This window comes from Equus przewalskii, chromosome 11 (genome assembly GCF_037783145.1).
Source record: "Equus przewalskii isolate Varuska chromosome 11, EquPr2, whole genome shotgun sequence".
NCBI lineage: Eukaryota > Metazoa > Chordata > Mammalia > Perissodactyla > Equidae > Equus > Equus przewalskii.
The window spans coordinates 21947628-22091445 of record NC_091841.1 but is presented as its reverse complement, the minus strand read 5'-3'; the positions used below and the strand labels follow the sequence as shown (position 1 = coordinate 22091445).

Genomic DNA, 143818 nt, shown 5'->3' with positions numbered 1-143818 from the left:
TCCAAGGTGATGCTGCTGGTCTGTGGACCACGCATGAGGAGTGAGGGACCAGTCTCTTAATTTGAAGACGAAGATGAAGAAACTAAGGCCAAGACAAGGGAATCCAATCACAGGGCTGGTAAGTGATAGATCTGGGTCTGGAAACCAAGGCTGTGACTCCAAGTCCTGGGGCCTTTTCCACTGTGGGGGCTATATTTCGTGCCTTGAGTGCCACCATGTGGGGTCCCCATCCCCGCCCCGGGAGCCTCACCTTTCTTCTTCCTTTGGCTAAACCTAATGGGGTGCGGGCCCTTCTCCACCACTCCCCTCCTCCCCACCCCACGTCCAGAGAAGCAGCTGTAGCTTCTGGCTGACTGCCCACCAGCCAGCTCCCTCCCAGGGCCCTTCCCATCCTGCGTGCCTGTGTGAGGTGGGGTGCACCAAGATCTTCCCCTGGAGTTCGGAACAGGTCTACATCCTGCAACTTCACCCTCTTTTTCCAGACCCAAACTCTCCCCCCAGGGCCTAGGGAGAGAGCAGAGGCCTCACCTCCACCAGCCCTCCGTGGCTTCATCAAAAGCCCATCTCTGGGCCACTATGGGGTGCGGGCTCCAGGGTGCTCAGAAGCACTCTGCTGGCCTGTGGGTACCAGTAAGAGGTGGGAAACTCCATGAAGTTCGGGGCAGCAGCCAGGATACCCCCACAGCTGACATGAAGCCAGCCAATAACGATCTGCAGGGCCTGGTGGGTGGGGATAGGGGTGAGATAATGCCCTGGTGGTCCCGGAAGGGGGGGTCTGTCTCCCAAGAACTTAAAGGGCTGAGCTGAGCAAATCTTTGTCTAGACATCGCTGCCCAATGGGATCTTAGACTCCCGATCCACCCCCTCGCTTGGCAGTGAAGGAAGCAAAAGCCTGGAGAGAATGAGCATCTTGCCAAACTCATCCAGCCAGTAGGGGCAGACCCAGGCCTCCCCATTTGCAGCTGGGCATCAAGGGTTTGTAGAACCCTAGAAATCTCGGGTTAGGGCCATCTCGGGCATGGAGCCTAGTCTTCCTTCTTGAGATGTTCTTATTAATTAGTAATGTTGGGTACCTCCAAGATGCCAGGCTCTGAGGGTGCCAAGCCCTCTCTGTGCATTGAATTGTCTCGCCATCAGAAGACTGGGAGGCAGACACCCTCATCACCATGATTCAGACAGGACGTGAGCCTCAGCAGCCTAAGTCGCTTGCCCGAGGTCTCCAACCTGCACCTGAGCTCGTCCGTGCCCAAGCACAGCGCCTGTGCTCCTTACCCTCTCTGTTCGGCATCTTCAAGCATCCTGATTGTTTCAACTTCTTCTTCCAGAACACTGGGTTGACTCAGCCTCGGCTGAGTTTGTGGTCACTTGTCCCAAGGCGTGACCAGCTTCCTCCTAGGCTTCTCTGATCTGAGAGAGGCACTGTGACCTTGCCTTCCATACGCTGTGTCTCTGAGTGTTACCCAAGAGGAGTAGCTTCTCCCAGGCTCTCTCCCCTCTTGTATCATTCAGTGCTCACCTGCAAGGTAAGGGAGCCATGTTTTGGAAGCTCAGAGCCCCCAGCACGTGAACAGAGGACCTGGGATTCAGACGTCCGGCTCAGCTGCTATGCCGACATCAGAGCCAGACAGGCGCCCTCTGCCCACGCTCGTTGACCTTCCCACTGACCACGACCCTCTCAGGTGCACGGGCAGAGCCACGTATAGCAAAGGAAAGATGAGGGGAACCAGAGGGAAGCTCACCCCTTGCCCCAGAGTGGCCCTAGGAGGATGTCACCCACTCACTCCGGGTTCAAGCCGGCGCCTCCAGGACGTGGTGGCAGCCGCAGCCTTTCCTGTAATTTTCCCGAGCTGGAGACTACGCAGGGAAAGCCAGCAGGTCTGTCTCACCTCCTCTAACTGTCCTGCTGGCTTATACCCTTGGCCCCGTAAATCCTGCTGACTACGTGGATGCTGAGATTGGCATCTGTTTCCTGTCTACCTTGGAAAGGAGGGGGTCTGTGGAGACCAGGGGGCCTATGTAGTCTCAAGGCGGCTGGCTGTCCCTGGAAGAATTGCTCCTTCTTGCTGCGGAGGGCATTCTCCAGGTTCTTGGGCTGTAAGAGTGGCGTCTCTGGGCTCTGCCATGGTGCCCCTGGCATTTCAGGCGGAACGACCATCACTGGTTGCTGATCCTGGGTTGTCATCACTGATGACTGGCTTCTGAGGACAGCTGGGCTGTAGGCTGGGCTGCCTCAAGCTTACTGGAGGGAGATGGAGTTGGGGTCCTGGCTCCTGCCATCTCAGACACCCTCTGCGTGGAATACCCGGACATGTGTGATCCAAGGATGACGTGGAGCATTCACAGGCAGGCCCCACGTCCCGGGGCTCTGTCTTCCCATTTGAAAAGTAAAGCTTCATCACCAGCAGAGGTAGTTGGTAAAACGCGGGTTTGTGCATGTGTGTTTAATTTGTAGCAATTAAAGCAAAGGACAGGATGTCCACAGAGAGCAACACGTATCGATCTTAAACACGGGCTGAGTGGGAAAGAAGAGCAAGAAACGGAAGGAGACCTCACAGAGCCATTTGTGTAAATTAAATATTTGCACACTAAACAATTCATGAATAAAACCATGCACATTAAAACCGTCTAAAGTCTCGGCCTGGGGCTAGGAAGATGACGGAGGGGAATGCAGGCAAAAGGGAATGAATGGAGCAGGTGGGGGAGGGGTTTGGACTGGGTGACGACTGCCCAAGGCTGATGCTTACCAATAATTTCACCCACGGGGAAACTGAGGACCCAAGAGGTTAAGTAGCTTGCCTGCTTAAATAAAGAGTGCAGTTGGGACCTGAATCCAGGACAGCTGGCTACAAAACCTGGTTTGTCCTGCTTTAATACGCCCCCTTCCAGCCCCTCCTCTTATCTTCCTGCTCTGCCGGGCTAGTTAACAATGCCACCAGCTCCACAGCTCACACCTGTCTGTCCAGCTTGCTAGCACCTCCCTAGTGCCTGCAAGGACGTACCCCTGGTTAATTACTAGACATCCCTTGAGGCCTGTGGGCCCGGGAGCATCACCTCCTAGTTCGCTCAGGTCAGACAGATGCAAATAGGTGGGTGTACATTTGAAGCCACACCTTCCGACCCCATAGCCAGTGTTGAGTCCACTGCCTTGGCTTGCCTCCCTAAGCAAAAATGGGAGAGATTAAAAAAAAAAACACAACAAAACCTCAAAACACCTCAAATTATAAGTGAATCCAGGAGAAGAGAGCTGGGAGGCTCCTAGGATCCAAGCACTTTGACCCCAGGTCCTTTGAGCTTTCCCTTGACCATGGGGCCCTCCATCTAGCAGCTGTCCAGGCCTCCTCACCTCTCCCAACATCGCTTCTTCTCGGCCCCAACCTGCAGTCTCTCACTGCCCCCAACACGCCTCGTTTGGTCCCACTGCTGAGCCTTCGCACAAGCTGCATCTTCAACCCACGCCCTTTCCCCTTTCTCCATCTGGTGTCTTGCTTGATCATAAGAATCAGCTGGGTGCCTGATAAAAATACGGACTCTCAGGCCTCCCGCTGCTCTTCTGAGTCAGATTCTCCGGGGAGAGGCCTGGGAATTTCTGCCTTGAAGATCCCCCCAAGTGACCCTTCTGATGAGGCCAGTTTGCAGAACACTGGCTCATCCGACCCTTTGGTCCTTAGCTCCTGCTGTGTTTCTGAGGTACCGATGAGGTCTCCTGACGGTCAGCCCTCTGCACTGACGTCTCAACTCCCACATCGGAGCAAGTCAGTTCACCCCTGTAAGCCTCTGTTTCTTCATCTTAAAAATAGAGGATGGGCTGGCTCCGTTGGCCAAGTGGTCAAAGTTCTGTGTACACTGCTCTTGAGGCCCGGGGTCGCAGGTTCGGATCCTGGGCATGGACCTGCTCCACTCGTCAGCCATGCTGTGGAGGCATCTCACATACAAAGTAGAGGAAGCTTGGCACAGATAGCTCAGGGTGAATCTTCCTCACAAAAAAAAAAAAGGGGAGAAATATCTATCCCAGGGGATCTTGTGAGATTAAATGGGATGCTACCTGCAAAGTGCCAGCATGGCTCCTGGCTGCAAACACGTGAGCTTCTTATTTGCTGCCATATGCAAACCAGTTGCAGGAATGATGGACAGGGCCCTCCTGAGCCTTGAAACTCTACTCACCCCTTGGGTCCTGTAGACTTGTCTCAAATGGCCTCCCTTCCCAGATGCCCACCTGCCATCTGTGGAAATGGCTGCCTTCCCTATAAAAGCCTGTGAGTTTCTATGGGTGTCTGCTAATCGCTTGCCAGCCTCATGTCTCCCACCATGTGAGTGCCACATGTCCATCATGAGGAAATGGACAAAGGTGGAGTGTTTGGGAGACCTAAAGGGATGCTGACAAAGGTCCACAAAGAATAAGGAGTTGTTGGGGGGTTCCTCCCTTTGTCATCCTAGGAAGAAACAGAGAGAGAAGCCCTAGCGTCTGATCTCCAAGATCTTTTTAGGGAAACAATAATGGGTCTGGCGTCTTGACTCTGCTGCTAACATTCTGTGTGATGTCGGGCCAGTTACTCCCTTCCCTGGTCTCAGTTTCCCCATCTGTAAGATAAGAGTGATGGGCTAGAATGATTGGTACTGTCAGGAGCTATGGCTGTGTGATGCTGTGACTATTCTGGTCATCAGAGTGGAGAAGCTGGAGAGTTACTCGTTTTATAGATTTGAGACTGCTCTTTTTTCCTAATATAAACATCTAAGGCTATACATTTCCCTCTAAGCACTGCTTTAGCTGCATCCCACAGATTTTTTTTTTTTTTGCTATGCTTCATTTTTAATTTCATTTAGTATATTCATTATACAGTTGGAGAAATTGTAGCTGGGGGAGAAGGCCCCCCATCCAGGAAAACGTCACACATCAGGCTAATTGCAGAGCAAAGAAAATTCTGTCTTTTCCCTCCTACTCTAGAGTTTTTTAAAAAGGGAGTGCTGATGTTTAGTTGAGGCTCTGACAACATTTGATTAGATTTTCATTTTTTAAAAATGTAGATTGTAACTATTTTTAAAAAACTGTGATGAAATTAGGTACACTCAAGAATACATTTTATCCCAGATTTTGACAGTTGGAATCCACTAATGTGTTTACTTGGGCTGCTAGTTTATCCCATTTCTGTGCTGACTTTGACTTCACATTTCTCCTGCCAACTCCGTTTCATTGAATGGTGCCCTGAGATTGTCAGGCAAGCTGGTAAAGACCATTGTCATTTGCAATTACTTGTCTGTTTGCATCAGGCCTTTCTTGACACTGTGTAATCAAATCAAATTCAGAAATAATGTGGATACAGATGTTACCCATACTCCTTGGTTTCAAATTTTGTGCTCATTGAAATTTCTCATTGCTCTCATTGACTCCCTTTGTAATAGATAAATGCTATAAAATTGAACTTGTATAATACACTTATAACCATAAAATACCACCTTTATCTGTTTTATCTACATAAACATTTTCCTTTTAAAAAGTTCTGCTACTAAAACCTTAAAAACTCTTGTCTACTTTTTCCTGCCTCGCCAGGTGCTGACATTGCTTCTTGGTCACTATGCACCTACAGATGCCTATGGCGGCATGCGTGCAGCCTGAGGGCTAGTTCCAATTCTATCTTTTAGTCACCTTCTAATCCCCAGACAGGTCATTTCCATTGGCCTCAGTTTCCTCTGCTGCATAAAGAGGAGCTAGACTAGCTGATGTCTGAAGTCCCTGCTGGCTTGGACATTCCTGGATTCTTTGGGTTAAGGCTCAAGGATTAAGACATAAGGTGACGGTAGAGCTGTGCGGGCAGCTGAGGCAGGAGAGAAGTGAATGGAGCAGGAGTGGGGAGGCTGGTTTTCACAGAGGCAAAGGGAAGAGATCTGCAGGCCCCTTGGGCAGCCAGTGTACTGACATCCGGGTGACCGTGGTAGGGTCTGTGCTGCACATTCTCCATGTGTCCCCCCAGGATCACTCTCCCACTGTCTCCATCCTGCTCTATGCCCAGGAACTGGAGGTGGGTGATGCAGATGAACTGCAAATGCAGGCTCCCTATTGGCCGGCTTCCTATTGGCTTCAGCCAATGAGAGACGCTGGAAGGGGTTCTCCAGGGAGCAGGAGAGGGAGGCTGGGGTATTTATTCCCTTCCTGCCAGGTCACTGAGGATTGGCTACACCTCCTCCCAAGGCTACAGCTCCTGGCGGGCGACCCATCTGGGTTCTGGTAACTGCTCTGTCCCCTTGATCCTTCTGGCCTAGGGGTGGTGACAGCTCCGTGGCATTGGTGGCCTGGGGTACTGCCCCATCTTTGTCACCTTTTCTAAACACTGCCTTCATCTTTGTAAGTCCTCTTCTTAAACCCTCCTCCCATTCCCCATGTTGAGCGGGCCATCTGTTCCAGTTGGGACCCACCAATACAGTCTGTTCCAGCAGCTTCGCCGTCGGAATTTCCTCCCCCCAGCCTCATTCATTGCTCTCCAATCTTTTTTCACTGCTTCCCCTATTTCCATTTCTGTGAATTCCGTGCACACCTTTAAAGAGCCAAGCACCCCTCTGGCCCACGCTACCGTGAAAACAGAGAAGAGTAAACTTTCACTCCACGTCCGGTTTAAGGTGCCCGGTGCTCATTTAGCTGGAGATGCCCAGGGAGCAGAGAAGCCAGCAGGATGGCTGGAGTGTTCTGAAGGAACTGTGTCGAGGAAGGCAAGGCTGGGAGGAGAGAGTTTCAAGGAGCATGAAGGCATGAATTTGGAAATTCCATAATTCTGTCTTCACCCCGCAGCCCCTTCCTTCCCACGGTACCTCTCCTCCATCACTTCTTACGTCCGCTCTCTCCACTCCGTCCTTCATCTTCCTGTGCTCCTGTTCAGTGGGCTGGCTCTGGCCTTGCTGGCCAGTGATGCTCCAGGGCACAGAGGCCCCTGCCCGGTGTCCCTCACCCTCAGCGGGGCCACACGCAGCCCTGACCCATCTCTGCCACCCACCTGCTGTGCCACCTTGGGCATGTCACTTAACCTCTCTGAGGGTGAGACCTGCTGGCCAGAGCCGGGGTGGGGGGTACTGATGGTGGGGAGGGGTCTTTCCCTGCTGTTTGGTGGGATGAAACAGGTAAGACGCTCCCAATGACCTGAGTCTGGAATGCCAGGCACAGGGGTTTGCACCCAAGCTGATGAGCCAGCAGAGGAATTGCCGGATCCCATGTAGGTGGGAAATTCTCTGGACTTTGTATACCGTGGTCCCAGAGAGATCTTTCCAGAACAGAAATCGATGGCTCCCTAGGGCCTCCGGCTCACTATGGAAGCCCAGGCCTGATCCTAGCACAGAGTTTCCCAAACTTGGCCCAAGGGGCTGGATGATTCTTTGTTGGGAAGGACTCTCCTGTGCACTGTGGGGTGTTTAGCAGCGTCTCTGGCCTCTACCCACCAGATGCCAGCAGCACCCTCCCCCATGTTGTGACAACAAAAATGCCTCCAGACGTTGCCACTGAGGACCACTGCTCTGGACCGATTCACTGAGAGCTGCTGGAGGTAGGGCCTCGGGGGAGGTTGGTAGATTTTTGTTTTTGAGGAAGATTAGCCCTGAGCTAACTACTGCCAATCCTCCTCTTTTTGCTGAGGAAGACTGGCCCTGAGCTCACATCCGTGCCCATCTTCCTCTACTTTATACGTGGGACGCCTACCACAGCATGGTGTGCCAAGTGGTGCCGTGTCTGCACCCGGGATCCGAACTGGCGAACCCTGGGCCGCCAAGAAGCGGAACGTGGGAACTTAACTACTGCGCCACTGGGCCAGCCCCGGTCGGCAGATTTTAAATATCCCCCAGGTGACTCTGGTCCAAGTCAGACTCTGAGCCGCTGCCAGGTGCCACTTCCTGCCAGTCTCTGCCCTGAGCTTCAGGCCCATCACACCAACCCAGAGCGGACCCCCAACGTGACCTTTAACCTCCCGAGGTCCAGCTCTTCACCTCTGCCCCCTCACCCCCTACCCTGCTCCTGGTCGGGGAGAGAAAAGTCAGTATCGAAGTAGCCAGGGGACCCCCATCACCTTCCCCTTTGGGGACTGATGCTCGGAGTGGGAGCCATGCGCGGCTGCCTCTGTTGGTCTGTTCCATATGATTGAACTTTTGGGGTAATTTATGGGCTTTTCAAGGACGAGTCCCTCCATGACGCTGACCGTCCATGATTGCCTCAGTCTGCTCAGGCTGCCCTCAAAAGTACCGTGGACTGGGGTTTAAACAGCAAATGTTTCCTTCTCCCAGCTCCAGAGGCTGGAAGGCCGAGAGCACGGTCCGGCGTGGTCAGGTCCAGGGAGGGCCCTCTCCTGGCTGCAGATGGCGGCCTTCTCGTTGCATCTCCCCAGGGCCCAGAGCAAAGAGAGAAGCAGGCTCTCCCCGGCCTCTTCCGAGGGCACTAATCCCGGCATGAGGACCCCACTCTTGTGACAGAATTACCTCCCAAGACCCCATCTCCCAACACCATCACGTAGGGAATTCGGGCTTCAACATATGAATTTTGAGGGGACACCAACATTCAGTCCATAGCAATGATTTTTATCTCACCCATTGACTTTTTGTTTTGTGGCGAGGAAGATTGGTCCTGAGCTAATATCTGTTGCCAATCATCTTCCTCTACTTTGTACGTGGGATGCCACCACAGTATGGCTTGATAAACAGTGTGCAGGTCCACACCTGGGATCCCAACTTGTGAACCCTGGGCCGCTGAAGTGGGGCATGTGAACTTAACCACTATGCCACCAGGCCAGCCCCTTACCCATTGGCTGTTGATGTGAAGTTCTTGGTAAAGGGGGCTTCCTGTATTTGGAGGTATAATTGCTTCCTGCTTCTCTCCTTCTATGCCTTCGTCCATGCTGTTCCCTCTGCCTGGAACACTGTTCCGCCCTTTGAGGCTCAGTGCAGGCATCCAACTTCCAGCACATCCCTGGCCGCCCTGTCCAGGCTAGTTCTGGCACCTCCTGTGACCCCACGACATCTGCCCGGTTGGTCCCAATTTTACTGTGTTGTCCCGTGTTTCCTTCACTCAGCAGAGCCCCCTGAGGAAGGCCTTTCTCAGCTCTGTGTCGAGGAGGGGGAGGGGTGGGGCTTGGCAGTCGGTCACGTGATGGCTTGAGTCCTGTTTCTGCCACACACAACCTCGCTCGGCCTCCACATCTTTCCCTGTAAAATAGAGACCACCACAGCCCTTTCCTCCTCAGATCTGGGAGGACGAAGACATGATGGTGACAAACCACTCTGTCACTTCCGACGTAAAGGAACCAACAAATGGAGGCGGGATTGCAGACTGGTAATGAGTTCAGGCTCTGCCTCGGAAAAAATGAAACTCCCGGTTCGACCCCTCTCTTGCTGTGTGACATTATGCAAATTACTTCACCTCTCTGTGCCTGAGTTTCTTCAACAATAACTTGTTTTTGTGGCTTCTTACAAAAGTGCTTAGAATGGTGGCTGGTAGAGAGTAAGCACTCAATCAGTGCTAGCTCCTGGAGAGGAATAAAATTCATTAATACGATGACGTCTGTGGACTATCTCCCTCCACGCCTGTCAAAGATAATTCTATACTTGCTACTCCTATCTACCCCTCTGTCTGCAACTTCTTTTGCATTAGTGTGTCCATGATAGTCTTTTTTTTTCTTTTTTCGTGAGGAAGATTGGCCCTGAGCTAACATCTGTGCCAATCTTCCTCTATTTTGTATGTGGGATGCCGCCATTGCATGGCTTGATGAGTGGTGTGTAGGTCTATGCCTGAGATCTGAACCCACGAACCCTAGGCTGTCAAAGTGGAGCGTGCACAAACTTAACCACCTACGCCACCAGGCTGGCCTTATTTATTGATTTTTAAAAAAATATGAACAGGTGCCACGTCTACCTTTACAGAAGCAAACCAGCAATCTGGAACAAAGTTCTGTTTTACAAATGAGGAAACTGAGGCCCAGAGAGAGGAAGGGGCTGAGTCAAGATGGAGAGTGAGCTACCGCAGAGCCGGAATTGGCCTCCAGGGGTCTGTCTGTCAGGCCCTGTCATCTCTGGGAAGACTGTCTTTGTCCTAAACACGTGCGTGGCTCTCGGCTCTCGCTGCTGCTTCCTCGGAGCCCGGTGATTCTGCCTTACTCTCTGTTCTGAAGCCGCCTGAGACCCATGGAAGAAGCAGGTCACAGGTGGAGAAAAGAGGTGGGCTGGGCAGGCCCGCGACTGAAGCCAGAGGGGACCGTGCAAAGTGGCAGCAAGGCAGGTGACAAAGCAGATTGGGGAATTCAAAGACCCTCGAACCCCAGGGATGCTCCGAGCGAGGACAAATGGTCCTGAGAGCATCTGCCCACAAGGGAGTTTATAAGACAATGCAGAGGGGGCTGCTACCCCAGACCATCAGAAACCTGTGAGACCACATGGGAAACAGCTCGGGTGGGAGGATGGGGTTCCTGTTCTTGGCCGGGAGGACAGGGGCCATGCTACAGCCACATTTGGGCGTCGTCAGGAGGCAGCACTTCGGTTTGGAGCCAGATTGTCTGGCTCCACATCCCAGCTCTGCCACTTACTAGCTGTGTGCCCTTGGGCAACTTGCTTAACTTCTCTGAGCCTGCGTGAAACGGGGACGGTAACAGAACCTACGCCACAGGGAGGGTTGAATGACATCAGCCTTGGCTCAGAGTCAGTGGCCCAGGGAAGATTCAACGAGCCAGCTCTGCAAATAGCTGGGGGAAGAGCATCCAGGCAGAGGAAGGGCAAGGGGATGGCTCAGAGGCAGCAGTGTGCCCAGGGTGTCTGTGGAGCCTCGAGGAGGGCGTGGTGGCAGGAGCAGAGCGAGCAAGGGGCAGAAATGTTGTAGGTGAGATTGCAGAGGTGGGGCGGCGAGTCAGTTTTGTTTTATTTCCATGATTTTGGTGCTTCGCTTCTTTTTATGGAAAGATATTGGCTTCCTGTTTGTTGCTGTTCCAAAGCACCCCTCTAAAATAATATCACGCAAGAAAAAATCAATTTAAGGAAACATAAAGGGGCTATAGCACAGGCCACAAACCAACCCAAATCACGAGGGCTGTCCCGGGACGACTGAGGTCTGGGAATAAGGGAGGCGGGTCCCCCCCCGCCCCCCCCACGCCCCATTGACTCAGCACGGGTGGGTGTGGAATCCCGAGGCTGAAGTTTCACTGCTGGCCCCAGCCGTCGCAGCCAGAATCCTGAATTGTTCCTGATCCAGATCTTTCCAGTGGGGAGACCCCAGGATCCCTGCATCCACTCGCCCCCCTCATTGTACAGATGGGGACACTGAGGCCCGGAAGGCAGAGACAGCCATTGACGGTTAGGAGGGAAGAACTGGTCACAGCGTCCGTCTGACTCACGCACCTGCTGCCCCCCATCCAGACTCCAGGGCATCAGATGCACAGGTTTCCCCAGTGACCTCTTAGGGGTGGAGGCCGGGGAAGGCCACGCCTCCCCCCACCCCCTGGCCCTGAGGACCCCTCCTCTGGCTCCCCTCACAGCCCACATGGACAGGCTCCCTGAGCATCCATCATTGACTGGAGAAAGCAGACAAAGGAGGGAGGAGGGGGTGAGAGTGCCAGCCCAGGGGCCTCCTCCGGAGCCGGCAGGGTGGGTGGGTAGGACCTGGTCCAACTGAGGCAGCTCTGGCCACCCAGTCAGGTGCTGCGGGGTTACGGGGGACATTACGGCGGGGCGTCTGGAGGCTCCTCTTGTGCCTGAGGGAATGGAGACAGGGCAGCCCCGCCTTGGCCACCAGTACGGGGCAGACAGTTCTAGCAACAGCATGCTTTGACCCTTTAGAAGGTAACTGCCCCCTGGGGAGTCGGTTCATCTCTGCGCCAGGGAGAAGGGCCCTTGGGGTGAATTCTGACGGTGCTGCTTTTGCTCCCCATGTGCCGCCTCGAGTCACGTCCTCGTGGGATGGTGGAGGCCTCACCCACGGCCCTCTGAGCTCCAACGGTGTGTTGGGAACAAGGGACAAATCATCATTCTGCAAAAGAGAAGCCACAGTCCCTGCCAATCCCATACGTGGAGTGAGTGGCCATTTACAAAGTGCTTCCCTGCTGGCTCACTTGTTGAAGTCTCGAGGTCCCCAGGAAGTTGGGGAAACTGAGGCTGGAGAGACAGAGGGCTTCCGTGAGGGCTGCGCCTGACTTTCTCCACCTCCCTGTTCTTGAGAGGGGAGCTGGGGAGCGGCCCACGTGGGAGTCAGCAGGCTGGGACCTGCTACCAGTGTGCTGGTGACCACGGGAAAGTCACTCACTGGGATGGCTTCCCCAATGCGGCTGGGCCAGGCACTAGCCAAGGTCCCTCCCAGCCGGAATACCTCCTGGGAGCAAGTGTGATGCCCACAGCGTCCCCAGTGACTGCTGCGTCCTCATCCCTGATCTGTGATGGGCCTCAGAACCCGTCCCTGGCACTGTCCTCTCAGAGGCAGGAGGGCACAGGGGTCTTTGCAGTGGCCCAGCTCTGCCACTTACTGCTGTGTGACCATGGAAAGTCGCTTAACCCTTCTGAGCCACATTCCTCCTCTTTAAAATGGGAAAGCAGACCCTGCCTCCCACAGTGGCTGCGAGGTTCCAGGAGGTCTGAGCCGGTAGGGTAGGAGGAAGGATGGCCCCTGAAAAGCTCGGAAGTCCCCAGGGGAATCTTAGAGTGCGGTGGCCTGTGGCTCTGAGTGCCCACGGTGTTTTCTCTTTGGTGGCCCCGCATTTTTTGCCTTGAACTGGCATTGTCTCCCCTGCGCTCTGTCTCCCCTGCTGGACTGTGGGCTGCCTTCTTTGTGGTCCCACTTAGCAAATGCTCGGCAACGTGACGAATGAGTGGGAGATGTGCCCCTCAGGTACCGTACCTGCTGCCTGCCGACTCCCCTCTCTGAGCCCTCTGTTGCCTTGTGTCCCCATCTCTTGAGGGCTTGTCACTCCAGGAAGGGAGTTCCTCTGCAGACAGGCGCTCATTCCCACCAGCTATGACGGCCGCGGCCCCCAGCAAGGCCAGCTCCAGCCTCTGGTTGTGGACCTAGGAGGGAGCAGTGGGGGGAGAGACGGGGCGAGGCCTTGCTGGGCACCTGCACCCACCACGTGGGCACAGGCAGGGGTCAGACCCAGCTGGCAGGGGGCCATGGGTGCTTCAGCTCCCAGGTGTGCATGGGGAGGGCTGTCGCAGTCATTGCTCTATGCCCAACGCCTGGCATCCATGGGTTCTTGGTGAGTACTTGAGGGTGGAGAATCTTGCGGGTCCCAGTAGAACTGCAGGTGGCCCTAGCGTCCTCTCATCCAACCCCACTTAGATGTGGATACCGAGGCTCAGAGAAGGGGCGTCTCTTACAGCTCTGGAGGAGAAGAGCTGGGTTGATGACTGCCACGCAGCTGAGACATCTCTCAGGGCCACGAGCATTTGGCGGGAAGTGTGTATGTGTGTGCATGTGTGTGTGCACGTGTGTGTGCATGGTGGCCGGCGATGAGGAATAGCCAGCCACCGAGGTCAGAACCATGGGAACCTGGCTCAGGGGCCGCAGCCGCCCACGTGGAATGGCTGGTTCACTTCCGCTTCAGAGGCGGCCGTCATGGGGCAAAAAGAGTGCTGGGCTTGGAGTTATAGACCAGGCTTTGAGTCCTCATCACACTCTGATTTGCTGTGTGGCTTTGGTCCACCAACTTAGCCTCTCTGGACCGCAGCGTTCATTCTCATAAAATGGGAGTAACCAAGTGGACTCGGCCAGCTCTGCAAGGCTGCTGTGAGGCCCACAGATAATGGGGCCCCAGGGGCTACGATATTTAAAGAGCCTTGAACAGGGCCATCAGCAGTTCTAGGCTGTGGGCCTGAATTTGCTGCTCGACCTCAGATTGTCCCCTCTCCCTTTCCAGGCCTCGGTTTCCCCAACTATAAAAGTGGGATTGGACTCAGTGACTCGAGGTCCCGTCCAGCCCATGATGCTGACCAGCGAGAATGCCGACATCCCCCTTTGCATCACACCTCCGGTGGGATGGAGGGGGACAGATCAGCTGAGGGTGCCACCTCCTGCCCCTGGGCTTCAGAAGACGGTTTCTGAGAGCTGGAAACATCCTCTTGGCCAAGCCGGAGGCAGCACCTTCCTGAGTCGGAGGAGCCTGGGGGCCTGGGCGCTCACTATGCCGGTGGGGTACGGTTTCCAGCTCAGGAACTCAACCAGACTCTCCAGAAAGAGGTCCTCGGCCGTGACGAAGAGGCAGCCAGCGCGCAGAGGAAGCTGATGACGTTTGTAGTCAGACACAATGCCTTCTACAAGCAACAAAAGTAACAGCCATTGTCCAAATCTAGGTCCTCTGTCCAGGCCTGCCAGGAGCTTGCTCTGTGACCTCAGGAAAGACTCTGCCCATCTCTGGGCCTTAGTGCATGGGCGAGAGGGACAAGGACACAGGTATGTCCTGGGAGCTGTGGGGACACAGAAGCCGGCCATGGTGGGTCGGAGAAGACTGCCAGGAGGATGAGGCGTGTAAGCTGAGTCTTGAAGAACCATGAGGAATCAGTCAAGGCCAGGAGAGAGTGCGCAGCAGGGAGACGGCGAGGTGCTGGGACAGGGGACGGCACAGCACAGGGGACGACAATGGCTGTGTCTGGCTGGCACTTAGAGATGAGAACAGATGGACGCCCGGCTGTGGGCCGGGGCTGCAGCCCTTACGGACTTGCTGATGTTGGAGGCAAGCCGAGGGCACCATGGAACGCAGGAGGGGTTGACGGCAGTGGAGTGACAGTCAGACTTGCCCAGGAGAACAATTACTCAGGCTGCCGTGTGGGGAGCAGGCTGCATGACACCTCCAGGCTGGACCCCACGGGGGCCAGGGCTTCGGTGGAGGAAGGGCAGAGTGTGGAGGGAAGGGTGCGGAGGCAGGGATGTGAGGGGCCGAGCTCCGGGATGTGGGGAGCTTGGGCGCCCTCTGCTGTCCGAAAGGCTGGAGCCTGCTCCCAGCAGATCCCAGAGAGCAGCTCCGGAACGTCCTCCAGGCACAGACGCCCTTCCCACAGTTACCCCAGGCCTGGGGTGGAGAGGAATGGTCTCAACGCTCTGACTTACCAGATGTGGTTTAGAAAACGAATCCATTGTTATCGCCGAGATCCCTGAGACAAGGAACGGCAGGCCAGATTTGAAACAGTCATAAGAGAGAAGTTGGGGTTCCTTGAAACCCACAAATTCCTTCCTCTCCTGCTATTCTCTAAGAAAACCAATGTCTGGGGGCCGGCGGTGCAGAGAACACCATTCCTCTGACAAAGGAGTTCACCCCGCCTGCCACGTGGCCCATCCCAGGCCCCGCTCCAGCCAGGCTGGTCTTCCCTGGAGCACACTTAGGATCAAGCTGTGCTCCTGCTTCCCTCATTTTACTACTCAAACCATCCCTCTCGGATCCCTGCACCGTCCCATCCTCTCCAACTCTTTTTCTGTTCCTGGATCCTGTAGTTTGGAGGATGTTAGCTCTTGGTTCTAAGGCCTCTGGTATATTTCTGCAATTCTTCCTTCAAATGTTCACTGAGCGACTACTGTGTGGCAGTTACCAGGATGAATGGGCACTGCCTGTGGGGACAGTCCCATCACTGTGCACTGAAAGCTGGGAGCTGGGGGCCGTCGGGACAGAGGACTGAAGTGACAGTGGGGTGTGGGGACACCTGCTTGAGAGGCTGCCCCGGAGCTGGGACTTGGTGTGTAAGCAGGACTCCACCAGGGGCTGCGGACGAGGAGGGCGCACAGGGGAGCATGCAGGAAACGGCATGTGCCCTGGTCTCCTCTCATCTCCCATCCGGGCTGATGGCCTCTAGAGGGCAGGAGCCACACCTTATACCCGTGTGCTCTCCTAGACCGACCCTGACAGAGACTCAGGGCACCAGCGATGCGTTGCTGGATCCCAAGGCAGCCTGGCTGCTCGGAAGCCTGAGGAAGATGGAGCCGCCCCAGCTCTGCCCGCCCTGCTCCCTGCTGGATGCGTGTGTCAAATTAGGGGAGTGTGAGGAGAGCATTCCTGGGATGCAGGCTCTCCTGTGGGGGGGGGGGGGCAGGGCGCCCTGGGAAGGACCCATTTCCAGTGTGACTGAGAGAACAGAAGCAGAGAGAGGAGACTGGAGAAGGGCCGGCCAATGTTCCGCTCCTCTTAGCCCACTGCACCTTACCCTACCGCCTATCCCAAATGAAGGGTCCCCCAGACCTGCCTCCTGACCCCCCACCTGGCCCATGTATTGGGACCTACTCAGAGGCAGCCCCCTAGAATGGATACCAAGAGTTCAGCACCACCAGGTGAAGGCTCTTAACTGCAGAGACCAGGTAACCCCCAAGGGGACAAGAGCAGCAGAGCGATGACCACATGGAAGGCCTGGGCAGGGACCAGGGAGCCACTGGTAGAGGACCGGCCCTGGAAAAGGTTGTTGGTACTTTTGACCAACCAGCCGAAGTGAGTCCGCTCCCCACCTTCTAAGGGATCCTGGCGGGTCTGCGAGGAAGGACCAGTCCTTGGGAAGGCAGGTGGGAGTCAAATAATTGTGCCACCACCTGTGGCCGTGCCAGTGCCTCCGGGTTTGCGGGATGGGGAAGGGGAGGGAACGTTGCCTGCTGAGCATGTCCTGGGGGCCGGCACGCAGCAGTGTTGGTGTAGGTGTGGACAGCCTCTCCCATTCCTCATGGCTTCTTCAGTTGTAGGATGAGTGTTAAGCAGGGCAGCTGGAGGCTTTCTCATCTCCCTCCATCCTCAAGGCTCCCCAGCATCCTCCCCATGCCCCCCTCTTACCCCCAGCACTCCGGGAAATGGATGCTCACGCCCGGCTCCTTGAGAAGGCTGCTCTTCTTCCTGGGCTTCTCCTGGAGCCAGTCTGGAGGCAGGAGGCCCGGCCGGGTCACCCTCTGGGGTAGACTGGTCTGGCTGGGCTGGGTTGGGCTGAGGGTCTGCCTTGGTGGGAGGCCCCTAGCTTCAGGTCTGGGAATAACTGCGGCTGCTCCAAGGGCTCCTGCTGCCAGGACTTGGGCTGAGGACCCCAGGTGCGGGCTAGGAGAGAAGATGAGTCAGAACCCATCTCAGGTATGGGGCTTGTGCCTGGGTGACTCGGCGCCTGTCACCTCTGCCCTCTGGGCCGGGGCCTTCCAGAATAGGGGCTGCCCTGCCCAGCAGCCTCTGAACTTGATTTGACCTGGAATAACCCGGCCCCCTGGGGATGGGGAGAAATTGCCACTGGCAGCCTCTGTGGGGCGCAGGGGGACACAGCTCCTTCCGGGACAGAAAAACAAGGACCAGACAAACTTTCCAACAACTTCAAGACAGACCACACCCAAGCTGGCTGATTGCAGTTTTGGCAAAAGCCAGAAGTGCCGTGCGGGTGGTGGCGCTGGGCAGGTGGTGGGAATTTATAAACAGTCCCCATCCACTGGCCCAGGATGAGCCAAAGGTGGGCAAGTGGGAATCAAATAATTGTCCTGCCACCTGTGGCCATAGCGGTACCTCCTGGGTTTGGGGTGATGGGGAAGAGAGAAGAAGGAAATTTCTGCTGAGGGCCTACTATGAGCCAACACTGAGCCAGGAAGTCAATGTTTAACAATAAATCAACCTTTATGACTATTTCCTCTGTTCCTGGCAGTGGGATAAGCATTTTATATGCATTATCTGATTTTAGCCTTATCTCAACCCCAGGAAGTAAATAGCTCTCTTTGCTCCCATTTTGCAGACGAGGCTCAGAGATAGGAAGCCACTTGCCCAAGGTCACACAACCAGTAAATGACTGGGCTGGGACTCAAAGCCTGGCAGCGTGGCTCCAGAGCTTGTGGGCTGAAATCCTTGTACTGTTGCCCCGATGAATGAAAATGAATGGTCTGGGTGTTTTAAAGGTCAGGGGCGAGGGAGATCTCGGCGGGGAGGAAAGGGGTCGGCCGTGAGGCTCTTGGTAGGTGACAATTCTCCACGGGGATGGGGCTAATGAATAAATCCCTTAGAGGCAGTGGGTTGTTTTCCCTCTTTCTAGTAAAAAGAAAGCGGGGGCCACATTCCCCTGGATTTTAATTCCTACCGTGTAAATTCAGGAGGCCATGTTTGAGCATTCACATTTTACAATTTTCCTGCCATGGAGGTGGTGACAGTGGGAGGGGGAAAGCCTTGGGAGGCTGTGACGGACAGGTAGCTCAGGTGACAAGTCCTGGACAGGGAGGAAAGGGAGGGACAGTGTCCGAGACCTGAAGGACCAGACGGGGCCACAGAGTTGCTGAGCGCCGGCTCGGCACTGGGCACTGTGCAGGAGGCATTTTTGCATGCTGACGTCTCTCAAGCCCCAGGAAGTTGGCTCCATTCCATAGAAGAGGAAACTGAGGTTCAGGGAGGCCAAGCGCCTTGGCCAAGGTCACACAGCAAGGAAGCGCCTGGAATGGCAACGGTATGTGGTCAGACGCCAGTACTGGGACCTCTGATCAATCTGCCCCTTGGCCTGCAGTGGCAGCACCTGATTTAGTGGGGAGGGTGGGGTGGGCGGGCGGCTGGGCTCCAGGAGCTGAGCCCAGAGACACACTGATGCTTAACTCTCACCTGTGAGCTGGCCCAGCAATGCTTGGGAATTCATCCTGCTCTCAGTTCCCAGTACTTCAGGGCCCTTCTGACACAGTCCTAGCTGGACTGAGGGATGTGATTGGTGGCAGAGGCCTGTACCAATTAGCCACCGGGAAGCACAAAAGAAGGACGACTTCTTAGCAGAGGGGTCTCAGACGGAATGGGTTGTCCAGGGAGACTGAATGTCTGGGCACTGGAGGTGTGCCCCCACCCAGGCATTCGTTTTCCAGAGTGGAGGTGACGGGAGTGCTTCAAACAGCCAATAAAGGCTTGGATTCACGAAGCCAGACTGATCTTTCTCAAAGTATGTTCCACGGAACGCTGGTCCCAAAAGATCAGCAGCAAAAGGGTTCCACGGTGAAATAAGTTTGGGAAATCCTGGATATCCTCTTCCTTTATCTTTAGCATATTGAAAGCCCTGAGAGTTCCTGCAGTGGAGCACTCTATTTTAATATTCAGGACACTTTCCAAACTTCACTGGCTGTGGGACCTTGGTTCTCATAGCCCAGTGATTCTCCACACTTAAGATTCTTGTGGGAAACGCTTTTAGGCAAAGTGGCCTTAAACTTACAAACTTTAAGTTCTGTATTTTTTTTCTGGCCTTCTTTGCCCTCCTTTTGGTTTTCTCATGCACATATCACGGTGTGGGGGGGATTGGACTGTGACCTCTGGGGTCACTTCCAGCTCTAAATAATTTTCTCATGGGACTGACAGCTGGTGCAGTGAACTTTAAACAACTGGCGGGGGAGTGGGGAGGAAGGAGATGCTGAGGTGGGACTCAGAAAAGCAGAGGGAGAATCTGTCGTGAAGTTCCCACTTCCTGAATGAAGGACGTGAGCTCTGAGGCCTTGGAAAGCTCAGCCCAGTGTCCCCGCCCACCACACCCCCAGAACCCCGTGCAGGGCCGCTGGGAGGCAGAAGTGGGCTGGTGGAGGGGAGGGGGCAGGGGACTCTTGGGGGCAGTGGGAGGAATACCCCTCCCCAGACCCCTCAGCCAGCTCAGGACCCACAGGGCCTGTAGCCTCGCATCCCCAGGGAAACCAGCCGGGGGCCTTGCACTCCCTGGGTCTCACACATATTCTCTTTGTTCCTTTGGCTCCTGGTGGGCGGGGTTGGGAGGGACAGAGCTGGCCAGGACCCTCCAGCCCCCAGCAGAGCGGACCAGATCTTGAGTGCTGGAATTGGACAAGCCTGGGCCGCACCCTGGCTCCACTCCCTGGAGCAGGCTGATTACACCTCAGCATCTTCCTCTCCTCACTTGTCACAGGGGGCGTGCCTATCCTGGGTCGGGGAAAGGCTGTGGGGATTCAATGAGACACTGTCTGCAACGTGCAGGGCCTGGCACAGCAAACGCTCAATAAACAGCCAGCAGTGCCACCAGCCTGTACCTTCTGCAACCCCACCACCAGGCTCCATTTGGTCCTTGTCTGGTTCTTGGTTAAGATCTAACACATCCTTCCTCTTCATCTGGAGAGATGATCCCATGAGAAGAGGGGCATGAGAGCTCTGGGCTTCTGGGCAAGGGGGGTGGGGGAAGGATGTGGAGAGGGAAGGAGAGCAGGGAGTGTATTGAACTAGAGGTCTGAGATGCATCTGTGGAGCTCTGAGCTGAACACCGCAGGGGCCCAGGCAGCAAGGAGTAAGACCTGCCCACTCTTGGGGTTTGTGGTCAAGCAGGCAGAGATAACCTGTGACCCCAATAAGACTGTGCTGTGGAGGCCAGGAGGCCAGGGAGGGATTCTGAGGGGTGTGTGCCTGCGTGTGTGTGCACAGGTGTGCATGCATGTGTGTGCATGCGTATGCATGTATGTCAAGCAGAAAAGGGCAGGAGTTGAGAGGTATCGAGTCACCTCATGTGACAGAGGGGCTGCTGGGGGCTGGGGGCCCCCTTAGAGGGCCGGGGCTCAGTGTATGCCAGTTAGTAAACAGCCAGCCTCCCCCCAGTGCTTCCCAACAGAGTGCTGGTGTAAAGAGAGGTTCATTTGTAAGGAGCCAGGGGCCTTGGTGGGAAATGAAGGCTTCTGCTCAGGGATGGGTCAGGAGGCCTGGATGCCAGTTGTGGCTCTGAGTGGTCCTGGGCAACTCCTTCCTCTCTCTGGGACTCTGTTTACTTAAAGTTGTCTCTGTGTGGATGCGTTTCTGGGGTTGGAATGGAGATGGCTGAGGCCCCTCCGAGCTCTAACAGTCAGTGATGAGCAGCAGCCTGGGGCTCTAGGTAGCAAATTCCTCCCTCAGGTAGATACTGTTGGGGCCCCTCACTTCCCATTCACTGGGGAGTGGGGTACCCATTTCCAGCTGCTGTAGTTGTTGGGCTCACAGTTGCTCCCTTCTGGGAATTTAGGTTACACCCTTGTCCCCAACCCTGCAGCCAGTGACTGGCATGGAGTATCTCAAGGTGGGACCGAGTCTGTGCTTGTCAGCAACCCCCCATGTGGAATCAGGTTGAGGCAGGTGGGCAGCTCAGATCACATCTGTCCTTGGCTTGTTTCACCTGCCCTGTCCTGCTTCCCTCGCTCTTCTTCTCCTGAGAGCGCTCCTTCATAAACCAGTTGCACCAAATCCTTGTCTCAGGCTCTGCTTCTAGATAAATTGACTAAAGACATTCCCCTGCTTGTTTCTGCCATGGGGAACCACTCACCTGGCGCCAGGACCTTCACTCTGAGCTTCCAGCCATGATTGGCCCTCTGGATCCACCTCAGCCCCACGGAGGAAGCACCAGAACATCTTTACATCAGGCTTTGGATCTTTTCCTCCTGGCCGCACCTCCTGCTTCATGCTCCGGTTGCACGTGAGCTGTCAAAGTCTTCCCCAGCCCCCAACCCAGGCAGTGAGAATCTTAGCACCCTCCTTGCTAGTTGTGCATTTCCTTTGGCAAGTCGAAAGTTGACGATTTCACCTATTTACAGTAAGGGACAGATGGAGTGAAGATGATGGTAAATCTTCATGGAGTTAGAGGTTGAGCCTCTTAAAAGATCTTTTTAATTTTGGAAAATTTCAAACATTCACAAAAGTAGGGAGAATGGTCCAGTGAGCTCCCACGTACCGTCCCCAGGTACCGCGGTCCCCAGCTCTCGGCCGATCTTATTCATCTGTTTCCACTCCGTCTCCCGCATCAGACAGCAAAACTCAGACATCCTGTCATTTTATTTGTAAGCATTTTAGTATTTATTTCTAAAAGATGAGCACTCTTTAAGAAAAGTACGACCACGTGCCACAACTGAAAAATTAAAACGAGTTAAGTCCCGGTGCTCATGGAGGCGTATTTGTGTCTGATTCAGTGACCCTACAGCCCTGCAGAGCTCTGTGCTGCATGTCAGATAACTGGTCTTGTTGAGGAAAGTTCAACACTATGAGTCAGAAGAACTTCTTCTCACCCAGTTCTTCCCACTTAATCGATATCACATATCTAGGCAGTGTGCAAATTTCTCTGATTGTCTCACAAGCATCTTGTGACCTTTGACTTGCTCCCATCAGGACCCAGCCATGGCAGGCAAATGGCACCAGGCTGATCAGTGGAACTGTCTTACTCGCCTGGCAGCCTGCCCCGCTCTGGGAGGTGTGCAGATCCTTGATGAGGCAGTGCCAGGGGAGGAGGTGAAGGTGGGCTCTGATCACCCTCGGCTCTCATCCTGGGCCCCTGTCTTTCCATCTGGCTTCTCTCTCTGCACACTGTTCTGCTGAGGGTGGGGAGGGAAGCAGGAGGGAGAGCCCAGAGGCCATGCCGGAGACCCCCCACCTTGCCAGGACTTTTCAGCTTGTTGGGCACAGCATAGCCCTTCAGAGCCAACTCTGGGTCCGGGCTGCCTGAGTTCAAACCTTGGTTCTGCTGCTTCATAGCTGTGAGAACTAGGGCAAGTTATTTGACCTCTCTGGGCCTCAGCTTTCCCCTCTGCAAAGTGGGGATAATACCTATGGGGCTGCTAGAAGGTTAAATGAGTTGGAATATGTAAAATGCTTAAAGCAGAGCCTGACATGTATTAGGCACTGTGTTTAAGGATTACAGTCACTCTCAGGGGTCACCTCTGCTCAGCTGTCATGCACGTTCCATGTCACACACACAACCAGAGAGTGCAACCTCCTGCACACTCACTTAGCTGTCACGCCCAGTGGAGGTCACTCCCCTTCTCTCGGCCCTGCTGGACCTGGTGGCCCTCCCGTGAGGGGTGAGGCTGGGCAGTCAGTGGCTCTGGAAGGTTCATTTCTCTTGAAGGCACCACCCACCCACAGCTGTGGTCACACACGCGCCCTGGGGCCTCCTGCGGTGTGGTGCCCACCTGTCATAAGGTAATTTGTACCTGTTCATCATCCATACCTTTGGTTCCTCAAACATGGAATGAGAGTTTTTCTGGGACCTGTGGCTTTGCACTGGGTTAGAGGCCTCCGCTTCACAGTTCTTAGTCACATACGACATATAACATACACACACGCGCGCACACGCACATTCCACACCTTTGTTCATTAACTGACCCACTCGTTCACAAAACCCTTAACGAGCTGACAGGCCGGGCACGCTGCTCTGTGCTGGAGGTCCAGGAGTGAAGGAGAGGCCAGCCCTGCCTTGGAGGAGCTCGGGGGCTGAGGTAGGCGGAATAACGGCCCCCGATGTCCTCTGGGTGTCTGGGTCCGTGGAACCTGTGACATTTCCTTACACAGTCAGAGGACTTTGCAGATGTGATTAAGGACCTTGAGGAGGGGAGAAGGTCCTGGCTTCCGTGGTGGGCCCCACGTAACCACCAGGGTCCTTGTGGGAGGGAGGCAGGAGATCAGAGTCAGTGAGGGACCGGACGGGGCTATGCTGCGGCTTTGAAGAATGAGGATGTGGTCGCAGGCCCTAGAAGCCAGAAAAGGCAGGCAACTGGATTCTCCGCTGGAGCCTCCCAAGGAGCTCAGCCTTCCTCACAGCTTCATTTGAGACTTCCGACCTCCGGAACCGGAAGACAATAAACGTGCTGTTTTAAGCCCTGAAGTTTGTAGGAATTGGTTACAGCAGCAACAGGAGCATGATAGAGAGTCCAAAGGGGAAGACGATCAGGGAGATGGGCGACTGTCTGGGGAAGTGAGGTGACCCTGGACCTGTAGGGAAGTGAGGTGACACTGGACCTGTAGGGAAGTGAGGTAACCCTTGACACATGGGGAAGTGAGGTGACTCTGGATGTGCGGGGAAGTGAGATGACCCTGGACGTGTGGTGGAGTGAGGTGACCCTGGACCTGCAGTGGTTGAGGTGACCTTGGACGTGCTGTGTGCTGAGAGCCCAGCAGCAGCCAGCTCACGTAGAAGGAGGAGAGAAGCATGAGACCAGGTGAGACTTCCTGGAGGAAGTGGTTGAATACTGCGGTCTGAGGAGGGTTGGGAGTTAAGAGGGACAAACAGGAGAGTGGGGGGGCAGGTGGGGACAGTACTCCAGGCAGAGGGGTGTCACAGGCTCCGTGTGGCTCTAGGGTCAAGTGTAAGAGGTGGACGAGGAGGGACAAGCCTGGAGAGGTGAGTGGGCCATGTCTCCAGTGCTTTGTAAACTTGCCAGAACATTTGGACTTTAGCCTGAGGCCAGAGGGGAGCCCCAAATGGCGATAGGCTGAACAATAACACTCTTGCTTTTGTACTTTGGAAAAGTCCCTCTGGCTGTCATCCAGCCCAGAGGTGGGTTGGGCCAGCTTGGAGCTGGGGACACAGGTTAGGAGGTTGGGAGGCTGATGTCATGATGCAGGTGAAAGATAATGGTGGTCCACGAGTGCTAGGAAGGAAGACGGGAAGAGTGAACTGAGTTGAGAAACCTAGAGTGAGGAGAGTCAGTGGAGGGTGATCATATCCGGGGCGGAGGGAGGGGAGGAACCAAGAATGATGTTCAGATTCTGCTATGGCAGCAGCCAAGTCTGTAGTGACCCTGACTGACAAACCGATGTGTTGGAAGAGGAGACGTAGATGTCTTTTCAGTGGGACATGAAAGGAGATGCTGAAGCTGGCTCAGAGAAGAGATCTGGGCGGGAGGGAGAGATTTGGGAGTTGTCAGGATAGTGACAGATGGTTCCATGAAAGCAGGGACTTTAGCCTGAGGAGGCACTCGATAAGCAGCTGTTGAATAAAATATTAAATGAAACCAAGGCAGCAGATGAGATCACCTAGGGAACAAGCAGAGTGCAGAGAGAGTCCAGGGTATGCAATACTGAAGCAATGGGTGGAGCGACTATCAAAACAAGGATTTAACAAAGCCCATTGGTTTTGGTGACGAGGAGGCCAAGGACAACAACGCTGGAGAGAGCAATTTCAGCGGTGTGAGTGAGAGGTGAGGAAGTAGACTCTGTTAAGGAGAGGAGAAAAATAAACCCACAGCCAAAGGGGCTTAGGGGGGTCAAGACAGGGCTATTTAAGCTGGGAGAGAAAGAAACACATTGCATTTTCACATTCATGAAATTTAAATGGGCAAAAGTGTAACTGTGGTGGACAGACTCCGAGGTGGCCCCCATCCCTCCCCCTCGACTGTGGGTGGGACCTGTGATGTGCTTCTAACTGATAGACTGTCACAAAGGCGATGCCAGGTCACTTCCATAATGATGTTTTTACATGAGGCTTCATCTGGCTAGTGGACTTGCTCTAAAGACTCTCTCCCTGGCTGGCCCTGAAGAAGTAAATGGCCATGGGCTGGGGCCCACGTGGCGAGGAGCTGAGGTGGCCTGAAGGAAGCTGACAGCTGACAGAAAGAGGCTGGAGCCCTTGGTCTCATAGCTGTGGGGAAATGACTTCTGCCATCAACTGTGCGAGCTTGAAAGTGGGCTCTTCCCCAGTCGAGCCCCAGATGAGAATGCAGCCCAGCTGCCACCTTGATTGCAGCCTTGTGAGACCCTAAGCAAAGGACTCAGCTATACCTGGATCGTGACCCCAGAAACTATGAGATATTAAATGCGTGGTGCTTTGAGCCATTAAATTTGTGGTAACTTGTTACATAAAAATAGATAACTCACACAGTAACATTTTTTGTTTCTTTGTTTCCAGCTTCTGAAAAATGGAGATAATTACATAAGATGCATAAATATGTACAGCCTGATGAATTTTTATCTATGTATACACCCATGTAATCATCACCCATACCAAGATCTAGAGCATTTCCCACGCTCCAGAAGGCTGCCTCATGCCCCGCTCAGTCAGTACAGCCAGCCTCTGGGGCAAAACCACTGTGCCGGCCACTATCACCATCAGTTGATGTCGCCTGTTCTTGAAAGTCTTATCAATGGAATGATACATATGTCCTTCTTTCACTCAGAGATTCATCCCTGTGTTAGATGTATCAGTAATTCTTTTCTATTTATTCATTTTTTGTGAATATGCCACAATTTATTTACCCATTTTATTGTTGATGAACATTTGAGATGTTTTGAGTTTTTGCCTATTATGAGTACAGCTGTCATTAAAAACTCTTGTACGTGTGTTTTGGTGGACATATTCACTCATTTCTGTTGGGTATATATCCAGGAATAGAATGTTGGATTCTATTGTGTGCTTTTCCAGGTCTCGCCAAACATCTTTTACAACGTGGTTATTTCAAATTATACTCCCACCAGCAATGTGGAAGATGAGCTCCCAAAACTCATCAAGACTTGTATAGTCAGTCTTTTAAATTTTGGCCATTTTGGCATGCTATGTATCTCATTGTGGTTTTAATTTGCATTTCTCTACTGCCTAATGATGTGTGTCAAATGACACACTTATTGGCCATTTTGATATCCTTTTCTGTGAAGTGTCTGTTCAAGTTCTTTGCCCATTTTCAATTGAGCAGTCTCTCTTGTCTTTATTTATTTTCAGGAGTTATTTCTATATTTTGCATATGAGTCCTCTGTCAGATATTATGTGTTTGAAAATCTTCTCCCAGTCTGGCGAGCATTTTCACACTTATGATGGTGTTTTTTGATAAGCAGAATTTCTTAATTTTAAGGAACTCTAATTTGTCAATCTTTTATTTTCTTTCTTTCTTTTTTTTGGTGAGGAAGATTAGCCCTGAGCTAATATCCACTGGCAGTATTCCTGTTTTTACTGAGGAAGATTGACCCTGAGCTAACATCTGTGCCCATCTACTTTATATGCGGGATGCCTGCCACAGCATGGCTTGATAAGCAGTGCATAGGTCCATGCCCGGGATGCGAACCTACAAACCCTGGGCCACCGAAGGAGAGTGCACAAACTTAACCACCATGCCACGGAGCCGGCCACTCAATCTATTCTTTCATAATTCGTGTTTTTTATGTCCAGTTTGAGAAATCTTTGCTTAGCCCAAAGTAATAAAGATATTTTCCTAATTTTTTTAGAAGCTTGTTTTAGTTTTCAAATTTAGGTCTATGACTCATCTTGAATTAATTAATTTTTACGTATAGCGTGAGGTAAGAATTAAGGTTGATTTTTTTTCTCTACGGGTATCCACTTGTTCCAGGAGCATTTATTGAAAAGAACATCTTTTCTCCATTCAATTCGGTGGAGCCTTTGTCACAAATCAAGTGAACTATATACGTGAGGGCCTGTTTCTGGACTCTCTGTTGATCTAATTGTCTATTTTTGCACTGAAACTGTGCCGTCTTAGTTGTTATTGTTACTGCTTTATACCAAGTTTTGCAACCTGGTAGTTTAAGTCCTATAACTTGGTTTTTCTTTTAAGATTTTCTTGAATATTTTAGACGCTTGGAACTTAGATGTAAAAATTAGAATTAGCTTGCAATTTCCCGCAAAACAAACTGTTGGAATTTTGAATGGGATCCTACTAAATCTATAGAAACATTTTGGACATAAAGGACATTTTAACAAAACTTTGAGCAAAATTTTAACAAAATTGTATATCTCTCCATTTATTTAGATCTTCATTAATGTCTCTTAGTAATGTTTTGTAGTTTTCAGAATTCTCTTTCTTCTTCATGGTAATTACTTCTCCAGCTCCCATTTCCTCTCAGTGGTGGAAAATTTAACTTTGCCGTTTCAGGATAACTTGGTCCCTTCCTGTGACTTCTAATCCACAAGCCACGATCTGTCCTTGCTGGCCTCTGTGGACGTGCAGCTCATCCCTGCTGGTCTCTCCCTGGTGGGCCCTGTCTCCACTCTTATTTGCTCCAAGGCTGCAGCCTCGTGCCCTCCACAGCTAACATCAACCTGCTCAGGCTCTTGCCGTTCCCTCTTGGGGACACAGAAATCTTTCTGATGCTTTTACTTACATCCACATGGGCGTGTAGGACTCCGTGTTGCGTGACCGGGCACAGCCCTGAGCCCTGTCTAACCCACATTCTGGCTCCATGAGGTCTGGACACGGGGCATCTCTAGGGACATGTCTTGCAGTCTCTCAGGTTCCAGCCTGGGATTCGAAGAAGCATCCAGCCCTTAATTCCTCCTAATTGATCTGTGGTTTTCGGCCCCACAGCTCCGGAGGGACTGAGTCAACAGGAGACAGATGGTGGCAATCCCAGCCTGAAGCTAAGCTCTCTTTTCCTCCTTGTCCTCCCTCCCTCCCTCCCTCACACCCTCCCTCCCTCCCTCTCCCTCCATCCAGAAACATCTCAAATCTCCTCTACATGTGGCAGGGAAACTGGTCTTAAACCCGCAAATGCATTTCCCTCCAACTCTGTACTCCGTGGTCTTAAACCCTCAGCTCTAAGTCCTCAAGATTCCTCTTGACTTTGAAAGCCAAAACTTGTTGCATCCCCCACCCCAACTCTGCACTTGCATGACCCTGGGAGCAAGTGCCTCCTTAAAGGGGGCCTCGCTAGCCCCACGCTCCTCCCAGCCCCGTAGCTGAATGACGCTTAGCCACCTAGCCAGCTACCCTCCTTTGGGAAGACCTCACAGAAGGGGCAATATTAAGATGGGGTTTTGAAGGAGGAGCAGGAGTTTGTTAAATGAATACACGGAGGTGCTGAGGCACGCAGTCTTAGCCCAGTCTTTGGGATGAAGAAACAGGAGGAAAGAGGGTAAGAGGTCACTTGGGTTTGGACCTGAGAGCCATGCGGTCAGAGCATGGACTCTGACATCAGATGAAGCCAGGTTCCAATTCTGGCACTGCCTCTTACTAGCTCGGTGGCCTTGGGCACATGATTTAGCCTCTCCGAGCTTCCGTGTCCTCAGCCGTAGAGAGTGGGGATATGAATGCCTGCTTATGGGGGCCCAGGTGGGGACAGAACAAGTGTAACGATCCAGCACACAGAGCCCAACACCCAGAGATGCCCTCTGCTGTGACGATGGGACGGCTGCCCAGGTCTTCTGATAAATTCGGGACAACCCTCTGAAGTTAAAAAGAAAAAGTCGTTGCAATGAGACCAGCTCAAAATGTAAGCCACACTGTTTATTTGCCTCTGAGGTGTGGTCCAGACGAGCCACCCACCAGGGCCTCCGAATACAGGGGGAGAGGCCTCCTCCACCCGGAGGCCCGGCCAGCTCACGGGGACCTTCACGGGCAGCCTCGCTCCTCAGGCTGGCGGGAGAGGGAGGGGTGCTGAAAGGCGCAGGGGGGGCCTGAGCCTCCTGGGGGAGGCTCCCTCCATCACTGTGCACCTGTGGGTGCTGACTGGGCGCACTGGGCTGGCTTCAGCCCTCCTCTGCACCCTCCCTCACCCTGGGAGATGGGCAGGGCTGGAGTCAATACCGACTCCATCCTACAGAGAAGGAAAATGAGCGTTTCTGGAGGCAGTGCGGGGACAATGCCTGACCTGGAACCGGGACTTCAGGGAGGCCAGGGGAGCTGGAGGGCCCTTATATGTCATCTGGTTCAACGCCTTAGTTTCCAGGTGGGAAATCGGGCCCAGCGACGTGGCAGCAGATTACAAAGGAGAGAGCTGGTCCTGGGGCCTGAAGACACAGGGTCAGGCAACTGCTGACTGCGTGGCCTCGGCAGCTGGACTCAGCACTCCCTTCTGGAATCTTCTGGGCTTTCTGAGCTTAAAGACCTCCCCAAAGCCTGAGAGTCAGCATAGCCTTCGACCCCGACTCCCACTGATCCAGGGTTTCCCCAGATGAGCAGAGAGAAATGCAGAGCAGCACATGGGGGCATTTCCGGAAGGGTGATGGGGCCCGGGGAGCTGAGAGACACACACTCCTGACATCAACGCTAGCTCTTTTAGGACAGAAACCACTTCGGGAAATGTGTGGGACAGACGTCCCCGGGAAATACTTCACTCGGACGCCACAAGACGTGAGGGTGGGAAGCGGCGGGCTCCCCCCATTATCAACGTAGGGGTGGGGAAAGGCTGGACTCCAACGGGCCGAGGGATCATCTACTCAGACGACTCCTTGGGCATGTATGCCACATTGTCATAGGCGGGGGGCGGAGAGGCTGCCGGGATGGGGATGTTGAAGTCTGCGCTGAAGGCGTTTGGCAGGAAAATGACGGGCTGCAAAGAAAAAGAAAACCCCATGAAGGTCCTACCAGGAGCTCGCGTCTTCGGGGAGGGGTGGCAATAGTGCCCCCTTGCGGGGATTCTGAGAACAGCGTCCTCGTCATGAATTCTTCAGGTCTGAACTAGCCGGCTCAGAACTGTCATCCGTTCGACTGATATTTCAAGAAATTTTTACGGGGGCCAACTCTGATCCAGGCGTTGGGAGTACAGCAGTGGAGAAAACACACAAAAGTCCCATTTCTCTAGGAACTAAAGTTCTGGAGTTCTTTCTGGTCGGTCCCCCACTGGTTCAAGACTTCCATACCATTGCACTGGCCCCCTTGTGGCCTCCTTGCCTCCAGCGCTCCCCCCCCCCCCCCCCGCCCCTCCGCCCCTCCACCCCTCCACTGGACAAACCCTCTTGACTGATTTCCCTGAAGCCAGCTCTACTCACCCTCCCCTTTGAGCAGATACTTCTCTGCTCAAAGACTTTTGATAACCTCACCTCCCATTTTGCACGAAGCCACCTCCCAGGCAGCACCCCCACACCACAGGCTGCATTTTCCCGCCCGAGGCAGCCTTTGCTCCAACTGGTTCCCCTGCCGCGAATGCCCTCCCCCATCCCCTTCCCATCTTCACGGTCCTCCAGCTTTTTGGACACTAAGCTCAATTTCTACCTGAGTCATGCTGCCCCTTTCTGATGCCCCCTGTCTCCCTCGCGGCCCCTGAACTTCTGGAGGGTCCTACTCATCCAGGTACAGCCCTCTCCCTGGTGCCCCGCGCCCGGGCCTTCGCTGCTTTGTATCAAGGCTCACAGAGCCGCTGGTCCCTTGGTGCTGGCGCCCCTTTGTGGCCATGAGGAAAACAGTCCCATCTACTTTCCTAATAAAGCAGACTTTTTTTGGGTCCTAGTCTCATTGCAGCCTAGTCCCTCCAGATTGCTTCCCAGAGGGAAGAATGGAGGGGCTGGAAGCAGAGAGCTTTCCCAGCCAACAGCTTCCCTGAGAGGCCCAGTTGGGGGTGGGTGTGCCGTAGAAGTACTCACCATGTTGGCTTGGGCGCGGGTGGCTTGGCACCCAAAGTGGGTGACAATGACTGCAATGAAGAACTCCAGGATGGTGAAGATGGTAAGCACGGCCAGATAGCCCCTGCCCACATCCTGGAGACCAAAAACCCACAGTCAAGGCAAGATGAGAATTCTAGAACAGAGGAGGAAAGGGGCCCAGGTGGACAAGAACTCACCCAAGGTCACACAGCCCACTGGTGGCAGAGCTGGAGCTGGAGCCAGGCTTCCTGCTGCCCATCCCGTGCCCTCCCCTTTGCTCTACCAGGCTGCCTTTCCATCTCTCCCTGGGGTAGGGCCCTAGGGTCAATACACTCATGGGGTCTATTGGGACCATGAGGCCCCGCGAACGCCCAGGCCTCCTGGTGCTACAAACTCTCGCCTCTGCCCGCCTCCTGGATATGGCTCTGCCCTTCTCCAAGCTTTCCCCTTCCTGGGGGCGTCTGACACACACCCAGTTAGTGACACCAAAATCCATGAGCAGAATGGCCGTCCCAGCAAAGGCCGCCGTGGCGCTGAGGATGTTCGTCCCCAGGCTGCTTCTTACCTGCGGGAGGCAGAGGGAAGGAGAGAGAGGAGCAGAGGGAAGGAGAAAGCACAAGAGGCAACAGCCCTCTCTGCCTGAATCTCCCACACCCAGCCCTCTGTGGCCGGGGGGCAGTGGCCATATGGATGTGCATGGCTGTGTTCTTGATGACCCCTCTCCTTCCCTGGGACCTCAGGAGAATGGCCTCTCTTACCTTCTGTCATCTTCTTGGAGGCTGTTAGGGAGAGGGGCCCATTTCCTTCATGGTCTCTCTGGGTGGGGTTTGCAGCAGGCTCCTCACCCACCCACATTGTGCCCCCACCCCGAGGCTGAGCACCCTGCAGGGGCAGCTGCCCCAGGGCAGGGGTCAGGGGAAGCCCCCTGCTGTGGACACCGAGGCCCAGTTGGGAGAGGTGTTGGGGTCATTTCCATGAGGTCCCAGGCAGCGGCCAGCAGAGCAAGGCACTGCAGACCCTGGCGGGGCACCAGGCAGGGCAGAAATGAGAGGCAGGTGCTGGGGGCCTGAGGTCGGGGTGGGCCAAACCCTCACCGGGAAGCTCAAGGCTTCAGGGCAGGTGGATCCCTGGGTGGTCCAGGTGACCACCCAGGGGTCACCCTGCCCATGCAGCCACAACTTGATGCTCTTTTGACCCAGTAGCTGATGCCTTCTGGTTAAACTGCCCTGGCTTTGAAGGGGGCACCACTGCAGGACCTACTCAGGTTCAAAGACCCCTGACTCCTCTTTTTTTATTTTTGATGACAACGAGGAGGTCATTGAGACCAGAGCAGCCTCTCAGGAAATGAATTGATTGATTAATTAACCCAACAAACTTCTCTGGAGCCCCTGCTGCCCACCAGGCACTGTTGGAGGTACTGTGAGCACGGGGGAGAGAATGTCAGGCCCCTGCCCTCCTGACTGTACAGCCTGAGGGGACACTGGCTTTGGTCCTGAGGGTCCCCCACGGCCAGTCCTGCCCCCCTATAATCCATTCTCCTCCCAGCACCTGGATAGCTCTCCAGAATGTACATGGGGCAACCATGCCCCTGCTTAAACCTTCTGTGGCCTCCTGTTGCCCTTGCAATCAGTTCTGAGCTCAGCTGCCAGGCCAGAGTCACCCCCGCATCTCCCTCCCAGCTCATCTCCTTCCACCTGGCTTTTTGCCCGCTGTAACCCAGTGTCCTGGCCCCTTCTGTGTCCTGTGATGCATGCGCTCTTCCCCAGGGCACCTTCCGCCCTGGGATGCTGGTCCCCGGGCTCCTCTGTGGCGGTCGCTCTTGGAACAGTGAGCTCCATGACAGCTGCTCACGGAGCCCTGACTGTCCGAGCTGGGCAGAATCACTCGCATTATCCCACCATTCCTTTTAGATTTTTCATTCTCTGTCATTAGCTTACTTGTTGGTTTGGTTTTTGGGTGTCTTACCAGACACCAGAATATAAACTCCATGAGGGAAGGTCTTGGCCCTGGGTGACCCTCAACGCTCCTGTTCAGAGCCTGCCTCGTCTCCCCGGTGCCTGCAGAAGGCGTGGGAGCCTTCCACAGTCTGCACCTAGCGTATCTCTCCATCTGAGTTTCTTCCCTCCCCAGACCCTTGCTCTGGCCAACAGAAACCACACATGGTTTCCATAGCGACCCTGCCCATGAGCCCTCCTTGCGTTCCCATGCCTCTCCTGTATTTCTGGATCCTGCCTGCCCACCAGGGCCCCGCTGAGCCGTCTCCTCTTCCAGGAGGGCCTCTTGCATCTGCCTTTTCTCTGGACGACCATCAACACTTCATTGGTGGACCCTCACTTTCTGCCCTGGAGTGTATTTCGAAAGCGTATCTCGGTTCTTCTGTATGTAGGGCAGGGCTGCCTGGTGTCGTCCTGCTCCTGGCACTCAGCAGGCCCCCAGGCAATGCTTGTTGAAGGAGCCGAAGGAGTGAGCGTATTTGGAGGCAGAGGGGAGTGGAATCCAGCTGCAGCGCAGCCCCCTCCCCTGGGCTCCCTGTTCAGACTTACCAGGCAGCTGGTGTGGTTCTTCTCGGCTGCCACTGAGAGGGACCCAGAGATGATGAACTATGTGGGGAAGAGGGGACCCCAGTGAGGCTTTAGCTGCGATACTGGGTAGGCTGCGTCGGGGCCATGGGTATCAGGGAGACGACAGTAACCTCTTGGCTGCTACCTTCGATGCCTCCTGGCCAGGCACCTTGGGATCTCTCTGTCAGGGTGTCCCCTGGTTACCAGGGGCTGCCGTCCAGGGAACTAGGGCCACAGCTTGAAGATGAACGTGTCCATTGACATCTTATTGTCAGAGCCTCATAGGGAAGGCTTTGTTCCTTCAAACATTCACTCATGAAACATTCACTGGGCAGCAGGTATGTGCCAAGAACATAAGAAAGCTGAGTAAGACAGACAAGATCTTGCTCTCATGGGGCTTCCATCCTAACTGGGGAAGACTGACACTTAGCAAATAAACATTAAGAAGTACGGGTGGTAGAGACAAGGGCTGTAATGATGTGATAAGCAATCACTGGGGCTACTTGAGGTAGAGCCATCAGGGAAGGCCTCTCCCAGCTGAGATGCAAAGGAGAGGATGCAGGGCATGTGATTATTTGGGGCTGGAGGGCGTGAGAGTGCTGGCTCAGAGGCTGGCCGCCAAAGATGGCTCCCAATGAACCCCGCGTCATTGTACCCATGCACTTGGCACTTGCCTTGTGTAATGAACCTGGGCTGGCCCCGTGACCGGCTTAGCTGAGAGAATGCAGGGGGAGTGGCACCAGTTCTGGCCCTGATGTTTAGAAGCCCTGGCAGCTTCCATCTTTGCACTCAGCTGCCCTGCTGGAGACACCATGGGGACAGACCTCATGGAGAGGCCAGTGGGAGTTTGCAGGGGCAGTCCTGGGGTTACATGGACACAGAGAGGACGGGGAAGGGGCTGCTACAGCTGTCCAGATGGTGTGGACCAGGTGGCAGTGTAGGTGGGGAGATGTGACCAATTCCAGGCTCTGCTTGGGAGGGCAGCTGATGGGACCTGCTGGTGGCGTGGATGTGGAGTGGGCAAGAGAAGAGTCTAGGCTGACTCGGGATGTCTTAGCAACTGGATGGATGGAGGGAGGTGCCATTTGCTGAGATGAGGAGATTGGTGGGGGGTGGAGAAACAGGGTTGGAATCAGGGTAGGAATCAGGAGTCGAATTTTGATATATGAAGAGTTGTCTCTTTGACATCAAGAGGCGATGTCAAGATGGACGTTGGATTTGGAGTCCTGCCCTCAGGGCTGGAGACAGACACTATGTTGCACAGACAAAGAAGCTGAGCCCCAGAGAGAGGCAGTGACCTGCCCCAGGTCACACAGAGGAGGCCCGGCTGGGACGACATTCCTTTTTCCTTCTTATGCTTCCTTCCTGGGATTTTGGGATTTTTCAACTAAGAACCCCTTGGATCATCTGACAAAAGCTATGAGCCTTCTCTCTAGAAAAATGTGCATAATCCACGTGTTCTTTCAGGGGTCCCCAGAGATCAGCCACGTGGAGACCCAGCCGAAGGATTAAATGTTGGAGCTCCCCCCGTGCTGCCAGGGTCTCCTGATGCTGATGTCTTCTATGATTGAAAAGCAGGGTTTTTTTTTTCCCTCTTCCGCCATTTTTGAAATCTTTACGGGCGTCTATGTATTTCCCGTCACAGCCTGGCAGGAGGGAGCTCAGAGAAGAAAGCGACACCTTTGTTTCTCCCGGTTGCAATTTCTCCCTTAGATCTTCCTATTGGCTGACATTTTCCCCCAACTTCGGTCACTACGGACTATTTGAAGGGCCAGGCCCGTCCTCATATCATGGCCGGGTGGCCATCTTTCTCCAGCTGTGTGTCAGCTCCTTTGGCCTCCCTTGGCCCCACTTTTGGAGATTCTGAGCTCTTGCTGGAGGCACCTGGCACAGGGGAAGAAGTCACTGTGCCTTGGGTTCAGGAACCACCATTCACTCGAGGGAGGTCCCCCTCAGGCAAGCCTCAGACTCTCTCTAAAGGGGGAATTGTTGCAAGTAATAGTCACCATTTGGTGCAGAATCAAGGGCTGGCAATTGGCTCCCACATGCATTAGCTCTTGATTTCCTCAAACTATGGGGCAGGCAGGGCCAGAACTATGGACCCGACTTTTTGATGAGGAAACTGAGGCTTGAGACTGAATGACTTGCCTAAGGGACTCTGTGGTAATGGGCGGTCCAGCTGGGAGGCTCACGTGCAGACAGGGACGTTGTAAACGCTAAAGTGCTCTCTTCACTGAGCTGATGACAATGCCTCCCTTGACTCTCCAGCAGGGGTGGGCAGCCAGGGTGGCGGGGGTGTGGGCAGAGGAATGGGCTTGGGGGCTTCAGAGCTGGTCAGACTCCCAGGACACGGAGCTCAACGGTGGGCTGGGACCCAGAGGGGCGCTGACGGGATTCTGCAAGCCTGGGTCTGGATGTGGGTGAGGCTTAGGACCCAGGTAACACGGGTGGTTTGTGTCCTTATCCCCCGCCCCCATCCCCTTCATCCCATCCTTCATGGGAGCCTTCTCTGCGCCAGGCTTTTTGCTGGGAGCTTTTCATACATTGGAGGGGGGTCTGGCTCAGGCTTACGATTGAGGGTTTGTGGGTAGGAGCTGGATTTCGGTTCAGGCCCCCGCCCAGCCCCCGCCTAGGGACGGCTGTGCCCAGGAGAATGTGGTCGGGGGTTGGCCGCAGTGGGGAGAGGTGAGCCTGGGCAAGGCTCCCAGGTGGCCCCGGCACTCACGCAGGCTCCTCCCCAGAAGGGGACGCCGCCTTCGATGAAGAGCATCCCCACGTGGCCGCGCCGGACCATGAGCAGCACACTGCCGAAGCCCAGGTGGATGAGGCCGCCTCCACACCGCCCTCTGCCGGCAGCCGAGGACGCGAACGGTCAACTACTCGGAAATAACCCCAGATTCCCTTCTTTTGAGAGACATCGTTACAACCACCAAAAAAGACAGTTTTAAGAAGGAAAGCCAGTGTCCCACAGCCTGCGGGACCCACCCTTCTGTTTCCACGTCTCTACGAGTTTGCATCCTGCTCTGTGCTCTGACCACAGATCTCAAGCATCGCTCTGCGTTGCTCTCTGGTTTTCTTCGCCCTCATTTCAACGACACAACATTCTCTGCGCTGAATGCCCCACCTTTTCCTTCCCCATCCCCCTGCAGCCTGCACGGAAGATCTCCTTGAGCATCTTTCTCATTTGAGCGTCTATCATTGACCCATCCCAGCCGTGTGCTCCAGCTGCCTCCCACCCGACTGAAATCCGGACTTTTTTTTTTTCAGAGGTGGTTTCCTAGCACCCCACTCATTCATTCTTGGAAGTGGGATGGTTTTCCCAAGGATGAGGATATGTGGGCTTCTGGTAAATCCTGTCACATTTCTTCCAAACGTTTTTGGTAACAATTGGATTCTAGAAGTGAGTGGAAAGAGACATGGAAAGCCCCAGAATTCAAACTCTGCCTGAACCAGGAGCCCTTTCCAGCTCCTGACTTCTAAATGGACTCCTCCAGTGACGAGCAGCTCACCACCCAAACCAGCGCGGTCTGCTGATGGGCAGTTCTGACTGTGAACAACTAGAATCGTGTTCTGGGGGCATGCGGAATATGAATGTCTTTCTAACATGAGTGCCAAGAATTTGGACATTTATAGGCATGACCTCTTGAATCTTCTTTCGTTCTCTCTTTGGCTGCAAGTCTTTCTTCTTTTCAGCTTCCTTATGGGGCGTGGTGTCCCAGCTGCCAATGCCGCTCCTTCTCTGTAGGTCCTTCTGCTCCTAGACCGCCACCGCCATGGCCGTCAGTCCTCATAAAACACAAACTGCTGATTACGGAGTGCCTGTCTACACTAAGCAATGTGCTGGGTATATTACGGACATTATCTCATTTAACCCCGGCATGATGAGGTAGGTATTATCATCCTAATTTTGGAGATGAGGAAACCAAGGCTCAGAGATATTCAGTAACTTGCCTGAGATCTCCCAGCTATGAAGTGGCAGGCCAGCGAACTCTAAAGCTGGTATTCTTCTCCCTGGGTGACTATCCCTAACACCTGCTTATAGTTTCCACTTTTTATGGTTTTCAACAATTTGTATAGGTCTTGTCAAATTCTTTTGGAGGTCATCGGTTCCCAGAGTCCGCTCTGAGGTTTCAGGATTCCAGCAATTCATAACTCTATCTTTGTTCACTGTCTCTAGTCTCTTCATGCACCCATGGACTTGGTGCAGCCTCCAGTGTATAGAATCCTAAATTCCAGAATGTTCAAACCAAAACTCCTGGATGCTACAGAGCAGTGGTGTTGAAAGTAGAACTTTACAGTCAGGCTGTCCTAGGGTGCAGGATGCCACTTACCAGCTGTGTGGCCTTGGGCCAGTGACTCAGCCTTGACAAGTTTGTTTCCTAATCTGTCCAATGGGAACTAGGATCCCTTGTCTCACAAGGTGGTGATGAGAATTGAAGGAGATGATGCACGCAAATTTCTTGTGCACCTCTCAGGGGCAACTCAATAAATGAGAGCTGTCATCATCATCACTATCACCATCATCATCACCATCATCATCATCACTATCATTACTTTCACTATCATGGTCATGACCATCACCTTCATCATCCCCATTGTCACCATCACCATCATGATCATCTCTATCATCATCACCATCATCACCATCACTATCATTACTTTCACTATCGTGGTCATGACCATCACCTTCATCATCCTCATCATCACTATCACTATGAGCATCACCATCATCACTTTCACTATCATGGTCATCACCATTACCTTTATCATCACCATCATCACCATCACCACTGCGTAAGCTATGTTTTCATCTTCTACTTGGAGAAAACTGAGGCCAAGGGACAAACTGAAGACACTCTATAAGTATTTATAGATGAATATGTGCATCTATCTATCAATTGTCTAATATTTTATTCCCTCCCAGAGACCAATATCTCCAGGCCATCTGAGATTGGAGATCTTACAGGCCAACTTCCATGGACTTTTAGCCCCACGGGAGCTGGCCCTGGCCTACCACCTCATCTTCACCTCATCTCCCTCCTTCCTTTGCTCATTGCATTCTAGTTATGTCCACGTTCCATTTTGTCTTTGAACAAGCCACACTCACTCCCACCCCAAGGCCTTTGCACTTGCTGTTCCTATTACCTGGTGAGCCCTTGTCCCCAGGCCTTCCCTTGGCTGGCTTCAGCCCAGCATCTGAGTTTTAGCTTAAATGTCATCTCCCCAGAGAGACCTCTCTTTCCACTCCTGCTGGTGTTGGCCCTCCCCCATCTGTCATTTTCGACCTCATTACCCTATTTGGAGTTCTCTTAGTCATTTGTTTACTGGATTTTTCTCTGAGCTCCAGTGGGGAAGCATGACTGGTGCATGACTGAATCCTAAGTATTTATCAACTGCCTCCTCTCCAAAGCATGCACAGATGATCCAGGGCTGGGGTGTCCCCTCCTTGCCCAGCACCTTCGCCTCGGATCCGTTGTCCCAGGGGCTGTTCTTACCCCTAGAGCTTTGGGCTCTCCGGTCAGGAATGTTTCCATGGGCCGCAGGTCTGGCGGCTGGGTGGCCCTTGGCGTCTGCGCCCCCAGCGGTGGCTCCTCGAACTGCACCACCCCGGGAGGCTGGCACATGGAGGTGGGCAGAATGGCTGGAGGTGGGCGGAGGCTGCTGGAGTTGCTGGGTGGGATGACGACAAACACGCCATTGCTGGCGGGAGCTGCGGACATTGTGCTTAGAGAACCTGGGACACAGAGGCTTGGGAGATAATAATGATAAGATGATGGTTACATAGAGCTCTATGCAAATAGAGCTCTATGCATATATTTGCATAGAGCTTTTTAGTTTATAAACTACAGGCCTACCTACCCCTGCTCACTGCAGCCCCCAGAGATGGCACCAAGATCTCTGACTGCCTATGGGGAAGCTTTACTCAGAGACGTGAAGGGATGTCAAAGTCAAGGGTCTCTAGGAAAGGCAAGGTCAAGACTTGACTTCTCCTCTCTCGGACCCTAGAAGCTATGTTCTTAACCTCTATGCTGGGTTACATAAAAGGACCTGCAAGAGGAGCACGTATTTAAACCTGCTTTCCCCAGAGAGGGCAAGTGACTTGCTTAAGAACACACAGCCAGCGAGAGGCAGAGCTAAGCCAGCAGGTATCTCTCCCCTGGTGTCCGGAACTCACGCTCCATTTCCTGTCCCTCAGCCTGCACTCACGAGCTTGTGTAAATTACCCACCGTGGGTAATTTCCTGCTGTGGGAGGCTTTCTTTGGCGACCCAAGCCATCACCATTAATGCAGCCAATATGCACAGATTATGCAAAGTTCACGTGTGGCTGGCCCAGAGGAAACACTTTGCTGAAAATCCCCCAGCTGTCGGGAGATGAATTTAGTAGGAAACGGCGGAGTGGTGAATCTGTGAGATTATACGGTGAAATTAAAACAGTCATCCTTCTCATCAGTGTTAATTGGTGCAGCACCTGGCTGTGGAGATAGAAGCTGGGATCTGAATCCTGGCCCCTCTGGTTACTGTGAGACATGGGGCAAGATGGCCACCTCCCAGCCTCAGTTTCCTTACCTGTAAGATGGAGATGATAACACCAGTAAAATCTCATGGGGTTTCATGTGAATTAGGTTGAAATAACACCCACAAACCTGATAAAAGCCATCCTTTAGGTGTGACTCTAAGCACAGAGTCCCTGCCCTCCAGGAGCCTAGAGTTTAGTTGGAGGAGCAAGAGAAGTTGGCAGTTCAGTCCAACAGACCATTCTTGAGTCTTTCCCAAGCAGCAAGCTAAGGGGCTGGGAGCACAAGGATGGATGATGACTGGATGTCCTGCTTCACAGCAGCTCCAGAGGTAGAGCAGGGCCACTGCCAGAGGAGAGGAGGGTGGAGGGAGGGGACCCTGATTTGACCCCAAATGTGGAACTCAGGGGTGTCTTCACGGAAGACATGGACCTAAGACGAGGCTCCTCAGAGGCAGCCGCTCCTCTCTGTTGCCTCTCTCACCCCGTGCTCCTCTGCTTTTCTCTTTCTCCTTCAGTCCCTGTCTCCTTCCCCACCCATTGACCTCTTCCCTCTCTGCCAGACATATTTGGGAAGAACGGACAGTTGCTGAGGTCACTACTAAAGATCGCCTGGTCTGAGAGTCCAAGAAAATGGGACGAGAGGGTGAGAGGGCAGAGAGAAGGTGAGTCTGGGCTGAGGAGGACCCACCTGGCCCCCGGGCTCTTTGCTTTTTGAGTGTGAATAGTGACCATGGGAGCCCTCATCTCATTCTGAGAGAGAGACAGGCATGGACTGTTAGTCGTGCTTAGAGATGAGGAAACAGGTTCAGAGACGGTGAGGGTGTCTCCCACATTCGCACAGCACCTCAGTGGAAAAACTGGGATAGATCCTGGACTCCCGTCTCCCAGTAGAAGGATGCTGACTTTGTGGGATTCATCCACTCCTGGGTCTGAATCCTGCCTTTGTCGGAATGAGGGGACCAATGCTTGTCCTCCACTGGGTAAAGCAATAGTGCGAAAATGCTCAGAGTTCACAGATGAGTCAATTAAAAACAAATGGGCACTGAAGGGGTCTGCCAACTCTCCGCTTCCTCAATCAGTTCATTTAAAGAAATCATCCACATTCTCGCCGTCATCTAGAAAGAATATTTCACACCTGAGAGGAAGGAAGGACATAATTTCAGGATAAAAGGACAGAACCTTTAAGTGGAACAAATTTAACTTGGTGAAAACCTTGTTGCTCTGACTGTGGAGTCGCCATTTCACTAGGACAGGCGAAAACTGTGCCCGAGACCCATGGCAATTGCTGGCATGTTTGTGGACATTCTCTGGGATTCCGAAGGGTCAGTGACTCAACCGGTCAGCTGGACGCTTCCTGGGCTCTGCGATGGGACCTGAGCAGCCCCAGAAGGGAGCACATGTGGAAGTAACAACATCTCTCCTGGGCAGATGGTGAGAAATGTGCTAAAACCGAGACCTCGCCCTCCTTAGGAGAAGAGAAAACACCTACAAAAATAGGCTGTCTGCTGGTCGGGTGGGTTAAGTGGCAATTGGGAGCATGAAGGTGTCACATAGTTCGTGAGACTTGCCATCTCCTCTCTCTACCCATCACCCCTGCGGCCACCACCAGCACTGCTGCACCCTGAGGCTGGGGACCACCCCTCTGTTGAATTCCAGAGGCCACCTGGCCCATGCCCTCAGCTACGTGTCACCCTGAGAGAGAACTCTTTTTTTTTCTTTACTAGCCAATCAGCCAGTGCACCCTGGACACTGATGCATATGTATCCAGGGACAGACAGGTGGAAGAGAGGGAAAGTCACGGTCCCCTGCCTCCAGGAGCTGGCGAGATACCCTCAGGGGCATGGCTACCTGTGACAGAGACCCAGGAAACACCCAGCCATCAACAGGAGGCGTGTTATCAACAGCTGAATGAGCTGTGGTAGTCCTGGCCCCTCACAGGCACCGCCTTCACAGTTTGTGAAGAGTTGTCATCTGTATGAGGACCGCAGATCCTTACCACAGCCCTGTGAGGTAGGGGTTACTCAGCCCACCTTGCAGATCAGTAAACTGAGGGTCAGAAATTGCAGTGGCGTAGAATATGACAGGCCGTGGGCCTTGAAGTGGAACATCTTTGTCAGCGATGTTAAGACGGAAGTTTCAGCTGCGACCAGACACGCGAGCGAGCTGTGTCCCAGGCGGCCCAGTGGGACTTGCAAAAAGCAGGTGGCCGAGAACCTGCTGCGTGACTTGATACGCTCATCTGCAGAGCTGGGGGGTGGAGATGGAGAGAGGATTCTGGAAGAGGACGTTTAGGGAGAGCTGAGCCCCATGTGTGTGGAGGGGAGGGGAACGCATCACCGTTGACCTTAAGGTGAGATGGAGAGGCTGGCGGTGAGGAGGCTTGGGGAAATTGACAGGCATGCCCTGCATTTAGGACCTGCCTGACTCCTGAGCTGAGAGAGGAGTTCTTGGGGGAGGCACACAGGAGAGAGACCCCCCAGTGACGGGAACTGTCTCCACAGACCCAGTGAAACATCTCTGCAGAGAAGTCTGCTTAAGCACGGCCCGCCTCAGGGAGGAGGATGCCAGCCTACAAGAGCAGCAGGCAAGTGCAGGCTTCCTGCCCCTCCGTCTCCTCCTTCCCATTATCTGCTCCCCTCCGGAGAGGGCAGCAACCGCATGGGTCAGCCGTGGAGGAGGAAGGAAAGCAGGCGGAGGAGGAGAGGCCACCACATCCCCTTCTTACCTGGCCGAGGGCCCCGGTGTCCTAATCAAGCTGTTACATAAGACAAGACTGGACCCTCCAATGGCTAAATCAGGGCTGTCCGTCTCACCTGAGAGCAGCAAAGCCCTGGGACTTCCCCAAGGTCACCCTTACATAGTCGTTGTGAGTTTTTTTTTTTGGTGAGGAAGATTGGCCCTGAGCTAACATCTGTTGCCAACCCTCCTCTTTTATTTGCTTGAAGAAGATTGGCCATGAGCTAACATCTGTGCCAATCTTCCTCTATTTTATGTGGGATGCTGCCACAGCATGGCTTGAGTGGTGTGTAGGTCCACATCTGAGATCTGAACCCGTGAGCCCCGGGCCACCAAAGCAGAGTGTGCGAACTTAACCACTACACCACCGGGCTGGCCCCTCGCTGTGAGTTTTAAAAGAGATAATTCCCATCTAGTGCCCAGGAGAGTGCCTGGCACGCAGGAGCCATTCAATGCCTTTTAACTTCTGTTGTTGTTGACAACCTTATGAGGTGGGTGCTGTTAATATTTTGCTGGTGAGGAAAGTGAGCTCAGAGATGTTAAGTGAGATGTATGACCTTCGGCCAGTCATTTAGTCTTCATGAGCTTCAGTTTCCCCATCTGTAAAATGGGGCAGGCAGACGGCCCCAGTGGGTCCCAGTCGTCGGACCTTGCTCCTCTAGAACTTGAGGACAGGTGACCTGTGCTCTTCCTGGGAACATCTCTCCAGGACCCTCCTGGGCAGCCAGAGGCCCAGTGGCTCTGCACACTCCATCCAGGAGAGAAGGCTCATTTCCTGTTGTTTGGAAGATGAGCGAGGTGACTCTCCCAGGGTCGCAAGGTCAGGATCAGGGCTAGAGCTGGGAGACAAACCTAGGTCCTCTGATTCCACCTCTGCTGTTTCCCAACTCCCTGCAGCCCCTCTGATGTAGGGGCCACACCGTGGGGACACAGGGGCTGCACCAGGATGGCCTCGGCGAGCCCCAGGATGCCGACTCCACTTGGCTCCCTCAACTGATCCAAGGTCCCCTGGTCCTGCACTGACTTAGGAACATCACTGCCTTTGGCTGGGTGGAGCCCTGTCTTGGCCGAGCCGACCCTAATCAGCTGGGACTCATCTTTTGAGCATCTCTGGGCATTCTCTTTATTCTTGAGGAGCCAGAAGCGGCTTTGTTCATTCACAGTGGAGCAGCGTGGCGAGGTGTTCCCAGCTGGAGGAGAGAGGCTCCAAGGGGGGGCGTCTTGGATGAAACGCACAGGAGCACATTGGGAGGGGAGCCTGCACCTCTGCACCTCTGGGAGGAGGCAGCTTTGCTTAGTGGTTAAGGTCCTAGGCTCCGGGGTTAGCCTGGGGAGAACCCACCCCATCACCCTGCGAGCTTAATCAGCTGCACGACCTTGGGCAAGTTGCTTCACCTCTCTGGGTCTCAGTTTCCCCATCCGTCAAAGGGGTGGCTGTGATGTTGGTGGGAGGTGAGGTGCTCTAGGCTTCCGAAGATGCTCTGTGTACCTCCCCTGTCTGCAGCCTTGCTTCCTGGTTCCCCCCTCCCCCACATTGCCAGTCAGGCAGGAATTCGCCCCTCTATCTAGATCTGACCCTGTGGCATCAGGCTGACAGGAGGCCGTCTGGGTTCCTCCCATCCCAGCCCTTCCAGGATGGCCCAGACCTGCCCTGTGGGCCTGGAAAGGACGCCAACAGATGCAAACACATGGTGGAGGAGGGCAGGCCTCTCCCGTCCCAAAAGCCACTAGACTGGACCTTGTCCACCGCCTGGCCCCTCAGCGGGGCTCCACTCTGCTCTGGTGCCCACCCCCACTGAGGACCTGGGCTGGGGACAGCCCCTTCTCTTCTCTGGGCCTCCGTTTCCCCACCTATAAATGAGCGGTGAGCCAGTATTTGCCCCTAAACCCCTTTCAAGCTCAGAATCCCTGACAGGTCCTTCTGTTTCCCTTGGAGGAGGGAAGGGCCGGGGCACCTGCTTCTGGGTTGCAGTCACCTTTCTGCCCCACCTGGGGTCGCATGGGAGTGGGTGGAGAGGAAGACTCCATTTTCTGGGAGGATGGTTAGGGTCCTGGGGTCTCTATGGGAAATCTGAGTCATCTCAGTGACTGGCTCTGAGGACAGAAGACAGACGCCGCTCCCTTACTCCCACCACCTGTGCGGTGGGGCTGGTGGGGTCTGAGCTGGCCGGTCCCTGTCAGTGGGAGGCCAGTAGTGGGGATGGCCCTGGGAGTTGTCCTGCCCCCTCTTAGTGACAGGTGGGGGGAGACCCACGGGTGGCAACCTTCTCTGCCCCGTGGTCTCTTCCTCCCTCCTCGCCTGGGATCTGATGTTCCCCTGCCCTGCTTCCCTGTTACACCCCAGGGACCGGGCTGCCTGGGCCACTGCTCCTGGAAGGGCAGCAGGTACTCACCGGGCTGCCACCACTGCCGTGCCCGCTGCTGCTCACTCCCCGCTGCCTCTGCTCTCTTGCAGCTGCCTCTCCTGAGTTCACACATATTCGTGTGAAAGTCTTGCTATTTGTGTGGGGCTTGGAAATCCACTCCTCCTGTGAGCTGCTGCCTCTGGGAAGTTCTTAAGTTCCTCCCGGCTCCGAGGCCTCCACCCATCTGGACTGACTGATGGGGCTGAAGAGGCTGCTGGTGGAATCGTTGGCCTCCAGCCACAAGGGGCCCCTAAGAGGGTCTAGTCCCGTCCTTCAATCTACAGAATGGGAAACTGAGGCCCAGAGAAGCAAGTCGCCTGCCGGGGTCCCCCTGTTGGTGTCAGAGCTGGGAGTGGGGTCCACACGGGCCTTCACTCTCCTGCAGCCAAGGACGGGAGCCTCGGAGTCACCAGGAGGCTGCCCGAATTTCTTCCACTTGAACTGGTCTGACGTTAGATAAGAGGGGCCGGGGGTTAGTCCACAGCTTCCCAGGGGCAGGGGCAGAGTGTGTGGGTGTAGGAAGGAGTGTGTGCAGGTGCTTGTATGAGAACGTGTGTGTGAGGGTGTGTCAGTGAGAGAATGTGTGTGTGGGTGTGAACATGTGTGAGGGTATGTGAGCATGGGAAAGCATGTGCAGGAATGTGTGTGCATGCATGAGTGTGTGTGTGAGGTATGTGAGCGTGTGAGCATGCATCAGTGTGTGAAAGTGTATGTGAATGTGGGTGTATGTGAGTGTGTGCGGTGTGTGAGCATGTGTGTGTATGAATGTATATGGGAATCTGAGTGTGTGGGGATGTGGACATGTGTGAGTATACTTGAGTGTGTCAGCATGTGTGAGTGTGAGTGTGTACGCCCACGGAGTGGTATTCGAGGGGCACATGCACAGAGAATTTGGGCATCAGTTTCTGGATTCAAGTTCTCATCAAAATATCCCCTGAGGCCTCCGTGCAAAGTCAGGAGATGACACGTGACCTGTGGGCTCAAAATGGCGTGGAGGTGGTTGGGAAGGGCACAGCCTGTGCCAGCTCTTAGCTTAACCAGGGATGGAAGAGTGTGGATGGTTGATTGCAAAAACGGCCCTCGTTCTTGACCCCTCCATGTACCCACACCTCTCGCAGCTAGAGCTGGAGTCTATTTCCCAAACCCTTGAATCCGGGCTGCCTTGGGATTTACTTTGCCAGTAAAATACAGCTGATGTGGTCATGTGCCAGTTCTGACCTGAGGCCCCAGGAGACATCGCCTGCTGCTGTTCTCTCTTGAAAACCTGCAACTGCCATGGAGCATGTCCGGGCCAGTTTGCTGGAGGCTGAGACACAGGCAGCAAAGCCGAGTCAGCCCAGTTGTCACTGCTGAGGTCCCCTACATGTGAGGGAGACGGTGGCCAAGATTATCTACCTCATCCTCAGCAGAACCCAAACACACTGGCAAGTCCTGCCACACCCAGATTGATGTGGGCTTGGCGAGCTGAGGAGTTGAAAGAAAGATTTCTTGGACTCTCAAGGTCTGGCAGTAGTGCTCTTTTATTCAGAGAATAGTGTGGAATAGCATGGGGACAGGACCCATGGGCAGTAAAGAGCTGCGGCTGCATGGGGACAGGACACACGGGCAGTAAGAGCTGCAATGTGTTGAGGGTTAGAGCTAAATTTAAGGCATAGGTATGTGAGTTATCTCTTTACAAGACAAAGGAAAGAATATGTAAAAAAACGTCGCTAAAATGGTGTTAGTGCAGGTGGGGTCTGGTTATTGGGTGGTCCTATAACTTTAGATAAGAATCAGATCGGATTAAGTAAATGGTTGAAGCCATCTCCTTAAATATCATCTTCAGTTAAAGACAAAGGAGGATGTTGGTGGTGGGGGGGATCAGTCACGTGAGGTTACCAGACAAGTGCAGTAAACAAGGGTAAGATTATTATGCAGACTTAAGTCCTTGCCATCCCCATTAAGAATTTCTAGAGATCAGGTCATCCCCGCTTCCTCCTGGTGCAGAGAGGGAGACACCCCCACAGATGGAGACTTCCATCATAAATGCAAATGTCTCTCATCAAAGGGCAAGCAAATTCCACCCTTCAGAGTTTCCTTCCTGTCTGCAGCTTTCAAAAGTAACCAGCCCAAAATAATCCTCATCAAGATCAGATTGGGAGACCTGCTCTGCAAAAATAAATGCTTCTCATCATGTGCCACTGAGGGTTCATAGTTGTTATGTTTTCCTGTTGTGGCGATAGCTACTGAAGCAATCAGTTTCTTTATGGTGGCCTTTTCATCTCTCACATCAGCAACCCCCTAGGTGGGGGACCTAACTAGCTACACTGACCCTTTAAGAATGAGGCACAGCAGGAAGGATGGAAATGTGCAGATTCTGAGACCAGCACTAAGCACCCACGGTTTGGTGCTATGTTATCCCAGCTGCCTCCAGGTGTCTCGCCCATCTCTGAATCTTCAGCTCCTCGCAGAGTCCTGCCATGTTGAATGCATACAGGTTGAACCCATGCCAGGCCCCATGCTAGGAGTTGGCCAGGTGTCCAGTGGGGTGCAGGACAATCTGTTTTCTGACTCATAAATGGAATTGAATTGAGCTTTTCAAAGTACCAAATGAAAATGGAAGAGGCAGGAAAGAGGCAGGAACCTCCCTGGGAAGAAGAGGAAATCACAAAACATTGGAGCTAGAAGAAATTTAAGAGAGCAGCTGGCTAGACCTTCTCTGAAAGATGAGGCAGTGGAGGCCCAGGGAGGGAATGGGGTATGCCTGAGGCAACACAGAAAATCCACCTGGCCTTGAAACCTCAACAGACTGACTTCTGGCCAATGGTTGTTTCAATGAAACTTTTGATGCGCCTGCCCCTGATAGCTAGACGGGAGGTTTTATCAATTTTATATTCTCCCTCAAAGACCGCAGATGTGACTGGGGAGAAGGAGGGAGGCAAGAGAGGGGCTGGCCTCTGTGGGGTGGTCCTGGGTCCAGCCTCCAGAAACTGCCACCTACCCTCTGTCCTTTGCTCTCTACATCCATTCCCTTCCTCAGCCAAGTGCACTCAAGGTGGGCTTATGAAGTGACCCAAACTGGGGAGAAAAAGAAATCATGCTCACCTGTAATGTTCTGTCCTCCTCATTTATGAATTTCTTTGGATCAAATAGGAGGAAATGATCCAAATGACACGTTCCATTGTGACTGGTTCAAGGTGTACGTTGGCCCAGGGATAAGTTTCAGAAGATTCTGAGGGTCCCTAAGCAGAGCCTGGAGATCCGTAGCTGCCAGTGAGTAGTGGATGCTCCAGGTGGGGGCTGCAAACTGGCCATTCCTGCTGGATATTGGAGCACAGTGGGTTGACTCTGTGCATCTTTCACTCCCACTGGATTCTGCATGAGTGGCTTCTGTAAGTTCACTCTTTCTGCATCACCCTTGGTCGTTCTTGCTGAGGTTGAGTAAGTGGTCATCCTCAAAGGCTGCCTGTCTATGGCTTCCAGAAGCCACAGAACTCCTGGGCTGGATGATGTGGATGTTACCTGGGTCAATAATGCCGGGTACATGGTCGGGTCCAATCTTCTGCTTGATCGTGATGTTACAACTGCCACCAAACACTTTAGAAGATAAAATTTTCCTCCTCTGATAAAATGAATAATGCAGTGTATCCCATTCTTATCTTTAGTTCTGTATTCATTAAAATAAAAATCACCAGCATGTTATACAAAATAAGCTTCTTGCCTTCCTTGTAGTCCGTATTCTTGGGATCTGCTGTTTTCTTTTTGTGAGTTTGGGTTTGCAAAACTAGGTTTCATGGGGCTACCTAGTCCTTGTAGGCCCTTTGTTTACAATCTGGGTAGTGGTTTTGTTTAGGTCCCTGAGGTTGATATTTCGACTGGCCTGCTTTAGTTTTCTGAGTGAGCAGAGGCTACCTCTCTGTCTGTTGCCATGCTCACCACCAGATGAAAGCCAATCCGTCAAGAGGCAAGACAGTGGTAGAGAAAAGACTTTTATTAAGTGAAAAGCCAGCTAATCAGAAGATGGTGGGCTTTTCTCTAAAGAACCATCTTAAAGAGAATACAGAATCTTGAAGCAGTTATATAGGGCTAATGGGCTATAGAGGATGGGGTCCAGAATGTTGACCATCTGTTGCTGCAGATGGGGCTGGTGGGGGGGGGGGGGTCTCCACGCCATCTGGTGCTGTACGCTGGGGATATGCCACACCAGACATTTCAGCTGTCATTGATGAGGTAGGCCAGTGTAGTTTAGTTATTTACTATCTAGCCTACACGCAAGCCAGAGTATGTCCAGCTGGGTTAATTACTTAGAGGTTATCCATAGTTACAACATGGCTCCCTTTCTACAAAAATGGCTTCTCTTATGTCAAGCTTGTGTTGAGCCAGTATACAACCTGCCCCCTGCCCTGGCCGCAGCTGGTTGGCCTGGGGATGAACAACTATCCTCAACTGTGCTGGTAGCTTCTCTCTCCTGGGAATTTTGGATTGGACCCAAGGACTGTTGCGGAATGGGAGGCTATGCAGAGCAACTCATGGTAGTGGATCTGAGACTCAAATTTATTTTTTTTCTGCCAGCTATCTTCATTTCACTATATTTTCATTTCTCAGAGAGAATGCTCTATCGACCAGGAGACATGAACGATGGGATGTTTGGCAGTGTAAACTGAGATCGTGGCAGGCAGCGTGGGCCACTTCTGCCTTGAACCTTGAGCTCATTCCTTGCTTTCTCAAAGGAAGAGCAGGTTTTCCGTGGGGGTGGTTTTCAGTAACAGTTACAGCAACCATAGGTGTTTATGACTCAAAGTCCTGTAGATATCGGGGAGTTCCTCCAGCCATAGATTATTGCTGTGATCATTTTGCAGACGAAATAACTGTTAACCTAAAAATAAAGAACCAAAGTGAGAGGCAGAGAGGTGTTTAATTTGAGATCAAAGAACTGCAATTTGGGGTAGACAGATTTGGGTAGCAAATCAAATACTGTCCCGCTAGGGAGTACGTGATAGGGAGCTTATAAAGGCAAAAGAGGGAGATTTGTATTGCAAAGAATGTTAATTGGGCTTGGCAGCAGAAACTTTTCTTGGCTAACCATAATTGATTGCTAAGTCTAGCTAGAGTGAGGCCAAATCCTTCACTGTAATGAACTGCAGGTTTCCTGCAGGATTCTTAAAATATTTTTCTCTTGACCTAGTATAAAAGTTCTGGCCCAATGACAATATACAGGAGACCCGTCTCCTTAACGGCTTCCCATTAAAAGCCATTTTAAAGACCTTAGATGTCAGCGACTCCTTTTTGTTTCGCATTTCACATAACTGAGGCTAAGAGAGCTTAAGTAACTTGGTCACAGTCACACAGTTAGGACACGTTGACGTGAGATTTGAACCCAGGTCTGTCCGCCCTCAGTTTTCACAATGAATACTGTGCTAAATGTTATACTCTGCTTCACGATAGAAAAAATATGGGATATTTCTGCCTTCTCTTTTCAGAGCACCCTTCCTTCTCATACATGTGAAAAACAACACAACTGTAGACCTGGCGATTGGCACAGCAGCTGAGTCCTGTGATGGACACTCTTGAGAGCCCTTCAGTTCCACCTACTGTCAGAACAAAGGGAGGTGGTTCTATCAGAAGCCTTGCTATCAGTTCTAGATTGAGGTCCTAAATAAACCCAATCATGAGGTGCCTGCGGCTGGACTTGATGGAGGTAGGAGAGGGTGAGCCAGAAGATGCCTTGCAGGGTTCCCAGCCGTCTATCTTAAGATTGCTGTGTCCCTGCAGAGGTAAAAACTAGATTTGAGAACCCGTCCTGACTCCTCACTTATCTCCCACCTGGCCAAACTCTATATCTCCAAGGTTAGGTTGCTGTAAGCTCTGTCTTGTTGGAGTACACTAGTCTATCTCAAATGCTTTTATAAAAAGGCAATGTGTGGACCCCTGCCTCATCGCTGCTCCCCAGAGACAGTTCCAAGGGCTGTCTAGGTTCCAGGTCTCTCCTGATGTGATCCAGGTTCGGTGAGAGACATGCAGAAGAATTCATAGAAGTCTTACCTTGTAGTCCTGGTGGGCCTTTGAATGTTCCTTCTTCAGGTTCTGTGGGCCTCTGAAATGCGGTCTGAAAACTCCTGATGAAGGGGGAAAATTCAGTTTCTCTTTGAAGCAACAAAGTCCTCTTTGCAGGTTCGTTTAAGAGCCAAACAATGGTTAATTCTCTGGCTTCCAAGTTGAGTTCATTTGCTCCTCAGAGTATTTACGGCCTTGGATGGAATGGGATTCCATGGGAACTCCTTTCAAAGTCTTTCTTTGAGAGATTAGCAGATCTAGAAGTGGGCCATTAAGGTCTTATAAACCAATAAATTACATTGAGTAAGCAGTTGACACATGTTTAATGAGTGTCTGCTGTGGGCCAGATGGTCCGTTAGATGCTGTAATACAAAGTTCTCTAGAAGTTGACAATGAGTTGGCAAGACAGAATATAACCATTGTTGGATATTTATAGTACAAGTTATGGCTGGGGACAGACAAATAGCCAGACTGTGAGTGATGACGTAGTTGGGAGATGTTTCAATTCCTCTCTTCCCCTCTCTCTTGAGCTCACTCTAGTGAGGTTTTTACATCTGTTCACCAAAACCACTCTTGTCAAAGTCTCATGACCCCACATTGCTAAGTCCAATAGCCAGTTCTCAGTCCTCAATCTACTTCATTTATCAACAGCACTTAATTCACTTGGTCATGCCCCTCCCTTTAAACCTTTTTTCATTTTTGTGCAGGATCCCATATTCACAGAATCTTCTGGGTTTCCCCTACATGGCTATCTGTTCCTTCTCAGAATCCTTTTATTTCCCCTGACCTCTAAACATTGGAATTTCCCAGGACTCAGGACTTGAGTCTCACTCCCTTGATGATGTTATCCAGTCTCCTGGCTTTAAATCTCATCCTTGTGCTGATGACTGTCTTAGCATAAATGCCGTAGACTGGGTAGCTTATCAATAACAGAAATTTAAATCCAAGATCAAGCGTGGTTTGGAATTCAAGATAGAAGCAGAAATTATTTTGAGGAGATCTTTTCTGTAAAGGGTATTAGAGAAACAGGGCAGCATCTCTAGGTGGTTCTGGGGTCCGAAGAGGGTTTCATTTTCAGAGGGGAGAAATGACAACATGTTTGTATGCTGTTGGGTATAATTCAACAGATTGTGAAAAACTATGATGTGGGAGAGAGTGAGTAGATGAGAGGGGTGGAATCTGGTGCCAGGTGGAAGGAGCCTGGATGTTTCCTCTGTAGTAATTGGAGGGAAGGCAGGCTATGGGTACAGAAAGATCTCGTCTTTGGTCAGGGCTTGTACTTCTCTTCTGAGTGCACTTGGGGAAACAGGAAGCAAGCTCATTAGGTGAGAATTGGGGAGGAGGTATTGGGGTTTGCAGAGAGAAGATAAGATATGAAATAGTTGTCTGGAGGTTTGGAGAGAGCATAGATTAGGGAAAGGAAGTAGAACGTCTAGACAGTTGTGTCAGGCACTAGATAGGCAGTTGGTTGAGTTAAGCAAAGTTTGGGATTTTGTAGACAGTACACTGAGGTGAGAAGGTGACAAAAATGTTGAGAGTGATTGTAACAGTGAACCATGAAGCTGAGTGATGGCGAGAGGGAGTAGGAGACACTGAAAACGTGGGAGATTGATGGGTTGTAGGTCCTGTTGGAATTGAGGACTATAGGACTTGAGTTGGTGAGCTGGAAAGATAGGAAGTGGGGGTTGGAGAGAGGAACATTGAAACTGAGCTTATGGAGGAGGTGCAGTTGTGAAAATGACCAGGTTAATGTGTAACCATGGCAGAGTGATGCAGATGAGGTGGAAGACGGGATCATTGAGGCAGAGGGATATTCAGTGAAAAAGGAGGTCACAGAGTTAACCATTGCAGGCATATTTCTTTGCCTCACCTTCCTCTGCCCTATTGGTGTTTGCCCTTCGCTGTGTGGGGCTGATGACTGGTGGAGGAAACACTCCTTATTGCCTGACTGTTCATTGACCATCTGGTTTATTTCCTGGCTGGTTTGTGTTTGTGTTTTGTTGAATAATATTTATTGAAGCCTATAACCCAGTCCCATTAGAGATGGGTGGGTGCATCATGGTTCATGTTTATTTATTCTACCCTTTTTATTGCCTGTCAAGCCCTATTTGTGTGAATAGAGCCCTTCCCCTAACCATGGTCATACACTTGTAGCTCCCATCACCAGGGGAGCCTCTGATTATCAAGGTCAAGAGAGGGTGGGTGGATCCCAGCCAATTCATTCCCACCATGAGTGAGTAGATTGGAACATCAGGATCCTAGTACTGAACACAAAGGACAGTGACTTTATCATCCTTACCATCATCCCATGCTTTCTTTCTGTCCTGGGACCAGCACTGCGGACATGAGAGGATGAGGTGGCCAGTGAGCATGGGCTTTGGAGGCAGAGGACCTGGATTCGAATCCAGCTCCACCAATTACTAGTGGTGTGGACTTGGGCAAATTATCTACCCTTTCTGAGCCCCAGATTTTCATATTTCTTGTTCTTAAAACATAGATAATGCCACTCTGTATTGTTTGAATAGGAAATGAGATAATGCAGATGAAATGGCATTGGGCAGAATAACTTAGTAGATATTACGGACTCAATAAATGTTAATTCCTTCTTTTTTCAGAAGATTGAGTCCATTCAACGATACTTATTGAGCACCTGCATCCTTGTGTGGTGCTCAATAGTGGAAGGTGGGGGCTATTCTTTGACTTCTGGCAGGCTTTGGACTGGCTCGGGCAGTAGTCCTGTATGTTGTTTTATTGGTCTTTTACCTGGGCAAAGTCTAATCTTGCTGGTCCTGCCTTCATTGGCCTCGACATGTGTACAGCCTCTTTCTATCGACTCCTGGTTGCTGATTTAACTTTATGAGGCATACAAAGTGTATTTGACAGTAGCCTCACCTGGATGGGAATTGGAGAGAACAGATGATCAAAGGGAGGGTGAGGGTCTTGGGCCTCTGAAAAGCTTTGGTAGGAAGTGGATGGGCTGGGACTGAGTCTTAGCCGGTAAGTTGATTGCTCAAGTCTAAAGAGGAAGGGTCATCTTTTTATCTCCTAGGTGATAACTTGGGGAGCATCTCATGTGGATTTCCACTTAGATGTAGTTCATTCTTTGGAAGAGCTTCTCAGTAGAGTTGTCTAAGGATGGAGTGGGCTGTCTTTGGACACACCACCATAATATACACCGCCATATAAGGTGCTCAAAACTAGAAGGAACAATCATTTGAGAAGATACGGTTGAGCAGAGGTTCTCAAACTTGAATGAGCATCAGAATCACCCAGCATACTTGGTAAAGCACAGATTGCTGAACCCGACCCTCCGAGTTTCTAATTAGTAGGTCTGGGGTGGGGCCAAAGAATTTGCATGTTTAACAAGATCCCAGGTGATGCTGATATTGTAAAGATGGGGCAATTACAGAGAATATTGAAGCATCAAATGAAAGCTACCTTTAATTTCTTGGCCACCTCTGACATGCTATGCTCCTATAAGTTCTTGAGGGCAATATTACTGAAATCTTGGTTTTTCTACTGAAACCGTTTCCTACTCCAGCCTTCCCCGTCTAAGGAAATGGCTGTTCACTCAGTTACTTGAGCCAGAAACCTTGGCATTGCCCTCAATTTCCTCCTCTTCCTCTGCTCCCCCACACCGTCCATGAGCCCTAGAGTCTCACCTCTGAATCATGTCCCAAACCTGCCTCTCTGTCTCCATTGTCACTACCTAGTCCAGGCATTCAACAAGTAGTTATTGGGCACCTACATCCCGTTCCGCTTCCCCTAACCATGGTTGTGTGCTTACAGCTCCCATTTTAACTAGTTTCACATGGGGAGTCTCTGATTACCAAGGGCAAGAGAGGGTGGGCGGATCACAGTAAATTCTTTCCCACCGTAAGGATCATGTACCATCAAGATTCTGGTAGACAAAGGACAATGATTTTATCATCATCATCACCGTCGATCTCCAGGGTTGATACACTTTTCTGTAAAGGGCCAGATAGTAAATTTTTTAGGATTTGCAGCACTTATAGTCTCTGTCATGCCACTGAACTCTGCCGTTATAGCACCAAAGCAGCCAGGGACCATTTGTGAACAAGTGGGCATGGCTGTGTTCTAATAAAACTTTATTTACAAAAACAGGTAGTGGGCCAGATTTGGTCCACAGACCTTAGTTTGTCAGCCCCTGTCCTGGACTATCACTAAATCTCCTCCTGGGTTCCCCGCTTCTTGCCTTCACTCTCCTCCACTCTTTTCCCTACAAAGCAGGCAGAGTGATCTTTCACAACCATAAACCAGATTACCTCACTCTCCTGCTAAAGCCATCCAATGGCTTTTAGCTCTAGAATAAAATCTGCATCTGTTATGTGGCTGCTGCCTGAGTTTCCAGTCCCTTCGTGAGACATTCTGTGTCTCCTCCACTACGTTCCATCTGCAGGGCCTTTCTCTTCAGTTCCCTGAACACTTGAAGCTCTTCCCTGATTGAACAACTTTGCACAGGTTGTTCCCTCTTCCTGGAGTAGTTTTTACTGTACTTTCTGTGTGGCTAGGTACTTCTTTTCCTTCGCATCTCCTCTTTAGAGAAGACTTCCATTCAAAAACTCTGCCCCTCTTCCCCTTCCCTAGTAATGTCTATATGAGCATCCTATGTGTTTTCCCCATCACTTTTCATTGCTTAACTCATCACATGATTTGCCTGTTTCACACTCTGGTATGTAATTGCCAGAAGGGCAGGGACTGTATCTGCTTCATTTGCCACTGTGTACCCAGAGCCTGGCATACAGCAGGTACTTTATGTTGCTGGATGACTGAATGAATGGATATGGAAGGGATTCTTTCCTGGAAATAAGAGGATACTTTTCATTCTAGGAAATATTCAGTGAACAGCTGCTATCTACCAAGGCTTATCCTGAGCCAGGCAGGAGGGCTAGGAGCTAAGGAAGACATTGTGTCTACACTCAGGGAGACCAAATCTATACAAATGGTACAAACTGTGGGCAGTAAGATTTCTGGGAAGGAAAAGTCAGGGTGGTGTGGGTCATAGCATGGCATTGGGGTGGGGGGTCCTGGGAAGCACGTGTCTTTCCTTGATGTGACATAACCCCTCACATCATAATGCCCCTTCTAAAGACTGAACATATTTCCCAATGTATTGCCCCAATGTTTTTATGGAGGAGCTGTAAATATTGCAAGTGTGAATAAATTACTATGAAACATAAAGTCACAGTTCTATTATTTTTTAGCCACCATACAAAAATCAGAACTTTTTTCAGTCAAGATGAAAAAGAAATCCTCAAAGTTAAACTCTGAATGTCATCACTGCCAGGTCACATTTTGCACCCTCCCTTCTCCCTCCACAAGACTGCTTTTCACTTGGATGCTTCTGGCTGGGAATCTAAGACAGCTTCCCTGTGGAAGTGGAACTTGAACTTGCCAAGTGGAGAAGATGAGGGCAGGCATATCAACCAGGATTTTACGAGAAATCTCAAATTCAAGGGTGATGAGTCCTGGGACCCAGGGCCTGATGAAAAGAGGTATAATCACTTTGCAGTGGTTTTGTGCACTGACTGTACATTTGAATCTCACCATCTCACTTGAGATTTGAATCTCAAACTCCCAAGAGAGGAGCTTGAGCACAGAGACTGCAAAGAGGGCCAAGGGCAGTGCCATATTGGAGAGCAACACTTTAGGGGCAAGAGGAGAGAGATGGGCTTATGTAGGAAAATTAGGAGAGCATGTGGAGAAGCTGGAACAGAACCACGATAGTGTTTTAAGGAGAGAGTGGTTTGTGGGGTCAAATCCTGCAGAGGTCAAGAAAGATAAGGATGGAAGCAGAACCATTGAACTTGGCAACTTGGAGCGCATTGGTGACTTTGGTGAGAATAGGGTATATTCACGAGTACTATTGCATCAGTGGTAGCAGGACAAAAGGATTGATCATTTTAGTGGATGACTCACCCTCCCCAATGGTGTTCCCAACAGTGTTGTTCCTAATTGCCCTAAAAAAACCCCTTGTTCTCCTTTAATGCCCCACTCAAATGTTGCTTCCTTAACCAGGCTTGTTCCCTGCTTCCGCTGTTCCTTGTCACATCCCTGCCAGAATAAATAATATCCATCTCTGTTCTCTCTCTGCACATCCCCACATCTGCCCTGTGTTAGAGAAAATTACTTGCATGTTGTCCTTTCTTGTGAGGCCAGAAGTTCCTCGAGGTCAAGGACTTTGTTGTGTTCACCCTCCTCCTGCCATGAGTAGAGTCTTGAACATATCAAATGCTTAGTACATATTTATTAAACGAATGAATGATTAGAAGGATGAAGCTTGGGTTGTATAGACTTTTGTTCCTCTAGCCCACAAGCTCACACAGGTAAGCACAGGAATATGTACACACAAAGACCCCATGTTCCCCCCAGGGAAGACCTCTTTGCTAAAATCCACTTTAAATTCCTGTCTCCTTTTTAATAGAGGAACAGCACGATTTACCATGCTGAATTGAATGAAGTCCAGATGCATGCAGTTGGAAAGACATATCCCTTAGAATGTAAGGGAAAGAAGAACTTGGGATTCAGTAGCCCAGAAAGGGGACATCTTCATTTGGTCCCAGTGAAAGATGCTTCTAGAACCTTTGGCTTTGCTTATTTGGAGACCTGGACCAGGTTGGAATAAGTTGACGGGGGGTTCGCTGGTTCTGGGATGACCACTGGGTTTGACACACAAACAGTTGGGTAGACGACGCCCACCTAGAAAACACAGGCACACAGTAGGTCCATGAATAAGGGTGTAAGGAGGACCAGGCATGCGTGGAGGCCTCTAGACACTGCGGGACTCCTCCTACTCCTGGGCAGGAAAGGGAAGCATGAAAACCCCTCTAGTCTCCACCCCCTTTGGGGCATTTTCCACCTGCTGAGGAGCCCCCAGGACTCACGTTGTTGTGTTGACAGCAGACCAGTTGGCAGCCAAAGTGGGAAGAGGTGCTTGCAACGCAGAATTCCAGAATGCAGAAGATGAGCAGCACAGCAGAAACAGCTGATCCAGGGGTCTGGAACCAGAACAGGTGGGGAGGACATGAGTGCTGGCCAGGGAGTTCCAGGTCTGGCTTGAAGTCTGGCACTGCAATGGATCATCACCATGGCTTTGAGGAACTCCCCCAACCTCATCTCAGCCTCATCAGGAAATTATCTCACTGGGTTTTTGTGAGGGTCAAGTGTGTTTGTAAAAGAATTGTTATTTTAGCATTTACTACCAGTGCTCCTCCAAGAGAAAAAGGAGTCACTGTTTAGGAAAACATCATAATACCTTGCTTCAGGTAAGGGGATGAGGCCTGAGGGTGTGCTCTGGAGTCGACACTGAAACAGTAAAACTGTTCTGTGTAGGAAGCAAATAGAAAGTTGGGAGCACGGACAAGCCACAGAGGGAAAAGTGAGATGGTTAGAGGAGAAAGATGTGACTGAACAACATGATGGGAAGGTGGACCCTGCAGAAACAGGCGTCCCGAGAGAAATTAAGAGTTTACGTGATAGGGACGTCAAATCTTCAGTCATCAGTAGTTTCCTAGGCTTTAATATAACCCTCCATCTCTCTGAATCTTTAGAGAAAGTCGGCCACTGAGACAACCTTCTTGGCTTATGACAGTGGCGTTTTGTGGAGGGAAGTAATTGGGGCTGTCTTTAGCTTGGGAAAAAGAGTTAGTGATAGGACTCTGAAATTGAACTAGTTCAGCAGTAGTAGATGCTAAGGACCAGGAGAAATCTAAGCTGTCACCTTGCTATTCTGCAAAAATGCCCAGGAGAATGGGGCCTCACCCTGCATCTGGGGGGAGAGCTTGAGTAGAACCCATTTTAATCTTAAAGGACAAGGGATGAATGACCCAAGTAGCCATGTGGATTCCAATTACCTGAGATAATAAATATGAGTGTAAAAGCACTCAGAACAGAATAGGTACCAAATAAATGTTTGTGAATTATAATTTTTAAAATGGCATTGGAGACAGTCCACTGCTCAAAGAATTCTCCTTTTTGGAGAGACCTCTCCTTAGTACATTTCCTTCTCCTCCCTCTCACTTTAGCAAGCATTTATTAAACCTCTGTTTGGTACAAGTGGCCAAGAAGAGCATCGTGAGAGGCACAATCTAGCGAGGGAGACAGATACAGATGTAGATCATTATATTCACTTCTAGCATATGAGAGCTATAAAAGAGCCCCACAGAGTGCCTTAGGGGCACCGAGGAGGGAGGTTAATTTTTACTGGAAGACTTAGAGAGGATAGAGGAGGGAGAGGGTGTCCAAGGCAAAGGGAAGGGCAGGATGAGGATGTCTTCTTAGTCAATGAATCTCAGAAGCTTAGGGGAGAAGGGCCTTTACTCATTCTACTGGTCCTTTCCAAATGTATTTTTAACAATAAAATTCTTTCATCAATAAGACCTTCCAAGAAAAAGGGTTCCCCCAAGAGCTTTGGTATTTATAATTCGATGGGCAATGATTCATGCTCGTTGAGCTCCTGGAGTGCCCCATCTCTTGGGTCATCATTTGCAAAGTTCTGATGAAGCCCAGTCCTCCTTGGTCAGGTCGGGGGCAGCCAGGATGGGGAAAATTGTCTCTCTAAGATCAGACATTGCCATAACTGAGATTAGAAGCCAAGTTTTCCGACTCAAAAGTTACTGATCTTTATACTTCAGGGCATTGGCTGGCCTGCTGAAATTAATCTTTCCTAAATCTCTCCCCCACTTCTCCCTCCTTAGCTCCTCAACCAGGAGGAGCTCCCTCATTTCTTACACTGGGCAATTCATGCCTCCTTGGTCCGTGCTTTCCCAGTAGGAAAAGACCGGAGTGTTCTTCAGTGCTTGCTTCTCTCACTGGAGGGGAGTAGCTGGAGGTCAGGGTGAGTAAAGGATTAGAAGGGAAGTGAGCTGTAGGGCACAGGGAGTTGGAACCAAATCTCTGGGGAGCAATGAACACCTGGCTGAGGAATGTGGACTTTAATCCTAAAGCAACTGGAATCCATAAAATGTTTCCAGGAGGGGAGGAACTCAAGGTACTTTTGATAAATGACATGAAGTTGGTCCACAGGTTCTCTGGGGAGAGGCTTTTCTTAGGAATCTTGGAGAGAAAAGTCCTGGGAAGGACAGTCTGATCAAATATAGGTAACAGTTAACAGCTACCATGTATGCAGTACAAGCCATACCTGGTGCGTTCGTATATTCATTTGACAAATGTCTATGAAGTGTCAGCTATGTGCCAGGCACAGTTCTAGGCATTTGAGATATGGCAGTGAATGAAACAGAAAAACATCTCCGCCCTTAGGAAGCTTATATTCTAGTGGGAGGAGACAGACAGTAAGCATGAAACGAAACAGACGAGTCAATTGTAGAGTTTGTTAGATGTTTAAAGCTATGGGAAAAGTGGATTAGGGGAAGGGGAGTTGGGATTCTGGGATAGTGCGGGGCGATGCTTGAGACTTTAGGTACGGTGTTGGGTCATTTGGGCGGGCCTCATTGAGAAGGTGAATCCTGAGCCATGGCCTGAAGGTGGCGAGGGAGGGAGGGAGCTCTGCGGGTAGCTGAGGGAACATTCCAGGTCTGAAGATGGAAACATGCCTAGGGTTTTCGAGGAAACATCAAGGAGCTTGGTGTGGCTCAAGTGTGGAGAGCCAGAAGTCGGTATAGAGCCTGGGAGCAGAGGGCACCAGAGGACCAGCATCTTTAGGCCACTGTAAGGATGTTGGCTTTTTTTTTTTTGAGTAAAATAGGAGAAGCGGAAGGTTTTGAGCAGATAAGTGATGTGACCTTACATTTCAAAAAGGGTCACTCTGGCTGCTGTGCTAACAACAGCTGCAAGGAGACTAGGGTGGGAGCAGGAGGAGCATTTTGGTGGCTGCTGCAGTGGCTGAGCTGAGAGGTGGTGGTGGCTCGGGCCAGCGTGATAATGGAGGGACTGGTGAAAAATGGCTGGATTCTGGATGTATTTTAAAGGTAGAACCACCAGGATTCCCTGAAGAATTGGCTGGGAGGTGTGACAGAAAGAAGGGGGTCAACGATTATGCCAAGGTTTTGTCCCGAGCAACTGGAAGGACGGAGTTGCCATTAGCTGAAACAAGGAAACAAAGTTTGGGAAGGAAAATCTGGAGATCAGATCTGGATGTGTTAATTTCAAGATGTTGAGTGGACAGTTGGATACAAGAGACTGGAGTTTGGGAGCGAGGTTTTGGCTGGAGCTCTGCCTTTGGAGTCATTGTCCTAGAGAAGTTGTTTCTCTGTGAGAACGCCAAGGCAGTGAGCGTACAGAGAAAACAGAAGCGGACCTGGGACTGGGCCTAAGAGACTGGGGAAGAGAGAAGAACCAGCAAAGGAGACAGAGAAGAGAGCGACCAGCAAGGGTGGAGGAGAACCAGCCCCAGGGTGGAGCCTGGAAGCCACACGAAGTCCACCAAACAGGAGAAACGAGTGCGGACCTTGAGCAGACTTGGTGTTTGGAGAAATGAGGCTGAAAGTCTGATTAGAGTGAGTTCAAGAGAGAATAGGAGAGGAGAGAATGGGAGACAATGAGTGTAGACAATTTTTTTAAGGATTTCTCTGAAAGGAGGACCAGAGAAATAGAGTGGTAGCTGGCAGGAAAGTAGGAAAGTAGAAGGTTGGTTGGATTGTTTCTCAAGATGGAAGAAACAAAAGCATGTTTATATGCAGATGGAAAAGCTCTAGTAAAGGGGGACAGTCGATGATGTAGAAGAGAGGCGGGGCGAGGGAGAGGGGAGAGAAGTGGAGTGATAACGTTGAGTGGCCGGGAGCGGACGCCCTCTGTGTGCAGATGGAGAGACTGCGTTTACATGGGACTCATCTGTGGCTGCCCTGTTCCACCTGGTACCTGTGAGTCCCGTCTGGCTGTTGAGCACTTGAGATGTGGCTAGTCCCAAACTGAGATGTGCTGTAAGTGCGAAATACACACTGGATTTCAAAGACTTGAGGCCCGAAACGCAAAATACCGAATTAATAATTTTTTTTACACGGATTACATGTGGAAATGACAACACTTCAGATATATTGGGTTCAATAAAATGTTATTAAGATTAAGTTCACCCATTTCTTTTTTTCTTCTTTTTTTTAAATTAAATTTTTTTTTTGATTGCAGTCACATTGGATTATAACAATATATAGCTTTCAGATGTACATCATAATATATTTCAAATTCTGTGTAGATTACATCATTCATCACCCAAGGACTAATTATAATCCATCACCACACATGTGAGCCTAATCTCCCCTTTTGCCCTCCCCACTGCTCCCTTCCCCTATGGTAACCACCAATCCATTCCCATTGCTATGTGTTTGTTTGTCGTTGTTTTTATTTTCTACTTATGAGTGAGATCATACGGTATTTGACTTTCTCCCTCTGCCTTATGTCACTCAGCATAATACCCTCAAGGACCATCCATGTTGTCACAAAATTTTTTTCTTCTTTTTAAAGGTGGCAACTAGAAAATTTAAAATCATGTATGCAACTCACGTGCTATTTCCACTGGATAGCATCAGTCTATAGCACAGTTTGATGAATTACGGTCCACGGGTAAAATTGTGCCTGCTGCCTACTTTTCTCAATAAAGTTTTATCAGAACACAGCCCTGCTCATTTGTTTGTGTATTTTCCGTGGCTGCTTTTGTGCTATAGGATAGGGTTGAGTAGTTGCCACTGAGCCTGGATGGCCTGAAAGTCTTAGATGTTTACCATCTGGCCCTTTACAGAAAATGTTTGCTGACCTCCTCTCCATAGTAATGGGCAGAAAGGCAAGAATGGAGGAGGGGCACAGGTTGGTGGGTACATATGCGTCATATGTGTAATTGCCTTTAATTCTCCTAGCAACGTCATGGATAGGTGTGGTTTTCCAAAGACAGAAACTAAGACTAAGAAAAGTCACGTGCTTAAAGTAACCCAGAAACAAAGCTACAGGTCAGGGACTTTAGACTCTGTTCTGAGTCTGACAGCACCTCCTTTTCCTACAGTGCTCAGTGAAGAAGCTTGGTTGTTGGGCCCTGTCCAACAATTTCCTAAATATAGCTAAGTCGGAACCCAGAGGAGCGTGGGTTGAGGGGCATACTCACCACACCCCAGGTGTCTGGGTAAGGAAAATGGTCAGGGTAGGCATAGGTGTGGATGAGACTCAAATCTGTGATGAAGAGTATGATTCCAATCACAGAACAGATTGCACTGACGATGTTCAGGCCCAAGCTGCCATTCAGCTGAAGAAGACACAGAGGGTCAGGGTAGGAGAGAAAATGATCATAGGTGAGATGAGCAGAGACTCAACAAATGTTTCTTTCTTTTTTTTTTTGCTGAGGAAGATTCGCTCTGAGCTAACATATGTTGCCAATCTTTTTCTTTGTTTTTTCTTTTTTGCTTGAGGAAGATTAGCCCTGAGCTAACACCTGTGCCAATATTCCTCTGTTTTGTATGTGGGTTGCCGCCACAGCATTCCTGACAAGAGGTGTAGATCCGTGCCCAGGATCTGAACCTGTGAACTTGGGCCGCCAAAGTGGAGTGCACCAAACTTAACCACTACACCACGGGGCCGGCCTCAATGAGTGTTTCTTAATGTGGCTTCCCGGAAACCTAGTTCTGCAGCAAGTAAAGAGGTGTTCTGTGCAAAAAAATTTTTGGGTAAATTAATTTTGAAAAAAGCTGGGTTGAACAAAGTTAAAAAGGTCTTTGCTGCAGGACTTCTCAGAGCCTTTAACAAGGATTATGGATCTTCCAGAGGGGAATACAAAATAGAGATTTTCCAGCTCTACCTAACCATCGTCATAGAGCATCTTGTGGGACAAGTGTCCCCAAGAATAATCTTTGGGAAGCACTCAACCCATTTATCCCGTAGAAGATAGGCAGGAGGCTCACCCCCAGTGTCCTGGGAGGTGACAGGCTCTGACGCTCCATGATTCTGGGCCATGTGCATAAAGATAATGCCCAGAATTTTGAGCTTCATTTTGGAGATTTTCAGATGGATTTCATCTGGTCCTAGGGACCTGGCTGCTTTGAGGCTTGTTACCCTAGAACACCTGCTCATGAGAGAAACAAAGGTACTTTCTACTTTTTTCCTTTTTTTTGGTGAGGAAGATTGTCCCCAAGCTAACATCTGTGCCAATCTTCCTCTATTTTGTATGTGGGATGCTGCCACAGCATGGCTTGATGAGCAGTATGTAGGTCCAGGCCTGGGATGTGAACCCACAAACCCTGGGCCCCCAAAACTGAGCACGTGAATTCAACCACTACCCCATCGGGCCGGCTCCCAGAGGTACTTTCTTGATCCATTGCTAGGGGACCACAAAGCCTTGTCCGTGTTGATTTTCTGAGCTCACTTGGCTGGATTCCTTAGGGAAGGAAGCAGGCAGGTGCCTGGGTTCCCCTGATTTCCCAACAGAGACGGCTGGAGGCCTACTCTGTGCTCTGCTCTGCTGGAGGGGCGCCCTGAGCCCCTGGAAGCTTTGTACCCCCTCCCCTAAGGCCCAGTTAGGGAAGCTATTCCCTGTCTCTGTGTCTCCACACTCTGAAGCTTTAAGTAAGGTGGCTGTGTTGCCCTTGCCTCCTCCAAATCCTCTGGACTCTTTCCTCCTTGTGACTCTGGCTGGGTTCACATGGTCCTGGATGTGAGTAGGGGCGAGCCTGTGTGTCTGTGCCTGTGTCTAGTTATAAGTAGGCACAAGGATGAGGGAGGGGTTGCGTGTTAACCTTCTTCCCAGGCTTGCATCTCTCTCCTATGGGTCCCCAGCTGGGAGGGCCAGTCTCCAGATGTGACTTACCAGGCAGGAAGATTTTGGATAATTTTCTGCTGACACTGAGAGGGATCCTGAAATGATGAACTGGCACAGGAGAGAGGGGGTTTAGAAAGAGGTCAAAGGTTAGGACCCATCTTCAGGCTTCCATGATTCTGGTCCCACACATATTCTCTCGCACACACTAGGTTCCTCTGCTGGGACCTCCAGCTCAACACGAGGAAAAGAATGAATGAACGAATGCATGAGTGAGCTGTTTTGCACCACAAGACAGGGTAGTGAAGTGGGATAAACCAAGATTTTAGGACCCAGCAGACCTGGTTTTAAATCCTGGCTTGAAACTCATGTGATCTTGGGTAAGTTATTAATTTCTCTAAGTCTTTATTTCCTCACTTGAAAAATTCAAAAAGCTGCATGTCTTCCTAAATGTCATTGTCATGAGATAATTGATGCCCTGCATCTGGCAGTTGGTATATCTTGCACCTAGTAGACCCTATACATAGTAGGTGGTCAATAAAGGTTACTTCCCTCCTTGTCTTTTATTTTCCCACATGCACATCTTGTTGGTTGCCCATCTTTATCTAAGGATGCAGTCAGGCATGGGGGCTCTGGAGAGGGGAGGGAAAGGGTTACCAGCCTCCCCACTGCTTTTAGATATAAGGCCAGCATTAGTCCTTGCCTGCCTATATACCTCAGTCACTCAAAAAAAGTTACGTCTCTAGGATGCTGAGCATCAATAAGAGGATGATGAGGTAGATCGTGGGAATTTATTTCAACACTGGTATTCCTCAGGCCTCGTGGATGGTGGGTCACTGCAATGGTCTGTGAGGGCATCAGCTATGGTCTGATAAAAGCTTTGCTGAGCACTGCCACATGAAGTGTCTTTTTCACCTTGCCTTATTTAACTGCGTGATGGCCCATCAAGCACTATTATCATCCCCACTTTACAGAAGGGCAGACTGAAGCTTAGAGATTTTTTAAATAACTCACCCAAGACCATTTCAATAGCAGAGCTGGGAATCAAATCTAGGCAGTTGACTCCAGACCCCGTGTTCTTAACCCTCACCCTATACCCCCCTCCCACTCAGGGTGGATGCATGTGCTGTGGATTGCAGATGGTTTTACAATGGAAACTTACTCTAGCTGCTTATGCCTTCTAAGGGGAATGCCATTTTTCCTATAAGTGGAAAAATAAATCTCGATCTTACACCCTTCTGTTTATAGAGACTGGATGAGGAAGGAAGGGAACAGAAGGCTGGACTTCTGTTGTCCCCGCCAGTCCTTTTGAGGTGCCAAGGGAGATGGGCCTTTATTCTGGAAGAAGACATTAATGATCTTTAGGAAATGGATAGTTCAGGAGTCAAGAAGGTAACAGAGAACAAAAATGCCCTGCAGAAAAAAGGGAGGAGGGCCCTCAGGGCTGGAGGGAGCTGAGCCACCTGGCAGAAGGGGAGATGGCTAGCAAGGCGTTTGAGATGTCAGGGCAGCCACTGGACACTTAAGAATACTCACTAGAATCTAACACTCATTAGCAATGTAGCTGTGGTGTCAGTCCTTTCCATTGCCCCAAACTCCATGAAAGTTGGCCATATGCACACAGGTATGGGGTCTGGGGGAGGAATAGGGGCTGAGTTCCAAGTCTGAGTCTGAGTCGAGAAGAGAGAAGACCACAGCCTTAGTGGAGGATGCTCAGAAGGAGGCTCCCAAGAACGTAAGCCCTGCCGTTTTGCAGATGTTGCGTGAGTGTGAGGGTGGAGGATATCTCTAGGCTATTTTATTTAAGTCTCATGGGATAGGGTGACTTTGGCTGATATCTAGGTTACTCCAGAGTTATGCTATTTGTGGGAAAAATTGCATTTGAGTCACGGATAGATGTGTGAGTCAAGGGACAGTCTGTGTAACAGCAGGAAGAAAAAGGAAATCAGTGGGTGGAGAGGGAGAAGGAGGGACTGTGTGTGTTGGGGTGGGGAGCGGAGAGTGGAGGTGTGTGTAGGGGAGAGGACACTGGGGGAATGCAAAAGAATCATAAAGGCAAGAGATTGGAGGGGAGAAAGGACTTTTGGTTCTTAAGCTTTTATGGAGTCACAGATCACCCTGAGAATCTGCTGAAAGCTATGGACTTTTCTAGAAAAAAAAATCTAACATAGCAAATATTTTATTAAAACAGGGACTCTGAAGCCCATCTGTGGACTCTAGGTTGAGTCCTCAGAGCTTAATGACTGCTCTGTGGCTGGGCAGTCACTCTTGACCATTGGGGGAAATATTTTTCTCCTGGAGCTCAGGCTGTGGGCTTACTTTGAACAGTTGAGGGTTATTCCCCAAACGTCTTTTTTCCAGATGGGTGTTTTTGTGTGAATTGGAAAAAGATGCCCCCTGTGGGTTGATGAACTAGAAGAAGGCTCCCTGACCTCTGGGGTGGGCCAATTAGAAAAAGCACCCCGTCTGGGTGGATGGAGCCTTGCAGGGCTGTCACTTGGTGTTATGGGCTCAATTGTGTCCCCTCAAAATTCATCTTTTGAGGTCCTAACCCCCAGTACCTCAGCATGTGAATGTATTTTGAGATAGGGCCTTAAAGAGATGACCAAGTTTAAACGAGATCATTAAGGTGGGTCCTAATTCAATATGATCAGAGTTCTTATAAGAAGAGGAGATGAGGACACAGACACACAGAGACCATGTGAGGACACAGAGAGAAGACGGCCGTCCAAAAGCCAAGGAGAGAGGCCTCAGAAGAAACCAACTCTGCTGAGACCTTGATCTTGGACTTCCAGTCTCCAGAACGGTGAGGACATAAATTTCTGTGGTTTAAGCCACTCAGTCTGTGATATTTGTCATGGCAGCCCAAGCAGACAAATACGCTTGGTGAACAAGACCTGAGCTGGATTCACACACGTGCTGTCTTGGAGGGGAGATTTCTGGAGGCCAAAAGCTGCTCAACTTGACAAGGTGCCCTGAGTCTGCTGACACTTCTGGGAGCTCACTTGCATGGTGACTCTCCTTACTCACCAAGACGCCTCCCCAGAAGGGAAAGCCTCCGTAGAATGAGATAGCTACATAGTACCCATAAAGGACAGTCAGCATGATGAAGCCGAGGCCGATGTGTATCAGGCCGATCAGGATCTGGACGGTCTGCAGGAGAGATACAAACCGAAAACTTTGTTTCTGAAGCCGGATCCTGCGTCCCCTTTGTGCCTCCTTTTTATATGAATAAACCCGTTGTTTCCCTAGTTACAAAGTCATATGTAAAACATAAAAGTCAAATAAAAACTTCCCATAATTTCTCCCCACTCAGAGGAAACAACAGCTTACATTTTGGTGTATAATTTTCTGTTCTTTTCAAATATATACATTGATAATACAAATGGCTCTGTATAATTAGCTTAATATTTCATCATCAACACATCCCTAGGGTATTAAGTTTTCTTCAAACATATTTTTTAAGGTCTGCCAAGATTCCATCATGTAAATATTCCGTGGAGTAATTGGGACAGAAATGTTGGACAGGTAAAATTGTTTCTATTTTTTCATATTATAAATAACACTGTGATGAACATCTTTGTGGATAAACCTTTGTGCTCATCTCTTATTTCTTTAGGATATGGTTATGGATTGACTTGTGTCTGCCTCTCCCCTACCAAATTAATACGTTGAAATTCCAAGCCCCAGTACCTCAGAACGTGATCTTGTTTGGAAATAGGGTTGCTGTGGATATAATTAAGTAATAGGAAGCATGCCGGAGTAGGGCGGGCCCCTAATCCTATGACTGTTGTCCTTTTAAAGAGAATGCCATGTGAAGAGACACACATGCACACAGGAGAAAGCCATGTGTGCCAAGATTGGAGTTATGTTGCCATAAGCTGAGGAACCACCAGAAGCTAGGAGATCTGGAATCGATTCTTTCCTAAAGCCTTCAGAGGGAGCATGGCCCTGTGGACCCTTGATTATGAACTTGTGGCCTCCAGAACTGAGACAATACATTCCTGTTGTTCTAAGCCACTCAATTCGTGGTACTTTGTTAGTGCAGCCATGGGAAACAAATATAGATATTGTCTTGCACAAAGGGTGTATATACATACATATGCATATATGTATAAACATACATATTTTTGTAGTATATATATACACAAATATTTTATTTCCTGAAATTTGTACAAAGGGTGGCAAATTATATGCAATATCTGCCCCTTATTTTCTTCCATTAATGATATATCTTGGACTATGTCCGTATTATTACATAAGGAGCTTCCTTGTTCTTTTTATAGCTCCACTCCATTTCCTTCTTTTGATGCACGATATGTACATTGATTTAACCAGTATTATATTAATGAATATTTTGGTTGTTTCCATCCTTTGTTATCACCAACTTGCTGCAAGGAATAAGCTCATACATATCACATCTCTCATGTGCACAAGCATATCTGGAGGATGATGTCTCAGAAAGGGACTTATTAGGTATTTTGCAAATTTGCTAGATACAAATTGCCGTCCACATGGGATGCATCGATTGACACTCCCATGAGCAATGTACTGGAGTGGAGCTAGGATTTAAGCTTGGGCATCTGGATCAGAATCCACGCTTGTCATCATTCAGCTGCATAATGAAACTGGCCTCCCCTACCAAGGACAGCCTTTCAGGGGGCCAACTGTTGTGAACTCTTGTTTTGTTGGCTGTCTATTGGGCAAAAATTCCATTCGATCACATTGGGTTTAGATACCACCCTCTGGCTCACTAGACCCACTTTCTTCCACAGGCTACATGGATGTTGGCAACAGGAGCAGTGTTCAAGCTTACTGCTTTTTTGTTGCTTTTCTTCTTCTTTCTTAAAATGCCTAAATCAGAAAATACAAGGCCCCATGCAGAGGCCCTGGTGATGTTGCACAGCTGAGCTTTCTAATAGACCTGAGTTTGGCAAGGCCGGGTCAACTCCAACCCTACTCCTAGATTTGGAGTTTCTGTATTTCCAAACCTCGTCACTCCTCCAGCTCCAGCCGTTTGTGACTGCTGGCCTGCAGAGGGAAACAGCACTTACCCCTAAGGCTTTGCCTTCTTTCAAGGCTCTCTGGGCAGGTTGCACAGTCACAGATGGCTCCAAACCAGGTGGGCTCCTGGAAATTACGTGGACTTGGGGCTGGTTGCTTGGATAAAGGGACACCTGAGGCATGCCCCCTGGGATCACAGGATACCCGTTTTGGGGTGTTACCACAAACACAGAATTGGCCGTGGGGCCTGCTGAAGTCATCGAATTCATGCTGCTAAAAATTAAATGCGATAGAGTTATCCTTCATGTATGCACTAATGTCAACATTGAAAAAGGACGTTTGCCTCCATTAGCTCATGTGAGCATCTCAACACCCCTATGAGTTTACTAATCCTGTTTTAGAGATAATGTTAGGTACCAGTTACAGGGCATTTATGAAGTGCCGGGCAGTCAGTGTTTTACAAATACATCTCCTTTAATCCTCACAGCTGCTCGGTTATACAGATGAGAAAACTAAGACCCAAAGAGGTTAGGCACTATGGAGGGTGAGGGCTGTGTGTTTTTCATGTTTGTGTCTCTCATAGTGCTTCACGTGGTATTTTGCAATAGCAATACTATCTGGTTACAAAATTTCAGAGCTGAAAAGTCTCTCGGAGAACGTTGAGTCCAATTCTTTCAACTTCTGGAAAAGGAAACTGAGGCTGGGAGAGTGGATATGAATTCCCCAACGTCCCAGTCATGTAAGTATTAGTTCAATGGAGATCATTCTTCTCAAGGAAGCCCTGTTGCCAGTGTAGTGTATATTAATTGGATGTCTCATGCTGCTCAATTTTCTAGGCTACTTGTGAGTTCTGGTCTGGTTTAAAAACTTTCCTTTCTTTTCTTTTCCTCTGTCTTTTTTGGATCAGACGCCAAAAAAACTGGTACAATAAACCCTACCACGTGCTCCAACCCACACCCAGATTCATTGTAAATCTCATGTGGCAGAAAAACCTTATAACCATCCCTCTATTATCCATAGAAACCATTCGTTTAAGCATACTCACTTTCCTGTGCCAGTGGCTAAGTTCCTCTTGATCCTGTTCCCAACGCTTTGCTGCAGGCAACTCTTGTTTTCCCCTCGAGAGACTGAGTGCACTGAGTTCAGTTGGATATGTTTAGAAAGATCCAAAGTCCTCTCCACTTTTCTCCTAGGTGCAGACCAGTTGCTTAGAGCTCAGCTACCCCACCCATATTTACTTCCTGTTCTGGCCAAGGAGACAATTAAATGCAGTTCAGTTGGGTAAGTGTTTAATGATATCTGTGTGGAGAAGAAAGTGAAAGTGCTGTGCTTGGTGCTCTGGGGGAGACCGGGGAATGAACTGGGCACTCAGGTGTAGTGTGTGTGGCTGTAATGCAAGACAGAACTACATAAATGCCACAGTAGAGAAACAAGAGTCCCCCGCAAGAGAACAGAGGAGAAGCTGATTTACTGGGTTTGAAGAGAATAGGGAAGACTTCAAACAGATGGTGGAGTTTTGAAATCAGTGAATTACATGAGAAAAGGGGAGTCCCAACATGTGAAATGAAAATTGCAATCAACTTAAGTCTATTTTTTAAAATCTTTCTATTATTTTTATTTGTATGTGAGTTTTTAAAAATATAAATTGGGTCATGCTCTATGTTACAAGTCTATTTTTATGTAAGTCAGAGCCTAAAGAAGATCAGAAAACGCCCACAGGTGCGCAGCCAACGTAAGCATGATGTACGTCACGTGACTTGCACAGGCAAAATGTACAAGAACTGCTGTAATAGGCAATGAGTCTCTGGATGGAATGGTCCATGACACATTCACCTTTGTATTCCTACTGGCATATAATAGGCAACCAACAAATGCTCACTGGATGAAGAAGTGAAGCTGATAGGTTGGCTAGAACTTTGTAAAATGTCAAGAGAAAGAACATTATTACAGGCAGAGGGTATGGAGGAGGGCAAAGGCATGGAGGAGAGAAGGTATAGGACACATTTTGGGTATGGCTAATGGTGGTTGAAGCATTTTGTGGGTGAAGGACATTGAAAGCAATAAGGATGAAAAGATAGATGGAGGCAAACCTCGTGTCTTTAACTCGTTTTTCTATCAGATTTCTGGACCTTTGTTTCTCAATTTTTAAGAGTTCTTTACATATTGGGAATATTAGCCTTTTATCTGTGATATCTTTTCTCCAAATTTGACAATTGTCTTTTGACTTTGTTTATGGTGGTTTTTAAAATCATACAAATTGAAAAAAATTTATGTGGTAAAATTTATCAATCTTTTCTTTTATTACTGCTATAGACTGAATGTTTGTGTGTCCCTGGCCCCCACCCCCAATTCACATGTTGAAACCTAATCTCCAATGTGATGGTATTTAGAGATGGGGCCTTTGGGAGGTGATTAGAGTGGACCCCTCATGAGTGGGATTATTACTTCCTGTTCCTGTCATGAGAGGGATTGGTACTTCCTGTTCCTGTCATGAATGGGATTAGTAAGTACTTCCTGTTCCTGTCATGAGTAGGATTACTACCTTTATAACCTCAGAGAGCTCTCTGGCCCCTTCTGCCATGTGAGGACACAAGGAGAAGACATCTGTCTATGAACCAGGAAGTGGGTTCTTACCAGACCCTGAATCTACAGATGCCTTAATCTTGGACTTCTCAGTCTCCAGAACTGTGGGAAACAAACGTTTGTTGTTTAAACCACCTAGTCTATGGTCTTTTTGTTACGGCACCCCAAATGGACTAAGATAATTACTTATGGAGTTTGAGTCATTGTTAGAAAGACTTCCCAAAACTAAGATTAAATAGGAATTCACCTGGAGTTTCTTCTAGTACTTGTATGGTTTGTTTTTTTAACCATTTTGTAGGTAGTCCAAATAGGCTTTATTTTCTCCTCTGACAGTAGGTGTTTGGTGTCAAGGTACATTTTTCCTACCACAATGCTTTCTTTCTCCAAACTGTTAATTTTGTTTTACTGAATAATGCAGTATGTGATTTTACTTTTTACATTTTGATTCCTAATACATTTAGGGTTTATTCTCCTGTATGATATGAGATATGGATCTAATTTTATATTTTTCCAAAAGGCTATTTGGTTGTCCCAGCACCACTTGTGAAACTGTCTCTCTTTACTCCAGCGATTTGAAATGACGTTTTTGTCACACGTTAAATTTCCATATGTGTTTGGGCCTAGTTCTGATCTTTTTCTTCTATTCCACTGGTCTATTTATTTACCTATGTGTTAATTCAACAATGTTTTAATTATGGAGGCTTTTTAGTATGTTTCAATGTCTGATAGGGCTATCCTCTCCTCAGTTTTTCGTTTTCATTATTTTTCTGGCTATTCTTGCATGTTTCTTTTTCCATATGAACTTTAGTGTTAATTGTATACCTCCATAAAACAGCTTGACAAGTTTTTGAAAAGATGAATGACATGAATCAACTTATATTGAGGGAAGTAATAAGAGGCATTTGAATGGAGACATGTAGGTGACTAAGCCCGAGTTCTTTTTGGGACCAGCCTTAAGCAGCTATTGTAGAGGACAGACTTGTCAACGTTTTTATTGATTTCTCAGAAATGACATCAACTTCCTAGAAGGAAGAGACATACAGGAGAGAAGATTGTTGTCCAAATCTACTGTAGAAATGCTGTTGATTGGCCCATCCATAATGCCTTGTCCTGCTCTGGAAGTCATCTTTAGTTTCTGTGCCTACAGATAATTCTTGCCTCTCTCTTCCTAAGGATGGTTGGGTGTGGGCAGACCAAAAGTGCTGGGAAGTTAATACTCCAGGAATTTTTCTTAACAAATGAAAGGTGGGTATTCCTGGATAATTATTCTAGCTCTTTACTGCTCACACCCCAAGGGATAATCCTGAAGTGTGTTCCATCTGTCTCTTAGAAAGTCCTCATAAAGATTGAGCCCTCTGGGTATCTATCCTAAGAACCTGAAATCAGCAATTCTAAAAGTCCCATGCACCCCTATGTTCATTGCAGCATTATTCACAATAGCCAAGTCACGGAACCAACCTAAGTGCCCAGCAACTGATGATTGGATAAAGAAGATATGCCTATATATATATATATATATATATATATATATATATATACACACACACACACACAATGGAATACTACTCAGCCATAAAAAAGGACAAAGTGGTCCCATTCACAACAACATGGATAGACCTTGAGGGTATTATGTTGAGTGAAACAAGCCAGACAGAGAAAGACGAACTCTGTATGACTCCACTCATAGGTGGTAGTTAACATATGGACAAAGAGAACTGATTGGTAGTTACCAGGGGAAAGGGGAGTGGAGGGAGGGCACTATGGGTGAAGTGGTATACCTACAACATGACTAATAGTGATGTACAACTGTAATTTCACAAGGTTGTTAACTATCATAACCTTAAAAAAAAAAAAAGATTGAGCCCTCATTCTCTGGAACAGAATGCCCATTCATTAATGCATACTTTATTGGCTTTCCTCCCTTCCTGTATCACTTTTCCATTTTCTCACAATCTCTAAATCGTTATGTCAGCATCTGCTTTTGGGGGAACCCAAAATACGACACCCACTGACTTAGTTTCTGAAATAACTGCCAAGTGTAAGAGCATGTGAGACTCTAAAGATTGAGATAGGTTATGGAGGCTGTTGGTGTAGTTTAACCTTCCCCACCCCCCAAGTGATGCCCATGTCCCTTCTATGGCATTTCTGCCAGTGCTAAACACTTTTAGGAGTGGAGAACTCATTGCTACTCTAAGTTCTCTTTTTAGGGAAAGGTAGTGAATGGATTATCTTCCCCTTATCTATTGACCTAAAGAGAACAGAGTATCCCTAAAAGATTCAGTCTCTTTACACCCATTCTGGGCATGCTGATGGCTTAGGCATACTTTTCTGCATTATGGTATCACTTGGGGTCCCAGAAGAAAACAGAAGGCAGTCTTAAAGTGCTTAATTGAAGGAAGATTAATGAAGGAATTATTTAGAGAAATGTGAGCAGCGTCATGGGAACCAAAAGGGATGTTGACACAGTTGGTAACCAATAACAGATGGAAGCTGTTATTTCCCCTCAGCCTTAAGGGGCAAGGGGCAGGAACCATGTTCCTGTATCAGCAAGAGCTGTAGCTAAGGACATGAGCTGTGTAATATGAGCTGAGGCCTTAGATAGAGGAATTCAGCTACTGTTGAAATTGTGACCAGAAAAGGGGAGCGTGAGCAGGGCAGAGAAGGGCTGTGCTGGCTCTTTCACCTGGCTCTCCAGATCTCCTCTCCATCCTTCTCCATTCTACTGCGTCCCTGGGGACTAATCTTTATATGGATTTCATCCACAGTGACCCTTGCTGGCTGGCTTCCAATTGGTTTCAAACAACACGAGACCCTACTAGGAGACTGGAGGAGCGAAAGGGCAAATTATTTATTCTTTCACTTTCCTCCCTGGGGTGTTGCCAAGGGCTGGCAAGCTCCTTGACCAAAGGTCACAATGCCTATCAAAGTGGCCTTTTGTCTCCCTCTTTGTTCTCCCCCACCTTGCCCCAGATGGAGGAAAACATGATACCTATGACTCTATTTTCTATTTAAAGGATGAACTTGGAGTCTTACTCATGGAAATTAACGCAGGACTCCTAATAAATACATTACCACCGGTCTTCCCCTGGAGAAGGCCTGGCTCTTGTAAAGCTCAGGGTAAGTGTATGAATATCATTTTTTTTCCCATTTGAAACATTTGGATCCATTTGTATCCATGTGGATCCATCCACATTTCCATCCATTTGATACATTTTTTTCTACTTTCTCTTTGGATAGAAAGGAGTTTATGTAATCTCCAATTCATCCCATAATTAAAAATTGTTTCTCACTGTTACAGCAAATTCTTTTCCCTCTTATAAAAGTTCTCGTGAATTGAGAGTGGAGAGTAGGGAATCCATGAGAATGCTAGAATGCCAGTAGAGACTTTGGTCTTTTTGATTCAAACCATCATATCTACAGGACCTACATATTTTCCAAGAAAAGAACATTGAAGAGAACCAAGGTATACAGAGGTAAGTCAGTTAAGTTTATAGATTTCTAGAATTTTCACATTTAAAGGCCTAGATTCTCCTGTCCCCAAATAAATACAAGGATTTCTAATGCTGAAGCAATGCAGTTGCAGAAGATGCCTGTTCTTCAAGATTAAGATAGGTTTATGAAGGATGAAGAAGGAAACCTTTCCTTTAGAAGGTTTCGCTTGAACTGGATTCATAGTCCATCCTTGGAGGGCATGAAAGAATAAAGGCTGCAAAGCCTCTCAAAACAGTGAGCAGAGCTCCATGTTGATTGGTTTCAAGAAACTATTTAGCCCTTATATGCAAATATAAGGTAAAGGCTTTCAAAAACTCCTAAGAAGAAAAATAATAAGAAATTATATACAAAAATCTTTCCATGCTGGGAAAAAACTAAAATATAGGCCCTGTAGTCACTGTTTACAAAGAGAGCCAAATAGTGAATTACTCTCTGTAATTTGTACAAATATATTAAATAGGTTAAAAACGTAGTTGTCAGATGACTGAATCTTACAATGATTTTCTACTTGAAAAAGGAACTTCCCAAGTGAAAAATTAAATAACTAAATGAATAATAAAAGTAAAGATTACACTTGGAAATCGTACAATGAAATAATGTGTAAATACCATACGGAATAAAAAGTTTAAACAAGATTCAGTTTTTAAAAGCTTAAGAACTTTCTTTGCCAAACTTTATTTTTTTATGAGAATAAGAGACAGTCGAACACTGTCATGGCCTCCAGTTCTCTGCCTTCTTATAAGATAAAGAACAAAAGTTTGCAAATTGACAACAGGCTAACAATTTTTAGTCATAAAAATGAGAATAAAAAAAAGAAGACAAACACATACAAGTGACTGCAGCATACTCTTTTTTTTTAATTGAATGCAGTTTTATGACATGAAATTAAATCTCAATATTTGCTTATTATACAGCTAATTCAATTTTTCATATTCTTGAAAACAACAGTGGGCTTCCTCTTGCCCTGTTAATTCCCAAAGATGTTCTTCCTTTAGAATGCTTTCCTTCCTGTAGGTCAATTCCTTCTTTGCACATATACACAAGAAACTTCAACTAAGTGTTCAGTGGTCTCTGGGGAATCCAGATGCTTCTGTGGCTCTTAACAGCTCTGTCTATATTTATCGAATTCTTCATAAGCTGACATTTCTGGGATGATTCCCTCATAGCCAGGAAACGCTGTGTTTACATTATGGAGGGGAAAATCACTGCATAAGCCATGTGATGAACAACTCTTCTTTGAAAGTCAAGGACTGCTCACCAGCACTGTGTATTAGGAATACTGGTCAGAAAATGAGTTTAGATAAGGCCACAGAAGATCAAGCACTGTACATAAAACTTAAAAAAAAATCCTAAAAAGGTCAAAAGGATAGCATGAAATTAGAAAGTGGACTCCTGTATCCATTGTGTTAGCCTATATTAGATTTGGAGTGAAATATTTGGGAGAAAATCTAGAAATTATTTGGTCTAGCCCTCTTGCTTTCCATATGAAGTAACCGATACCCAGAGAAGGCAGTGACTTGCTTGCCACCTCCAGCTAGTTCGTGGCAGAACCAGGACGGTCCTGCTATCTTCTAGCCCAGGGTAATGCTTTCACTGTAATAAAAAAGGGCAAACAAAGAAAAATATTTATAATAAAGTATCTATTTCATTGTGTAAAATTTCAGGCCTCAGTGTATTAGAAGCTATAATAATTAGATGCCTGTACATTTTTATAATAAGAAGTTGGATTCAAAGAAAGCAAGAAAATCAGAGGCCGTCTGTACAAGAAATGCAAAAAAAAAAAAAAAACCCAAAGAAAGAATGTAGGCATAAGTGAGTATCACTGCTGTAAGAATAAAGAACAGAATAAAGTAATAAAAAAACAGACTTATTGGTATAAGATAGGAGAAAGAAGGATAAAATGTTAATCTATGTAGGCAGACCAGGGCAAAGCCAATTACAGAATTTTGAAACACAGAAATTGAAGACTATTTTTATAATTAACCAGGGCAAATACAGTGCTAAGTCCCTGTGTTAATGACATGGGATGGGGAAGTGAAAAATATTCCAGAAAATGTATGTGCTATGAGAGATCCCACCATAGGTCGAGACACACGTTCATATGATGGTCTTAACGTGATCTTGGGTGCTATGATCTTCAAAAGGCAATGGGGTATCAAGGAGGGATTGGAAGAAGAAATGGTTATAAAAGAGGCTTTGCAGAAGTTGTATGGTGGACCCTTGGAGATAGCATCAGAGTAAAACTGAAAAACAGTAGGGAAAACCCCAAATATATAACTTCAATACTAATGACACAATAGAGATATTTTATCTTGTGTTATGAAATATTAAAATATGCATATAGGATGAGGTATTACTCAGAGTTCTCTGGAGAAACACAATATGTCTGTATATTTCAGGCATATGTATAAAGAGATTGATTATGAAGTATTAGCTCACATGATTGTGGAGGCTAATAAGCTCTAGACCTGCTGTCTGCCAGCTGAAGACCCAGGAAAGCTGGTGGGATAGTTGTCTGAAGAACTGAGAACCAGCGCGCCGAGGGCAGAGGTACGATGTCCCAGCTCCATCAGTCAGGCAGAGAGCAAACTCAACCTTCCTCTGCCTTTGTGTTTTATTCAAGCCTCAGTGGACTGGATGATGCCCACTCACACTGGGGACAGCCATCGGCTTTACTCAGTTCACCAATTCAAGTGCCAATCTCTTCTGGAAACACCCTCTCAAACACACCCAGCAATAATGTTTCACCAGACATCTGGGCATCCTGTGGTCCACTCATGTTGACACATAAAATTAACCATCACAGATGGCAATAATATGAACCATTTTTAACACAATTTTTGTTACTGTTTTTTAAAATGACATGAAATGAGCTCTGTGTATTTCATGTGTTTATTCCAATTTAATAATAATTGATTTTATGTTAAAGGTGTCTTAAATTTCTTCTTTTACATGTTTGCATGAGATAGTTACAAATGTAGACTGATATGTTTGTGTTGTGCTGGTGATTTAAATGCCACAGAAGCATTGTCTTTTTTCCTATTATTTTGCATGGTGAATCATTCTTGGTGAAATCCCAAGTAAAACAAAGTCTATGGCAGCTACATTCCTGGAAACACGGATATGGAATAAAGACCGAATATTATTCATTAAGTTCTGGAATGAGACAACTATAAATAGGTTTATCTTCTTGATGAACGTCTGGTGGGACATTCAAAACTCATGAGAGACAATTCATTATTTAGGACTGCCCCGAACATTGCAGAAAGTCTAGCATCCCTGGCTCTATTCTCTGAATGTTTTCAGTGACCCGTCACCTCCTCTACTCACAGTGACAACCGATAACATGCTCATAAATTCCTGACTGTGGGATGCTGAGGTGCGAGCATAGCCTCCCTTCATAAACCTAACACCCTCGAGGGAATGGGGGGAGTATGGTGCTCATTATAATGAAAAGCCACTTTCATTCATTTTCTAGAGCTGCTGTAACAAAGCACCACACACTGGTGGTGTGACTTAGAACTGGGTGACTGGGTGTGACTGGGTGACTTAGAACGACAGAAATTTATTTTTTTACTGTTCTGGAGGCCAGAAGTCCAAAGTCAAGGCGTTGACAGGGTCAGGTTCCCTCTGAAACCTGTAGAAGAGGGTTCTCATCCCACGGTGAGAGTGTGGCATTTGAATCGTTCTACTCTCTGAAGGTGAGGGAGAGGACAAGCTGCTGTGAAGTTTGTGAGTGTCTACAGATAGAACCCCATTGCCCACCGATAGTCTTTGAGACCTAGGCAAGACTGCGCCAGAACAACCAGGATCCCTTTCTGGCCTCTTCCTAACTTCTGGTGATTTTCCAGCAATCTTTGGCATTTCTTAGATAGTAGATGTATCACCCCACTACTCCGTCTTCACATAATGTTCTCCTTATGTGTCTTCACATAGGCTTCCCTGTGTGTACATCTGCTTCTGTGCCTAAATTTCCCCTTTTAATAAGGACACCACCAGTCATATCAGAATAGGGCCCACCCAAAGGATCTCATTTTATCTTTATTACCTCTATAAAAATCCCATTTCCATATAAGGTCACATTCTGAGGTACTGGAGTTTAAGACTCTCATACATCTTTTTTAGGGGACGCAATTTGACCCGTAACAGCACCTCTCAGTAAGCTCTCAATTGGTTTTTTGGACTTAGGATGTTGAGAACACCTGCTTTCAGAGGTGGACTTTGGTCACCAATTCTTGAAAAATAGGAAAAATTCCATCTAGCCTCCTATATCATCATGCTACAGATATAATGATAAGAGCTAAGAAGTGGTAAAGAATAATAATTTATTGGGAGATCGCCATAAGTTAGGAGCTGTTCTAAATCTTCTTAGTGATGTCTTGTCATTTAACCCTTGCATCTACTCTGTGGGCTAGGGACTATTATTTCTGTTTTGCAGATGAGGAAATAAAAACAGAGCGATCAGGAGTCTTGCTATTACTACCCTGACACTATGCCTGCTTCCAAAGTCAGAGTATCTCCTCCTTTCAGATGAAGGAGACCTTTCACTCAGGCCAGTATCCTCCAACTTGAGATGAAGTGGGAATTCAACTTTACTTTCCTATATCCCCCGGACCAGCTATATTTATCCACGTCAACTTGGATTGGCTTTTAAGAAAGGAAGAGTCAACTTGTGATCAAATCGCATCCTTTATTGAAGAAGTAGGAAAAAGGAGTACTAGAAAGGACTTCATTAAAATGCATTCTCCATCAGGCCTCTTGAAAAAAATTATGGAGTTCTTCACTAATTCACGATTCATCTTTTGCTCTTGACTAGAGTCACACCGGTTCTTTGCAAATTATGAAGAGATGGAGAATTCTGATAGTGAGGAACCTGAGGTGAGTTGAGTGATAGCAAATTGATCATTATTATATCCCAAAATAAGAGCCTTGTCTTGAGCTATTGAGTCAAAACAAGACAAAACAATAGCAACAACAAACTGACAATCACATAAACCTAGAACATGAATTTTGAAACCGTACTGAGAAGATAGCTCCTACTCTGTCCTGGGGGAGAATCAAAGGCACATCAGACCTGCAGCCCATTGGAAACCAGAAGTTTCAATGAATTACAACAACCATATTAAACCAGAATATTATTCTTCACAAAATGACTTTAACCTTTGACTGGATTCTGGTGGGTTCCACGTTTCCTCTTGGGTCCTCTACTCTATGTTCTAGGTCAGAAAGAGAAACATCTGGACAACCCATGGCCTGGAGAGCTAGCTGGCTCAAACTACGGGATTTTGGGGAGTCATTGCAGAAGGCATCCTAATGGGAACAGCATCATTTATTTTGCTGAGTAAAACTCTTGTGTTTTTGCTTTTTGTGTTTTGTTTTTAAGTTCCCAGAAGAATATTGTATGATATTAGCACAGACACAGAAAACGGAAAATACATGAGCATTTTGAACAGTTTTATAATCGAGTGAAATACAGATCAGTATTTAAAGCTAAGCTCAATAGTAACTGAGCAGTATAGGAGTTAGAAATAAAGGAGAAGCAGTTTATGAAACTAATTTTAGTTAAACTAAGACCCTAGTTATCTAGCAACATCAAGTGTGAAACTAATATATGAAACCTTAGTAAACTCCCTACATATCTTTCAAATTTATCCTCTTCTCTTTGTTCTCTAGTCCTCCTCTTTTTGATGAGGAAGATTGGCCCTGAGCTAATATTTGTGGCCATCTTCCTCTACTTTATATGTATGACACCTGCTACAGCATGGTTTGATGAGCAGTATGTAGGTCTACACCTGGGATCTGAACCAGTGAACCCCAGGCCACCGAAGTAGAACATGCAAACTTAATCTCTATGCCACCAGGCCAGCCCCAGGTTGTTTGTTTTTTTCTTGTTGAGTTTTAGAAGTTTTTTATATATTCTGGAATATTAATCCCTTATCAGATATATGATTTGCAAATATTTCTCCCATTCTGTGGGTTTTTTTTACTCTGTTGATATTGTCTTGCGATGCACAAAATTTTTAATTTTCATGAAGTCTAATTTATCTATTTTTGCTTCTGTTGTTGCCTTTGGTGTCATATCCAAGAAATCACTGCCAAATCCAATGTCGTGAAAGTTTTGCCCGATGTTTTCTTCTAAGAATTTGATTGTTTCAGGTCTTACATTTAGGTCTTTGATCCATTTTTAGTTAATTTTTGTATATAGTGTAAGGTAAGAGTCCAACTGCATTCTTTTGCATGAGAATATCCAGCTTTACCAGCACCATTTTTTGAAAAGACTGTCCTTTCCCCATTGAATGGTGGCACCCTTGTCAAAAATCACTTGACCATATATGTGAAGGTTTATTTCTGGACTCTCTATTCTATTCCATTGGTCTATATGTCTGTCCTTATGCCAGTGCTACACTGTTTTGATTACTGTATCATTGTAGTAAGTTTTGAAATCAGAAAGTGTGGGTTCTCCAGCTTTGCTCTTAATTTTCAAGATTGTTTTGGCTGTTTGGGATCGCTGAAATTCCATATGAATTTTAGGATGAGTTTTTCTATCTCTGCGCAAAAGTCATTGTGATTTTGGTAGGGATAGCGCTGGATCTGTAGATTGCTTTGGACAGTATTCACATCTTTACAATAGTGTCTTCCAATTATGAACATGGGATATGTTTCCATTTATTTACACCTTTGTTAATTCTTGCAGCAATGTTTTGTAGTTTTCATTGTACAAGTCTTTCACTTATTTGGTTAATTCTTAAGTATTTTATTCTTTTTTGATGCTAGTATACATGGAATTGTTTTTGTAATTTTCTTTTCAGATTTATTCAGGATTTATCTCTGGACTCTTGATCTTAGCACACTGCTTTTTACATCTTTCCTTGTGCCAGTACCACAACGTCTTGACTACTGTAGCTCTGTAGTAACTTTTAAAATTGGAAAGCATAAATCCTCCAACTTTATTTTCCTTTTTTTTAAAAAGGCTATTTGTTTTTGGAGCAGGTTTAGGTTTGCAAAAAAGGGAAGGAACAGAGATTTCTCATATACCCCTTGCCTCTACATATGCATAGCCTCTCTATTATTTGCATCACTCACTAGAATGGTAGATTTGTTACCAAGGATTAACCGACATTGACATATATAATCACCCAAAGTCCATGGTTTACCTTAGGGTTCACTCTTGGTGTTGTACATTCTATGGGTTTGGACGAATGTATAATGACATATATCCAACAATATAATATCATACAGAGTATTTTCATTGCCCTAAAAATTGTCTGTGCTCTGCTTATTTATCTCCCTCTCCCCTTGGAAACCACTGACCTTTCTACTCCATAAAAAGTACAAGTCTCCATAGCGTTGCCTTCTTCAGATGTCACACATTTGGAATCATACAGTATGTATCCTGTTCAAATTGGCATCTTTCACTTAGGAACATGCGTTTAAGGTTTCTCCATGTTTTTTCATGGCTTGATAGCTGATTTATTTTTAGCCCTGAATGATATTCCATTGTCTGGATGTAACACAGTTTATTTATCCATTAACCTACTGAAGGGCATCTTAGTTGCTTCCAACTTTTGGCAATTACGAATAAAGCTGCTATAAACATCCATATGCAGGTTTTTCTGTGGACACAAATTTTCAACTCCTTTGGGTAAATACCAAGGAGCACGATTGCTAGATTGTATGACAAGAGTATATTTAGTTTGGTAAGAAACTGTCAAAACTGTCTTCTTCCAAAGTGATTGTACCATTTTGCATTCCCATCAGCAGTACATGAGAGTTTCTGTTGCTCCACATCTTCGTCAGCATTCGGTGTTGTCAGCATCCCAGATTTTGGCCTTTCTAATATGTGTGTAGTGGTTTGTTTCCCTGTTTTTTAAGATTGGTTTGGCTATTTTGTGTCCCTTCCATTTTTACATAAGTATTAGGATAAGCTTGTAAAAAAATCAGCTGAGATTTTGGTAGGGATTGTGTTGAATTGCAGGTTAGTTTGGGGCATTTTACCATCTTAATATTAAGTCTTCTGGTCCATGAACATGGGATGTCTTTCCATTTGTTTAAATCTTCCTTAATTTCTTTCAATAATGGTTTTTAGTTTGTGGTGAAGCCTTGCACTTCTTTTGTTAAGTTTATTTCTGAATATGAGATATTTTATTCTTTTTGATGTTATCATAATTGTGTTCCCGTGTATAGAAATACAACTGATTTTTGTATTTTGATCTTGTATTCTGCCAACTTGTTGGACTCGTTTATTTGTTCTAACAGATTTTTTTTGTGGATGTCTTAGCATTTTACATACATAACATCATATCACTTACAAAAAAGAATTAGTTTTACTGACCTGGATACTTTTTATTGCCTAATTTACCTGGCTAAAACCTTCAGAACAATGTTGAATAGAAAGCAGAAGAGCAAATATTTTTATTTTATTCTAGATCTTAGAGTAAAAGGATTCAGTATCTCTCCATCAAGTATGATGCTAATCGTGGATTTTTCCACAACTAAATGCCCCTCTTTGGCTTGAGTAAATTCACTTGTATTCCTAGTTTGTTGAGTGTTTTTATCATGAAAGTGTATAAGATTTTGTTAAATGCTTTTTCTATGTCTATTGAGATGATCATGTGATTTTGTCTTTAATTTTATTAAAATGGTGTATTACATTGATTGATTTTCATATGTTAAACCAACTCTGAATTCCTAGGGTAAATCCTAACTGTCCTGATGTATAATATTTTTTTATGTTGCTAGATTCCATTTTCTAGAATTTTTTGGAGGTTTACACATCTATATTCATAATGGATATTGATTTATAGTTTTCTTTTGTTGTGATGTCATCGTCTGGTTTTGATATCAGTGTAATATTAGCCTCACAGAATAAGTAGGAAGAGTTCTTTCCTCTTCTATTTTTTTGGAGAATTTGCAAAAGATTAGTGTTAATTCTCTAAATGTTTGGTAGAACTCACAATATAGCCATCTGGGACTGGGCTATTCTTTACAGATTTTTTTTTTTTAATTTTTAATTCAGTCTCAGCTTGTGATGAGCCTATTCAGATTTTTATTATTCTTGAGTCAGTTTCAGTAGTTTATGTGATTCTCGGAATTTGTCCATTTCATGTAAGTTATCTAATTTGTTGGCATTTTACTATTCATAGTATATCCTTTTAATCTTTTTTATTTCTGTAAAGATGTTGGTAATGTCCCCTTTCTCATTCATGATTTTAGTAATTTAAGTCTTTTCTCTTTTTTTCTTGGTCAGTGTAGCTTAAGATTTGTCTTCTTTTTTTCTGGTTCTTTTAAAAGAATCAACTTTTCGTTTAACTGTTTTTCTCTGTTTTTTTTTGCTATTTTTTATTTCATTTTTTCCCACTCTAGTCTTTATCATTTCTATTCTTCTTCTCACTTTGAGTTTAGTTTTCTCCTCTCGTCTAGTTTCTTAAGATGGGAAGTTAGGCTTTTGATGTGAGACATTTCTTCTTCTTTTTAATATGGTATTTACAGCTATGAGTTTCTCTCTAAGCACTACTCTAGATGCATCCAATAAGTCTTGGTATGTTGTGTGTTTGTTTTCATTTATCTCAAGATGTTTTCTAATTTTCCTTTTGATTTTTCCTTTGACCTTTTGGTAATTTAGGAATGTGTTGTTTTATTTCCATATATTTGTGATATTTTCAAATTTCCTTCTTTTATTGATTTGTCGTTTAATTCCTTTGTGATCAGAAGGCATATTTTGTGTGATTTCCATCCTTTTAAATTTGTTGAGATTTGTTTTATAGCTGTTGTTGGCTGAAGTCTTCTACAGATGTCTGTTAGGTCTAGTTGGTTAATAGTGTTGTTCAATTCTCCTATATGTTTTTTTTTCTTCTGCATAAGTTATTCTATAAATTATTGAACGTGGGGTATTGAAGTTTCAAAATTCGACTTTTTAAATTTTGTGTTTCTCGTATCAAATCTGTCGGTTTCTGCTTCATTTCTGCTGAGAAGTAAGCTGCCAATTTCATTGAAGATTCCTTCTACAAGATGAATTCCTTGTCTCTTGCTGATTTCAAGATTTTCTCTTTGTATTTTTCTTTTGGTATTTTGTTTATTACGTGTCTAAGTTTGGGTGTCTTAATTTATCCTATTTGGAGTTTGTTGAGCTGCTTGGATGTATAGATGAAGGTTTTACAATAAATTTTTGAAGTTTCCATTCAATATATTTTCAAAAACTCTTTGTGTTGCTTTTCCCTTTCTCTCTCCCCTCTCCTCATGTGATTCTCATTATGCACACTTTGGTGTGATTGGTGCTGTTTCAAAGTCATCTGAAGCTCTGTCCTTTTTTCATCATTTGTCTTCATTCTGTTTCACAAACTAGATAATTTCAGTTGACCTATCTTTAAATTTCTGGATTACTTTTTCTGTCAGATCAAATATTCTATTGAGCCCCTTGAGTTAACTTTTCATTTTACTTAGTGTATTTTTCTGCTCCAGAATTTCTTTTTTTCAAATTCTTTTTATTTATTTTAATTTAATTTTATTATTATTATTTTTTAATTGCAGTAACATTGGGTTACAACATTATATAGCTTTCGGATGGACATCGTAATATATTTCGAATTCTGTGTAGATTACATCATGCTCACCACCCAAAAACTAATTATAGTCCATCCCCTCACATGTGAGCCTAATCACCCCTCTTGCCCTACCCTGCTTCCCCCATGGTAACCACCAATCCATTCTCCATTGCTATGTGTTTGTCGCTGTTTTTATTTTCTACTTATGAGTGAGATCATATGGTATTTGACTTTCTCCCTCTGACTTATTTCATTCAGCATAATACCCTCAAGTTCCCTCCATGTTGCCACAAATGGCTGGATTTCATCATTTCTTATGGCTGAGTAGTATTCCATGGTGTATAAATACCACATCTTCTTTATCCATTTGTCCCTTGATGGGCATCTAGGTTGCTTCAAAGTCTTGGTAATTGCGTATAATGCTGCAATGAACATAGGGGTGCATGTATCTTTATGCCTTTGCATTTTCAAGTTCTTTGGATAAATACCCAGCAGTGGGATAGCTGGATCATATGGTAGATCCATTCTTAATTTTCTGAGGATACTCCATACTGCTTTCCATAGTGGCTGCACCAGTTTGCACTCCCACCAGCAGTGTACAAGGGTTCCCATCTCTCTACATCCTCTCCAACATTTGATGTTTCCTGTCTTTTTAATTATAGCCATTCTGACCAGAGTGAGGTGATAACTTATTGTAGTTTTGATTTGAATTTCCTTGATAGCCAATGATGTTGAGCATCTTTTCATATGCCTGTTGGCCATCTGTATATCTTCTTTGGAGGAATCTCTGTTCAGATCTTTTGCCCATTTTTTAATTGGATTGTTGGTTTTTTTGTTGTTGAGCTGTATGAGTTCTTTGTGTAATTTGGATATTAACCCCTTATCTGATATATGTTTTGCAAATATCTTCTCCCAATTGTCAGGTTGTCTTTTCGTTTTGTTGATGGTTTCCTTTGCCGTGCAGAAGCTTTGTAGTTTGATGTAGTCCCATTTGTTCATTGTTTCTTTCGTTTCCCTTGCCCAGTCAGACATGGGACTTGAAAATATGCTGCTAAGACTGATGTTAAAGAGCGCACTGCCTATGTTTTCTTCTAGAAGTTTCATGGTTTCGGGTCTTACATTCAAGTCTTTAATCCATTGAGTTGATTTTGTGCATGGTATAAGGGAATGGTCTACTTTCATTCTTCTGCACGTGGCTGTCCAGTTTTCCCAACACCATTTATTGAAGAGACTCTCCTTTCTCCATCGTATGCTCTTGGCTCCCTCGTTGAATATTAGCTGTCCATAAATGTGTGGGTTCACTTTTGGACTCTCGATTCTGTTCCATTGATCTGTGTGTCTGTTTTTGTGCCAGTACCATGCTGTTTTGATTACTATGGCTTTGTAGTATATTTTGAAATCAGGGAGTGTGATACCTCCAGCTTTGTTCTTTTTTCTCAGGAATCCTTTGGCTATTTGGGGTCTTCTGTTGTTCCATATAAATTTCAGGATTCTTTGTTCTATTTCTGTGAAAAATATTGTTGGAACTTTGATAGGGATTGCATTGAATCTATAGATTGCTTTAGGAAGTGTGGACATTTTAACGATGTTAACTCTTCCAATCCAAGTCTGCTCCAGAATTTTTATTTGATTCTTTTAAATAGTTTCTTTGTCTTTATTGATATTCTCTTTTTTGTGAGATGTTGCTTTCACACTTCCCTTTAGATTTTTTTAGACACGGTTTCTTTAGTTCTGTGAGCATACTTATAATAGCTGATAAAGTTTTTTTTTCAATAAGTACAACACCTAAGCTTCCTCAGATACAATTTCTATTGATTGCTTTATTCCCTGTGGTTTAGGCCATACTTTTCTGTTTCTTTGCTTATCTCCTAAGTCCTTTTGTTAAAATCTGCATATTTAAAATAATATAATGTGGCAATGTGGAAAATCAGATTCTCCTAGGAGTTGGTTTTGTTGTTGTTTTTCTTATTCTGTTTAGTGGCTTTCCTGAGCTAATTGTGTAAAGTCTTCATATTTGTCATGTGTGGACATTGATGTCTTTGCTCTGTTAGCTTAGTGGTCATTAAATGATTGGACATAGATTTCCTGAACTATATTGAATGAATAAATTTCCCAGTCTTTCCTGAGAAGCTGTGTGTGTGTGTGTTTGGCGTAAGTCTTCAAAGCTCTAGGAGACAAGTTGCAACTCTGCTTTAGCCATCACTTCCTGCCTGCAGACAGCCTCAGGCCAGCCAGTGGTGGGAAATTAGGGGATTCTCAGGTCTTTTCTTGGCATGTCCACATGCCTGCACGTGCACATGGTCTTCCTTATTTCCAGGTATTGTCATAGTTCCAAAGTCCTCTATGGACATCTTACTCTCCAGTTTTTTCTTTTAAGATTTTTGGTCAGCCTCTTGTTCTCCCCAACTGTTATCCTTGTTTTAGGCAGGTGTGATGTTAAATGCTACTGATTGTTCTGACAAACATCCCAGGGAAAAAGCTGCTCACAGTGATGGAGCTCTGAATGAGGTCAAATTACGAAGAGGCTTGCCAGTGGGGATTTCCAGGGAGCTGCAGGACAAATCAGTAACAATTTTCTGGAAATGGAGCTTTTTCCGAACTCCAATCCCGTTTTTCCCCTTCTTGTGGTTGTTAGGCTGGTGTTTTTCACAGGTACTGTGGTTGCAAAGTTATTGCATTTAAAGGCTGCTTTGCAGATGGGGCAAGTGGGATAAGAATGGGGCAAATTACAATACTGTAAAACTCACTGTTCTTACGAAGATTCAACCACTTTTCTCGAATAAGTGTTCCTTGGATCACTGCAAGTCTTTCACCAATTTCTAGAGTTCTGAAAACGTTGCTTTTGACAACTTTTGCACTGTTCTCATTTATGTTATGGAGGAAGGGATTTTTAGAGGTCCTTATTATTCTATTCCAGAAGTACTCTCTTCAGTATCCTGTGGGGGATCAGAATTTGCCACCTCAAGATGTCTCTTTGGCAGGAGGATTATTTTGGGCTGGTTATTTTTTTAAAAAAACTGCAGACATGGGAAAAGCTCTGGAAACCGAGCAGAATTTACCTTTCATAAGAGATATTTACATTTGTAAGGGAAATCTTCATTTGTAAAGATATCTCCCTCTCTGTACCAGGAAGAGGGGGATGACCTTATCTCTAGTAACTCTGATCAATGTGGAAGGCAAGTACTTAAATCTGCATCATAACCTTATTCTTGTTTACTGTGCTTTTTCTGGTAATCTCCCATAACTGACTCCCCTACCCCCAACATCCTCCTTTGTCCTTAGCTGAAGATAGTGTTTAACATGGTGACATCAGCCATTTAGCCAGTTGCTCAGTTTTCCTGGGTTTCTTCCATGTATACATGTTATAAAGTTTTGTTTGATTTTCTCCTATTATTCTGTCATGTCAATTTAACTTGTAGCCCAGCCAGAAGGACCTAAAGCATAGAGGAATTGCCTTCTTCCTCTACAGTCCTCTAAAATCTTTGTTTTCTGAAGGCATTTGAAGATCTCAAATTTTGGAAACTTACATTTCATAACTAAATTTGAATTTCAGTCTATAGCATTCAGTGTCCCCAAATTACTGGTATGACCTGTGAAATCACTTCAGTCTGTATATTTCCTCTATTAATCTCCTGGGAGATGCAAGTCTAAAAGACAATTCTCCCACATAGTTTTGCCTGACAAGTTAACTTCAGTTTTACACAGTATCAAGCAAGAGATATGTCAGCATATTTTCAGCTGCCCTTGACCTTCCTTTAGAAGCAACATTTCTGTCCCCCAATTCCAGCTAAACTTTAGTCCCTCAGAGAGGGTCTTAACTGAAGCTGTGTTATCCTGAGCTGCCAGCCAGAAACAAAACTACTCACTCTCATCGCCGTATTCTTGATACTGCAATGCTTGCACAATCCAGTGGATAGTTATACTTGCAATGATCAGTTCTGAGACAGCAATGAAGAGTAAATAGTGTAAAAGCATAGTACCAGCCAACTGAATTCAAAACAAAAGAAATATTTCTCACATTAATTAACCATTTAAAAATTATAGGAGAACAACATTTAGAAAACAGAGCATAAATATCATTCATCATATCAGTCTCACACAACTATGATTATTTTTGGCTATTTTGCATAACAACAAAATATATTTTAAATTTATCAAGTACATATATATATATCTATATATATATATCTCATGCTTTATGTCAAACACTTTAATTCTAGCAACAATCCTACAGATTGGATAATTTTTTTCTATTTTACACATGATGAGACTGAAAAGTAGAGAGAGAATATATAGTACCCTGAGCTGTTGGAACTTTTTCTTTTTTCTCTCTTTATACTCTCTCTTTTGGTGAGTCTGATAGTATAATCTGTGTTTTTTGCTTTTCCATTCAGTGCACATACAATCTGCATGTTTTATTGTCTTTTAACTTATGTATCATGAGCATTATTACACATCTTAGGGGGAACTGTTCTCTCTCTCTTTCTACATTCCTAGCATGACCCAAAGTAGGAGCTTTTGCTCTCTTAGAAATAGGTGAAGAATGGCTTCCGGTGCTTCTCAATGCTCTTGACTTACAATTCCCCATGTGAGAAGCAGAGATTTATGTAATTGGTGATTTCCAGAGAAGGAACCCATATCCTTCAGGGCTCTCTTTTCTCAGAATGGTTTGTATTTATGACCACAAGTTCTTCTCCTCAGCATCTGACAATTGTCTGGCCCCAGCATAGGGGGGCCTGTGGTCTACCTGTGCCTAGGTGCATGAGTCTAATTCATGAAGGGAGCTATCAGCAAACTCATTTGTCCAAAGAGTTAAAACTTGTTCTCCAACTATAATAATCAACAACAAAGCTGATAGTTTTATCTACATCTGCTTGATTCTTGTGTCTTATCTCAGTTGGTTCAGAACATGAGAGGAGGAGAATGGACGGCTATTTATTGGTCTCCTAGACTACTTTCCTTGGGCTTCTGTAATAAAGTATCACAACTGAGTGGCTTAACACAACTGAAACTTATTGTTTCACAGTTCTGGAGGGCAAAAGTCCAAAAGGAATGTATTGGCAAGACAGTGCTCCTTCCAAAGCCTCTAGGGGATGATTCTTCCTGGCCTCTTCCTGCTTCTGGTAGCCCAGGTGCTCCTTGGCTTGTAGAAGCTTACCTCCAATCTCTGCCTCCATGTTTACATGGCCATCTTCCTTCTGTGTCTGTGTCCAAATTTCTCTCTTCTTATAAAAACACTAGTTATATTGAATTAATGGTCCACCCTACTGCAGTATGACCTCATCTTAACTTAATTACATCTGCAAAGACCCCGTTCTCAAATAACGTCATATTCTGAAGTACTGGGGGTTAAGACTTCAACGTATCATTTTGGGGTATACAGTTCAACCCGTATCAGTCTGTCTCTGCCCCCAACCCCCCAAATTCATGTCTTTCCCATGTACAAAATATATTCACCTGATCCCAACACCTCCAAAACTTTTCACCCATTCCAACATGAACTCTAAGTCTAAAATCTGATCTAAATATCATTAAATCAAAAAGCCCCAAATCTCATCATCTAAATGATCTAAATCAGTTATGGATGAGACTCATAATGTGGTCTATCCTGGGGCAAAATTCCTTTCCATGTGTGGACCTATGAAACCAGAAAATGAGTTATCTACTTCTAAGATATAATGGTGGGACAGGCATAAGATAGATACTCCCATTCCGAAAGGAAGAAATAAGAAAGGAAAAAGGGGTCATGAGATCCAAGCAAGTCCAAAACCCAGCAGGGCAAATTTCTTTAGATTTCAAGATCTGAGAATAATTCTCTTTGGCTCAATGGTCTGTCCTCTGAGCCTGCTGAGGAGGTGGCCCTGCTTTTTAGGCTCATGAGGGTGGTGGTCCTACCGTCTCAGCCCACTGGGGCAGAGGCCTCACTCTTTCAGCCACTGTTGTCTCAGTCTGTACTATATCAAAAAGGCAAATACTTGTGATATGAAATCTGTCTTTTTCCTCTTTTATTCTCGTTTTTCTCTCTTGCTTTTATAACTTAGTTATAATTCTATATTAAGATCTATTCTATAATTCTATATAATTCTATACTAATTCTGTACTAAGGCTATTTTTTTAAAGTTTCTATGCTCACTCATTTAATCTACTCATTGATTTAATACTATTTATTTAAGTTTCATCTTTTCCATATTGGCTGGTAAAGTTATCTTCCATAGAATAATGTTTCTGCCTATACTTGGATTCATCACTCAACTCTCTATTCTGTTCTTTGATCAATTTTTCTTTTAATGTATAAATACTATACTATTTTTTATCATAATAGCCTAATAACGTTTTAATATCTGATGCAGCAAGTTGTCTGGCCGTCCCCCATCTCGACTTTTTTGGCAATTTTTACACAATTTTTCTTCCATCCTTATGCATTTTAGAGTAATTTTGTTGTATTCCCTCTCAAAACTTTGTTGAGATTCTAAATGGAATTGCATCACATTTATGTATTAATTTTCAGAATCTTGCAATTTTATGATATTGTGAATTTGCATTCAAGAATATAGTTTCTCAAAGTAGTCAGTTCTTTTTTTTATGCCTCTCATTATGTTTTTATAGTTTTGCTGTTATTGTGATTGAGTCATTATTTTTCCCACTTCGATATCTAAGCAGTTATTTCTAGTGTAAAGAAAATTTGTTAATTTTTTGTAAGCTTTTCTTTTATCCAGTCACTTTACTAAACTGTTTTACTTGTTTCAGTAGTTTTTCAGGTGAGTCTTTGGGGTTTTCTAGGTATCTTATCACTTTATCTTCAAATAATGATAATTTTGATCTTTCTCTGAGGATGCTAGTGTTTCTACATTTTGGAAGAAAATTGATTTTTTAAAATATTCCCATGGCAAAGATTTGGAGGAAATACAGTTTGTTTTTCTTTTTCTATGTCAAAGATGGTTGACAAATTTGGTGGCCTTTTCCATACCTTGGTCACTGCAACATACATCATTCACCCTAGTTTTTTCATTTATATCTAAAATTTTGATCCAGGTATTCTTAAACTTAGCACTTACCTGTGTCCAAGTGTAATCTTCTTCTGACTGAAAACTTGCACACGCAATGATTAAGGCAACTGCACCAAGTACAGCAAAGCAGGCACTTAAGATATTCATAACAATGCCAGAAACACACTGTAATAGATAAACAAAAAAAAACTGGTGACAGGCAGCATAAATAGATTTTGATGAAGCAATCAGTCTGCTATACTGGCTACAACATTCAAGTTGACATTTTTAATCTGATTTTTTAGAATCTTACTGTGGTTGATAGCAAGACTCTGCCTCAAATGTGTCTGGAACCCAATAGGATGAAAATTTTTTTCAGATGCGGTAGTTATCTATTCATTCAACAAATAATGATGCAGTGCCTACAACATGCTAACTTTGTGCTAGGGAGAGGCTTAGGCTTCTAATCAATAATCTTGCAATCTAATAGAGGAAACATGACAAACACTTAAGTTCATTTAATAAAATTGGATAAGTGTCATGATATGGATAAGTTTCAGGTCTAGGATTTGTCAGTGTCCTTCCTATTCCACTAAGGTCACTTTACTGCTTAAAACCTTTCCACAGTTCCTAACTTCCCTCAAGACTGCATCCAAACTCTTTTGAATGCCTCTGAGGGCATTGCATGAGGTGTGAAGGGAGGCTGTGCTCTTTGAGAAGGAGCTGCAGGTATTTTGCATGTATGTGTGATGGATAGCTACATTTTAAAGAGGATTTTTTTATTTTAATAATGAGAAGAAGGATGTGATTTGGTGCTGGTCAACCAAAGGAAAGGACTTAAGTGGACGTATGAATGTTTGGTTGTCCAGCAGGCAGCCCCCTTCCTATTTTAGGGGCTCTCCTCATTGGTTTAGTCTGTATAAAGAAGTTTATCAAACTTCAACTATGAGGTCTTCCCTCTCTTCAATCTCCAAGAGCCAGGGCCAGGACATGGCCAGTGAAACACTCCTGCTAAGGATTGTGGATTTTGAGCAAGCAGCTTAAAGATGAATGAAAGATTGGCATTCATTCCCAGCAGAGGCAGCAGTGATGTTATGCAGCGGGGACAGTGAGAGTCTTGGGTCCTACAGGGAAGCTATCATGTCTAGTGGTAGTAAGAACCCGGCCAGATTCTCCTTCTCCAAGAAGCTATTTTACCTCTGTGCTTTCTGTTTCTGGCTCTCGGAAACTTCCTCAGATCCTATTTGTTTTTTAGGCTTGGTCTTTCACCTCCAGTAGATGCTATAAGCCTGGCATTTTCGCGGTGGATCCTGTGTTTCTTTGATATAGCCAGATTCAGTTCACAGTGGTGGGCAAAATTAAGAAAGTATATTATGGAAGAAAGAAAATTTTAGAAGCACGAGTAAGCAGATCTTCAGGAAAATACCTGGCATTTGGTGTGGCTGGAACGTGGAGCACTGTAGGATAAAATATGGCTAGAGAAGGGGTCAAGAGACAGATTATGAAGAATCTAGTATGCCGTGCTAAGGATTTTCAATTTTATCTTTATGGATATGTAGAGCTATAATGCCAGAGTGTCAGCTAGAAATACTCTTCCTTGGTACAAAGCCAGGTTATGGTATGCTCCAGAAAATGCACGCTTCTAATGCCTCTGCACACCTACCCTATGTCCTTTTATGAGGTCAGAGAGGCTTATGAACCAGGACCACCTACAGAAAGACATTTATGTTCCAAAAGATCCCATAAGCACTTGAATTAAATATACAACATTATTACTTTTGAAGAGTTGCACTTCCAGCATGAGAGTGTGAGGCACTCCATGGATCAATTCTCCAGCCAAACTTGCGAAATTACTAAATAAACCCCCAATCATTTAAAATCTCTAGAAATAATCCTAAGGGTATACAACAAATGCAGAAACATTTAGTCAAGAAAATATACTAAAACTCATAAAAACTCTAGGCATATGTGGTATCTGAACCAAGACCTGCACCCTCTTGCCTGCCGCCCCCCACCAAGGCTTAGCAAGACCACTCGAGGTTGGTGCAGCTAAGAACACAGGGCTGTCTTTTCCCGTGGATCCCCAGTTAAGTGCTATCAAGTGCTCTCCTCTCGAGGGGCAGTTCATCTTCTTAGAATTTGAATCCTGCTCCCCACCACCTGTTGCTGAGGCTAAGTCCCAGTGAGTGCAGCCAAGAGAGAGGGGGCTGTTTTCTTCTGCCCAGCCTCCACTTGTGGGATGGAGACTGTACCTTGGGTGTGGGGCCAGTGAGGTATCAGGCCCTGATCACCCCTACTCTGGCGTATGGGGAAGGGACTCCACATCATGAGAGTTGACTGGGGGGAGATCTGGGGCTGCTGCCTCCGTTCACCAAGCCCTCAGCTGTTAAAGTGGGGGTGTCACTCAGAGAGAAGCACTCCATTGTCCCTGTCCCCTCACATCCCAGCACCAGAGCCTTGGCTCAGAGATTTTGTCCAGGGGAGAAGTAGGCTTTAAAACAGAGAGCTCCAATCTCCCCAAAGGAAATGGCTTCATTTGCAACAGAGTGTGCAGAAGTTTAGACCTAAGGGTACTTTCGAAAACGGTAGAAGTTGAGAAATGCAGTTGGGAGGGATTGATAGACTCATTTCGGACACAGTCTTAACGGTAGGCGAGCTAGTTTGTCAGAGAGATGGGGAAGGAAACAGCTAGAAGGAACCCTCTTGGGGTCAGAACAAATCTCAAATACTGATTTTGGGGACTATTCCTTTAAAGGAGTCCAAATTTGATTGGATTAATCTATGAAGCAATTTATGCCCCAGGTATTGTTGAAAACAATAGCAGAATCAGCAGGAAATTAGTGGAGCTTAACAGGAGGTTATAGTCACCGCTCCAAAATAAATCTCATCCTAGGGTGTCCATGGGTATCCCCAAAGCTGCAGACCACCCCCCGCCCCCAGGGCCCAAGAGCAACATAACACTGAGAGGGAGAAATAGACTTCACTAAAATATTTCAGCCAGTCATAAAAAAAAAAAATCAAGCGGGGCAGTCCAGGTGGCACAGCAGTTAAGTTTGCATGTTCCACTTTTCAGCGGCCCAGGGTTCCCTGGTTCGGACCCCGGGTGCGGACATGGCACTGCTTGGCATGCCATGCTGTGGTAGGTGTCCCACACATAAAGTAGAGGAAGAGGGGCACGGATGTCAGCTGAGGGCCAGGCTTCCTTAGCAAAAAGAGGAGGACTGGCAGTAATTAGCTCAGGGTTAATCTTCCTCAAAAAAAAAAAAAAAATCAAGCAAATAACAATAACAAGCTCTCGGATGGAGCACTAGTACCCAGAATTGCTACAATATATTATCTAAAATGCCTAGTTTCCAACAAAAAAATTTGTGAAACAGGCAAAGAAACAGGAAAGTTTGAACCATACACCAGAAAAAAAGCAGGCAACAGAAACCCTCTGTGAGAGTGACCACGTGTCAGATTTACTAGACAAAAATTTCAAAGTAGTCATTGTAAAGACAGTCAGAGAACTAGAGTAAACCACTATTGAAGAAGTAAAGGAAAGTTTGTTGACAATGTTGACTATGAACAATTACACAGCAAAAAATTAGATAACCTACATGAAATGGACAAACTCCTAGAAACCACACAAACTATCGAAACTGACTCCAGAAGAACCAGAAAATCTGAATAGATCTATAATAAATTAAGAGATTTGAATTAATAATCAAAAACCTTCCCTAAAGCAAAAACCAGTCCCACGTCATCTCAATGGTGACTTCTACCAAACATTTGAAGAAGAATTCACATCAACTCTTCACAAACTCTTGCAAAAATAGAAAAGGAGTGGCCATGTCCTGACTCATCCTATGAGGCCAGTGTTACCCTGACATCATAACCAGACTGAGGCATCACAACAAAAAATCTACAAACCAATATGTCCTATGAACATGGATGCAAAAGTCTGCAATAACGTGCTAACAAACCTGAGCCAGCAACACAGAAAAAGAATTATACATCATGATCAAATGGGATTTATTCTGTGAATGCAAGGTCAGTTTAATTTCCAAGACTCAATTAATGTAATACACCATATCAGTAAAATATGAAACAAAAAACCACATAATCTTCTCAATAGATGCAGAAAAAGCATTTGACAAAAATCCAAGACCCTTCATGACGCAAACACCCAACAAACTAGGAACAGATGAGATCTTCCTCAACCTGATAAGGGCATCTATGAAAAAGCTACAGTTAATGTAATTATTGGTGAAAGACCAGATGCTTTCCTCCTAAGATCAGGGACAAGACAAGAATGTCTGCTCTCACAATTTCTATTCAACATTGTATTAGAAGTTTGAGCCAGGCCACTTAGGCAATTAAAAGTAACAAAAGGCATCTATTCATGCTTTTGTAATAGAATATCCTAAGGAATACACTAAAAACTCTTAGAACTAATAAATGAGTTCAGCGAGATAAGAGCATACAAGATCAATATACAAAAACCAACTGTATTTCTATATACTTAAAATGAACCAACTGAAAATAACACTGAGAAAATAATTCCATTCACAATAGCATCAAAAATAATAAAATATTTAGGAATCAATTTAAGAAACGAAGTGTAAAACTTGTTCTTTGAAAACTAAAAAACATCCACATTCATGTGGATGTGAATACTTAATATCGTCAAAGGCAATACTCTCCAAATTGACCGACAGTTCAGTGCAATCCCTATCAAAACCTCAGCTGTTTTTTCTTACAGAAATTGACAAGCTGATCCTAAAAGTCACACAGCATTAAAGGAGACTCAAATAGTAAAAAAAAAAAAAATCTTGAAAAAGAAGAGCAAAATTGAAGGACTCATATTTCCTGATTTCAAAACTTATTACAAAGCAACAGTAATCAAGGCTTTGTGATACTGGCATAAGGATAGACATACAGATTGATGGAATAAAATTCGAAGTTCAGAAATAAACTCATGAGGAAGCCAAGACAATTCAGCGGGGGAAAGAGTAGTCTTTTCAACAAATGATGCTGGCACAACTGGATATTAACATGCAAAAAAATGAAATTGGGCCCTTACATCATACCATCAACAAAATGGATCAAAGACTTAAATATAAGAGCTAAAACTATAAAATGCCTATAAGAAGACAGGCCTAAATATTCTTGTCCTCAGTTTTGGCAATAGATTCTTAAATATGACATCAAAAGCAAAAACATCAAAAGAAAAATAGGTAAGTTGGACTCTAACAAAGTTAAAACTTCTATGCTTCAAAGGACACTATCAAGAAAGTGAAAATACAATCCACAGAATGGGAAAATATTTGCAAATCCTTGAAAATCTGTATCTAGAATATCTAAAAACTCTTATAACTGAATAACAAAAAGGCAAATAACCAATTAAAAAACAGGCCAAGGACTTGAATAGACATTTCTCCAAAGAAGAAATACAAATGGCCAATAAACGTATGAAAAGATGCTATGAAAAACCATCACTAGTCATCAAGGATATGCATATCCACACCACAATGAAATGCCAATTCAATTGCACTAGGATGGCTACAGTCAAAGGTCAGATAATAACAAGTGTTGACGAGGATATGGAGAAATAGGAACCCTCACATACTATTGGTGGGAACATAAAATGGTACAGCCATTTTGGAAAAATAGTCTGTCATTTCCTCCAATGGTTAAACAGACTTACCACATGACTCAGCAATTCCGCTCCTAGTTATATACCCCAAAGAACTGAAAACATATGTTCAAATAAAAAATTATACACTAATGTTTACAGCAGCACTATTCATAATAGTCGACTCCACTCCAAAGGTGGGGTCAACCCAAATGTTCAGCACTTGATGAATGGATAAGCAAAATGTAGTATAGCTGCACAATATTTAGTCATAGAAAGGATGAAGTACTGATACATGCTACAACATGGATGGACCTTGAAAACCTTATGCTAAGTGAAGTCATTCATGAAAAGTTACATATTATATGATTTCTTTTTATGAAATGTCCAGAATAGGCAAATGTGTAGAGACAGAAAATAGATTAGTGGTTTCCTAGGGCTGGGGAGAATGGGGAGTGGTAGTATGAGGGGTGAGGGCTAAGTGGTACAAGGTTGCTTTTTGAGGTATTGAAAATGGTCTAAAATGGACTGTGGTCAGATAGTTGCACATATCTGTGAAAATACTAAAAATCATTGAATTGTACACTTAAACCAGAATCAAAGAAGACAGTAAATATTTACCTAGGCGGCTAAAGACTTTTCCAGGTTAAAATGAAAATAAATAGGTATGTTTTCAGAAAATAAAAGTTGGGGAACTCAAATATCTGCATCCAATTAAGGGGGCCACCTAATGCATATTATTTTTAAAATATAATTTAAAAGATTTTAGTGCAAAAGACATATACCCTACATTCATTTTCTGCTTTAATTGGAAAACTTACACATAAACATAAATAACATTGTACTCTTTAGGACATGATGTTGAACCAAAACCTTTTCAACTAAAAAAATTATTATTTTTTCCTCTTCTTCCTATTCTTCATGTTGGAGTGCCCTAGGGCTCAGGTCTTTTTTCTCCTTTCTTCTTTGCTATTCCCTCTCCTTTGGAGACCTGGACAAATCTGATTGCTTTAAACATAATCTTCAAGTCTGAGATTACCAATTTAACCCTTCTAAAATTTTAATCCCTGATTCCTCTCTTTCTCTTGCATTTTATGCCCATTAGGAAGCCCTGTTGGCAATACCTTCAAATACATCCACAATCCAAGTGCTCATCATCCCCTCTGCTTCATTACCCTGGTGCAAACCATCATTGTCTTTCACTTGGCTGACAATAATAGTCCTGTAACTGGCCTTCCTGCTTCTAACCCTGCCCCCCTTACAGGTGATTGTCAGAGAATTTCAGCCAGAATGATCCTTTTAAAACACACACCTCATCATATCATTCCTCAGACTACTCCAGTCTCTCCCTATTTTCCTTAGGGCAAAAGCTGGTCTAAAGGGCCCTACATGATCTGGTCCCCTTAGCACACTGACCTCATCTCCTACTCTTTCCTGAGCTACTCTGCCATCACCACACTGGCCTCTTTGCCAGAACATGTCACACAGGCTCTCACTTTATGGCTTTTCCAATGGCTGATCCCTTTGCTTGGAATGCTGTTCCCTCTGATATCTGCATGGCTAACTTTCTCCATCAAGATTTGCTCAAATGCCACCTTCTCAGTAAGACTTATTTGGATCATCTTAATCACACAGCCTCTCAGTGGTAGCCTCTTTTACATTTTCTTTTTTTCCGTCACAGCTATCACCTTCTAACACATTATATTATTTCCTTATTGGTCATGTATATTGTCTTTATTCCCCTATTAGAATATAGCTCACTGATGCATCCTACATAGCCCAGCACAAGCCTGATACTCCATAAATACTTCTGAATTAAATTATTGGAATTTAGGTACATTATATTAGATGTATTATGCTACTTAAGTGTATAGAATATTATGCTGCCACTAGAGCAATTTTTCCAAAGCATTTGTTTCATGGCTTGATATAGAATTATAATTGATTTCCTCTTGTGAGTTGAGCCACATTGATTGGGAAATAGAATTACTCTGCATGAGACAAGATGAGGGGTTTATTTTTGATTCTTGAGGTGGAGTGAGGGGAGGGAAAAGGGCGGGCAGAAAATTGAGTGATGTTGGAGGTTGGGGAAGAATTTCAAGGGGAGCCAGGTCATGGCTGGAACCCAGAAATTACAGTCCTAATTTTCCCTCACCATCCCTCAAGTAAAAAACCAAACACTTTTTGTGAAAACCAGTCTAGAGGCCAAGTTTATTCACACCTGTTTTCTTGGACGTGGTGAAGCAAAATTGGGTCAGGATGTGCAAATGGAGAAACAGAACTATGAGAATGTCAGTTCAGGGATTTGCAAAATCACAAGGGTGCTTCATTGGCTTTGGGGTCAACTGTACTTATATCTCTGGGAGAAAAGCAGCATCAGATTAATGTCTGGGTCACATGGACACTCTGTTTGTAAAGACATTGGAGAATCAAGCTTAGAAAAAGGACTGGAATGCAAGATGATGCGAGCAGTGGCTACCTAGCTGGTGGTAGACGTTAAAAAAGAGGTGTGAACACCAGACGCCCATAATTATAGCCAGCAAGCTGCTGCTGAGCAAAATAACCTCTTGTGTCTCTTTGAAGAAAAAAGTAGGCAGACCTTTCACTGAATTAGGAAACATAATTTCTTCAGTTTCTTGGCTCGATCCCTGAAAGCACATTGTTTTCCTCAGTAGGTTTTGAGAAACAGAGCTAACGTCTACTGAGCGTTCACCGTGTGCCAGGGATGGCCTTTACGCGTATCTACTCGTTTATTCCATCCTCTCAACAGTCCTTTGAGGTATTACTAGCCACACTTTTTCAGATGAGGACTGTGAAGCTCTGAGTAAAGTAACTCACACAGACGTTAGTAGGGGAGTCAAAATTTGAATTCAGGCAATTTGCCTGCAGAGCTACGATGCTAATCACAAGGGGAGAAGTTCTAAAGGAGGAAGTGACTATCTTCTGTTGGATTATTTTAGTGATATTTGATTTGTATTCTAGTGATATTATCTAGACCTGGGTTTGCTGAACGCAATTCTCTTTTCAAACATTATTTTGTCTTATCCTCTTCATTAAATAAACACTGACATCCTAAGCTTACCTTAGGATATTCCTCAACACACCTATATCTCCTTCTTTCCTATTGCTTTGAGTCCACGGTCAGAGTTTCCTTTGGTTTTAATTACCCCTTTAGATAGCTTGAAATGATTTATTCCATCAAAACCCTCACACCTGATGCCTTAGAAAACCTGTTCCTCACACTGTAGCCTCCTCAACACCCATACACAAAAAATGCACTGGAGTGCATCCTTAGAAGCATTGAATGATTTTTTTCCATTCAAATATCTGGAAAAGTTTTTTACCCCTCAAAATTTGGCTCTGAAGCAATAATTTCTCCTCCTCAGTTTGTGACCGGTAATCCTTCTATCTTTGGCGCCGCTCCAAACATCCCCACTTACCTGATATTGTGAACCCTTCCTCTGTGCTGCAACGCTGATGGCCCCCGAGGTGATGTACTGAGGGTAGAAACACGCATTTGTAAACACCCATTCCTGTTGATGGTCCCTTAAACACGTAATTTTCCTAATGCCAGTGGCATTCTTGAGATCTGATGGATCTCATTCTCTCGTTCCCTCCATTCTCTGAAGAAAGAGGTTTTTGCTATTTCAGTTCTGTGGTGACTGCCAGTAGGCTCTTTAAGAAATGGGCTCACTCTTTCTCTGTTATAGAGGCAAAAAGATATTTTAACGTCTCTGGTCATTAATGAAACCTTTGTATTGGTGATGGGACTTAGGGATCACATGATGATTTTACGAGGAACCAGCAGTAGGTACGTCACGTGTTTTGAGTGTCATTTATTAAACTCATGACCTAAATTATTAGAAAGTAATCCCTACTGACTAGGGGATGGTTCTCACGTGCAACACTTTTCCCCCAAAATGCTCTAGAAAAACATAGTTCATCAATAGAAAATAGTTGCAGAAGGCGTTTGATGTGAACAGTTGAGGGCTGACTTCCACAACATCATGTCCTAAGGACTATCACCACCTGCTGGCCTCAGTTGAAAGGGTTGTTGTTTCTGGTATATCAAGAATTTAATATTTTTTCCGATGGTAGATCAGCCTGCCTTCAATCAGCCCATAGTGCTAACAAAAGATGACTCATTTGAAGGGAATTGGGAATCTTGCAGCCCGTGAAAATGAGATCCTGCCACGGAAGCAGAAGCAGCTTAGACTGATTTTTTAAAATCTCGGATGCTTTATTGCTGGGTCACTCTGTAAAATTACCGTACATCTTGTGAGTCTTGGTTTCCTCATTTGTAAAATGGGGATGGATAATAGCTATCTTGGGGGGTGGTTGTGGCAATTATATAAAACAGGCGAGCGCTTTCGGGAAGCTGCCTGGTACACAATAAATATAAAACTGAATGATTACTATTTGTGGCTAATTTCTGCCATCAGCTTCTGTTCTGCATCTTGGACTTATGGTCCTTTCTAAATGCCTTCTAATGGGTTATTTATTGGATTCTTTCAGTTTAAAGCATTTCTTTTTATGACATACAGCCCTTTCCAGAAAGTTCTCAGTGTTGGTATAATGCCCTTCACTTGAAGACTTGTGCTATAGGAAAGTTCTCTCATCTAGAGCACTGATGACCAGGCCCTTCCTTGGGTGAAGTTACTGTACTTGCCTATCTCAGAGGCCTTGTCACAAAGCACAGGGACTGGGTTACATTCAAATCCTGTTTTTGGTTGAGGAGTGCCAAAGGGTGGGAAAGGAATTAGTAAAACCCTTTCTCCTCTAAGGAGAAATTTGGCCTGGGGTTAGCTTTCTACCTCTGTTCAGCTGGAAACTTGAAACAATTGGATTATCAGTTGTGTTGCTAGGCCACCTTGCTTACAAATAATTGCAATATTGATAAATTGCTTATGAATAAAAGCAATATTGATAAATTGCTTCTGGATTGGTTGTAACTGTGAGCCAGAAATAACCTGTGGGAAGCCATGGCTTTGGGCTTCCCTGAGTGTAGCAGCTTGTAATTGAGCATGTCCCTGGTGGGGACCTTAACAACCATGTCTATGGAATTATTACAACATCCTTACTCCAAACACCCACTTTAGAAATCTATTTCCTCAAATTCCTCTTGGGTCCTCCACATCTCTTGTTTTCTCTTTCCTTATATAACCCCTCTAAAAATCACTAGAGCCCCAGACATGAAGCTCAGGCCTTTGGATTTTCACTCTGCCAAAGAAAAGCCTTACAGTTATCCAAATAGCCACTCTATTACCCTTCAAGCACCCCCCTTCAATGTCTTTTCTGCATGCACACTCGTCTTCCCAAAGAACTTATCAACACATGCAACAAACATAAAAAGACTTTTCCTAAGTATCCACTCCTGACTCCCACGGCCACCCCTGCCCCCCATTTTGTTAAGGCTGTTTCCAATTAAAATGAGCTCCTTAGAGTCAGAGACTGAGTCTTTAGCCCATTGCTTGATCTCTGAGCAATTCACTTGATACATTAGGAAAAAAAATAAGTTGAAATTAATAATACCACCGTTTACTCACATATGGTGCTGACCAAAATGCGTAAATTATCATAACAAATGTAGGGATGTAACCAACACGTTGTAAGCCCGCCTCTCTGATAAACAAACATTCACAGAGAATCCCCAGTGCACAGTGAAAAAAGCCAAGAAGTATTTGCGCAGCCTGTGAGAAGAGAGAGCCATCATTATCTATCAAGTCAAATCGATCACTGACAATTATAATTTGGGTGACTGAAAGGTCATGGGATGTCCAGCTCACATGACACATAATTCAATGAAAGAATTATGTGTCAGGCAGGAATCAAGGTGGATTAACAAAAGGGTGGCCACAATTTGGTGTGGGGGCGGTCTCCACATTTATTTTAATAGTGAGTATTTGCTTTTGTTTCACCACAATCTTCAGAGATCATTAATATTTAAATTTCTAGTTGGTTCCAGTTAAGTAAAAAGCAGAGGCCTATTTGTCTGTATGGTTCAGGAGGACACACAAAGAGAAGGAGATCTGTTGTCTCTGGGATTTCTCAAGCTCTGCCTTAACGCCCCTTTCCTTCCTGTGGTTGGTTCTACGAGGCCAACTCCAGCTGGCAGATTCAATTCTTGTTCTCTACCACCACCCAGACTAGGTGCTTTTTGACCTTGCCTTCCTTCTCTCATCCTCTCTTGTCTGGGACTTGGAGTTTGGTTTTCCTTTGCTCTGCCCACTCCCACACCCTGTGCTGACTCTTGTAACCACAGTCTGGAGCAGAGCCCCAGGCTTTGCTCAAAAAAGCATAAAGGAAGGCTTTCTAATGACCCCTGGTTTTCCCTAACTCTCATGTGAAGTGTTCTCAGGGTCCATGCGTGGAGCTGGGTCTTATTCTCCAGCTGGAGTAGAGCCACATACACACACCAGTAACAAGAGTGCCTGCAATCACTGAAGCAGGTGGGGAAGGTGAGCCTCTTGTTCTAGTCAGGCCTTCAAGTGATTGGATGAGGGCCATCCACGTTATGGAAGGCAATCTGCCTTACTCAAAATCCACTGATTCAGATGTTACTTTCATCCAAAAACACCCTTACAGAAATATCCAAAATTATGTGACCCTGTGGCCCAGGTAAGTTGACATATAAAATGAGCCATCACAGAAAGTCAAGAAGTGGCTTTTGGGTGATGATACTCCTCGTCCTTGAAGATTACCCTGACCTTCAGGCAACACAAAAGCATGCATTTATTGGTGATTTCTGCCTCAATGTGGTACATGGGGGATGGCAATTTGGGATGGGATCCATTGGACTTGCCCACTACTTCCACACTCTTCAGTTTCAGCTCCTTTCTCAGCCATGAATCTACTGACTTACTCTGAGTTCAGTAAAGGACCCAAAAGGAGTTAGTAGGAAGAATTAATAGAAGATCCTAAACACTTCATCCTCTCTGAGGTGGTGGAGCTTACTGGTAGGTCAGTGGGTGGTCAGTGACAGGCCTGTACCTTCTCACACACATTGCCATCACCACTCTCCAGCCTAGATAAGGAGATAAGGAGAAAGTAATCCAGACCTAAAACATCATGGTAATGGGGGATGGGGCAGGGAAAATGCTAGCCTCCTACCCTTGCTATATACGAGGCTTTGCTGCATTAAGGTGTGCCCTGCATTCTGGCAGTAGGCCAGGTAGCCACCAACCAGCTAGAGATAATCATAGGCTTGATATGTTGGGAATTTTCCTAGTATAAGCTTTAATTTTGCTGGCTTAGATCAAAATATGCTTTGACCTCCCACAAATATTGGTAGCTAATACAAAAGGGTATAGCATTGTAAGGTTGAGGAGAGGTGAGAGAAAGAACACTGATGCAGAATACGACCTCTGAGCTGAATCTAGGGGGAGCATGCTGAGAGTACAAATTTACCAAATGGTCACTGACCACAGAGCTCCAGTGTCTACAGTCTCTTCTAATTTTAAGCTCATTGCCTAACCGCCTCATTTTTGATCTATAAGCTTGTTTATATACAAAGGCAGAAGGTCCATTGCTTATAAAATTCATAGGCAATCTCAGAATGTATATGCTAGAACCATGGGTACATTGTGATGATGTTGAACTATTCAGAAATGGTTTGCGGATCCATAATTTGTGTCCAATTAGCTCTCGACTGATTAGAATCAGCTCGGAACACTTCCATCAGTTTTCCTTCCTTTGGGGTATTCATTGTATATGTGTTAACGTCTCTTCCCCGTTATATTAGGAAGATGCAGCACTCATCATTTATTAACCCAATTAGCACTTAGTCCTTACCCCTAATGCTCTGGTCTCCACTCTTAAGGCATATCTTCTTTGCATTTTAATTAAGATATGGTATATAAATTATAGATAATGAATGGTACTTCTTTTCTGTAGAGAAATATAGAGAAAAAGTAATACTAATTATTTTTGAGATCAGACTTAAGATTGCAGCCTCTGGTTTTCCACTACTTTCCTTGAAAGAAGCTTTTGGCTCAATCTGCTGATATTTCTCTCTGCTACCTAGCTAACAACTTCCTGTCAAAAACCAAGAGCTTCTTCTCAGATTTTACGCTTTCATAATGGCCTTTAACTGAGACTGAGTAGATACACTTTTGACATAGGTGCCCCACTCCCACCATTTTCACCTATTCTAGGAATTACCTGCTCCCCTAAATCCCCAGGGTCACCCAAGTTTGGGTTCCTGCTTGCCACGTTTGGTCTTCACAAGAACGTCTCTCAATCTGGCCATAGTTGATTGGACAAGGTGTGGACATCTGACTCTAACTGAGCCAATCACAGTTCCCTTCCCAGAAAATTGAATTCAGAAGCAAGAACATACACTTCCAATCTGGGATTGTTTCTTGAACAAAGAAATAGTAGCATTGCCATGTTCCACCTTACAGAAAGAAGAGTGGAGGAACACCAGAGTCAAGAGGTGGAGGGAGAGCACACCCTAAAAGTTCTGACGGTTCTCACTTTCCTGATTGTAGCTTTTTATGCCTGTCTATGAGACACACTTGCATCTTTAAAGTAAATTCCTCTTTATTTTGTTAAAACGAATGTAAGAGGATGTACATCAAGTGAGAATTTTCATAGTGTTCCAGAATAATGGCTGAGTCTCAAAGCTTTGGGCAGAAGGGAATATTTCGCATCTTAAGTTCATAAAATTGCCAGAGGTTGTGGCTAGTAGCCTTCTCCAAGGGCTTATTGGTAGGCGATGGTTCAGAGAAGTGGGAAGTGGCTGTGGGCAATTGAATTATTGTCCCCAACCATTCTTTCTCCTTTCCCTATTAAAGAGTTATATACCTGCATGTGTTGCCTTGGGACTTGCAGTGTCTCCTGTTCCACTCCATGGAGAAGTATACCTCTCTACCTCGCTGATACTGGATTTGAGCTTGTCTGATACAATGTGAGGGACATGACACATGCCATGTCTGAGCCACAACCTTGTGAGGTATTGTAAGTTTCTATCAGCTTTCTCGCTCATTTTCCTCTGTTGTGAAAATATCACTTCCCAAGACTTTGCTGTAATCCTAGTGTGGATCCTGGAATGAAGATATGTGGAGCAGGTCCACAGCCTATCTGCAGCATTGAACAAAGTGCCAGTAAATGAAAAATAAATGTTGGTTCTTGTAAGCCTAACATTTTGTGGTTATTACATCAGCAAAACTGTCTAATATCCTGGCATCAGCCAACACCTCTGGGCAATGTAGGAGAAGGACAGGATGAGAGAAGATAGAATTTTGAGAAATAAAGTATTGGTGAATTTATGGGAAGTAGAAGCAGACCAGTCAGAGCACAGGGGGTCCTTTAAGAATGTGAGACTAGCTTTCACTTCCCTGTTGGTGTCTGTTTGCCGGAAGATATGGTGGCTTGCTCTTGTGTTGGCTCAGTGAAAGTAGAGAGAATTGGAGAGAAATTATATGGAGGGAGTGACCTCCATAAAGAGAGAAGGCCAGGACTAAGACATCCTTCTAAGTTGTAGTTGCAGTCATAAACTTTTGGGAGAAATATCCCTCTGGTGGTTCTGGGATGACAGACGAGACTAGGGTCCACAGTTTTGCAGAGAATACTGGTAGTATGAGGGGAGGGTCCAAAGACAGCCAAAGAGGGGCTCGCTTATGAGGAATATAGCTGGATTCCATCAATACAGATGTGATCAATAGAGTAGAGAGTTTCAGTAGTCAGTAGAGTCCCAAACCATAAGAATCAATGTGAACTCAGGTCCCTCAAAATAAATATCTTTTCTAGCTTGCTTCCCAAAATTTGCCGCAGCAGAAGCAGCACTTTTGCTCACTATTAAATCTTACGTGCAACTCTACTGCTCAAACTTTGCTCTCTAATTGTCTTTTCTTTCACAAGGAGCTAGGAGGGTAGTTGTAGAAATAATAATGTGTATGTGACATCCTCTTCTTGAAAGAAAGTAAGGATGCTGTTGAGAATGTTACAGAGAGTGCACAAAGGCAAAGAAACCAGGTTAAGTTGTAACAATTTGAATAACCAAAAAAAAAAATCATGATCATTTAAAATGACTTGTCTACAGAAGGCCATGAGTTCATCATGATACACAAAAGAGAAAACTTAAAGTGTTAACAAATGTGATTGTAGCACTTATAAAATGTGAACACGTTAGGATGCATTTCAGTTTTCGTTGGTTTGAAGTGGTAGGGGAGTATAAACATGCATATGTATATTTTGTTTCTTCCTTTAAGTGGATATTCATTTTTAAAGCACAAATCAGTGTATAAATAGATGGGTATTTACACGTATAAACATGAAAGAGGGAATCAAACATCGTGAGTGGGCTCGGTTGTCCACTGGCGGTTATTTCTGGTATAAGGGGCATTTCTGGTATAAAGGGCTGGCCAGCACCTCAGGTGTCACTCATTTCCCAGGCAGACGAGGAGGGCAGCAATTAGCACTGAATGTCATTTACAAACAATCGCTAATTTAAAGATAGGTCCAGCACTGCCTTTCCAGTTGATGAATCAGTCAAATGTCCTGTAGAAGAGAATTAACTGCTCAGACTCAGTCTGCCATCATTTATTCAGTGTAAACCCTAGATGAGGCTACATATTATAATGAAAGTTTAAGAGGGCATTCGCATGTTTCCATTTATTCTAATTAACCAGCTCGATATTACTGTAACAGGGGGAGAAAGGAGTGAGTGGGTAGCGATGGCCAGGCAAAACTGAAAGCCTTCCTCATTCATGTGAGAGGCAAGGAACTAAATGTTCTGTGATGTAACAGACTCAGTTTACAACCAGTGCTCAGATATGAGTGACTTTGGGTTACAGAACCAGGTCCCATGACTCTGCCAACAACTCATAGATCTGACAACCCACAGACTGTAAACTTGCTTGGCCTGAAGAACTTTATCTTTCTTTGGGTCTGGCAAGATTATTTGCAATCCTAGTATGTTTAAAAATAGTATCTGTTAAAGCTGCTGTTACCCTAGGAAATATAAAGAGAAAAGGAAACTAAAATTTACTGAGTGCCTACTCTACCAGGTACTTTTCTAAGTTCTGTACAAGTATTAACTCATATAGACTTCTCAATAACCCTGTGAGATAGGTACTCTGAAAAGGTTAAATTCCTAGAAGCATACAACCTACCAAGACTGTATCATGAGGAAACAGAAAATATGAAGAGGCCAATAAGAGTAAGAAGATTGATTAGTAATCAAAAACCTGTCAACAAAAAAAGTCCAGGACTGGACAGCTTCACTGGTGAATTTTACCCAACACTAAGAAGAATTAATATGAATCTTTTGTAAACTTTTCAAAAAAATTGAGGAGAAGGAGCTACTTCCAAACTCATTCTAAGAGGCCAGCATTACCCTGTTTCCAGAGCCAGACTAGGAAACTGCAAGAAAAGAAAATTACAGGCCAATACCCTCAATGAACACAGATGCAAAAACCTTCAACAAAATATTAGCAAACCAAACTCAACAGCACATTAAAAGAATCATACACCATGATCAAGTGGAATTTATCCCTGAGGTGCAAGGATGGTACAACATATGCAAATCAATAAATGTGATACATTACATTAACAAAATGAAGGATAAACAATAAAATCATCCCAACCGATGCAGAAAAAGCATTTGATAAAATTCAGCATCATTTCAAAATAATAACTCAAGAAATTAGATGTAGAAAAAATGTATCTCAACATAATAAAGACCATATGTGACAAGCACATGGCAAACATCATATTCAATAGTGAAAAGCTGAAAACTGTTCCTTGAGATCAGGAATAAGATATGGGTGCCCCTTCTTCTCAATTCTATTTAACATTGTAATGGAAGTCCTAGTCAGAGCGATTAGGCAAGGGGAAAAAAAAAAAAAAAGGAAATACATCCAAATTAGAAGGAAGAATTGAAATGGACTCTGTTTCCAGATGACATGATCTTATATATTGAAAACCCTAAAGATTTCACCAAAAAAACTGTTAGAAATGATAAACAAATTCACTAAAGTTGCATGATTCAAAACTAACATTTAACTGATTAAAATCAGAGGCACTTCTATAGACACTAAAAATGAACTATCTGAAATAAAAAGAAGAAAACAACCCATTTACAATGTCATCAAAAAGAAAATGCTTAGGAATAAACTTAACCAAGAAGGTGAAAAAGCCGTACACTGAAAATTATAAGACATTGATGAAAGAAATTTTAAAAGACACAAATAAATGGAAAGACTTCCTGTGTTCACGGATCAGAAGAATTAATATTGTTAAAATTTCCATCATACCCAAAGCCATCTATAGATTCAATGCAATTCCTATCAAAATTCCAATGACACTTTTCACAGAAATAGGAAAAACAATCCTAAAATTTGTATGGAACCACAAAAGTCGCCAAGTAGCTGAAACAGTATTAAACAAGAAGACCAAAGCTGAAGGCATCACACTTCCTGATATCAAACTATATTATAATGCTATAGTAATTGAAACATTATGGTATTGGCATAAAAAAAGACACATAGGATCAACGGAACAGAATAGACAGTCTAGAAATAAACCTATGCATCTACGGGCAACTAAATTTTGACAAAGACGCTGGGAATACAATAAGGGAAGGATTATCTCTTCAAGAAATGGTTTTGGGAAAAATGGAAATTCACATGTAAAAGAATGAAATTGGACCTTTATCTTCTACCATATATAAAAATCGTCAAAATGGTTAAATATTTTAAACATAAGAAATCACAAAACTAGAAGAAAACATAGGGGAAATGTTCCTTGACATTGGTCTTGGCAGTGATTTGTTGGATTTGACACCAAAAGCACAAGAAACAACAGAAAAAAACCCCAAGTGGGCCTACGTCAAACTCAAAAGTTTCTGTTCAGCAAAGGAAGCAATCAATAAAATGAAAGAACAACCTACAGAAAGGGAGAAAATATTTGGAAACCATGTATCAAATAAGAAGTTAGTATCCAAAACATATAAGGAACTCTTTCAACTAAAAAAAATTACCTAATTAAAATGGGCAAAGACCTGAATACACATTTTTCCAAAGAAGACATGCAAATGGCAAACAGATACGTGAAAAGATGTTCAGCATCACTAATCATGAGGGAAATGCAAACCAAAACTACAATGAGATATCACCTCATACGTGTTAGGATGTATCTTATCAAAAAGACAAGAGATAAACGTTGGTGGAGATGTAGAGAAAAGGGAACCCTTGTACTCTGTTGGTGGAAATGTAAACTGTTCAGCCACTATGGAAAACAGCATGGAAGTGCCTCAAAAAATTAAAAGTAGAACTACCATGTTATCCAGCAATCCCCCTTCTGGGTATATATCCAAAAGATATGAAATCATTATCTTAAAGAGATATATGCACACCCACGATCATTTCAGCATTATTCACAAAAGCCAAGATACAGAAACAACCTAAATGTCCATCAACAGATGAATGGATACAGAAGATGTGGTATAGGTAATTATAATGGTGACCATAGTTAATAATACTGTATTATATGCTTGAAATTTGTTTAAAAAGTAGATCTTAAGCATTCTTACAAAAAACTCATTATGTAAGGTAATAGATTTGTTAAATTAACTTAATTGTGGTAATCATTTCACAAAGTACATGTATATAAAATCATCATGTCATACATTTTAAATATTTTACAATTTTATTTATCAATTATACCTCAAGAATGCTGAGAAAAAAGCTTTTAGTTTTTATGAAGGCCAATTTATCTATTTCTTTCTTTCGTTGCTTGTACTTTTGGTGTCATATTGAAGAAACCTCTGCCTGATCCAAGGTCATGAGGATTTATGTTTATGTTTTCTTCTAAGATTTTCATGTTTTTAGCTCTTACATTTAGGTCTTTGATTAATTTTGAGTTAGTTTGTATATACGGTGTTAGGTATGGATTCAAATTAATTATTTTGCATATGAATATCTAGTTTTTCCAACACTGTTTGTTGAAAAGACTATTTTTTCCCCCCTCTTATTGGTTTTGTCACTCTTCCAAATAAATTGATCATAGATGCCTGGATTTATTTCTGGACTTTCAGTCCTAGTCCATTGATCTTCTTTATGTCCTTCTTTATGTCACTACCACACTATTTTGATTACTATAGTTTTGAAGCAGGTTTTGAAATCAGGAAATACAAGTCTTTCACTTTGTACTTTTTTTCAAGATTGTTTTGGCTTTTCAGCTTCCCTTGCCATCCACATGAATTTTAGGATGAACTTGTCAATTTCTTCAGAAAAAACCAGTTGGGGTTTTGATAGGGACTGCACTGAATCTGTACATCAGTCTGGGAGCATTGAATCTTTACTGTATGAAACCTTCCAATCTGTTGAACACAAGATGTCCTTTAATTTATTTAGGTTTCCTTAAACTTCTTTCAACAACGTTCTATTGTTTTAAGTGTACCAGTTTTGCACCTCTTTTATTAAATTTATCACTGAGTATGTTATTTCTTTGGTTGTCGTAAATGGAATCGTTTTAATTTCATTTTTGGATTGTTCATTGCTAGGGTATATAAATGCAACTGATTATTGTGTATTGACCTTGTATCCTGAAATTTTTTGAACTTACTTATAACTGTAATTTTTTTGTGTTTGAAAGCTTTAGGGTTTTCTACATACAAGATCATGTCATATGCTAATAGAGAGAGTTTTACTTTCTCTCTATATGGATGCACTTCATTTATTTTTATTGCCTATTTGCCCTTGGTAGAGCTCCCAGTACAACGTGAAACAGAAGTGAAGAGAGTAGATATCTTTTCTTGTTTCTGATCTTAGGAGGAAGGCTTCCAGTCTTCTAAGTATGATATTAGCTGTGATTTTTCATAAGTGTCCTATATCAGGTTGAGAAAGACCCTTTCTATTCCTAGTTCGTTGAATATTTTTATCATGTAAGGAGTATCGGATTTTGACAAAGGCTTTTTCTGCATCAATGGAGATGATCATGTGTTTTTTCCCCCTTCATTCTCTTAATATGGTGCGTTACATCGATTGATTTTCATTCATTCAACCACCCTTGCATTACTAGGATTAATCCTACTTGGTTAAGGTGTATAATCCTTTTAATATAGTGCTAGATTTGGTTTGCTACTATTTTTTTTTTTTTTTAAAGATTGGCACCTGGGCTAACAACTGTTGCCAATCTTTTTTTTTTTTCTGCTTTATCTCCCCAACCCCCCCCCCCCCCCCCCCCCCCCGTACACAGTTGTATATCTTAGTTGCAGGTCCTTCTAGTTGTGGATGTGGGACGCCGCCTCAACGTGGCCTGACGAGTGGTGCCATGTCGGCGCCCAGGATCCGAACCCTGGGCCGCTGCAGCAGAGTGTGCAAACTCAACTACTTGGCCACGGACCCGGCCCCGGTTTGCTACTATTTTATTGAGGATTTTTTTCACCTGTATTCATAAAGAATATTGATCTATAGTTCTCATTTCTTATGATGTCTTAATGTCTTTGTATTAGGGTGATACTGGCCTTATAGAAAAAATTAGGCAATGTTCCTTCCTTTTCTATTTTTTGGAAGAGTTTTTGAAGGATTGGTGCTAATTGTTTTTTAAATATTTGGTATAATTAACCAGTGAAGTCATTTTGTCCTGAGCTTTTGTCTTCTTATTGTTGAAAGCTTTATTGATTACTGATTCAATCCCTTTACTTGTCATTGGTCTATTCGGATTTTATATTTCTTATCGAGTCAATTGTGGTGTTTGTATGTTTCTAGCTATTTTCCATTTCACCTGGGTTATATCATTTGTTGATATACAATTGTTTATAGTATTTTCTTATAATTCATTTTACTTTTGTAAGGTGGCTAGTAATGCCCCTACTTAGATTTTTGACTTTAGTAACTTGAATATTCATTTTTTGGGGAGTCAGTCTAGCTAAAGTTTTGTCAGTTTCATTGATTTTTTTTGCTTTTTCTCCCCAAATCCCCCCAGTACATAGTTGTATATTATACTTGTGGGTCCTTCTAGTTGTGGCATGTGGGATGCCACCTCAGCATTACCTGAGGAGTGGTGGCATGTCAGCACCCAGGATCCTAATCAGCGAAACCCCAGGCCGCCAAAGCGGAGTGCATGAACTTAACCACTTGGCCATGGGACCAGCCCCTGTTGGTTTATTTTTTTAAGAACCAAATTTTGGTTTCATTGATTCTATTTTATTTTTTATTCTCAAATTCTTTTATTTCCATTCTAATCTTTATTATTTCTTCCTTTTTGCTAACTTTGTGTTTATTTCTTTATTCTTTCTCTAGTTGCTTAATGTGGAAGTTTAGATTTTTGATTTGAGCTCTTTCTCATTTTTTAATGTAGGCACTGATAGCTATAATCTTCCCTCTGAGCACTCCTTTCAGTGCATCCCATAAAGTTTGATAAATTGTGTTTTCAATTTCCTTTATTTCCAAGTATTTTCTAATTTCTTTCGTGATTTTTTTCTTTGACCTGTTGGTTATTTAGCAGTACGTTGTTTAATTTCCACATATTTGTGAACTTTTCAGATTCCCTTTTGTTATTTGTTTCTAATTTCATTCCATTGTGGTCAGAGAAGATATTTTGTATGATTTTAATCTTTTAAAATTTATACAGACTTGTTTTGTCACCTAACACAGTCTATCCTGGAGAATGTTCCCTGTGCGCTTGAGAAAAACGTGTATTCTGATGTTGTTGGGTAGGGCATTCTAAGACATCTGTTAGGTTTAGCTGGTTTATAGTATTACTCAAGTCTTCTATTTCCTTGCTGATCTTGCTTAGTTTCTATCCATTGTTGAAGGTGTGGTACTGAAGTCTCCTTTTATTATTGTTGAACTATCAATGTCCCTTCAATTCTGTCAGTTTTTGTTTCATATATTTTGGGGTTCTGTTATTAGGTGCACTATGTTTACAGTTGTTCCATCTTTTTGATGAATTTACCCTGTTATCATTATATGATGTGTCTTATAACAATTTTGCCCTAAAGTCTACTTTTCTGATATTTGCATAGCCATTCCAGCTCCCTTTTGGTTACTGTTAGCAGAGAATATTTTTCTCACGTTTTCACCTTCAACCCACTTGTATATTTGAATCTAAAGTTAGTTTCAGGTATACCGCATATAGATGGATCATTTAAAAAAATCTATCATTCTGCCAGTCTCTGCCTTTAAATTGGAGAGTTCAATCAATTTACATTTAATATAATTACTGATAAGGAAGGACTTATTTCTGCAGTTGCTATTTGTTTTTTTATGTGCCATATCTTTTTTTGTTACTCAATTCCTTCCTTACTGCCTTCTTTTGTGTAAAATGAATTTTTCTATTGTACCTTTTAAAGTTCATTTCTTTTACTATATGTATATTTTAGTTATTTTCTTAGTGGTTACCTTGATCATTATAATTGACACCTTCTTTATAACAATCTCATTCAAATTAATATCAACTCAATTTCCATATTACACAAAACTTTGCTCCACCCTATTTGTTGTTATTGTCACAAAATATGCCTTTATATATTGTGTGCCCAGCAACGTAGATTTATAATTATTGTTTTATCAGTTGTCTTTTAAATCTTTAGGAAGAAAAGAGGAGTTTCAAACCCACAATATTTTAATACTGACTTTTATATTTACCTATGTAGTTTCCTTTACTGGTGTTCTTTATTTCTTCATGTGGATTCAAGGTACTATCTAGTGTCCTTTTATTTCATGCCCAAGGACTCCCTTTATCATATCTTGTAGGTCAGGTCTGTCAGGTTTAGGACAATGAAAAACCCTGTCTTTTTACTTTTTTAAATGTAGTTATATCTTAATTTCTCCTTTATTTTTAAAATATAGTTTTACCAGATATAAAATTCTTGATTGACAGTTTCTTTTCTTTCAGTACTTTAAACATGTCATCCTATTGTTTTAAGGCCATCATGGTTTCCGATGAGAAACTGGCTTTTAATCTTCTTGAGTATCTTTCATATGTGATAAATCACTTCTTTCTTAATGCTTTCAAGATTCTTTTTGTCCTTGGTTTTCAACAGTTTGCTTATGATGTGTTTGTCAATCTCTGTGAGTTTATCCTACTTGGAATTATTTAAGCTCTTGTATATGTAGATTAATGGTTTCAACAAATTTGAAAAGTTTTCAGCCATTATTTCTTTCAGATATTATTTGTGGTCCTTTCCTTCTCTCTTCTCCTTCAGACACTCCCATTACATATATGCAGGTATGCTTGATATTGTCCCCACAACTCTCTTAGGCTCAATCCATTTTTCTTCACTCCATTTTTTTTTTCTCCTTGGACTGGATAATCTCAATTTACCTATCTTTAAAGTAACTGAATTACTTCATTCCCTGATTCTTTTTTTTGCTTGCTCAAGTCTGCTGTTGAGCTCTTCTAGTAAATATCTAATTTCAGTTATTGTACTTTTCAACTTCAGAGTTTCCATTTGGTTTCTTTTTACAATTTCTCTCTTTATTGTTTATTCTCTATTTGGTGAGACATTGTTCTCATAGTTTCCTGTAGTACTTTGTACATAATTTCCTTTATCTCTTTGTGCATATATAGTTGACTCCTAAGTCCTTATTTAGTAAGTCCAATATCTGGGATAACTCAGGGACAGTTTCTATTAAATGTTTTTTCCTCTGTATGTGCCATTGTTTCTTATTTCTTTGCATGCCTCATAATTTTCTGTTCAAACTGGACATTTGAATATTATAATTTGACAGCTCTGGAAATCAGATCCCCCCTTGCCCCTGACTTTCCAGGGTTTGTTGTTGCCACATGTTGCAGTTGTTGTTTGTTTGTTTAGTGACTTTTGTGAACTAATTTTGTAAAGTCTGCACTTTGTCATGAATGGCAACTGAATTCTCTGAAGTCAGCTAGGAGTGGAGAGAGATTTCCTTAAATGTCTGGAGCAATAACAAGAAAAACCTCCTACTCACTCTTTGCAGATGGATCCAATGTGTTGGAGAATGCTTTCAACACTCATTCAGGAAGTTTACAACTCTGCTTAGCTTTCACTTCCTGCTTGCACAGAGCCTGAACGTCGGCTGGAGGTGAGAACTTAGGCTCTTCTCAGGTCTTTTCTGAGCATGCATCCAGCACAGGGCTGGATGAACATGGCTTTCTAGATGTTCAGAAATATGTGGGAGCTTTTCAAGACCTTTCTTACCCAAAACATCTCATTCTTTAGCCTTTTCTCAAAAGATTTTTAGTCTATTGTTTGCTCCAACTGTTATCCCTTGCCTGGGGTGGCAATGACCATACATTTGCCTTTAAATGTTTTTGAAAAACACTCCCCGGGTAGATACCTCAGAATTGGGATAATTCTGAGTTATAGGTGAGCTCAAAGTGGGTCCTTTGAGCAGGTCCTTCAGGGAAACTCCCAGACAAGTCAAAGAAACAGCTCAAATTCTTTGAGGATAAGATTTGTTCTGCTCCCTCTGGCACTCGGTACCTGTACTGGGAATGCAGGCTATTTTCTTCAAGGCCATTGATGAGGTGGGAGTGGGGAGTGGGAATAAGATAAGTCAAAATTCCACAAAACTCTCTTACCAAGATTCAGTTGTAGTTTCTTTGTTTTATTTTATTGAGGTCACATTGGTTTGTAACATTGTGTAAACTTCAGGTATACATCATTATATTTTAGCTTCTGTATAGACTGCTTTATGCTGACCATCAAAAGTCTAGCTTCCATCCATCACCATAAATATGTGCCCTTTTATCCCTTTCAGCCTCCCCCTACTTCTTTCCCCTCTGGTAACCACTAATGTGTTCTCTTTATCCGTGCGTTTGTTTATTTTCCACCTATGAGTGAAATCATGTAGTATTTGTCTTTCTCTGTCTGGCTTATTTCGCTTAACATCATACCCTTGAGGTCCATCCATGATGGTGCAAATGGGACGATTTCATCTTTTTTATGGCTGAGGGCTGAGTAGTATTCCATTGTATGTTATATATATATATCATATCTTCTTTATCCACTCACCTCTTGATGGTCACTTGGGTTGCTTCCAAGTCTTGGCTATTGTGAATAATGCTGCAACGAACATAGGGGTGCATATATCTTTTCAAATTAGTGTTTTCATGTTCTTTGGATAAATACCAAGAAGTGGAATAGCTGGATCATGTGGTATTTCTATTTTTAATTTTCTGAGACATCTCCATACTGTTTTCCATAGCGGCTGCACCAGTTTGCACTCCCTCAGTTGTGTTTTCTTGATTAAGCAATTTTGCAAGTTTCAGTTCGTTTCCAGAGTTGGGAGACAGGTGGTTCTGACAGTTTTTGCCAGTTTATTGATTACTTGGTGTTCCCTACTCTGCCATTTTCACTGATGTCACCTCCATTCCTATCTTTTTAAGTTTGTCTCACTGCCATAAGTCTCATATCCACAAATGAGCCTCTTGGGTTCCCACATGCTCTCTGCATCACAGCTTTCCCATAATCTTCTTTGTGAGCTCTCCATCTGCTAGACTGACTGAGCTTTTGCCTATATCAGAGGTAAATTGCTGTGTCTCAGTGGAATTAAAATGGTGCCTAGAAACCCACTGATGTATCATTAAACATAGATATGCTCATTGCTTCCCTCCAACTTCTTCCACTTCATCCTTCTTCCTATAAAGCCATCCCAACTCAACCAAATTAGCCAACCAACGAAAACATGGAGAAGCCAAAAGCCAAATCTATTACTATATTGAGGGATAGGTGCAGAGCTAGAAATGGGAGACAAACCTAAGAAATCAGTAGCTAAGTTGACATGAGATTCATATTTTGCTTGCATTATTACAAAGGTCTCTGGTTTGGTCTTCTTTCCTTCAATATCTTATTATTTCTCTCCTTGACTCTTTGGCCCATTCCCCACATCTCAGTCACACCAATCTTTCAAATCTGATCATACCACTTAAGAGGCTCCCCACTGTCTTCAAAATAGTCCAAACACATAGCCTTTCATGATGTGCCCTCTGGCTTCCTTTCCAGTCTGATTTCTCAAACCACACTCTCACCACTTCTAATAAGCTCCAATTCCACCAATAGGTCATATTTTTTTGTATGTTTGTGTCATCCTCATCTTTTAACTGTATGCTTTAGTACTGTGTGTGGCACATTTTTGGAACTCAGTGCTTGTTGAATAACTGTATAAACACAAACAAATTTCTATGTGTTCTTGCAGCCTGCAAACATAACTGAACTGACTTTCATTTCATGGTAGTTGAGGTGATAGGTCTTAGTATATGGGCTCATGCCTTCATGAAATTAATATTAAAAGAGAAAAATTAGAGAAGTGTTTGGTATGTAGTAGGTGTGCAGTAAATGTAGTCATGGTTGTATTATTATTACTGTCCTAAAGAGTCAGCTGAAACTCCAGATAACTTTTCATCAAATTGGGATAGTATGTCTGGAATTGAATGATTTAAATCTAAGCTATACAAATATACAAAATTCCGTTTAGGGACCCTGGAGACATACCTCAAAGTCACAAACAGTTATCATACAAAACAGCTGAAACAGACTGAAGAGGATCTCATGGAGATCTGAAAACTAGGACGAAAAGAGAAAACAAACAGTGGTTTCGAACAGGAAGCCAAATTGGTTGGGTGCCGACAACCGCAGGCCTTGGTTTATAACGCTGCCGCAACTCACTCTAGAGTCACTAGATGGACTGTCCCGCTGGCGCTTACTTACTTACCCCAAGGCGTTTACTTAAAATGATAGACGACTCTCCCAGGCAATGCTTGGTAAGTCACCTAGCAGCCGAATGATGCTGAAACGCGCAGGATGAGCATGGATCTTCTCAACTCAACTATTGTTACCAGTAAAACATTCCTAGCGATGGGAAAACCCAGGATGCGGAAGTCCCACCCAGGGTATCAGGGTCCGGCAATCTCTGATGTCAGCGAGACCGGGTCTGAATCCTAGTGGCAACCCGGCCAAGGCTGCCTACCCTCATGTCATGCCCTGAGCACACGGCTAGAGGGGCGTGATCCCACAGGTGGCGCCCTCGGCTCGGGGCCTCCCAGCCCGGGGAGCCCGGTTGGCGCTGCTTCCTAGGTTGGACCCCTCATCCCCCCTCGCGCAGTTCCAACGCTGCGGTTGTGGCCAAGAGCGTGGCTGCTGGAGGCGCTGCACGCGAGGAGACCCGCGCGGACTCCTGCCGCGAGCTCTGCTGAGCCCGCATGCTCCCAGGGGAGGGGGAGGTAGTGGGCGGACAGAGACGCCACCCTTTCCTGGCTGTGTCAGCATCATACTCGGTCCTTGAACCTGGGCACACCCAGGGGGAAGAGGCTGTGCTGGACGCTACCTGCTGGCTGCCAACTCTACAGAGACGCCCCTTGAAGAAGCGTCTGCATGGAAGCTCCCTGCGCCGAGAATCTTGTACAGGATGTGGTGGGTACAACACTGGGAAGAACAGTTAACTCCTGCGGTCCTGGGTTTACTCCATAGAGTAGAGATAATACTGCTCAGGTACCTCACAGGCTCATGCTACAGAACTTTGAAGAGCTGAGCGGTTATACAAATATAGCCTACTACTATTATCATTTACCATCTTTTTATTTTATTCTGATTAAGGAAAAACCATGAGGCAAATGTTTAGAATCCTCCTAGATGGTGATTTTCATGAGGACAGAGACCTTGTCTGACATCTTTACTTCTGTGCTTTCCCTGTTCAATTCCCTCCCTGCCCCCAGCCCCGGTGAATGAGTTATTAATAGTGTATAGTACTGTGTCGGGCACAGTGAGAACAAATGAATGAATGAAACATAGAACTATTTATTTAAAGATTCTCTTTTTACAAAAATTAATTAATTTATTATTTATTTATTTTTTGGTGAGGAACATTGGCCCTGAGCCAACATCTGTGCCAATCTTCCTCTTTTTGCTTGAGGAAGATTGTTTCTGAGCCAACATCTGTGCCAATCTTCCTCTTTTTGCTTGAGGAAGATTGTTTCTGAGCCAACATCTGTGCCAATCTTCCTCTGTTTTGTGTATGGGATGCCGCCAGAGCATGGCTCCATGAGCGGGCGTGTAGGTTCCTGTCCAGGATCTCAGCCGGCGAACCCTGGGCCGCTGAAGCAGAAGGGGGAAAGTTAACCACTAAGCCACTGGGCCAGCCCCTAAAGATTCTCTTTTATACTCTGATCCTGCCTAAAAAGTTAAATGTCTTACATAGGAGGATGATTAGAAACATAGGTATGCATATGGACTTGTTTTGCTTTACGAATTAATTAGTTATTTAACAGGTATTTATCGGGCACCTACGCGTGCTGATACTGTTCTTGGTACTGGGAATACAGCAGTGAAAAAAAGCCCTGATCTTAGTCGAACTTACGTTCTAGAGGAAGTGAACTGATGACAAACAAGGTCTATAAGTGAAATATATAGGATGTGACCAAAGAAAAGTGCTATGGTGGACAACAAAATAATGAAGAAGAGTAGGGAGTGTGTGGTTGCAGTTTTAATGAGGCTAGTAGGGGAGTCCTCATTGCTAACGAGATGTTTGAGCAAAAACCCTAAGGAGGTAAAGGTTGGAGCATTTCAGACATCTGGAAAAAAGAGGTACCAGGCACAGGGAAGAGCTAACGCAAACACACCCTCCCAGGTCTCTGAAGTCAAAGAAGGGTCTGGGAGTGACACAATTGATAAGAACTTTTTAGAACTAGAAAACATGAATCCATTGAAAGCCTTTGCCCTTAAGGAATTTAAAATACAGGAGAAATAGAAAGAGGTGACATAAAATCTGCTAACAAGAGGCGGAGATATTCCTGTGGGAAGTAAGGATGACACAGGTGATTTTGGTGGGTTGGGGCGACTCGCAGTACATTTTGAAATTCAGGAAGGACTTAGGAACAAACCAGTGTAGATGCTGGAATTTCCACATGGGAGGGGCTTGCTGAGACAGTCTGGTGCAAAAAGTTGGAGGGGTGGGGAGTGGGAGGGCTCACAGGGGAGTCATCTTGAAGCTCGTTTGCTTATCAAGCACCCTGATGCACTGATCAGAATGACATCCACGTAGTGCTTCCATCCGAGCTCTATGACTGATCTAAGGCAAGCATATCCGAAAAACCTTCTCTGGAATCTCATAGTCTAATGGGAAACAGCCTTAGACCTTGCAAATTCTTACATACCTTGGGGTGGATGCAAGGGAGAGAGAGTTGGCTAAGTCTACATTCTTTTGGGTTGAGAAGGCATCTCAAATGCATTATTTTCTAAGAAAAGAGAGGACAGAAAGAACACGTGCAGGTAAAGGAATCATGCAGCACATAGTCAATGCTCAATAAATGGTATGTAAATCTGTATTTTTATTATTAAACTTAAGAAGTATGTATGTAAGACTTGCAAGTTCAGATTCTGAAAAAATTATGGCAGCCCAGTGGCTTAGTGTGGAACATAAGACTACCTCCTACTTATCAGTCTCATCCCTCTGATTTTGCCTAGTCTTTTCACTAAAAAGTTATAAGATTGCATCAATCTGTAACTGCAAAAGTTTCCAGAACACGAGTGGGAGGGGATTCTAATTTTATCCCCATTGTCTCTGATAATTAAGTACCAACACCAGCCCTCTACCACTTTGAGATCCCGTTAATTCCCAACGAGATCAGAATATTTGATTCCACTGTTGCATTACTCACTGCCATCTCTGGCTTACAATGACAGCCACATTAAACTCCTCGATGTGCCACTGCTCTTTCACTAACGCATGACTTAATGCCTTGGTGAAGGTGGTACCTTCTGGAACCTTCCAGAGAATGTCATTAGGATATATTGTTGTCTATAACAGATTCATTCCGAGGTTCCCAGAAAGAAGTTCCAGTATGTTAAATTCCATTAACTGCAGGCCAGGCTCCAGAAAGAAGGCAACAAACTATTAAGTAATTTCCAGGTGCTCAAGCTAACACAGTAAGTTTTAGCTCATGGATTAGTGTACCCTTGCCAATGAGTTTGATCTAATGAATTCTTATATTTCTGGAGTGTTCCCCAGACCCTTGCCAAAACATATCAGTGCAGTCTAAAGGAAAATTCTTTAACTTAGTGAAAACTATAACCAAAACCTACACCAAATATGCATTACAGGGAAATTTGAAAATCATTCCCTTTAGGATTTGGAGAATCCAAAGATGTCCACTATTATGGTCATTATTCATAAAATAATAAAAGGAAATAATAAAAGGAAAGAATAATAAGTAGTGAAATTTGGCAAGAAAACAGTAAATTTATGTGAATGATATGATCATTTACTTTGAAAACTCAAAGGTAGATCCCAAAAAAATGATTAGGGCTAAGAAAATAGTTAGTTTTCAGCAAAATCAACCTACAAAAATCAACATCGTTTTTCTACACCAGTAGTAGCCAGCTACAAAATGTAGTAAGAATAAGACAATATTCATAATAATAAAAACTATAAAATATCCAGGGATTAATTTAACCAAGTGTTAATAAAATCTTTATGGAGAAAACTTTCAAACTCCAATAACAGAGATGGAAGATGGTTCAGACGATTTGAATGAATGGAGAGACATTTCATGCTCCTGAACGGGACAATTCAATGTTATGTAGATGTCAATTCTTCCAAAATTAATATGTTAATCTGCTGAAAAATTCAGTTGGATTTTTTGAGAAACTTGGTAAATTAACTCTAAAATTTATATAAGGAATAAAGGTTCATGAATTCTAAGTTAACCATTAAAAAGAGGAATAAGGAAGGGTGGGCTTGATCTATAAGTTATTGAGATTGTATATATGTCAGCTTAACATATGACAAAGACAATGACAAAAACCAATGGCAAGAGAAGAATTATTTAGGAGATATTGTTGGGAAAACCATCTTGCTAAAGAGAAATAAATAAACCTAGATCACTGTCTATCATCGTATGTACGAAGTGGATTCTAGACAGATGGGAGATCTAAATGTGAAAGGTAAAACTCCAAAGTTAGTAGAAAGAAATGTAGGAGAATATGTGTCTCAGAGGTATGGAAGGACTTCTGAAGCAAAATGTAAAAATCTTAACCATATGACAAGTAATAGATGAATTTGATTCCCTTAAAATACAGAGAAAAACTAAAAAGTTAACAATCACATAAAGAAATGGCCAAAATGATTGGTAATCAGAGAAATTCAAATTGAAAAGTAATGAGATACAACTCTTTAGATGTAGAAGACTGTCAAAAATTGTAAAGCTGGATAATTCTGTTAAGAAAGATGTGGAGTTTGGGTTTGCTCATGTTTTGCTTGGTGGGAGAATACACCATAGCAGACTTTCTGGAAATGCCCTGTGGCACTGCTTAAGTAAACTAAATATGTGTAAACTACTTAGCCCACCCTTCTGCTCATAGAGAATTTTCCATTAGAGAAGTAGGTATCGATATACATTGTAGGGTTGTTTTGGGGGGGGGCAGGGAGTTGGGGGCTACCGGGGCGTCCATAACTTCAAGGGTGAATATGTAAGGGTACATTTCCTGAGCAGTCTCCAACACTTAGAGTCTACTGTTTAGATATGCTATTAGCAACATGGATGGATTTTAAAAATGTGGTGTTGAGTAACTAAGAGAAGTACACGTGTTTGTGCACAAGCACATGTGCGCAGACACACACACTATACCATCTATGTGATTTAAATATATGTACACAAAAGAACGCTATGCATTTTTTATAAAACACTTACAGAGAAAAAACGTATACATTAAACAGAAGGGAATGGTTCCTCATGAGGGAAGATGACTGAAAGGGGAGTGTAGAGATGAAAGGAAATAAAAATAGGGTAGGAACTTAGGTCTAGTGAGATAATTACAGTTAAGTGTTTTGTAAGTTTCATATTGTGATAAAACTATATGATACCTTTATTTGTGGTTAGGGTATTAGGTATAAAGAATGCCATAACTCTTTGGGATCTGGATCTTTTTAAAAACTCAAGGCTACACTGTTATTAAGAGAGGGTTTGGTATTAATCCAGCAGGATTACTTACGCAGTCTCAACCCGATAAAGATACCAATAATTGAATTATGCCTTCTCCCAGCGAAAACTATGCAAATTTCAATAGTGTTCACTGAGGAGAAATTACTCAGAAATAATTTATTTAGCCTACAATGTGTTTAGCACTGTCATTGACCCAGAAAAGACTGCCCAGGCTATGCGGATGCTTTTATTTTGCGCTAATGTCGCTCTTAAAAATGAAATGATGATTTCCTTGAGTCAAGATTTAAAACACCACCCCATCAACATTCTGCCTCCTCTCTGCCTCCATCTTGTTATTATTAGGCCTACTTTGGAGAACTTGTCCCTATCGCTGGGATTTTCTTTCCTTCTTTATTTTTTTCCATGTGGAAATAGAGCACATTTCATTACCCTATAACCAGGGAAGCCTCATGGTAATGATTCCTCTGTCTGATCTGTAAGAACTTTGTTTCTTTACAACTTATTTCTAGAAAACACAATAAGGTACTGCCAGCACTAAGTTTTCATTCTGACCTGGTGTTTGTAGCACGTACTGTGTGTGAGCCATTAAAACACTGATGTTGTTGCCCCCTTCTTTCCATACTGAAGAAAATCTTTTTAAGAGGATGTGGCTAAATCCGTGCTTTTTTCCCAGTCCCTCTGGTCATGAGTGTGTGTGACACTCAGGGTCAACAGTGGATCTTTGAGACCTGAGTACTCAGCAAAACATAGACTCTAGGCTGCTCTCATCTGCAGTAACCCACAGGAGGGAAAATGTTTCTTTGGCTTCCCAGTTTCTAGAGAAATCATTGTTCCTTGCACTGATCGTCATAAGCTTAAACAAGAGAAATACTACTCTTAAAGTTCTCTTCCTATTTGGGATCAACGTGTCTTTAAGCTTTGAACCTTCTGTGTCATGCTATATGCACAAATTCTCTACAACTCAGATTTGCAACATGTAAAATACAATTCTGTTCATTGATCCTTTGTCTTAGCAGATGTTAGGTATTGCCTTGGGGTTTTTGGAAGACATGGCAAGACAGAACTGGCCCCTAAGAGAATGTATGTTAGTCTAAGGACACTTGGATGAATTAATAAGCTAAATGCCTAGGAAGTGTAAAATTCACATCCATGTCAAATATGAACGTGCTCAAGATTATAATGGGGGAATGACTTCAAGGTGGAAGTTTTTGTTCTTACAAATGTTTATTTCCCTCCAAATTTCTTGCATTTTTCTGTAATGCTGTGAAAAGTCTTTGTTTCCCTTTTACCAAGTGTTGAAGTTAAAAAAATCAGCTCTCAACCATGAATTAATCCTCATCACTTCCATGTCTTGTATGTTGATTTAGTTTCATCTTAAGTATTTATATTAGTTTTCCCATGGATTTGTACATCTATCTATCTGTCTGTCTGTCTGTCTGTCTATCTATCTATCTACCTACCTACCTACCTATATCCCTACACAGATATATACAGTCACGGATTGCTTAATAGTGGGGGATACATTCTGAGAAATGCATCATTAGGCAATTTTGTCATTGTGCGAACATCGTGGAGCGTGCTTACACCAACCTAGATGGTATAGACTACTACACACCTAGGCTATATAGTACTAATCTTATGGGACCACCGTTGTATATTCAGTCTGTTGTTGACCAAAACGTCATTATGCGGGGCATGACTGTACAAGCTTTTTATCCTCCTCTTGCCACTTGACGATGCAGATTTAAGTATGTTTTGCACAGCTGTTTCTTGGTCAAGGTCATTTTCAAGAGCAAGGCTTTTCTGAAGAAATCTTGTTTGGTGGCTGAAGGATCCATTGAGGGATTCTCATTAGTTTTTGCCCCTTGTAGTCTGATCTACTGGACTTAAAATCCAGAAATGAGTTAGCTTTGATGTCACCACCAGTTGCAAGGACCACAGAAATCTTCAGTTGCATTCCTATTGTTCTTTTTAAAGAGCTTGCAGAAGGAGCTACAAAAACCTCCTTTCTGGTCTTGCCTGGGCTTTTGATGCTGAAAGGTGTTTGTTCACTTTCTTTTTCTTCTTTTGGACAGAATCTGGTGGTGTCTTCTAAATGCATCTCTTCCACATAGGTCTGCTTTTCGCTTTGGGACCTCTGTTGGAGGAAGAAGGTCCCAGGAGCACTGTGGCCAGCAGCGGTGGCCCCTGGGTTTTCTTGAGTGAAATAATTCTTTAACTCAAGACAACTAGATTCACGCTGAGAAAACTTTACACTCAGCATCCTCCATATGGAAAATATAACCAGAGTCATCTGTTTTAATATTTAATTACAGAATGGGGAAGAAGAAACATTGGGATAAACTTTATTAAAACATGTTTCTAGAAAACTGCTTGAATAAAACAATGACATTCTTCCTTCATTCACCACTAAATTTTTTCCTTCTGGACTGTGGCTATGGTGGTTCTGTTCTTTAATATGTAATAAAGGACCCTCTTGTATCATGAACCTGAGATAAGTAGAGTGTTAGTAAATTGATCATTAATATGATCTAAAAAGTGATCTTATTCTGAGTCATTGAATTTTCCTACTAAGTGACTTTCCAAATTCTTCCCAATTAAATACCTATTCTGACCTGGTAGGGTGATTCAGAGGCACAGCATGCAGGCACTGAGAGAAAGGGCACAATAATGTTAAAATAAACATTACTCCTCTCAGCATATTCTTTTCTCTACTATTCTCAGCTTATTCTTGAATAAGAATATTCTTACTTGGACTCTGAGAGACTCCAAGCCTCTTGAGTCATCTCATCTCTGGGCAGATAAGTCATATCTGAAAAGCTGATTAGAGAGGAGTGTCTATGTCAGACCACAGGATTTTTGCTGATCGTTTTGGAAGAGATGTTAATGGGAATATTCTCAGCACTGAGGTTCTTTTCCCCAGGAATCAACACATCTGCTTTTGATGTTTTTCTTTTCTTTTTTTTTTTTTGTTTAGTTTAGAAACTAACGACCATGGTTTATAAACACTAAAAACTTAGACTAAACATACATGAATATTTAGTTTTCTCATCAAAGTAATCAAATTTAAACTATTAAGAGTTTAACACTATGCTCAATTGTTACTATGCAGTCAAAGAATTTAGAATAAATGGAAAGCAGTTCATTACTCCATTATTGTTAATATAAAATTGTATTTTATCCAGGGCCATTTGCTATGGTGTAACTGTAAACAATACACAAAACATACTTTAACATTCAAAATTTTCTTGATGACTCACTTCTCTTGTTTCTCCAACTTTCCATTCTCTTTGGGTCTCTCTTCCCATAAGATCAACCCTCCAGAAGAGAGTCCAGACTCAGGAACCCAAGGGACTGAAATTAGCTTGCAGACATTGGCAGTTTGTTGCTGCTGTGTATATGTTGTCTGTTTTGCTTTTGGCCAGGGCCATGATTTCTGTTTTTGACTGAGTGCATTTACCTAGAACTCAGACTCCCCAGCTCACTACTTTCTAATGTCACAAAGCTGACCCTTTACCTAAGTCTAATCTCATGTTCTTATACCATTCAGGTCACCGTTATGTCCGTTGTTTTTTTCAACTGTGGTTCTACAGTGTTTTCATGGGCAATGCATTTTGGTTAGTCTACCACGTGTAAATTTACAACTCCCAAAGCTGAATCTCAGGCCTCTCTACTGAGCTGTAGGTGCATATTTCCAGCTTCTCACTAATGCTTTGACTCCAAAACACCTCAGATAAAATAAATCCCAAATTGAATCTATCGTCTGATCCAAAGTTGTTCCCTTTTCCTTTCTAGTTAAAAGGGCACCAATTTGCAACTAGTAGTAAGTCCTAGAGATCTTATGCACAGTATAGTGACTAAGGACAACAATACTGCATTATAATCGTCAAACTTGCCAGGATTCTAGATCTTAACTATTCCAACCACGAAAAAGAAATGATAATTATGTAACGTGATAGAGGAGCTAACTGTCACTACAATGGCCATCATATTACAATATATAAATGTATCAGATCAAGAAGTTGTACATCTTAAATTAACACAAAGTTATATATCAAATATATTTCAATTAAAAAATTAAATTAAGAAAAAGAGCACCATTACCCACTTGATTGCCTTGGCCAGGGAGTTGAGAACTCCTTTCAAGTAAAAATATTTAGAGATTCCTTTTGATACCATCTCCTAAGCATATTTCAATTCTGTCTGCCTTTTCTCCATCCCCCACAATTCTAGCTCAGGCAGGCGTCAATTACAGCACGAGAGCCTGGTCACTGGCACAGGTGCAGCCGCTCACTTTCACTTCCTTTCACTCATTCCCTCATACCCTGTTTCAGCCTCATCAAGCTCCACACCTAGTTTAGATATTCCCCCTTATTATGAAGATTTTTAAAATTAAGTTATTTCCATTTTGAATTAACCTGATACATTTGGTAAATGTAGGTAGAGAAATGAAAGGATCAGATGTTAACCTTTGTTTTCTTGCGTAGGGACTCAGCCATTTCCCTCTTTTCCTTAATGTTCTGAGGCTACAACTTCAGTTACACAGCCCAAAATATTTTTTTTCTCAAAATGTGTGGATTGAATTTAATTCCAGAGGATATGGAACTTTGAGATCCTAATCTCTTAGTCCCTAATGGCTTTTAAATTAAGTTGCCTTGGGGCTGCTCCGCTGCAGCGGCCCAGGGTTTCACCAGTTCGGATCCTGGGCGCGGACATGGCACCCCTTGTCAGGCCATGCTGAGGTGGTGTTCCACATGCCACAACTAGAAGGACCCACAACTAAAATAGACAACTATGTACTGGGGGGATCTGGGGAGAAAAAGCAGAAAAAAAAAGAAGATTATCAACAGTTGTTAGCTCAGGTGCCAATCTTTAAAAAAAAAAAATTAAGTTGCCTAAATCTTTATCCTCACTATTGATAGTTTTCCCAGTCATATGCTGAATGTCCCTTTGAGAAGTTTTCCTTTATTTCAGGTTGTTTTAATATGCGTCACTCAAATCCCACAGGTCCTGGGTAGGGTTTGGTGAATGCTGGATAACTGGGGTTTACTCCTTCTATCCCAACCACCAGTCCACAGCTCTGATGTGAGTTTCTCTCGCACTTCTTTTATTTCCTCACATAATTTGAATTCTTTATTTTCATGGCTTCTCTCCTCTCAGATCAAAAGTTGACCCACTTTTAGTCAGTTGTAAATAAGCTTTAATGCAAGGCTGCTGTTGGCCTCTTCCCAGGAGATGCTTGGAGTGGAGAAATAAATTATTTGGGTATCACTGGTTTCTTCCAGGACCTGCAGTGTTTGATAATACGACATGTCTTTACCTATTTTGTCTTTCCTCCCAACATGCATTAGCTCCCACATCCAGTGGATCTAAACTTTACTTGATAATTAGAGGCCGCATACCCGGTGGATTGATCTCCATAGAATTAACCTTCAAATAAAATAGACCTGAGCCAGCAAACAATACATCTCCTACTGTATTTTCTCATGAGGATACGGACACATACTCCTTTAATCCCAAAATTTTATCCAGAGGAAATTGTTTATCTTCATTTGTGTACAGACATATGAAGTCCAGACTGTTTGAGCTCATATTGAGTGTTTAGAGGGAACTCTAAGTACAAACAGTTCCTACTGAATCCTTAATCCCTTTAACACGGGTTCATAACAGAAGCTAATACTTCCTAATTTACCGGAGAAATGAAATACTCACATTATCTGTGATAGTTGCCACGATAAAATACTTGGTTGACCTATTTGGCCACCATATTTGCCAGGAAAAACTCCAAGATGGAAAATATCCACAAATACACAGAAAGAAATCATTCTACTTCGCTAAACACAAAAGAAAATCTAGGGGCCAGCCCGGTGGTGCAGCAGCAGCCCGGGGTTCACCAGTTCCGATCCCAGGTGCGGACATGGCGCTGCTTGGCAAGCCATGCTGTGGCAGGCGTCCCACACATACAGTAGGCAAAGATGGGCAGGTACATTAGCTCAGGGCCAGTCTTCCTCAGCAAAAAGAGGAAGATTGGCAGCAGACGTTAGCTCAGGGCTGATCCCCCTCAAAAAAAAAAACAAAAAAAACCCAGAAAATCTATATTCCTCACAGATCTTGACATTTCTAAAATTTTTAGCATCATAATGGTAATATAAGATTTCAAATGTTTAGAAAATAGAAAAGAAAACTTTACCTATAATATCCCACCATCTTAATAGTGAGGATTTTTTCTTGTTTCCATGATAATAGCTGTAACAACAGACATTTATTGGACACTCACCATACGGTTAGGCATTTGTGCTAAATGTTTTATATGCATTATCTCATTGAGTCCACTCAACAACCTTTTGTGGTAGGTAGCATTGTTATTCTAATCTTAGAATAGAGGAAAATGAGACTTGGGGTGGTTAAAATAATGAAGTTCAATGGGGCCAGCTCGTGGCATAGTGGTTGAGTTCACATGCTCCATTTCAGCCGCCTGGGGTTTGCAGGTTTGGATGCCAGGTGCAAACCTAGCACTGCTTGTCAAGCCATACTGTGGTGGCATCCCACATAAAATAGAGGAAGACTGGCACAGATGTTAGCGCAGGGCCAATCTTCCTCATATACACACCCACACAAAAATATATATAGTTTCTTAAAAATAACAAAGTTCATATTATTGAATGTTGGAGTTGCTCACTACTTGGTTCCAGGCCCCTTACTTCCCTTTATCCACTCTTGCTCTTAGATGTCTTCCATCCTAGTCCTGACACACTCCCAGGTTTGTGCTTTCTGTTTTCTCCTATGTGTGTTTCTATAGTATTGCTATAGTTGTGAATGGTATATCCCATTCGTTTCATTTAAAATCATGCTCTAAGCATTATTTTACATTTATATAGAATCTTTATAATTATAATACTTAATATCTATATAATATTTAAGTAGAAATATAATTTATTTAAGTTTGCTACACATTTTTGGTCATTACAACTCTTTCCATGTTTTGGATGATTAAAATGGATTTCAAGAAACCTGGCTCATGGTAAATATTCCCAAATTGTTTTCACATATGTTTCTCCACCTCACTCTGCATTCAAGAGAAATACTCATGGCCTTTTTTTATTCTCTGCAAATTGGAACAAACTATGGATTATACTGTACATATTTATCACAATTAGTGATCCTTATGAAAAACTTTCTTTCGAATATGGCTGATGATTAGGATGAACAGAAATTGATCTTCTGACAGAGAAATAAAGATCTGATAGATAGTGGCATAAAATGAGCTGTATTTTGTCTCTCTTGGGTTTTAAATGATATTCTAATAATTGGAATATCTTTTGGAAGTCTCTTCTGCTCTTCTCTTCTGCTGTATACTTACCTGAAGCAGAGGACAGGTATTTTCCCAAATGCTAATGACATTGTTTAGTTGTCACAAAGTAGGAGTGGCCTCCATAGATGACATCATGTTAAATAATGATTACACTGAGAATATTTTATATCAATTATTTTAAAACACAATAATTAATTTGGGTAAATGTCCCTCAATTCTATTGTTTTTATCTAATAATTTTATACATTTCCTAAATGTCAATTTCTTACTTATTTTTTAGTATATGTGCTGCTGAAGTGAGTACTCTTTAATTAATTTTTGATTAACTTTACAACCATTTTCTCAATGAGATGAGTAGGAAGTTATAATCTTTGAATCCAAATTTTTTTTTTAGAGAGTGTTATTAAGTGTTTCCTCTAGGCTGGTTTGGGTGATAAAATTTCCCCCTAAATATTCTGATTAAAATATTTTCAAACATGATTTATGATTTAAATATTTGGAACCTGATTTATGTGCTGGAGCAGACTTGAACAAACGTCCCAACTATAGCTATAACTATTTCAGAGTGAATGAAGGCTGGCCATTCATCTACGTGAAAATCTTGCTCTTCAAATGGCATTAAAGAACATAAAACTCACTATATGCTTATTTCATTCTTACAACCTTCATGCCATTACAAATATCTTCATATATGAGTCATTCCAGAATAACATACATCTGAGAATGGTTTAATAACCAATTCTTCTCAAAGGCCCAAGATTTATTTACCAAATATGGTTTGGTGTATGCAATCTCATTAATTCCCCAGCTCTCCTCTTGATCAAACCAGAACATTAGGAAGCACCATTCTTGGTTCACAGTTTCTTGGCTCTTTATAGAAATGGTTCTTATAGAGTTTTCCTAGTATTTACTTAAAAAGTTTTTGTTTTTTTTAAAATAAGAAACAGCTTTATGGAAACTACTTTAGCCTTTGCTGTAGGAATGTTGACTATTCACAACCAGTTCAGTTATCTTGAAAATCTGCTGAAAAAGATTTAGATTTCCTTTCTTTGTCCTAATTCCACTAGGTCTTTGAAATCATAAAGAGCTAGTGTACTAACATAAACACTTCCATAACTTTAAGAAACTGGGCACTCTATGCAAATTTAGTCAATGACCAATATGCTTGTCCTTCTTCCATTTCAACTTCCATATCCAGTATATTTAGTTTAAAACCAAATGCTTAGTGTCATGTCGAGAAATGATGAATTTATGGCATATTCAGGGGACTTGGGACTTATTTGTCTATTGTGTCCAGAGAATTTCTGATTACCAATTCTCAGGAGTATTTTATATGCTAATCTAGGAATACTATTAGAGGGATGTTTAATAAAGAACGTTCATTCATTCAATTAACACTTATTAGACATCTATTAAGTTCCAGGCATCGTAATAGGCATTGAAGAGAAGCACGTAATTAGAACACATGTCGGACATTGAATCAATGAGCCTGCCAACCTCAGATCTTGTATTTTTTTGTTGGTGAGGAAGACCACCGCTGAGTTAACATCTCTGCCAAATTTCCTGCATTTTATGTGGGATGCCGCCGTAGCATGGCTTGACATGCAGTGCTAGCTCCATGCCTGGGATCCGAACCTGGGAACCCTGGGCTGCAGAAGCAGGGTGCATGAACTTAACCACTATGCCATGGAGTCAGCCCCTGTTCTCCTTATTTTTGATAAATTAAATTTTTATCTTTGAAATTGCTTCAATTATTCTGATTTACCAACTTTGGGGAATGCTTCTTCTCCACTTCTATTGCAAAAGTTCCTGATACGACATACTGAGAACAAAAAGAGGCACACATAGGTATCTTTTCATTATTACCCAATAGGTTCTTCTCACAACTTCAATAACATTCTTTTTTTTTGAAATTAATAACATGTTTAATGATATGTCTGTAAATGTACCATCAGGTCAACTTTATTAATAGGTAAATTTAGATTCCACAACAACCTTATTACATTTGAAAATAATTTACAGGTTAGATTTTTTTTCACTTCTCAAGATTTCCCAAGCATTTACAACGATTGCTGAGATGGTATAACTAATAATAAATTGAGTTATTCATAGATAATTTTCCAAAAACAAAATTATAAAAAGCCTTTTGATTTTTCAAAGCAAAACGATATTTAATATGAGAATGTGATAACATTTCAGTATGTTTGATATGATGTGAGATGAAATCCCTGAATTTCTAAAATTCCTAAAAGTTGCCTGTGCCTCTCACTCCCTCACTTCCCTGGTGATCTCTGCTTTGAGACTGTAATGCAATTCTGATGCTAACTACCCAGAGTTAACTCAGACTTCACATGTTAAGGGCACAGTCCCCAACAAGACTGCCCTCACTTCAGACACCAGCCAACAAGCTCGGAGATTTCCAGACCATCTGTATTTCTGATCAACTGGCTACAAATATGGGGCTTCCCACTCCCCATCTCAGGTTTGATAATTTGCTAGAACGACTCATAGAATTCAGGAAAGTGCTATAGTTATGATTACAGTTTTACCACAATAGACACGTATCAGGACCAGCCAAATGAAGAGAAGAATAGGGTGAGGTCTGGGATGGTTCCAAGTACGAAGCTTGTGTGTCCTTAGCGGGTGTCACCCTTCTGGCACATCAATGTGTATCCCCACCAGGAAACTCATCTGAGCTTCAGGTGTCCAGAGTTTCATTATGGGATTTCCTCATGTATACATAGTTGGTCTTTCTGGCATCGCTAGTTCCCCAAAACTCAGGTATGGTCTGAGGGGCCCACGTGAATAACAAAGACACTCCTATTACTTGGAAAATTCAACAAGGCTACCTCCCAGGAACCAGGGAGCCAAAGGCCAGCCAAATTCTTTATTATACATCAGAGAACTACAGATGTCACAGTCACTGAAATAAGTTAGGGCTCTCTCCCCACTTACGGCACAATGATTTTTTTTCTTAGATTCCCCAAACAGTAATCTAGCTTTTAATGCTTTTCAAAAGTCTTCTCTCTTGAGAAACTTGAGCTAATTTCTTTTCTTTTCTTTCTTTCTTTTTTTTTGTGAAGCTCATGCAAAGAGTCATTGAGGTTTGAGAGGAATTTGGCTGAAATACTAAAATTCCTATTGTAGTTCTATGGTAGCCCCTGGAAAAATCACCCAGTAATAAAGCCTATGGTTTTCTACTGTAGAGATGGGGGAGGGAACCATTACTGGATTAATGTTACACTCATATTTAGGATGGAATAAAGGGATATTTTTAACTTGATTTTATGGCATGGAGGGTAAATAAAATTTTATTGGTTTCATTCAATAACTTCTTGTTCAAGCTACAAGCTTTACTAAAGTCATGAGCCATATAACGACATTTTGGTCAATGACAAACAGCATATACAATAGTGGTCTCATATGGTTAGTAGTATGTAGCCTAGTTGTGTAGTAGGTTCATGCAAGTACACTCTATGATGTTCACACAATGACACAATTGCCTAACAATGCATTTCTCAGGATGTATTCCCCTTGTTAAGCAACGCACACTGTGTTAGAAAATACACACTGTTATCATTTAGTGAGTCCACTTGCATGGATGTTTAATATAACGTTATTGAAAACTATTTTATTAACAGAAAATAGCATTTAAAAACATTTAATCTGCAGTTTAATTTTTGAAATGTAAGAATCACACATTGTTTTCCAAAAGTAGCCCATCCTGAATATTTTATTATTTTCTGGCATTGGTTGGAAAGACAGTTGTTGCTGGTGCTTTCATTGGTATGAACTGCATGTGTGCATTCAACCTTCTACAGCATTAAAGAAGACCATCCACAGTCCGTACTGAGGGGTGCAGAGCACGTTCTGTCCTCAGAAACACGGGGCCTCTGACATGTCAGAGATTTTCATGTCATATTAAAGTATGAAGAAAATAAAATGGTATGATATGATAGAGGAAAACTTGTGGGAGAATTTTAAGAGGTTTTTCAGAAAAGTCTCTTGGAGAAGGTGACACTTAAGCTGAGATCTGCATGACAATAAGTGTCAGGCCCCGCCGTGAGCATCTCCAGAAAAAGAAACTGCTACTCACAGGGCCTAAACCTCACTGCAAGTGCACCTCCCTCTGAGAAGCTTCCCTCTTTTCTTCCAGTTGTTAGTGGCCAGCGGCTGCAGGTATCTAAGGTCCATATTCCCATATTAATTCTCACATACATTGAAAAAAATTATACACACACTCATTTGCCTCTTTATTTATACCCCGCTAATTCAAAATGAAATTTAGATGACTTGAGTAAGTACATACATTAGGTTTAAAAATTAATGAACAGAAGTAATTGATAGGTAAAACACTAGAGATAATAAGGGTCAATAACCAGCTGAGGTCAGGGGTAATTTTAATCCAGTGAAATTGTATTGTGGGTCCCTGAACAATCGATGGGACTAGATAGAACTGATCACTTTTGACTCTGAGGTTACTGGTGCTCTCTTACTATGTGGCAACAAAATAATAACACGGTATGTAAATATATGTAACCCATATGTGGCTTACCACATTGGGTGATCAATGCTCTCAACCTCCTATTGGATTCCCACCATAACATGGAGGCCAGACTCAGTTAATCTCTGTGTCAGAATGAAGACAAATACTGCACTTGATCTGTTAGCCACTGTCACATCATTTTTCTTCTTTGTTCAGGAAAACTCAATGAAAGAGTTGTCTAAACTTTCTCTGTCTTCCAATTCCTTCTTCAATCCACTCCAGTCAGGTTTGCAGCTCTACCTTGACAATGAACCGCCTCTTGAAAAGATCACTCATGACCTCAGTGTTGCAAAATCCAATGGCAATTTTAGATTTTATCCCATTTAACCTGACCTGTCTGTAGTCTTTGAGAGTTGAATGCTCTCTCCTCCTTGACTCAGCTTTCTACATTTGGCTTCCAGGATGGCACAGTCTCCTGTTTTTCTCCTCAATTTTCTTTGCTTATCCCTCCTCTTCAATCCGAATTCCTAATGTTGGAGTGCCCCAGAACTCAGGCCATGGCTCTTTTCTCTACCTCCACAAGATGAGATCAAGTCTTGATAATTTCTTCTTGTCTCACAGGTGGTATATTAAATGCCATCAATATGCCAATGGCCCCACAGTTATACTTCTTTCTCAAACTCCAGACACATATAAACAAGTAGGATACTTGCTATCTCTATTTGATGTCTAAAAGAGATTTCAAACCCAACGTGCCCCAAATTGAGCACCTGAAATTCCACCCTCTTCAAACTTATAGGCTCACCCATCTCAGTTGATGGCAAATCTGTTTTTCTAATTGCTTGAGCCAATATTTTGGAGTCTCCTTTATTTCTTCTCCCCCCGCCCCATCCCATATCCAATCCATCAGGAAATCTTTTGGGATCTGTCAGCTACTGTCACATCAGGTGTCCCTGATATCAAGGCTATAGGCAGGTAGATTATCAAAACTGAATCAAATTGTTTGACATATAACTGTCTCCAGATATGTCGCAGAGCACAGTGATCAAACCAATAATTCTTTGGGCAGTCTGTAAGAAAAGAATGTCATAATCAATTACCCAGACATATCAAATTTCAAGAGAGTTACAAATTGGGTAATAGAAAAGGCATGGGGGGAGCATAGCTTCTGTGTTTCTGAATCTTAGGGGTCTCTGTTACTGTTCCTGTTCAGCCCTAGAAATTATGAAAAACTGGGGAGAAGCCAAGGTGATAGAGGAAGGTAGAAGCCATAAACGTACTTGGAATCTCTACATGTAGCTCATACAGGGATTATTCATGAGGCTTTTTTCTTTCTCTTTCTTTCTTTCCTTTTTTTTAAGCAATATGTAGAGGTGTGGTTGCTTTCAGGTAAATCAAAATTGTTTGTGGATCAGGTCAGAGGGATACACACCCGGAGCCCTCAGCTCTGAGAGAAGAGCTGCAGTCTCCGCCTCTGCTTCCTCTTGTCTATTTGGTCTTGCATATACTACCCTCAGTTCCAGTTCTTTTCTCTGATATATTTCTACCATCTCCATCCCCCTCAACCACTTAATGGGACAATGGTTTTCCTCTGATAGAAATTCTTACTTTCAACACCATGAGGTGGGAGGACCCACTCACAACCAGACCTGCTGAATCCCAAGGTTCTGGCCCCAATGATCTTAGGCACTTCGGTGAGCCACAATTTAACATACAGTCCTGGTTTTTGATCTGACTCAAGGATCCATGAATTAGGGTGTATGAGGGAGAAAGATGTAGCATGCTAGGTATGGTTGGGGTGAAAGAGTAGGAATAGTTGTCCAGAATATCACCTTCCCCGAGATAAATGTACAAGGAGTATGTCAAGAGCACAATGCTGTGAGATGATCAATGTCCACAACGCCCTGTGATCTAGATTATCTCTTAGCTATAACCCCTGACCTCATCATCTTCTTTAGGAGACATGGTCTCAGATTTACTTCAAACTCTTTATAGACATACATAGATGAAAGGAAACGATAGAGGTAGGATTGCTGGAAATCAGTCTACCAATTCTCTTCCATTGAGTAGTTGATGCAGAGGAGTCACTGTCTCCTTTTTTAAATATTTGGAACTTGCAACATCGAGGTCATTTATCCACTCAGGTATCACTTAGTCCTTACCCCTAACATTCTGGTTTCTTTTTTCAACACAACGCAGTGTGATGGCATCTCATCCAAAATATATCATAGACATTAGGGAGAATAAAACGAATCTATTTCTAGAAGAAAATACAGAGAAATAAACATAATGACTTTCTCAAATAAGGCACTTGAAAGTCATTGTGAAATTTGTTCTTGGTTTCTATAATTTTTCACAATGAAACCATTCCCTGAAATAAGAATTTAAAATCAATCCATTGATATGCTCTCTTGGACATAGCTAATGACCTCTTAGAAATTCTAATTGTCCTATTTTAGGAGAATTTAGGATAAAATTTGAAAAGATTTTATCCATCTTTTAACAACCTTAAAGACACCCTGCAAGTCCTTGGGATTCTTAGATGTAGACAACAGAATTTAATCTGGCTGGTTTAAGCAAAATAGGATATTAGTGCACTCACAGAAGCATTGGGAAGGTTAAGCTTGTAGAACAATGCCCAGAGCCAAAGCACTGATCTAAACAGAGGAGAAGGTGTCCTTGCTACTTCCCACCCCAGAACTCCGCTGCAGATGTTTAATCCTTCCCTGCCTCCCTGAGCCATCATCTGCGCAAGCAGGATTGACGCTCAATGTTGGGTCTCTTCCAAATCAAACTCTAGTGCGAGAGTACGGGATTGGCAGAACCTAGACCAAATGTCTGCACTCCGACTGCAGGGGAGGCTGGGGAAAATAGTCTTTTGGATTCAACTTTCAGAAAGGTAGCTTTCACAATTTAGCAACCAATGAAAAAAGAGAAGATGTTCAGAAGATATGGCAGCAATGAATGATTGATCTCCATTACTTCACTATTATGGACACCCTTGTGGGTATGTGTCGCATTCACCTCAGTGTCATGTTTAGTATCTGTAGGAATTACTCCTTGATTATACATAATTGGAAGAGAGGTGGGGAAACTTGGGCTCATCAACATCTTTTTCCCAGGAATTGTATATTTAGGACTAAGATATTACAGCCTTAGTCTGGACTTGTCTCTTGACAAGAAGATATAAACTCTTTGAACAAAGAGCATTGACATGTTCTACTATATGGGTTGAGAAGACATCCAGAAAAATCAGAGGTGAGAAATAGAGCAAGAAAATTAATGACTTTCAATTTCCTAGTTCTAATCCTTTTCTGAAACTGAGATGCCTTCCTGCTTTTGGGTGCTAAGAGACACACCCACATACTTAAAATACATTCTCCTTTGTTTTGCTTAAGCTAGCGTGAGTTGTTTTCTGTTACTTGCAACCAAAGTATTAATTATTCTTGCTTTCTTTTTCTTATAACTCTTGTCTTATTGCTTTGAGAATTCTCTTTTTGATTCTTCAGAATCTGATGGTCTTCATTCTTTGCCTGATTTAGATTTTTTCTCAACCTTTTGTCAATAGCCAACTCCGATGTCTAAGTTCTTGCTTTCAAAATCTTTACTTATACTAATTTCTTTTCCAACTTACATCACCCATCAATTCTCAAAGATCAGTTACCAAATGGATGTACCAATGACAAGTGAAACAGAGAAAATGGAGCATAATATTGTGAACTGAGTGATAAAGACTTGAGTTCAAATTTTGTTTATATCAATTACTAATTGACCTAAGTCCTACTTAATATTTCAGAGAATTAGTTTTCTAATCCCACAGAGTTATTTTGAGAGGCAAATAATAGGAACTGGCACATAGTTCAATGTCAAATAAATTCATAGTTGAATATTCTCTCCTATTTCCCCTCAATCTTTCTCCACAAACCTGATTATTAGAGTCCAACCCCCGCCATAGTTTTGAATACTTTTTTGGGTCTTTTTTCCTGTATTTTGTTAGAAACAAGCTTATTGATTATTTTGTGCCTTCTTTTGAATCATCCCTCTGAGTTTAGTATAAGTCGTCATGAATTTATAACTGGGTTACTGCAGCAACAAACCCAGTGTGCTCCCACATTAATCCAACTCACAGAAAGGCGTCTGGAGACTATACATAAAAAATACCGTAGTGGCTGCTGCCATCTTTATGGCTCCATCAAGCTGGGAGACTGGGCTTTGTCTGCCTACACCTGCCCTTCAACTCCAGCAGGGTGCTTCTCCTGAGCCCTCAGTGCAGCTGTAGCAGCTTCATGACCTCCAATTGTCTGAAGGTCAAAACTGCAGATGCCCCCTAACTATAATTTGCTAAGGAATAGGAAAATACAAAACAAAAGCCCAGTAACCACAGTGGAGGAACCTAAAGCTTTCAATCCAGTCTCTATACTATGACCACAGTGACATTTCTAAACTGGGAATCAAATGTGGAAATCACTCGCTTGAAATCTTTCACGGCTCTTTGTTGCCTTCAGGCCCCAGAGAACATTCCTTTGTGTGGCTCATTAGAGTTGGGTATGATTTGACCTCCACTTTCTTCTCCCCACGTAGTACCCCCTCCATTCCTGACCACTAACATTTCCACTACGATGTGATTTTACACTCAAAGTTTTAAAGCGCCTTCCTCTATACACCTTTGCTGCTGTAAAATGTCACACAGTGTTGCAGTGTCTTGCTCTAGCAATATATTTATAAATTGATAATTGCTTGCTAAATCAATCTGGCAAATAAAATTAAATTTCTCTCACTCATGTTTGGGAAGGTCATCCTTAGAGCATAAGTTGCCTGGCATTTACTGAATTAATTTTGGGCAGCTCTGGAGGTTACCACAAAGACAATTACAGTCATTCTCCAGAGCAGGTGAATCCGCGGAAAAAAGAACAGGCTGACTGGGGCATATAGCAGATACTAAATAGTCGGGGGTAGAGGAAACAAACTCTGGTTCCCACGTTGAGGGTCAAATTGAATTTCTATGGGCAGGCCATGTGAATTGCAGGAACTCATTCCAAGCAGAGCTACTTGGCACACAGGGAACTCTCTACGGCCTGCTCCAGGTGAGCAGCAGCAGAATTTACTTATTTAATCACGGTTAAAGATTCTCCCAAATGATACTTGCGAATCTAGCTAGGAAAGGGGAATACACAATCCGAGAAACTCAGCTCACTGTTCATGGAAATCAACCATTCTTACCATCAAGAATATGAATTTCTGTTTGTATGTTCTCCCCTGCAAAATCGAATGCACATCTAAACCACAAAGAATAGGAGACTATGGTCAAAAGACGGAAGGCAAGAGTCAGGATTGCCACTCCTTGCTCCATAACCCTGGGATCCCCAAGTCACTACACTCAACATCCTCCTTCTGTAAATTAGTCAACTTACCTTTATCTGAGAGGAAGCTGTGTGTGTAAAATGGATCAGCTACTGAAAAAACACGTTGGAAGAAGGGGTATTGAAAGAAAGAAAGAAAAAGTAGCACAATATATTAAGCGCGTCTCTTCCCAGCTGTAAGTGGTTTGGGAAGCACTCTGAGCAGCAGGTTGTTGGGAACACCTGCCTCCAAGTGTAGTTTTATTCCTAGCGTCGGTGGCAACCTGGCCAAGGCTTCCTATACTCACGTGTAGGCCCAGAGGGGCACGATGCCGCAGGTGGCAGCCTTGGTTCGGGGCCTCGCAGCCGCGGTATCCGGGCGGGCGCTGCCTCCTCGGTGGTGCTGCTCTTCCCTCCTCGCGCGTTTCCAAAGCTGCGGTTGTGGCCAAGAGCGCAGCTGCGGGGATCGCTGAGCGAGGAGACCCGCGCGGACACCTGCGGCGCAGCGGGACTTCCGGAGTGCCGCTGAGCCTGCAGGCTCCCGGGAAGAGGGTCAGGTAGTGGGCTGACAGAGATGTCAACCTTTCCTGGCTGTGTCAGCATCATACTCTGTCCTTGGACCTGGGCACACCCGTGGGGAAGAAATTGTGCTTGACTCTACCCGGGAATGACCACGTGGTGGCCCCATCCCGGACAGCAGAGCAACCCCCAGGGAACAAG

General features: G+C 44.6%; 3 protein-coding genes and 1 pseudogene across 10 annotated transcripts; all 4 read right to left on the bottom strand.

Moving 5' to 3' along the window:
• Positions 1-29769: 29769 nt before the first annotated feature.
• On the bottom strand, positions 29770-39193 carry MS4A15 (membrane spanning 4-domains A15). Its single transcript, XM_008542653.1, is given in 6 exon segments — positions 29770-29787; positions 29790-29882; positions 30913-31026; positions 31385-31477; positions 33456-33512; positions 38969-39193. Coding segments are annotated over 6 exon segments (600 nt in total).
• Positions 39194-45503: 6310 nt separating this feature from the next.
• Positions 45504-48906, bottom strand: LOC139074649 (membrane-spanning 4-domains subfamily A member 18-like; annotated as a pseudogene).
• An 8512-nt stretch (positions 48907-57418) lies between these two features.
• Positions 57419-71147, bottom strand: LOC103553465 (membrane-spanning 4-domains subfamily A member 8-like). Of its 4 annotated transcripts, none has more exons than XM_008524052.2 (7): positions 70923-71147; positions 69928-70150; positions 67904-68026; positions 64925-64984; positions 63233-63370; positions 58071-58184; positions 57419-57885 (listed from the first exon to the last, which is right to left on the bottom strand). In XM_008524052.2, exons 2-7 carry the CDS (start codon positions 70144-70146, stop codon positions 57781-57783), a joined length of 759 nt encoding a protein of 252 aa, XP_008522274.1. In that variant the 5' UTR covers positions 70147-70150; positions 70923-71147; the 3' UTR covers positions 57419-57780. The 4 variants fall into 4 exon arrangements, with proteins under 4 accessions (XP_008522274.1, XP_070420134.1, XP_070420135.1 ...); XM_070564033.1 differs by having other exon boundaries at positions 69928-70147; positions 70923-71046; XM_070564034.1 differs by lacking the exon at positions 64925-64984 and having other exon boundaries at positions 70923-71054.
• A 9475-nt stretch (positions 71148-80622) lies between these two features.
• On the bottom strand, positions 80623-121189 carry LOC103553466 (membrane-spanning 4-domains subfamily A member 12-like). Of its 5 annotated transcripts, none has more exons than XR_011523919.1 (8): positions 120738-121149; positions 106888-106983; positions 104643-104786; positions 102537-102593; positions 94677-94797; positions 93549-93665; positions 90360-90480; positions 80623-80825 (listed from the first exon to the last, which is right to left on the bottom strand). XR_011523919.1 is itself a non-coding variant. In XM_070564031.1 (8 exons), exons 4-8 carry the CDS (start codon positions 104673-104675, stop codon positions 80791-80793), a joined length of 363 nt encoding a protein of 120 aa, XP_070420132.1. In that variant the 5' UTR covers positions 104676-104786; positions 106051-106120; positions 106888-106983; positions 120738-121173; the 3' UTR covers positions 80623-80790. The 5 variants fall into 5 exon arrangements, 4 of the variants coding, with proteins under 4 accessions (XP_070420132.1, XP_008522275.1, XP_070420131.1 ...); XM_070564031.1 differs by lacking the exon at positions 94677-94797 and adding an exon at positions 106051-106120 and having other exon boundaries at positions 120738-121173; XM_008524053.2 differs by lacking the exon at positions 94677-94797 and having other exon boundaries at positions 120738-121189.
• Positions 121190-143818: the final 22629 nt, after the last annotated feature.

Excerpts from the sequence above, each read along its gene's own strand:
- LOC103553465 (XM_008524052.2), bottom strand. The coding sequence starts at position 70,146 with ATGAATTCGATGACTTCAGCAGGCCCCACGGCCAATTCTGTGTTTGTG. Across the intron at positions 64,985-67,903 it reads CCTTCTGGGGAGGCGTCTTG|TTCATCATTTCAGGATCCCT; the intron begins GTGAGTAAGGAG and ends CTCCTGTGCCAG. Across the intron at positions 58,185-63,232 it reads ACCCAGACACCTGGGGTGTG|ACCCCTGGATCAGCTGTTTC; the intron begins GTGAGTATGCCC and ends TTCTGGTTCCAG.
- LOC103553466 (XM_008524053.2), bottom strand. The coding sequence starts at position 106,932 with ATGCAAAGAAGATATGCCTTAAGAGTGGAGACCAGAGCATTAGGG. Across the intron at positions 93,666-102,536 it reads GGAAGGGTTCACAATATCAG|TGTGTTTCTGGCATTGTTAT; the intron begins GTAAGTGGGGAT and ends TATCTATTACAG. Across the intron at positions 90,481-93,548 it reads AAGATTACACTTGGACACAG|TTGGCTGGTACTATGCTTTT; the intron begins GTAAGTGCTAAG and ends TTTTGAATTCAG.